Below are 144,179 nucleotides of genomic sequence, written 5' to 3' on the forward strand. Positions count from 1 at the left end.
TGGGTATCTTATCTCCTCTCAGTTTTCTCTTCTTTGGGCTAAACATGCCCAGCTCTTTAAGCCGCTCCTCATAGGGCTTGTTCTCCAGACCTTATATCATTTTAGTCGCTCTCCTGTGGACACATTCCAGCTTGTCAATATCTCTCTTGAATTGTGGTGCCCAGAATTGGACACAATATTCCAGGTGTGGTCTAACCAGAGCGGAATAGAGGGGTAGCATTACTTCCCTGGATCTAGACACTAGGCTCCTATTGATGCAGGCCAAAATCCCATTGGCTTTTTTTGCTGCCACATCACATTGTTGGCTCATGTTTAACTTGTTGTCCATGAGGACTCCAAGATCTTTTTCACACGTACTGCTGTTGAACCAGGCATTGTCCCTCATTCTTTATCTTTGCATTTCAAATTCTTGATAACGCAAAAAAGACAGTTCTAATTTGGAGGGGAAAATTATTTTCTCCCCAAAAAGGAAGTAAACCCCCAAACAGGAATTCCAAACGTCAAACTGGAAGTACTTCTTGCAACTTCCTGGAAACTATTCCCAGTGAGGTCGGGCGGGAAGACAGGAAAATGGCGCCCCCTTGACTAAAAGCAAGGAGGGAACAGCGCTGGATCCGGAAGTGAGTGCGCAAGAAGCTGTTTGTGATTGGCGCTCAGGGATCCGCGTCACAAAGTAGCCTTGCCGGAAGTCTCCAGGGGCGCGGAAGTACGTCAAAAGCTCCGGGTAAAGAGTTAAGCCATTGGGGTTGAGGGCGCGCTGCTCTTGCTGTGGTTGCCGCCATGTTGGGGCCGCAGTGAAGGGCCTAGCGCGTGACCGACCCAGGAGGGATGGCGCTGAGGATGCCTCTGGCCGCGGAGGGGGACACCAGGCCTGGCGCCGCCTCGCCGCGGTGAGTCGCAAAGCAAGCTTCGCCCTCTCAAGGAGGATCCCAGGGAAAAGAGCCTGGCTTCCGAGCCGCGGGCGCCCCACAGCGCCCCCTAGCGCCCACCTCGCTCCCAGCCTCTCTCGCGCGCCCCCAGTGGCCGCCGCGGGATTGCAGAGGAAGTCATTGCATGGGTTGCATGATTGGGGGGCACATCTGAGTCTCTTAAGGCAGGCATGGGCAAGCTCCAGGTGTTTTGGACTCCAACTCCCACAATTCCTAACAGCCTCAGTCCCCTTCCTTTTCCCCCACAGCCGCTTGGCTGAATTAGAGACTGGTTGTGTTTATTGATTTTTAACCAGTGGGATTGTATGGTGTTATGTTGTTTGTTATTGTTTGTTGTTGTTCAGTCGTCTCCGACTCTTCGTGACCTCATGGACCAGCCCACGCCAGAACTCCTTGTCGGCCGTCACCACCCCCAGCTCCTTCAAGGTCAGTCCAGTCACTTCAAGGATGCCATCCATCCATCTTGCCCTTGGTCAGCCCCTCTTCCTTTTGCCTTCCACTTTCCCCAGCATAATTGTCTTCTCTAGGCTTTCCTGTCTCCTCATGATGTGGCCAAAGTACTTCAGCTTTGCTTCTAATATCCTTCCCTCCAATGAGCAGTCGGGCTTTATTTCCTGGAGGATGGACTGGTTGGATCTTTTCGCAGTCCAAGGCACTCTCAGAACTTTCCTCCAACACCCCAGTTCAAAAGCATCTATCTTCCTTCGCTCAGCCTTCCATAAGGTCCAGCTCTCACATCCGTAGGTTACTACAGGGAATACCATGGCTTTGACTAGGCGGATCTTTGTTGCCAGTGTGATGTCTCTACTCTTTACTATTTTATCGAGATTGGACATTGCTCTCCTCCCAAGAAGTTGTGTGTTTGCACCTGAGTGCTTTGTGAGCCGCCCCAAGTCCCTTTGGGATATGGCAGTGGGATATAAATAAAGTTTTATTGTTATGTTCTTTACTCGAGTTTTTATGCCTCCTTCCTCAGAGCCTGTTACTTTCAGATATATATGATGTGTTCAGAATACAAGTTAAACAGGGTGATAAAAGGCAGTCTTGCTCAACCTCTTGCCAATTGGAAACCATTCTGTTTTTCCATATTTGATGTAATGGTAGCCTCTTATCCAGAACATGAGTTGTACATTACGATAATCAAGGGTGAGGCAGCATAACTTCCTTTTTTCAAAACTTAATAAAACCCATTGTATGAATCAGTTTTTTAATGTATTGTCAAAGGCTTTCATGGCCGGAATCACTGGGTTGTTGTAGGTTTTTTCGGGCTATATGGCCATGGTCTAGAGGCATTCTAGGAGAGAAGGAGAGAATGCCTCTAGACCATGGCCATATAGCCCGAAAAAACCTACAACAACCCAGAGTTTTTTTTTTAAAAAAAATTATAATGTAGGCGCATACCTAAAGTTTTGTTTTACATAGTTTTGAAGATCAAATTAGGTAGGTGACGTCCTCCATACACTGAGTAAACCAATTTCTGGTGTTTGTCATGACTCTTGCCAGCATAGCAGCGTTATGTTGGCAATTTCTTCCTGGATCTTGGTCTTCAAATCTTGTAGGGTCTTTGGACAGTTCACATAAACACGAGATTTCAAAAAAACCCCATAGAAAAAAATCCCAAGGGGCCAAATCTGGAGAGTGGGCCAGCCACTCCAAATCCGCTCAAAAAGTAGGCCTCAACGGCAAAAGCACACTCCTCACTGTTCCAACGCATGATGGCGACTGAACTGCGTCAGGACAAAACTTTACACTCCCGCCTCCCAAACGAGACAACTAGCACTCCCCTACGTCTTCAACCGACTGAATGGCCCGCATTTTAAAAAAGAAAGTTATGCTGCCTCACCCTGTAGTTGCACCATCCATTCTTTAAGAACCATCCCTGGCTTTTCGTTATCTGTAATGAAAGATATTGCTTTAATCTATTAAATGCACAATGATTTTATTATGAAATTTATTGGGGTGCTCCATTATTTAATATAGGTTTTCCATATGAACTGTGCCTCGGCATGTAGGCCAGAATAATCACGATACATGAGAAGTTGTTACTTATGTTACTTTTTTTTCTTTTAAGTATTATAGGTCATGTATATCATGTAGTTTCAGCAGCTGGATTGGATGGAAAGAACCTCCGGAAGTGTCATCCAGTTTCTAGACCTCTAAGAAACGATGTTCCCTTGCATCAGTCTTCGGTTGTAACTGATAATATGAACAGAAATGTTTCAAGACCTGGTCATAGTAATTTGCAGGATTTGTTTGCAAATACTGCTACATCTTCATTTGTTAAAGACACTGAGTGTAAGAAGGCTGCATCTGGAAAATTGATTCTACCAAAGCTGTTTGGTCAAGTGGAAATGATTGATGCCTCTGTTATAAAGGAGAATCCAACTACACCGATAATTTCTAGCATTGTAAAAGATAATCCAACCACTCCTACCAGTTATAGCCTTCAGAGTAATTGCAGTTCTACTGATGTATCACCTTTCCCAAATGAACCTGCCATGATTGGCTCAGAAACAAGCAATACCAGCTACGTACTTGTGAATGCAAACAGATTTCCTCTCGCTCCAAAGTCTCAAGTACCTCCTTCTAAACATCCTCTTCAAATACCAGCTCATGAAGAAGTTAAATCTGTTCCAGCTTCTTTACTGCTACCTTCGATTCAACAGAATACTTTGGTTACATCAGTCTCAAATGCTTCTGAGGCTTGTGACATTAGGAAAGCACAAACAGTTATTTATGTGTCACCAGTAAATACAGTGAAATCAGCTGCTTTTAAGCCATTGCAAAATACATGCCCAAAACCTACAACGAAAGTACCAGAATCTTTACCATTGACAGTGCCACAGAGAACAGTCAGTAGTCATGCCCTACTTGGGGAAGCATTTGATAGTAAGGAAAAGGAAAAATCTCCTATAAAATGGGTTATCCAAGAAAGCCCTCCATCCACAGCATCTTCTTGCCTAGTTCCTGTAATTTCACCAGATAACATGGCACCACAAATTTTAAAGACATTGGCTAATGTAAAGACCACAGACTCCAACTCTGCCCGTATTGTGCCTGCCATTTCTAACAACCCGAATGTAACTCAAGCGGAATTTACTTCTATGAAGGATGACACCATGGTGATGTTCAATAAAAAGATGTATTTACTTACAAAAAAAGACTCCAGCATTACAATAGAAAATAAACACAGCAAGGTGATATTGCCTAGAGATGAGATACACCTTGGAAAACACCAGTCACATTTAACTGCTTCTCCTGCAGCAAATACAATAACTAATCAAGTTGTCAATCTAGTGTTGGCAAAACACAGAGTTGTTGCACATAATCCAAAAGACCCCAAAATCTGTGAGATTATACAACTTCCTCTGCCATCAGAGCTGAACAAAAGTTTAAAAGTTGCATACACTTCCTCAGCGTCACCACATAAAAATATGAAAATAAATAACACCAGTCAATATGAAGCAACACCTGTACTTGGAAACACACCACTTCAAATGACTGTAGATCAAAAACCGGTCCCAAGAGAAAATGCAAGCCAAAACCTCATACAGAACATTTTTTCTCAGAAACCATCTGCTCCTCCTTTATTGCCATCGACAATGCCTGGTGGTTTTAGAGAGGAAGAAGAAAAGGTAATTCTCTCACTAGAGTTAATTGTTCTAATGTGGGTTTAATATGAAGTTTCAGGTGTTTAAAATCTGTATCTTGCCATTAAGTACACTACAAAAACACCTGCAAATCCCATGACTATATATGCATGCAGATGAACCCAATGCATGCAGATGATTAGCATTTTACAAGACCAGCTGTTGGAGCAGATGACAGTATATATATAAATTTAAAATCCTTGTGAAAGTGGATCCATTGCCTGCTGCCTTAAGTCTGCAATTAAAATTAAAACCCACAGAAAGCAAAGTACTGACTAGTTTCCTTTTCTTCAGCAAGAAGGCCCCATGTGGTTGACTGCTAAACAGAACAGGAAATGTTTTGTTAATATTCAGTGTCTGATGCAGAAACACAAATGCCACTCAAGCTACCATGTAGCTGAGGCTAATAACATATCTCCCCACAAAGTAAGTTTGATACTTGGTTCAGTGGGTCAGAGGTCTGCCTTGTAAGTTACAGACATTTGTTTGATACAGGGTTGTTTACTTGCTTACAGTTCCTTACACCTTTTCTTGACATTTTTAAAGCAAATAGAGCTATTTATATTGGTTTCATGCTAGTGTTGTGTACTTGTGCTTACTTAGACTATTGATTTTGATAATGAGGTATAGGTAACTTAAATAAAATGACAAATTCTAATTGCAGTGAAAGTATTTGCAGAAATCTATTCCTTTCCCCCAAAAGTAAAGTGAATTACAGTAAAATGCTTTACAATTAATTGGCATTAACTATACCTTTATACAGCTAACTTAATTCCATTTTAAAATATTGTAGATATTTACTTTCCATTATTAAAATGAGAGTAATAAATTATTCCACCAAAACTGACTTGGTTATTTTGAAGCAATTCAAACTAATACTGAAATATCTCACAGTACTGTTCCTATTTTCAAGTTGGGAGATAGAATGTTTACAGTTCTTAAATGTAAAAATTCTGCAGAGCAAAATAATATTTAATTTTTGTAAACAGAATATTAATTATTGGAATGTTTTGTAAGATAATATGACACATGTTTACGATTTCAGATTGAGATTACACCGGAAATTCAGATCAAACACAGGAAAGTACAAGACAGACAACACTATCTTCAACTGAGGAAGAAAAATAGTCTTTTTAAAGAGGAAAGGGTCTATCTAAGGAGAATTCCTGAATCAGTTACTTCTGCGGGGCCAGAAACAACAGTGAGTTGTAGCACTGTACAAACAAGTGATTCCAGTGATTTTTCACAGAAAACATCTATTAAATCTCAACTGCAAGAAGAAGAAAAGGTACATGGGATATTTGCATATATTACATTTCTGTTAGACAGTTGTTTGAATTGTGTTGGCATTCATTTGTATTGTTACATGAGGTCCTTCAAAATTACTGCCCAACTTGCACTAACAACATCCAAGGCTTGGGGATATTCTAACTCCTGATTGTACAGACCAACATCTGTGAAGACAGTTTGATTTAAAAATACACCACGGCGTTCTGCAGGTTAACCCTAGGTCTTTTTAACCTGTTGCCCTCCAGGCGTTTTGATCTTCAGCTCCAGTATTCCTGACTGTTGAACAAGCTGGTTAGGGCTTCTGGGAGTTGGAGCCCCAAAATGGAAAGGGCTGCAGATCTTGCAGGTCGTGTCTAAGTTGACTAAGTTTTCTGTGGACTAGAAAAATAAGTGGATAAGGTCGCTGAAGGCAGAGAGTGAAGAGAAAGAATATGCTAACACACAAACAGGAATTTGGAACTATTTCTTTATACAGTATTACAAATTGCTAAATGCATGTTAGCAAAGTCAGCCTTTTTGTGAACAGGAATATAGCTAAGGGTAGGCTTGAGTCCATCCTAACAGTATGTGAATGACACATCCAGGGAATAAGGGGTTTAGTACAAAGCATAAATGTTGATTTCTTCAACGGTCCAGAGGAGCAATCCACTCCCTCACATGTGACTTCATCTATATAAATAAAAATATAATGTTCATTTGTGGGATTAACATAACTCAAAAACCACTGGGCGAATTGACATCAAATTTGGAGACAATATACATATCAGGCCAACAAGTGACCATCACTCATAAAACACTGAAAAATGCAGCAGAAGAGACTTAAAAGCAAAAAGAAAATAACAACACATGCACAAAACCACATATATACATAAATATCTACACACACATATACGCATGTATACATACACAAAACACATATACACTGACTGGGCCACAGCAATGCGTGGCAGGGGACAGCTAATAATAAATATAATGATAAAGAAATATGGTAGTCCATAGGACCACATATCTCAGGTATCTTAAGAAGGCTTTATCATGAAACTGGTGCAAATGTTAGAATGAGTAATCAATGTGTTAAACATCAAACAATCTTCTATTGGTCACACTCTCTAAATTAAAAAAATTACTGACTCAGCTAAAATTCAAGCTGATTAAGGGTGACTTAGATTGCTAGTGCATATTATTACATAGTTGCTCTTGCTTAAGCAGGAGCAGTTAAACAACCCACAGACATTTTTGTGAGTTTATTGTGGTGTGTGAGGATATCGGGAGTCAGCTATGTGGCTTGTCTTTTCCCAGATGTGCCAAAGAAATAACGCATGTTTATTGTAGTTTTCCTGGCTTGTTGTGGAGGGAAAACCAGAGAGAGAGTTTGGGATGAGTTCACATGTCATGATAAAATAATCCATTTTGTTTTGTGGCACCTGTTCCAAGTGGGAGTGATCAGGTGCATGCAGCCGCTCATTGCTCAGACTTTCAACCAGGTTTCCTGTGGAATGGTGGAATCTATCTTCTGTTTTTCTTGGCACACAGATAATTGAGGAACCAGAAGAAGAGCTGAATATGAAGAGGAAGATAAAAACAACTCCAATCTGTGAATATGCCAAGAGGAAAAAGACTGTGGCAAATCTGGGTGTGGACCAAAATGAGTCGTTTTTAGCAGTGGATAATCCAAATAGTTGTCAACCACCAGAATCGCCGCAGTATAACTCTCAAGCTTCTCTACAGTTTTCCCAGGTGGACCTTAATGCACATCCTCAAAGTACTCAGATAATTGAAGAAATCAGCACGTTGAGCAGTGCTTCAGACTACTGCGAAAATGAACCCTTTCACAGTGAAGCTTCATTCAAAGAAGATATTTTTCCATTCAGCCCCCCAGACTTAGAGGACACAATAGGAGACGAAAAAATAAAAAGGCTTAAACGTCTGCTAAGGGAACAAGAGGCAGCATTAGAAGAAATTAGTAAAAATATGCAGCAGACATAACAAATGTAGTTCTTTATTTTGCTTTTGTGACCCACAGAAAATTAACTTTGATTTTTAAAGTTGGCACAGAAATAAAAAATAAATCATCAGGTAGCCTGATGTTCAGTTGGTATTGAATGCAAGCATGCATACATACATAGGCTGGCATTCTACATAGGCAACTTAAATGAATATATTCTAGTAAATAGTGTGTCCTTAAACCTATGCAAACATGCAGCAGCCACATAGAGAAAAGGGAGTCTTCTGCTGGCCGTCAGGGCATGGGCAGAGGGTGTTTCCATTCTTTTCTTGCCAGTCAGCAACATTGTGACCAGAAATTGTATTTGTCGAATTTCTTTGTTGCATTCTCACTGGCTGGAAGGAGAATGTCATGCTCAAATTGCCAGCAGAATGGGGCTCTGTCTCCATGTGCTTGCTGCCCAATAAAGTGGACCAAAATTACAGTTATGGCAGTAGGGCCAGAATTGTGAATATGGACCGAGGAGGGATATGCAACTCCAGGTTATGCATCTGTAAGTCTGATGCTGACTTTCAGTGCCAACAAATATATGTCTAAAACGTGATTTTGTAGAATATTGTTTGGAGAAAATACAATTCAATTGGTTTGATCTATTGTATCATTTTAAAAAGTAAGTACAGCTTTTTTGTTAATAATTACATGTAAGAGCCTTTTCCTTAGAAAATAAATGGAATCTTTTAACTATAGATTTTCTCAAAGGACTGTTTGCTTGATATGGAAAAAAATACGGCTGATCAGTAGTCTGGATAGGGTAATGTTTCAAAACCTGGGTCACAATCCCCCCCCCCCCAAATATTTTTGAACTTAGACAAACCTTACGGTTCCTCTAAGCCCCCTCCCCAGGTATTCAAAATGTCTGGAAGGCTCCAAGCATGACAGGAATGGCATATACATAAATGAAACTCACTTCAAGAGTCTTGAGATACATGATAAAAGAACTTCTTTTTCATACAGCTGTCTTGTATATGGTGGTTCTTAGCAGTCTCAACTTGTATTATCTAAGGAACTGATAACACATTCCTGTATTCTGAGTTGTTAGTTCAATGGAAGTTGAGTGTTTTCGAAAGTTAAGCTTACAGTGCAGGAAGTTCTGCAACAATCCTATCGTTCTAGCCTAAATTGGAGTCAGTGCCAAAGATCTGGACACAGACTGAAAAAAAGCAGGTACATGTACTCCATATTCCTGAGGGAAGAAAAATAAATGTGCCTGTCTTTTGTGGAGGTTTCACAAAAACAAACTAATTTTAAATTATCCTGAAGAGGATAAGCCGTACAGAACGTTTAGTGCAATGGTTCTCAACCTGTGGTTCCCCAAGTGTTTTAGCCTACAACTCCCACTAATCCCAGCCAGTTTACCAGCTGTTAGGATTTCTGGGAGTTAAAGGTCAAAACATCTGAGGACCCACAGGTTGAGAACTACTGCTTTAGTGTATTTAAAATATATTTGTTTTAATTTCTTCAATACACCTTTTGTTGCAAAAAAGTGATAAAAATAAAATTGTTAACATAATAAGAACTTTTAGCCAATTTCAGTTCAGTTGTCATTGGCAATAAAAAAAAACTAATGTATTTGTGTAAAACATAATTTTTGATTTACATCTTGGCTTTCTTCCAGAAAGCACAAGGAGCGTTCTTGATTAAAATACCTAATGAAAAGGCTGGAACATGTGTGACCATTTCTTTCTTTTCCCAGAAGTGCTAAATAATGTCTAGTTCCCTCTGTACCAGAATATGACAAACTGAAGAGGCATGAGAGAAAATAATCTGAAAATAAAGATTTATTTATCAGAGACAGAACATCAGAGATGCTTAATCTTAAAGAAGGGGACATACATTAGGACAATCTGAAAACCTAGATAGTGGAAAGAAATTATTGAGTTGTCTGGAAGCTTGCATGTTTTTTAGGCCGTGAGAATAATTATTGCCCACTGAATTTACTGAAGAATCTAGAGATTCCTAGAGAGATTTTGTAGTTTTGCCAAGAGACAGCAATCAAAGTGACTTCCTTTTTTCATTTGTATCCAACTTGGAATCATTTTAAATGTGTTGATTTTTTTTTTTAGCTTTGGAAGATTTTTTTTTAGATTGTTATGTAAGTTCTCAGACAATTTTTACTATATAAATTGTCTTATAATACAATTATGATAACATTATCAAATATGTCACAGACTCTGAGATACTAACAAAGACCTTAGTCTAGCAATTAAATTAATATATATGGGAACTAGTTTGAAAACGTGCTGCTTGCAGCTGTAAAATGGTGCACAACTTTCTCTACAATAGGATTTTGAAATATCTTGTAATCTAAATTTACGAGGCCTGCTTGAGGTCAAGCAAATACTAGCCCCAGACTCTTAACAGAATGGACTTTAAGAAAAGTATTACAATCCATTTCAATCAGGCTAAAAGCCAATCTTTCCCCCTGTGGAATCTGATATATTTTCACAAGCTCACCAACTTTTGGTATATTAGGGAAACAACATAGGATAAACATATAATTAATTTTGAACAGAAAAGGTTTTATTTATTGGCATAACAGTATCATCAGAAGATTACAGAAGTATATTAATATAAAATTACAGTACAGTGGTTCAGATTACAGTGATTTAAGGGTTGCCTAAAAGATTGGAAACACTGGAGTATTATTTTTGCTTTCCACTTCTCCAAATAGCTAAGAATTAATCCAGACAAACCACAAGCTGCTTTTTGAGATCCCTTGCATTTCAAAAACTAGGCTGGAAGATGGAATAGGAAGGAATAATAAAACTAATATTCATTATGCTAAAATGCCTGAAGAATATGATAAGATTTCAAATTATAAGGTTCTAAGTATCTAATGTTGCCTTATTTTTATTATATGTTGAGCTGCATTTTGCATCAGAAGCAGGCATAGATGGGATCTTGTTGCTCTACTAGTAATGCAATGATAAGCTTAATTTCTGATGGTTAATGTTTCCAATGCACATTACAGGCAGAAGAATATTTTAGGGCAATTTCTGGTAACAATTTTATAAGGTACATTAAAATATCCTTTACTTTTGTTGCAAATTCTTTAGTTATTTTTTTTTAAGAAGGCTGAGGGGGTTTACAATTATAGCGAAAACTGGGGGCAGGAAAAGGGATTTCATTATATGTCAATAATAATTAGAGACCTGGTGGATATTTGAGTACATGTTGGACCTCTCTCCATGGTTATTCAACTTGCTACTGCCAAGCAGATAAATCTTCCCTGTTTAGGCACTTTCCTATGCACCCCACACATTTTATTGACTATGCCCAGACCTTCTTATCTACCTGAAGTTGTGAAGATTCTTTAACTTCTTTAACTGTATGGTACTTTTTGAGGGAGCCTTGCTTGTTTAAACTAAGAGGTACTCACTTTTAAAGTACTATGACTTTCCAGTTTTTGTCAGGCTTGTTCCATCAGTGTAAAGGAAACAGCAATGTTCCTAGTTTGTACATGTTCCATCCTCTTTCTAACTCTTCTCAATAACAAATCATTTCTTTAGTCCAAAGTCCAAACAAAACCATTTAAAATTCAATCCTCCTAGTGTTTTGTGGCTCCAAAAATAATCAGGATATTTCAGACTTACCACAGCCACTAAGTACCAGTGTTTAGAACTTTGTATAATGTAATTGTGGTTGCTGCAAATATATTGTTTCCTTCCATACATAGGGAATGTTTCTTCCCCATTTACAGAAATCAGTGGAATTCTTAACAGAAACCACTAGGTGCTTGTGTGTTAATAACCTCGTAATATATGGATATAATTAGGATTTTTCCCATGTTTCCAGTGTATGAAGAATAAATGGACCTCTGTAAGCAAACTTTAATTTGCACATTTATTATTCAGTCTATAAAAATTATAAAGAAATGTTGCAGGATGCTATTACCAGTGTTACTTCATATTGCATTGATTATATAAATTACATATTTCAGTCATATCTCTTCATTAATATAAAATCCAAAGTTCGGGAAACCATGCCAGGTGGTCATGCTGACTGGCAGCCTGTGAGTTGTAGTATAAAAAAGTAACTTATCCAAAAGGACATTTTTTACTGCCTGCAACATAGATTGTGTGCATTGCAAGTACTAATCTTGCAATGCACACAATCTATGTTGATGGCTGTAAGGCAGTCGTCTGTTAGTTACACATTAAGTATCAGAATACCTGAGTTAAAAAGCAATAGAACTACTGAAACAAGTATTTCTCCTATTAAAGGATATCTTTGGATCCTACTCATACTCTTGTCATCTTTTCTTCCTATGAGATAGGCATTCCTTGGTCATCTGTGAGTAGTTGCTGGTGTGTATAATACAGGTTATGACCATGCAGCAGTGCTTCCACACGCAAAGAGATTTTCTGTAGTAGAAAGAAATGGGGAAAGGAAAAATGAGGCTTATTAGCTATCTCAGTCCCACATAGATCACCTGTATTAAGAGGCTCATGTGATGCGGTTTCACAGGAGAAGAATTGAGGAATGATTCTGTTGCTACAAATGCTACTGGATTCCTTTTTGACTTCACATATATAACTGGAGGAATTTTATTCAAGTTTTAAAGAACTACAAATACAAAGGTGAGAAACCATTACTAAAATCCTAATCCAGGAGTAGGCATCACGTATTCAGGTGTTAGACTGCAAATCTCTTACTGCTGTCCTGAGTTGATGGAAACTGCACTTTAACAGATTCTGAGGAGCACAACTTGTCGACTGCTATCCTAATCCAAACTGGGGGTTGTAAAGTAAGAATTTTTGCAGTGATCAATGTAAATTGACTTCAGCATTTTTCTATTACTAAAAGTGAGCTATGTTAGGACAGCACTTCTCAAGCTATCTGATGTTCTGATGTGGTAGTTGGCAATTTTTCTCCCAATGTGCCAATTTGTGCCATATTATATTCATAGCTTACAGGAAAACACATAAACTGGGACTGGTCCACTGACCACAACATTTGAGTACCACTAAAGACCCTTCTACACAGCTGAATAAAATCCCACATGATCTGCTTTGAACTGGAATATATGGCAGTGTAAACTCAGATAACCCAGTTAGAAGAAAATATTGTGGGATTTTCTGCCTTGATATTCTGGAATATAGGGCTGTGTGGAAGGGCCCTAAGCTAGGTATTCTGTATGGATCTTTATTTAATTGATGTACAGTATATGCTTCAAAATGGGACCAAGACTTTACATCTGCACTTTTTAATTAGCAAGAATTTATTTATTTCAGACATTTATATCCCATCTTTCTCACCCCCGAAGGGGAACTCAGGACAACTTACAACTGGCAACCATTAGATGCCAGCAACAATAATAAAAACACAGTTAAAGATTAATTAAAACAGCATCGTAAGTTTAAAAGATCATTTAAAAGAAAAGATAATGCTGGGCAATCGGGTACTTTGCCTGCCAAGTGGAAACTCTTCTCTCCCAACTGGTAATAAATATACAACAAAACATACACGTGTTATCTTGTCTTCCTGAAGCTCAGAAAATAAGAAGACAATAGAGAAGAGTTTCCGCTTGGCAAGCAAAGTACCCAGTTGCCCAGCACTATATTTTCTGCCTAATTAAAAAATGCTGTCTTGGTCCCATTTTGAAGAATATACTGTACATCAATTAAATACATATCTATATTTATTTATACAAAACAGCAATTATTCAAGTTGTCCATCCAGTCTACATGACTATTTCTAGAAGCAAAAAAACAGTACACAACAAATACCACAATATTTTAGAACAAGACGGTTTTTGTTTTAAGTGATTAGCCAAGGAAATCCCATTGTTATTGGCTCATGGGATACCTTCCAACAGTGTAATAACGGTGTTATCTATGTCCCATTTCCTGGAATTCCACAGTGATTCACCATCTTCAAACCATCAGATCATGAAAAGTTATTTTAAATTACTGTTATAATTGTGATGCTGTTGGCAGTCCAATTTTTGTAAATGCAACCCTTTCCCATTTCTTCAATTAAAACAATTCTTTTTTGGGGTTACCAAAAGTAATCTGAAAACAACAGGTCACTAGCCTTAGGTATGGAAAGTGCTTTCGTCCTGTTCAGCTCATAATCACTTCAGGATCCCAAGCACAGAAAGAATTAACATTTGAACCACATAGTATCTTCCTCTACCGTCTAGTGCAGCAAATCCCCATAACAAAAAAAAAAAAAAGCAATTAAGAAACTAGTTATACCACAAAGAGAATGAAACTATTTCTCACTTAATTACAACTGTAATGTCATATCTTCGCTATTGAGGAAATGAACTAATTACAGGTATCAGATCAAAGAAGTAGCCATAACAGTCTACTTCTTTATTATAAAACACATAAAGGACTCCACCCTTGAGACTAACTGAAAAGAGGAAGCTACCATGACTCAGTCCACTTTTATCAGTTTGCATCTGATTCCTTAATGTCTTCTTATGTTATTATTTTAACTCATTATTTTTAAGCTGAATTCTTCAACTTACAAGATATTCAACAAAGAAATATTGGTTTACCTGGAAGTCACGGATATAGGTGAAGAAAAAGCTGATGAAAGAGAAAGCCAAAGACCACTCAGAGACTGCGCTTGCTAAATGAAAGGCATAACCCTGTAGAAGACAAAACAGGACTTGTATAAAGTGTGCGTTTCATTGGTAGAACAACATTCCTAATAGCAAAGCCTGGTGGTCAATGCTCATAGAAAGGGATTTATTGGGCTGTGCCACCCCAGCTCCCAAAAGCAATACAAAATCCTCTTATTCGGGGCTGGCAGCCAGCCCTAAATCAGAGCTCTATACTGCTAAACAGCACATTAGAGAGAAAGGCCTTGGCAGGGACTGGAGGAAAGAAAGATAAAATGTGTCCTTCCCTTAATCCTTCAAAATTCTACTTAAACAGGAGGCCAAGCAGCCTTGTCTTACTAGACACTTGTCTCTTGCAAGATGTTTAATAATTCTGGGAATCAATATTCCCACAATATTAGGACTCAGGAACTTTAACTGAAGATAAGTGGAGGGAAATGTAGGACAGATAAAGGGAAGCATTGCTGTACACAGAGCATAATTAAAATCACTACCACAGGATAGAGTAATGGTGGCCAACTTGTTGGCTTTGAAAGGTGACAGGAAAAATTCATGGAACCAAGAGCTATCAATGAGTACTAATTAGGATGGCTATGAATCACATCTTTGTATCAGTTGTAGAATGTCTCTTCATACCAGCTGCAGAAAAGGTGAAAGGTACCTGTTCCGTCTCCCAGGAGACTGGGTTTATTGTCTTTTTGGGTTGCTTAAATTGGTTGCCCCTTGCCTTTCGCCTAGGCCTCTGCAGCCTCTGCAAAGGCCTAAAAAGTTAGCAGCCAGAGGCAGGAAAGCCAGTTTTCTGGCCCTCTGCAATAATTGGCCAAAGAGTGGCTCTTTGGGCCCGCCCCTGTTCCCAGCAGCCATTTTGGAGTTCTCCCTGCCCCTTCAGTTTTTAGGAAGAATCCATGATGTGCTGTTGGCAGGCAGGTACCTCAGAAAATATCATTGCAAAAACAATTGAGTAATTGAGTTTAATTTAGTTATAGATAGATAGATTGAGTAATTTAGTTTAACTGAGACCTATAGATTATAGATAGATAGAGATAGAGATAGAGATAGATAGAGTAATTGAGTTTAACTGAATATAGAGTTTATTAATATAGATGCAATTTATTATTCATTGATTGTTTGGTAACATTAATAAGCTGAGCCAAGTCTACAAGGACTTTGTTAATAAATGTCCTGTTTATTGTTTAAAATTGAAGTGGACTCAGTTATTCCAGAAAGCTCAATCTGCCTAAAGAAAGACCCCAGCAGTTTCGCCCAGACATAGATAGCAGCACGTCAAAGTTTTATTTTAAAGCGTCTGGGCGTAACGGCACAGTACCAGTTGCACCACTGCCCTATTTGTGGACGGATTAATGGTAGGAGCGGCCATATGAATTAAATTGGCTTTTGATCCAATATAGCAGCACTCCTCTTTTGCTGTTGGTATGAACAGTGAACATAACCAGTACAACCAGCACAGAAAAATGGGCTAACAAGGACAATCAAAACAAATACAGCAATTGGGTTAATTTATAGTATATGTTCAAAAAACATTGTTTATATCTTTTATTATTATAGAGAATCTAATGGTTCAGACAGATATGTTGGGTACCTTTAGATACAACATCACAAACTGGCACAACTTAACATCAACTTAGCTGATTTTACAGAAGGAAAACAGCACATTCTTTTGAATAAGATACTGAGATGTTGCCTTCCTTTCCCCTACCCTAAGATTTTGAGATACTGACTTCATTTTGGCACCATCTTAAAGCTTGGCTTTTAATTAAAGGCCTTTGTCCCTGATTTCTTTCTAAATGTACATGATTTAAAACTGTTCTGATTCTTTAACATGTAATCAGATATTCATGTGTGCTATCATCTCTCTATATATATATTTGTATTTTCCTTACTCTATCACAACTCAAGGCTAAAAACAAAAACTACCCAAGAATGGGTCATTCATGAGCTTAATTTACAGGAATGACTACTAATATAATAGTGAGTAATCCTGATGTATAGTGCCGACATTGTAGTAGCATATAATACATACTGGGATTAACTATCAACAGATCATAAACAGACACATTTTCTACAAAATGCAGAAGTATCTCTTTGTAGCAAGGGTGAGCAACAGAAGGAGGAGCAAGGACCACTTCTCATGTTGGCCAATAGCTTGAGGCTTATGTGTTTGTACTTCCTTATTATTTTTTTTACATTTTATTTTCATTTTCTGTGCCAAAGGCATTACTAGGGCTATCTAATAACAGAAGAAATATTCATTTTCACTTTCAAACTTTTAGTTGCATTAATGTTAACAAATCAAATGTCCCACCGTTCAGAATTAATGCATTTTTATTTCATTACATATTAATTTTATTATTTCTTAGCTGTAAAAGAAATCAACCCAAATCTACTCAGATTTAATTTTCAGGATATATTTCCTAGTATATTAAAAACAAAATCACACTAAATAAAATTAGTTAAATATATTCAATTAATATGCTTTTATGTTAATAATAATAATAATAATAATTAGTATGCTGCTTTTTCTCTTAAAAGAAACTCCAAGTGGCAAACAATGCTAAAAACAATACAATATACAATATAAAACTTAAAAACTAGAAACATTAAATTAGAATTTAATTATTTGAAAATAAACAGCTAAAACCATTAAAACCTATTTATAATAATTATTATATCAACTAGGGAATATGATAGTGACTGTGGCAGGGATTGCTTGGTATTTTCCCATTGACTAAAATGTATTTAGCAATTTGTCACCAAACTTTTGATGACAATCTCAACCACAATTTAAAAAAATAACCTCCTAGGAAGCACCTGGGTTTAAAATAAAAGGGGCACATATTATCTGTGAGATGCAGCTTCTCCATCCCTCCCCACTAATCTGTGGAAAGTGAGCTGAATACTCAACCAAACTCAAACTTACCTTCTCTTGGGGGTTCCAGTGCTGCTTCTGTATTAAACTTATTCCCCACTTGTATAAAACCATTGAAGAAATAAACACTGTAAAAAGTTAAGGAATATGCAAAAGATTCATGGAGAGCACTGCCGCCACTTTACATGTATTATTGCTTGACCTGTTTGCTTTCTTCCATGACTGTAATTTACATGCATTACAGTCTGTCTGGCAGGCATAATTCATTAATTATAATTTTGTCATCTTTGGCTTGTCCATGTCCTCTAAGCTGAGTTATCAAGTAACACACTGAATGCCCACTTGGACATAAAATACTTTGTGTCTTCATACAATAGATATAAAAGCAAGTCTGCTTGGGTAACATAAATGATCCCCTCTACCTCATACCCTGACCGCACACATAAAAAGCCTACCCTCTAAAATGGTTTGGGATGCAAGAGACCCTCCAGAAAGGAAAATGTACAGCTGCAAGGAATCAGACTTCATTCTGCAGACGTCAAAATGCCTTTTTTTCTCACACAAAGAATTATCTGAATCTAATGGATGTCAAAATCACTGTTGACCATTTGGCAACAGTATCATACAGCTGAGAGCTCATGTTTTGGCTCAATCCCTCTGCCCGCATTTGAATACAGTATTAGCTTTTTCTTCTTTGCGTGCATTGAACTCTGTAGATTTTGAGCTGAATTTCCCTTACTGTTTCATCTTGCAAAAATGCTTATGATTTTTTATGTACACTATGCTAATTTTACATTTGCTTGGCATTTCTACATTTGATGATGATAACAAGACTTGCATGAAAGACTAAGCCTTGCCTTCACTGAACAAACTTATAAAGAAAGGTGTGTGATGCAAGTCCGTACAGAACAATCAATTGATATTTCAGGCCCAACCCATCAAAAAGCAAGACATGTCTCTTATTTTCTATCTGCCTTACTCTGCTCCTTTGTGCTGTGTGTCAATATATAGATGGGGAAAGGGCTGATCACGCCATCTTGCAGGTATTGTTAGCATGCAAGAACCAACAGCCCATACCAGCATAACCAGTTTGAAGGACTTGCAACCCAATAAGAAGTCACCTTGATTGCAGTCCACTTTGTCAGATAATCTAATAAAGTGGACTGCAGCCTACATAAATATATGTCACCTGTTAAATCTTTAAAGTTACTTTTTTGTCATTATTTCATTCATTATAGACCATGCATGTTAAAGGTACTATTAGCTGTTTAATTGTTTCACCAGAAAGGATACTACTGCCTATACTTAAGGCACACCACAGCAAAACTGCCAGTCTGATCCAAAAGATGCCCTTCCCATGAATTCCTGGTTGCATCTTATACGAAAGAATTGTCTGAATCAGGATGTATATGGCTCCTACTCCAAATGTGATACAGGCACCAATGACATGCATGGAAAACATAGTGCTTTTCTACAAGAAAAAGAACTAAATTCAGATGTCAGGGATGATTACACAGGACGGCAATTGTTATGCATTTAAACTGCTCGATAATCATTAGCAAATTACAGCCTTCAGAGCCCATGTTTGCAAAAGGCATGATTTCACTGTGGACATGTCTATCTACAGATCAAGGAAAGATTAATTCTTGGGTCACAACTCTCCAAATAATCCAACCAGTACAACCACCTCTAATACTAGTTTGATGATTCAAGAATGCTGTTTAAAACAGGATCTTTTCCAAACTAGCAAAAGAATCCAAAGCTACTTGATTATCACAATTTAATTTTATTCTGACAAAGAGTGAGTAGATGATGACTCTGTATTCTAAAGAATACAATAATTTCCAGTTATTAATTTCCCCTGTAGAAGTTTCCTATTAGCATTACCATTAGAAGGATGGTGCAAGAGGACTGTAGAAATATAGGCATTCAATTTGGGGCTCCAGCAGTATGATTGCATTGTGCTGTGCAATCAGGTTTGAGCTGGGAAACCATGGGATTCTACTCTAACTGAACCTACCATAATCATGTGTGCCTGTTTTCCCTAACAGTCAAGGTAAACTAGTGTCCTACAATCTCCTACGGAACACATAGGAACAGGAAAACTGTGAGGAAATAGGAGAGAAGACCACTTCATCAGCTGCTGTAGAATGTTAAAAAAAAAAAGATAGGCCTGTAAATGTGACCACTAAAATAGAAATCATAAGAAATGTGGAAGACTGAAGAGTTATCCCTGGAAGTATTTTAGAAAAATTTCAAGAGGTCTCCACAACAGTTTTGTTTACTTATGTAAGTCTTATGTGACCTGGGTCATTCATTTCACATGTGCATACTGTTATTATTAGTTTTGAATTTAAAAAGCTGCTGAAGCATATCTATTTTTGCAGTGTAATAACCTATCCCCATTTTCATACTAAGTATCTCTGGTACTTTTTGTTGTTGTTGTTAAAATGTGTTCTGAGAAACAGAACCGCTTCATTAACTGAGCGATACCTGCCTTTATTCTATCTGCACCCCATTTTAACTCTCAATATTTGATTTATTTTCTCAAAATATTTTCTTTTTCTCTTCAGTCATGAGGGAATACCATCTGTATCCTGCTCAAGTGATATGTGTGCCATTTCCACGTAGGCCCCTATCAGGCACAGTTCAATGGCTGCACAAATTAGAGACAGAATTGTTTAGGTTCAAGAAGGCTGCATAACATGCTTTTGGAGAGAAAAAGATGGTGACTTAGCCCCATATTGACCCTCTAAGTTTTTGGTTAGGGTGAGAGATGGTGATCAACCCAAGAGCATGACACTTTAACCATGACACCGGATTGGTCCTTTTGTTAGATTTACAGTGTCATGTACAGACTAAGCAAAAGTATGCAAACTGAGCAGAGATTGGCTATGCCAGCAAGGAAGATTTTTTTTTCTAAATATATTAAAGGCAAGAGAAAGACTAAGAAGACCCTGGGGTTACTGTTCAGTAAGGGTGGCAAAATGCTTACAGGACACAACAAAGACAGAACTATTCAATACCTATTTTGCTTCAGTTTTCTCCCAGAAAGAAAACTGCATGCTTCCATGCAATAACAGAGACCTTTGCCGGGTTCTGGATTGTAAAGCAAGATTGATAGGGAGTTAGTCAGGAATCATGTACCGAACCAAAATGAGTTCAGATCTGCAGGGCCAGATGAACTGCATTCCAGAGTGCTGAAGGAACTTGCTTAGGTACTCTCTAAACCACTTGCCATCATATTTTTTTTTAAAAACTTGGGGAACAGGTTAGGTGCCAGAGAACAGGAGAAGGTCAAACACTGTCCCTCTCTTCAAAAGAAAGTACAGACCAGTCATCCTGAATTAAATACCACACAAATATTAGAAAATATATAGGACCCTGTCTGCAAATACCTTGATGATAATGCAGTGGTCAGTAACAGTCAGTATTAGTTTGTCAAGAGCAAATCCTGCCAAACTAATCGTATATCTATTTTTGTTCACATTGTTAATTCAGAATATGCCAGGAACGCTGTTGATGTCATTTATCTGGATTTCAGCAACTCATTTAATAAGGTCCCTCATAATGTTTTGATTAGCAAACCAATTAAATGTGGTTTAGATGGGAACACTGTCATATGTATCCATAATTGGTTGGAACTATGCTCAGACAGTCATCATCACCTTCAAACTGGAAAAAGGTCTTCAGTGGAATGCCTTGGAGTTCTCTCCCAGGGCTATTACTTCTCAACATTTTTACCAATGACTTAGATTCTAGGGTGAAAATCATCTTTACCACTTTTACAGATTGCACAAAACTAAGAGGGGTGGCTAGTACACTGAAAAGTAGGAAAAGTATTCAAAAGTCCCTTGACAAACTAGATAAATTGACAGAAATTAATAAAATTACATTCAATAGAGACAAATACAGAATTCTATATTTAGGTCACAAAAACCAAATGTAGAAGTATAGGATCTGAGATTTATAGCTGAGTAGTACTACATGCAAAAAGGACCTTATGGTGATTGTAAATTGGAACTTAAGCCAGCAGTGTGATGATCCAGTAAACATGGTAAGTGCTATTTTAGTCTCCAGTATGAGAAGTCTAGTAAATGTAATAGTCAAACTATATATTATACCAGTCACGCCTCATCTGAAGCATTGCAATCAGTTCTGGGAACCTCGTGTTATGAAGGAATTGTTTCTTTTCTTTTTAATTTTTAAATACTCACAATCGAAAATGTTGTGCTATCCCATCCCATCACTTTATGATGGATATAGACAAGCTAGATAGATTCAGAGAAATACAATGATAAGAGATAGGGAGAACAAAACATATGAGGAAAAAATGGAGGAACTGGGCATGTTACCCTTGGTGAAGAGAAGATTAATGGATGGCATGACTGCACTCTTTAAATATCTCAAGGGCTGACAAAGAGAGGAGCTGATCAGCCTGTTTTCTGCTGACCCAGAGAGTAGGACCATATATAATGGTTTGAAGCTACAAAAGAGTAGATTTTGATGGACTATAAGAGCAGGAGAATGTGCATGGAGCAGGGGGCTGGATGATGTCTCAAAAGGGTTTTAGAAAGATTTGAACACACATGAGGCTCTTTTTGAGGCTCTGCTGTTGAGATTCCTGTGGGTAGAATAAAGGTAGGAAAACAAGAGAGGGCCAAGGTACTGCTATTAGTTTTCTGATGTTAACTAAAGAAAAGAAAAAAAAGTAGTGAAGTAGTGAGGTAAAATTCCATAGAAACAGAGGCCCCATGGTATAGACCCAGGCAACATTGCATTCACGTCAACTAGTGTATAAATAGAATCATGAATAATATCAATATTACATGAGAAATCAGGATCGCCAAATATCATGCCTCTAGGATTAATTATGCAAAGTGTTACTTAGGAGCATGTGTCAATTTTAAAAAAGAAGTTTATGTGCTTAAATGTTAGCTTAAGATTTCTGATAATTGAGGTAGTGGAATGAACTTGGAACTATTTCTGATAGCTGGCATTGATAACTTATATATTCTATCTGTTGGGAGACGTGGAAAACCCCTGATCCATAAAATGTTATTTATGTATGTTTGGTATGTAGCATTTTGGTAAATGACATAAATGGCATAAAACCAGCTAGCGGTACTTTCCTTAAAATGCACACTACCAAACAAACCCGTTTCCAAGAATCTAGAAAGCATTTGAAGAGTCTGATGGTAATAACAGGTACAGCCAGTTCCATATGGGCAGAATGTAGAAGAACCTCCTTTTCTCTTGCTAACTGTAAATAGTGTAGGTAGGCTTCAGAAATCTTGAACTGTTCTAGAACTTATGATGCCAACTAAGGTTGCTATTGAAGATATAAGAGAGTAGATTCTGGTGGGATACTAGAAGGAACACATTATCTATCTCCTTACTATTAAGGCCATACTATTTCTCATTAAGAGGTTTTTTTCTGAGGTAAACACTGCATAATGATCTGACTCAAAATATTCTCTTTAACTCACTCGCCCCACTACTGCAATGTTTATACGTTCCATTTCTTCTTTTACTATGTCTAGCTTGCCAGATTTTAGCTTCTCACCTTTCACATTCCATAATGTGCTTATGATTAGTACCCTGATAATTTGCCTAAATTAAAGACTGAAACACAAACCTGGAAATTTGCAATGATGCAAAGCCCAAAGCAGCTAACCATTCCTAACACAACACCAATTTTGTTTAACCTGAGGAGCTTGTGATCTTCAGGAATCAAAGCTCTGACTTGTCTGTATCGAACATACATGGTAGCCATGCCTGTGAACAAACAATATAAAAACAGTAAGAATGGATTGCTAGATGTCAGAAATCAAAGATTATTGTTATGGTTGCAAAAAGACAGACATCAAGTATGCAAAACTCAACAAAAGAAATATAGACTGAAATACTGATTATTGTATGCAACAGATATACCACCTTTGACAGGAAGTTCTTTGATCCAATAGAGTTTCTATCAGTGAAAATCCCCTGCTTCTATACCACCTAGAAATCGACTCCGCATAGTTAAAAGACCTTTGGAATGACACAAGGAGCACCACTGAACATTGGGGGCAAGAAGATGAAATTACCTGTAATTGCCCCCTGTCTTGTTCCTTAAATTGCTTTCTGTAATTGCTTCCTATCTATTTCCTTCCATCATTTATTCCTTGGAAATCACTGCTGAATCAAAAAGTATATAGATGGAATCTTGAGTATGCAGACACAAGAGCAATTCTGTTTTTCTATAATACAGATCACAGCAATTCCAAAAAGAAGCACTGCTTCAAGTGGCCAGATGCTATGGGGTAGACAATGGTGACAAGGCATGAGAAGACTGATCAGTGTATGCCAGGAGGCATGCTGCATACCCACTAAGGCTCCTTCTACACTGCCATATAATCTAGTTCAAAGCAGATAGTGTGGATTTTCTGCTTTGATACTCTGGATTATAGGGCAGTGTATGATGCCTATGATGCCTACTGCCTCTTGCCACCAGTATTGGAATAATACTCAAGCCCCACCCATAGCAAGTCCAGTATTGACAAAGCCTCAGAGACTTTGGCCCCTTCACCATTGCCATATCAAATCCAGATTATTTGCTTTGAACTGGGTTATATGACAATGTAGACTCATATAATCCAGTTCAAAGCAGATATCTGGATTATCTGCTTTGATAATCTGGATTATATGGCAGTTTTGAAGGGGTCTTTCTTTCTACAATCAACTCTAATACAGGCAAGCTTGCCATGCTTATATATTAAATAAATAACATTTTATGATCACACTACTATCTGTATTTCCCATTCCTAAGATATACAAATGGTCTCCTTGCCTTTGTTCTATCAGTGTGTCATTCCACATCACAAAGCTATCTCAATAATTATTTCTATCCCCATTACTACATAATTATTCCCCTTTGGAGCACCATTCCACTTTGGAGCACCACTTCCAAAAGCCAAGCATTCTAACTCCATTTGTACTTACCCAAAACAGCAGCAATGTTTAACATTATACCAAACAAACATCTTTCAGGAGGTGTTGTCCCTGCATCACTGAAAGAAATGTAACATATAATATTCTGTTTTTTATTATGCAAATAACCTTTTAAAAACTAACCAAAAACTGTTTGAAAAAAATGCTTGGGGTTCTACTTAATAATGGCACACTATGGCCTCTTCTAAACTACCATATAAAATCCAGATTATCTGCTTTGAACTGGATTATCCATGACACATACCACAGCTTTCTACATGCATCTGCATAGCTTTTTAAAAAAAGGAAAACAGTTTGTCACAAAGGAGGTTGGGAGAGTGGGGGAAAGCTTTCCTTATTGAATGGTACAGGTAAAAGTACAATTGTACAAAGTTTACTGACCTGATGTAAGGCACCAAAGGGTCAACATGATGTAACAAAACTGCAGTAATGTAGGAAAACAGAAAGGAAGCAGATGACCAAATGACGAGGGCCGAAGGTAAAATACTCAGGCCTTGCTGAAACCACCACATCTGGTTCAAGTGCTGTGAAGAATAAGGTGATAAAATGAGTAGTCTCCCTCCTCTACTTGCCTTGAAAGAAACAATTGTTTTAATGAGCTGTGACTCTTGCCCTGTGAACATGCAAAGACAACATTTTCCATTGAATCAGGACTCTGTCCAGAAATATTGAATTCAGTTTCACATTTGTTTTTGCCATGCCAGCTCAGCTGAGGAAATGGAAAGTTACTACAAAACAGAAGTCCAATAAACTGCAAGCAAACAGATGCCACTCCCTGAGAGATTGGAAGTGGAGAAGAGGAGTGGGCAGTATTCAGGGTCCTTCCACATAGCCATATAACCCAGAAGGCAGATAATCCACAATATCTGCTTTGAACTGAATTATCTAAGTCCACACTGCCTTATAATCCAGTTCAATGTGGATTTTATACAGCTGTACGGAATGTTGTTTTTCTGACTTCTGAAAGGATGTGCAAAAATTATCACTATGTTTATAGTATCCGTTTTTATTAGCATAATCTTTATTGTGTTTTTTCACTTCTGGTCTTCATCGATGAGGTTTTTCTTTCCATTCTTTTTTCTTCCTTCTTTGCACTATTTCCCCCCTCCTTTTCATTCTGCCTCTGGGGGAGTTTTTTCATTCCTTCTATCTTCTTATTGTATCATTTACTTCTTGTTTTCTTTTATCATATGTTCATGTATCTGTTTCTTTTTGAACTTCTCTTTGATGCTTTGACATTAAATATGTCAATGTGTCCATGTTTTTTATGTATAAATATTTTAATCAACCACTGTTCTATTGTGGGGATTTCATTTTGTCTCCAAACTTTGGTGTAGACAATCATCACAGCTGTTATTATGACGTTCAAGATTTTTTTCTGGTTTTTTTTCTAGTTTCTGATCTATCAATCCAAGCAGGTATGTTTCTGGTTTCATCTGGAAATTTATATTTAATATTTTTTGCGTCTTTTCATGTATATTTTTCCAATATTCTCTAGCTTCTTTACATAACCACGTGTGGTAAAATGTCCCTTCTTGTTTCCCATATTTCCAACATTTTGTGTTTACATCTTTATAACATTTCCCTATCTTAAGCGGTGTTATATACCATCTGTGCATCATCTTTAGCCAATTCATTTTTCAATCATATGCATACGTATATTTTAGTTTTCTGTTCCATATTTCTTCCCACTCCTCCATTTGTATTGTTCTTCCTATATTTTTGGCCCCTTTGATCATGCACTCTTTAATCTGTTCAGTTTCCGTATTCCATTCTAATTTTATATATATATATTTATTATTATTTTCCTCTGTTTTCATTATCTTATAGTTTATAGTATCACTGTTGTGTGCCTGTAGTAGTAGTAGTAGTAGTAGTAGTAACAACAACATCTCGGCCTATGAGCCCACAAGGACCTTGAGATCATCTGGGGAGGCCCTTCTCTCGGTCCCGCCTGCCTCACAGGCACGCCTGGCGGGGACGAGAGAGCGGGCCTTCTCGGTGGTGGCCCCCCGGCTGTGGAACTCCCTCCCTGCTGAAGTTAGACAGGCGCCCTCCCTCATGGCCTTTCGTAAGGGCCTGAAAACATGGCTTTTCGAGATGGCCTTCAATTGAGTGCTATGTTATTGGAATGATGACCGGAATGGACTATGACTATGAGATTGATTATGACCTCTTGATAAGACGAAGCGGATTTTTAGTATAAGTAGTTGTTATGTAGTAGTAGAATGTTGTTGTGCTGTTTTGACCTACTGTAAACTGTCCTTTCTATGTTTTTGTACACCGCCACGAGTCGCCCTAGGGCTGAGAGCGGCGGTTAATAAGTGCAAGTAATAAATAAATAAATAAATAATAATAATAGTAATAATTTTATTTTTACCTGCCTTTCCTCAAGGTGAGTCACAGCACAATTAAAACACAAACATTGCAAATCCTCTATAAACACATATATTAAAATGTAGTTCTAGAAAAGATTAATATTAAAACATATTTCTGTAAAATACATATTAAATACACAGGGCAGAGATGAAAACACAGGACACAATTTTAAATTAGGCAGAAAGACAAAAATATTGTATTGATTGTGAACTTGATTGCTTTAAACTCAGAAATGACTAACCAGCCATGCTTTGATAAATGCTTTGATAAAATTTACTGGCTAAGCAAGGGGGTAGGATAAAAGAGCACGAAGTGGAGGCAGTGCATGCACATGTGTGTGTCCCCTCATGCACTTGCTCGTTCAGGTGAACAATGTCCTATGTTCCAGTCAGCAATTCATTAAGACGATGGGAATGTAAGAACTGTCAAGGGGGGCAGCCCAGGTCAGTCACAGGATATCCAGCAGGATAAAGGGAAAAGCCATAGAGTGTTTGCCAGTTGCTCCATATGTTGCCCAATAAGCCAATAGTCCAGGTAATACAACCAGCAAGAAGAAAAACTATCATAAACCATTGCCAGTCCCAGGTCAGGAAAATATGAACACTGAAAACTATTGCCAATCACCAAGTGGAGTTGAAAATAACGCTAGAGAAATTTATAGTCAGTTATTTCAATACGCGAGTGTCCCCCTCTTCACAACTGTGGGGCACGGAGCAATCTCTCTTTCTCACTCAATGAACAACAGTAATGGGTCTTCAATGTCTGTTATGTAATTGCTGGGGAGAAGGGCTTCCCTCAACATGAATCCCTGGAGTCAATGAGGGCCATTGTTAACAGGTGCTGCAGATTCCAGGCAATCTGTCTCCTCCTTTAAGTCTGAACTTAAAGTGGGGTTACAGAGGGAAAGGACACTTTCATGGTTTCCCTCATGCACACTTGCTAGGCAGATGGGAACACAAGGGAGGAGGGTGCATGCATGTTAGTTCGATTGCACACTCACTTGCCTATGTGAGAAGAAAGGTAACACATGGGGATAGGTCATGTGCTGCCCCCTTTGAATGAAAGGTGAGAAAACATTTTTTTAAATTTATTTATTTACACCCCACTTTATCTCAGTTTACCATAAAAACATCAGCATGCAATTTAAAATATAGAAATATTAAAACAGCATTAAACATCAATAGTATTTTAAAAATTCAGATGAAATCCATAAGTAAAGGTAAAGGTTTCCCCTGACATTAGGCCTAGTCATGTCCAACTCTGGGGGGTGGTGCTCATCTCCATTTCTAAGCCGAAGAGCCAGCGTTGTCCAGACACCTCCAAGGTCATGTGGCTGGCAGGACTGCATGAAGTGCCGTTACCTTCCCACTGAAGCGGGATCTACTCACACTTGCATGTTTTTGAACTGCTAGGTTGGCAGAAGCTGGGGCTAACAGTGGGAGCTCACCTCACTCCCCGGATTCGAACCGCCAACCTTTCCGTCAGCAAGTTCAGCAGCTCAGCAGTTTAACCCACGGCACCACTAGGGGGCCTGATATTAAATCCATAAAAATATAGAAACCGACAGCTGACCTGAGAACACAGGTAGTTGTAAGTCGCCTTGAGTGTTGTAAGCGCCTTGAGTCCTCCTAAGGAGTGAGAAAGGAAGGGTATAAATGAAGCAAATAACAAATAAACAATAGTTTTGTATGTGTGGGTGAGTTAAATACGATGTGGATGCCAAGAGATATTTATGCTTTCTTCTACTTTCACTGGAGTTCTGTCCCTAATTCCCGCAAAAGTGAAGGGCTGACCACAGAGTCTTTCAAAAATTTTATCGTGTCATCAACAACCAGACCATTGTATTACATTTCTAACAGAACAAAACAAACAAACAGATTAAAAAAACACAAATTTTGCAAACTTGGTAGTTGATTAAATGTCCTTTGACCAGTATCTGGCCACTTGGAGTGCCTCTGGTGTTGCCGCAAGAAGGTCCTCCATTGTGCATGTGGCAGGGCTCAGGCTGCATTGCAGCAGGTGGTCTGTGGTTTGCTCTTCTCCACACTCGCATGTCGTGGATTCCACTTTGTAGCCCCATTTTTAAAGATTGGCTCTGCATCTCGTAGTGCCAGAGCGCAGTCTGTTCAGTGCCTTCCAAGTCGCCCAGTCTTCTGTGTGCCCAGGAGGGAGTCTCCCATCTGGTATCAGCCATTGATTGAGGCTCTGGGTTTGAGCCTGACACTTTTGGACTCTCGCTTGCTGAGGTGTTCCAATAAAAATTCCAACCATTTGTTCAAAATCAAAACCTGTTATTTAAACTTTTTCTGGCTAATAGGACATTTTGCCTTTGCAAGATCCATGAGTTCCACAAAAGAGAGACCAATTTGCTCACAGGCCCAACAACCAAAACAAGACATTAAATGCTTTGTTTCAGAGAGGAGTTTAAGAATGGAAAATAAAATCAGCTTTAAGATGAGACGGCGCTGAAGCACAGAGGACAGAACTTTGCGTATTTGTTTGTAACAGAGCAGCTTTCAAGGCAATAGTCATCTGATCTCAGCCTTGAGAGGGAAATTCAGAGGGACAAAAGCTTCCATTGTGGCCAATAAACATAAACACATACTGATCAAAAGCGGGAATGCAATTTCTCTATCAGAGACCACCACGTTTTCCTTTTAGAATGCTTGCCTCAAGACATAGAAAAGGGGGGGGGGGTGATGGCAGGGCTGTAGCCAAAGGGGAGGGGGGGTTAGGGGTTCAACCCCCCCTTCCAATTTTTCAGGTTAAAAAAACTCTGGCTTACTCATGAATTTTAAGTGGTTAACCAAATCCCCACGCTAAGTCTATGAGAAGCAAAAATTAAACAAGTCTCTCCAGAACTGTAAGCACTATCTCAAGCAAAATTTGACAATTTAGTCACATTGTCATTACTTGCAGCAATAGCAAATATAATGGAAAAATAGCAACCAAGTAGGCCCACCCATATCTGGCAGGCAAAGTCTAAAGCATGGGTGGGGGATTTGAAGGCCCTCATGAAGGAGACCAGACCTGTTAGGGGCGGTTGACAGGGGAGGAGCTGCAGGCTATTTAAGGCTGCTCTGTCCCCCTGCAGTGCTCTTTGCTTCAGCATGAGGTAGGAGGCAGGTTCCTAATGGGGATATTAGGCCTTTCCCTCCTTGCTGCCCACCTCCCCTATTCCAGATAGTAGGGTTCCCATTGCTATGCCTATATATAGGTCGTTTTCAACTCTTAAACATTTGAAAACATACTTAATAAGCACAATGGGGCCAGAAAGACTGACTGGACTTGCACTGAAGTTTATCGATGGAGCCTGGTTTCTGTCAAAGTGTATTGATACAGTTTTCAAGTGTTTCCAACAGATGTTGTGGTATTCTTTTGTTAACTATCAATTACCAATTAACAGTTATTTTCAGTTATTTTAAGACTTGAAACATTGTAACTAAAATAGAAAACTGATTTGATTAGGTAGGACAAAAGTTTTCCCTTGACATTAAGTCCAGTCATGTCCAACTATGGGAGGTGGTAATCATCTCTATTTCTAAGCAGAAGAGTGAGCTTTGGCCGTAGACACCTCCAAGGTCAAGGGCCAGCATGACTGCATGGCGCACCATTACCTTCCCACTGGAGCGGTACCTATTGATCTACTTGCATTTGCATGTTTTCAAACTGCTAGGTTGGCAGAAGCTGGGGCTAACAGTGGGAGTTCACCCTGCTCCCCAGATTCGACCTGCGACCTTTTGATCAGCAAGTTCAGCAGCTCAGTGGTTTAACCCACTGAGCTACTGGGGGCTCCTTTGATTTGATTATGTCTATATCAAAATATAGAATGAACCATACTATTTAAATTTATTTTGTGTTATGGAACTACTCTTCATGATTCGCAAGAAAGGAAGTTTCAACCTTATGGCAGGCATCCTCAGAGGTTGTGAGGTTGAAAAGCCTACAACCCATGTATTGACACAGTTTTCAAGTGTTTCCAACAGACATTGTGGTATTTTTTTTGTAATTATCAATGAATAGTTATTTTCAGTTATTTAAAGACTTGAAACTTTGTAACTAAAATAGAAAACTGAGTTGATTACATTTATATAAAAATACTAGCTGTCCCCTGCCACGCATTGCTGTGGCCCAGTCTGTTGATCTGGAAACTAAAGTAATGAGAAAGTGTTGATTTCTAATATATGTAATTTCTTTCTGCTTGTTGGTAAAAACAGTTTTTCTTTCTGTTTCTTTGTCAGTGTTGATGTGGAGAGTGTCTGGTTTCCCCACCCTGGAACATGCAACATATCATTGTCCTTCTTTAAGGGTCCCTTTCAAATCTATGATACTATATCTCTCTGTGTGTGAATCTATCTATTTATATCTATGGCTGGATGGCTCTTCGTCAGGAGGACTTTGATTACGTTTTCTTGCCCTGATGAAGGAAGTTGGATTGGATGGCCTTAAGTATTTTCTGTTGGTCATGGGGGTTCTGTGTGGGAAGTTTGCCCAGATTCTGTCATTCATGGGGTTCAGAATGCTCTTTGATTGTAGGTGAACTGTGAATCCTAGTGACTACAACTCCCAAATGTCAAGGTCTATTTCTCCCAAACTCCATCAGTTTTCATATTTGGGCGTACTGAGTGCTTGTGCCAAGTTTGGTCCAGATCCATCATTGCTTGAGTCCACAGTGCTCTCTGGATGTAGGTGAACTACAACTCCCAAAGTCAGGGACAATGCCCACCAAACTCTTCCAGTATTTTCTATTGGTCATGGGAGTCCTGTGTGCAAAGTTTGGTTCAATTCCATCTTTGATGGAGTTCAGAATGTTCTTTTGATTGTAGGTGAACTATAAATCCCAGCAACTACAACTCCCAAATGACAAAATCATATTTTTTTGAGTGATGGTCACTCTGTGTGAGACATTTTACTGCCAAATTTGGTGTGATTTCATTCATTGGTTCTTTTGTTTTTAAGGTACTCATTATGCACAGAGCGTAGTGGTTCTCAACCTTCTTAATGCCACGACCCCTTAAAACAGTTCCTCATGTGGTGGTGACCCCCACCGTAACATTATTTTCGTTGCTACTTCATAACTGTAATTTTGCTACCGTTATGAATCGTAATGTAAATATCTGATATGCAAGATGTATTTTCAAATCCCAAATACCTGATATGCCCAAATTTGAATACTGGTGGGATGGGAATGATTGATTTTGTCATTTGGGAATGTTGGAGTTGCTGGGATTTATAGTTCACCTAAAATCAAAGAGCCTTCTGAACTCCACCAGTGATGGAATTGAATCAAACTTGGCACACAGAATTCCCATGACCAAGAGAAAATACCGGGAGGGCCTGGTGGACACTGACCTTGAGTTTTCGGAGTTGTAGTTCACCTACACCCAGAGAACACTGTGGACTCAAACAATGGTGGATCTGGACCAAACTTGGCACCAACACGCAATATGCCTAAATGTGAACACTGGTGGAGTTTGGGGAAAATAGACCTTGCCATTTGGGAGTTGTAGTTGTTGGGATTTATAGTTCACCCACAATGAAATAGCATTCTAATGAACATAGGAATGGAACAATGGATGACGGATCTGGATCATGTTTTTAGTGATGAGACGCTAGTGAATGGCTATTGTTGTTAATTGTATATTATTGTATAAGGAGTTATGATGTTAACTGTTTTTATACCGTGTTATTGTAGCATTGAATTTTTGCTGTTCTTGTTGTTAACCGCTGTGAGTCGCCTAAGGGCTGAGAACAGCGGTATACAAATAAAGTAAGTAAATAAATAAATAATTCTGAACCCCACCAATGATAGAATTGGACCAAACTTCCCACACAGCACCCCCATCACCAATAGAAAATACTATGTTTTCTGATGGTCTTTGGCGACCCCTCTGACACCCCCTTGTGACTCCCACAGGCAGGACCATAGCCAGAAAAAAATTTCGGGGAGGGTTGAAAATTTCGGGGGGGGGGAGGTTTGACAATTTCGGGGGGAGGGTTGAAAATTTTGGGGAGGGTTGAAAATTTCGGGGGGGGGGGAGGTTGAAACCTGCCTCCTAACTCACGCTGAAGCAAAGAGCACAGTAGGGGGCAGAGCAGCCTTCCATAGCCTGCAACTCCACCCCTGTCAACCACTTCCACCAAGTCTGGCCTCCTTAATGAGAGCATTCAACACCCCCCCCCCCCGCCAACTTGGTAGCTTCGCTACATTGGCTATTGCTGCAAGTAATGACAGTGTGAATAAATTGTCAATATTTGCTTGAGAGAGTGCTTACAGTTCTGGAGGGACTCTTAATTTTTTTCATCTCATAGACTTAGCAGCATGGGGATTGGGTTAACCAGTTAAAAATCATGAGTAAACAAGGTTTTTTTTAAAAAAAAATCTGAAACATTTCGGGGGAGGGGGTTGAACCCCTAAAACCACCTCCTCGCTACAGGCCTGGCCACAGGGGTTGAGAAACACTGATATATGCAATGAACCATATTATTTAAATTTATTTTGTGTTGTGGAACTACTCTTCATGATTCACTAGAAACAAAGTTTCAACCCTCCTTCCCCCCACTCCTCACCCCGAATTTTTTTCTGTCTAGGGCCCTGGGTGAGGGTTTGCTTGGTTCACTTCCAGGCCCTGAAAGGACAGAAGACCCCTCCCTCCCTCCTTCCCTCCCTCAGGGCCTCATCTGACCCTCCTCCTGTCCTGCCCTGTCCTGAGAGGAAAGCACAGGCGGACATTTGATCCTCTCTGCCGGGCAAGGGGAAGGGAGGACGAGGTGTGATTTACCGTTCCGTGTCGCTCCAGCCTCGGCCGCCACCCCTTCAGAGAAGGAGGAGGAGGAGGAGGGAGGGAAGGAGGGCGGCAAAGGAGGCGGGAAGGGCCCGCGAAGGTGAACCGCCACCAAGCAAAGCAAAGCAAATCAGGCAGGCGCGCCCCCTCCCTGGCGCATGCGCACTCCCTCTCTCTCTCACTCACTCACTCCGCTCCTCCGTTAGTTCTCCTTGGGCCGCGCGCGCGCGCCAGCCTTCCCTAAGCAACCGCCGCTCGGCCTTGTTTACGGCAGCTGGAAAAAGGACGTAAAAGCGCCGTCCTCGGGAAGAGGCTGGTTGAGGTAAATGCCGGGTGCTCTCCGGGCGCCTCAGCTGGGGAATGGGCTCTGCTGCGGGGAGAAGGCGGCACGAGGGTCTCCTGCCTGGTTTTCAGAGGAGAGCCTGCGCCTCACTTGCCGGGTACGACGGAAGGAAGGAGGGAAGGAAGGGGTGTCTCTTCTTTCGGGGTTCCTGCGTCAGGTGACCCCCGAAAATCCCCTTGCCCTTGGTTTTCCCGGCCTTGGGCAGTCCTTGAGGCCATGTAACCGGAGATTGTGCTCTGCCAGGGCCGGGATCACCGCTCATAACAACAGCCCTCTTCACCCTCCACACAACGGGAAGGAAGGAGGGCTCACCGATGTGTCACAGGCCCAGATTAGGAGCGCCTCGAGGAAACCTGCCCTGCACCTGGAGCGAAGGCAGTTTGGCACCACTTTCCCAGCCATGACTCAGTGCTGTTGACCCGTGTAGCTTTAGGAAGACTTTAGCCTTCCCTTCCAAAGGGTGCTCCTGTCTTAGCAAACTACAACTCCCAGGACTCCATAGCATTGAGCCAGGACGGGAAAACTGGTGTCAAAACTGCATTAAATGGGCGCCTAAACATCCCACCCAACCAGTGCTGCTGCTTCTTCGTATGGCTCAGCCTCATCCTTTCTCTCTTGGAATTCCCTCCTTGAGCGCTTGCAAATTCCACCTTGTTATTTATTTGTTTACAAAATGTATATGCCGCTCTTCTCACCCCGAAGGGGACTCAAAGCAGCTTTCCCTTGTTGTTTTAAAAATGTTGCTTTTCCAGAGCTTACAGGATTTTAGTTTGATGTTTGGTGGTCCTCTTTTTTCTCTTACGTTTCATTGAATATAGGTGGTGATAGTACTTTGGATATTTACAGCATTTATGTACTTAACACAAGCAGTCCAGCAAATAACAAGTTAAGGGAACAACATCAATGAACAAAGCAAAAACAAAGCCAAGATTAACTGTTGACTTTGGGCTAGGATTAGGAAAGATCTTTGAGTCCTCCTGAAGAAGAAGAAGGCTTAGCCTGAAGAAGAGAAGGCTGAGAGGAGATATGATAGCCATGTATAAATATGTGAGAGGAAGCCACAGCGAGGAGGGAGCAAGCTTGTTTTCTGCTTCCTTGGAGACTAGGACGCGGAACAATGGCTTCAAACTACAAGAGAGGAGATTCCATCTGAACATTAGGAAGAACTTCCTGACTGTGAGAGCCGTTCAGCAGTGGAACTCTCTGCCCCAGAGTGTGGTGGAGGCTCCTACTTTGGAAGCTTTTAAACAGAGGCTGGATGGCCATCTGTCAAGGGTGATTTGAGTGCAATATTCCTGCTTCTTGGCAGGGGGTTGGACTGGATGGCCCATGAGGTCTCTTCCAACTCTTTGATTCTATGGTTCTATGATCCTGGACAAGAAATTAAACATGATCCAACTATGTGATGCAACAGCTTTAAAAGCCAATGGGATTTTGGCCTGCATCAATAGGAGTATAGTGTCTAGATCCAGGGAAGTCATGCTACCTCTCTATTCTGCCTTGGCCAGACCACACCTGGAATACTGTGTCCAATTCTGGGCACCACATTTGAAGGGAGATGGTGACAGAGGAGGGCAACTAAAATGATCAAGGTCTGGAGAACAAGCCCTATGAGGAGCGGCTTAAAGAACAGGGCATATTTAGTCTGAAGAAGAGAAAGCTGAAAGGAGACATTCTGGCCATGTATAAATATGTGAGTGGAAGTCATGGGGAAGAAGGAGCAAGCTTGTTTTCTGCTGCGGTGGAGACTAGGTGTGGAACAATGGCTTCAAACTACAGGAAAGGAGATTCCACCTGAACATTAGCAAGAAGTTCCTAACTGTGAGGGGTATTCAGCAGTGCAACTCTACCCCGAAGTGTGGTGGAGGCTCTTTCTTTGGAAGCTTTTAAGCAGAGTCTGGATGGCCATCAGTCTGAGGTGTTTTGAATGCAATTTTCCTGCTTCTTGACAAGGAGTTGGACTGGATGGCCCATGAGGTCTCTTCCAACTCTATGATTTTATGATTCTTGACTTTGGGCTAGAAGTAGGGAATGTTTTATGGTCAAAGAACCCTGATATTTTCCGAACTTTGGGGATTTTAGTTTGATTCTGTTATATACCTTTGTATATTTTGATTATATCATTTTGCTTTGTGTTGTTTTGTTATTCCACTCACAGGTATGTGCACATTTTAACAGAATGGTTTTGCCATTGTATTGTACAATGTTTTGATTTGTTATTCCTCCTTTCCTTTGTATGTGTATATGTGTGCACATATATAGGTTGAGTATCTGTTACCCGGAAATCTAAAGCAGTCCAAATTGTCCATGTGGGTGGCTGAGCTAATGGCATCTGTACTTTCTTATGGTTCAGTATATGCAAACTTTATTCCATGCACAAAATTATGCAAAATATTATACATAAAATTGCCTTTAGGTTATGTGTCTAAAGTATACATGAAACAAAAATGAATTTCATGTTTAGACTTGAGCTCCATCTCCACGATATCTCAGAAAGCATATGCAAGTTTTCCAAAATCTGGAAAAGAAATCCAATCCTAACAAATTGGATAAGGAATACTCAATCTGTATTTTAAATTATATGTCTTTGTCAGGACGCACTCTTTTTGTTTTGTTTACTGTAAAGGAATGTGCACATTTGATGGCACTATATTTATAAACAATACTTTAATAGTAATAGCATGGGCAATTTTAGCTGCAAATGGATCTGTCTTGGATATAGTCAAACCACTTGGCCAGGATCTGATAGGGAGCAGCCTTTCATAATCTGTCAAGATCATCTTATATTCAACCTAAGATCTTGTACCCTACATTCTTGTTATACATTGCTGCTTATTTGCAAAACACATGTTGTGCTACTGGATTATGGCTCCTTTCCACATCTTGCCAAGAAGTGGCTCAGTCATCAAATTGTTTATGGATTTTTTTTCTATGTCCTGATTCAGTAGAGGGAGTGTTGTGGTAATTTCAGCAGCTGACTTTGAACTTTGTCTTTTATTACCTTCTCTTGCTGTGAACTCTCTTATTTACAAAGTCCTTAAGATTTACTCGCATAACTGCAGTAAATTAATTGGCAACAGCCTAGCAAATTTGTGTTTAATTCTTCTGCCAGCAAAGATATCTGGGATTGGCTGATATCAGCAGTGATTTTAAACTGAAGAGTTCAAGACCAAAATGGGAACTTGTGTCAAGATATTAATTATTGTCTTCTTTGTATCATTCAGAAGGCTTAAATGAAATTCCTTCTGATTTATTTGTTTATTTTTTCTGTGAATAACAGATGCTTTCTCTTTTCTGTGTCTGTAATCGCATTTTTATAGAAGATTACTTCTCATACTGCTTTAGTTTAGAGTTATCTGCTATTACTCACTGCAAGGCACTAATAAAATGATAGTCAATTTCCTTTAATTTACAGTCTTCTTTTTCTAATGGAGAATTGACAGCTCCAAATTACTCTGAAAATGCATCATTTATGAAGTTATTCCATGTACCTGTACTTATGTACAGATATGCTTATATCTATGCATCTAGTTCTCCTGAATTGCAAGTATGATTGAAAAATACAAAGGCAGTTTTGGTAACTACCCAACTGATTGCAGTTACTCAGATAACCAATAAGAGAACAACATAGTTTTATACAGACATTACAAGAGATTCTTATTTGGAGCACTCTCATTTATGGAGAATAATAATAATAATAATAATAATAATAATTTCAGGAGGAGTCAGCATCATTCTGTTTGGTTTAGGAGAAATACAATATGATCCCCTTCTCCAGGGTGTGTTGATGGGCCTTTCTAGTTCCTCCAGTACAATTCTATGGTATGCTTCCAGACCAAGTATAGTCAAAATATAGAGTTTATTGTTATCCACAGTTTCAGGTATTGATGGGGCCTTGGGACATATTCCCTGCAGATATCCCAGGCGGTGGGGTGGGATGGGATCATATTGTAGTTCAACTGGCCCTAGCTGAGTTACAGTACCTTAGGCTATGTTTCAGTTGAGCAAAGCCCCTGGTGGCACAGTGGGTTAAACTCTTGCGCTGGGAGGACTGAAGACCAACAGGTCGCAGGTTCGAACCCGGGGAGAGCATGGATGAGCGCCCTCTATCAGCTCCAGTTCCCCATTGCGTGGACACGAGAGAAACCTCCCACAAGGATGATAAAACATCAAAACATCAGGGCGTCCCCTGGGCAACGTCCTTGCAGACACCCAATGCTCTCATACCAGAAGCAACTTGCAGTTTCTGAAGTCGCTCCTGACACGAAAAACGTTGTGGGTGAGGTTTAAACTGCTAAGAAAATAGGTAGGATATCAACTTGCATTACAACAACAGAAGGTTATTTGTAATCATGGAATGCTTCTATCCAGGAATGAATGTTGATTCTTAACTGAAGTTGAGAAGATGATAATAACTAATGTATTCTCTCCCAGCCTCATCTAATATTCTGTCATACAGTGTCCCTAAATACTCTGGCACACTATTTGGGGGGAGGAATTGGAGAAAAATTGAGAACTTGGATCTTCTTGCTTCAATAAGGAATAGGTGGAGTTTTACTCTCTGGTAATCTAGCTCCTTGCTGGTTTTCATACATTTGTGGAAAAAGTTGAAATAATTGCTACAACACAAATTGCAATCATTGTTTATTTGCTTAATATGTAGACCATGTATATCTGTCCCTTAAATTAAAAGATACTTATTTATAGGAAGTTCAAGTTTGCATGCGCCATACTTTTGACTATAGCTACATTAAAATGCAAGGACACCGCTCTGCTTATGTTAATCTAAAATACTTTATGTTTCAGATAAACCAGAATTTCAACAACATTTTATAGCAGTTAACATCTATCAAACTTTCAAGGCTCAAAAATCCATGAGTGGGCGATCACTGAAGAAACGATGTGGGGAGTTGCAACTAGAATCCCCTGTGCGTTATGGCCATGTCCCATCTGGAGGATGTTCACTGATCAAGTTGATTCAGTTACCTACACCACCTTTGTCAAGGCACCAGTTAAAACGATTAGAAGAACATAAGTATCAAAGTGCTGGAAGATCACTGCTTGAGCCATTGATGCAAGGTTATTGGGAATGGTTAGTCAGAAGAATACCAGCTTGGATTGCTCCTAATCTCATTACAATAGTCGGACTGATAATAAATATATGTACAACTGTAATATTAGTATGCTACTGTCCAACAGCTACAGAGCAGGTAAGCGAAAAATGTTGACTTGAAGAGAATCCTCTCAATAAATGCTTCAGTGTTGAATTTTACTTGATTTATGGTGATCTGGAAACGGACACATATGGAGTTATTTGATGACATCTTAACTATTAGAAATTTTAGAAATATGTTTGCAAATACAATGTTTTTTCCACATTTGTGGGTTGAGCATTCAGATTTGATCTTGCACACATTACTGTATTTGATGTTACCTCTTTTGCTGACATATACATGACTGAAAAAATCTGTTCTCTAGGTATTTCCAAGTCATCCAGCACAATTCTGTGGTGAACATCCATCAAATGTTGACCATAGAATAACACTGGAGAACCTAGAAATGCCTAGAGAAGTATTCTCTAGGGTAAAAAATAATAGTTTTGTGGATTTTATATTTGCAGTGTTTAGGGGCTCTACATCTCTCACACCTGCAAATGTGGAAGGACTGGTGTACATCTTAACATAATTATCAGTGATATCAAATTAGGATTGATCATGTTCATAACATCACTTTCATGAAATGCCTACTGACTAATGAGTGATAGAAAATAAGAAGGGAAAATCTTAACATTAAATTTCCTCAAGCTAGTAAAAAGGGCAGAGATATCAACAATATACATGGAAAATACCTTAGCATATGAAACATGTTTTCTCCTCTGAAATATGAAAATGTAATATAACTGAGAATTGTATGTGTAAGGAAATAATATAGAATTCTTCTCTATGGCAAATGGAAATCAGTTCTGAAATATTTAGTATGTATGTTTTTATCATAGGCTTTAATAATAATAATAATAATAATAATCTCTATTCTCCAATAATAATAATAATAATCATCATCATCTTTTATTTTTAGACTGCACTATCTCCCTCAGGGGACTCAGGGCGGTTTACACAGACAAAGGCAAATATTCAATACCCGACATATACCAAAACATTACAGCAATAAACATAATACGGAATAATAACAGCATTATAGTAATCAAATGAAATTAAATATCAAAATAAAAGCACAAAACAATTAATCATTAAACAATTACATTTAAAAGCATGGTCAACAATAAAACATCTAACATAATCAGCACAATTAAAAATTGGGTAAGCATTTGGCTGTTAGTTGTTCTTAACTGTACCATAATGGCCACAAAGTACAGATAGGACAGCCTGCTTTTCAATGGCATTACTAAAGTGCTCTAATCCTCCTCCCCATATGCCAAGGTGCAAAGGTGTATTTTTAGTAGCTTTTTGAAACAGAGGAGGGTGGGGGTCATTTTTATTTCTTTTGCAAGGGAGTTCCAGAGGCAGGGAGCAATCACGGAAAAGGGCCCCTCTCTCGTCCCCACCAGCCACGCTTGTGATGGGCGGTGGGATCGAGAGGAGAGCCTCCTCCACAGACCACAGTGCTCGGGATGGTCTGTATAAGGAGATGTGATTAGACAAATAGCCTGGACCCAAACCGTTTAGGGCTTTATAGGTAATGACCAGCACTTTGTATTTAGCTCAGAAGCAGACCAGCAGCCAGTGGAGCTATCACAACATGGGAGTCATCCTCTCACTATATGGTGCTCCAGTTAGCACCCTGACTGCCGACCTCTGGATTAATTGTAGCTTCCGAACTATCCTCAAAGGCAGACCCATATAGAAATCATTGCAGTAGTCCAAACAGGATGTTACTAAGGCATGAATTACCATGGCCAAGTCAGGTTTCTCAAGGTACGGACGCAGCTGGTGCACAAGTTTTAACTCTGCCAGGGTGCTCCTGGCTGCTGCCGATACCTGGGATTCCAGGGTCAACGACGAATCCAGGATGACCCCCAAACTCTGAACCTGTGCCTTCAGAGAGAATACAACCCTGTCCAGCACAGGCTGTAACCCTATACCCTGTTCTGCTTTACTACTGACCAGGAGTACCTCTGACTTGTCTGGATTTAATTTCAGCTTGTTAGCTCTCATCCAGTCCATTACTGATGACAGACACCAGTTTAATCAAAGAAGCTTTCAATATAATATCTTCTTATTCTCATGCCACTATAGGATTTGTGCATATAAATACTTGATTAAATTCTAGTGAAACTATTCATTTTGAGATACTTGTTCTTCTGCTTTTACTCATGAAGTGATTCGTGGCTTCCTTTATTGCAAACCTGATATGTGGAAAAGGTATCACAACTGATTACTAAGTTATTAAACTTAGTCATGCTAATATGACAAAATAGAGTACTTCCAAAAAATTTATTGTCTAATCTCTGACTTGTTTATGTTATCTTCAGTTTGCATCCCTTTTGTGTTTTCTTTCTTCATCTCCAATAGTTCTTTTAACCTGGAAAAATATGTTAAGGAGGAAAAGAGAAAATAGCTTCACATTGCCTTCTCATTCGTAACAGAGTTCACCCTTTGGAAGTACCTTAAATGTGTCTAGTTCATCTTTTTTGGAAAAAAGGTTAATCTCTCTGACATATAACTGAGCAGAATGTATTTCTACAACTTCCCACCAAAGTTAATCTGGTAGTTGAACTGATGGGACATTGTTCTAGATATTTATCCTAACCACACTTATCAATTACCAGAGACAAATCATGTTCTCCTTGCTATTTTCTTCCCTCAGATTTTTTTTGTTCACATCCTGCATTAATTAGGTGTTTAGAAATAAGCCCCTTGCTACAAATAAAATCTTATGTGGTTAATGAAGAGGCTCTATTAATAAATTTCTTTGGCCCCATTACTGTTTGAATCATATTAATTGTATTTGTTAACTTTGCAGTGATAAATAAAATAACAGTGCTGAAAGTCTGGTGAAGCCAAAAATACTTTACACTTTCATTAATTTCTACTTTTCAATTACCCGTATCTTTCTATATTATTTATAGAGTATGCTATCTGTAGCAGTGCATTTTTAATCATTAAATAAAACTTTATAGGCACTGTGCAACTTAAAAGTTGTTGCAATTGATCTAAATATTCACATCTTTCAAGAATCTTTTTACACCCTGTCACTCATTCCTAGTCTTTAGCAATACCTGTATGATTCTTGCAACTATAATCTAAGGAGAGGTTCTCAAAACACAGCTGAGAAGGCCACAGATTATTTTTGTTCCACATATTTAAGATGTGTTTTGGAAATCAATCTGTGCTGAACTTGCTGAGGAAAGCACCAGATGTATTTATTGCAGATGTCTTCCACCCATCATCCATGCATTCATTTCATGAGTGTAAATGTATGATTCACTACCATTTCTAATATGCGAAAAGTTGCTTTAGCATAAACTATTCTAAATATTCCCAACTAGTACCAGTATGTAATATAGTTGTTAGAAAACATCCATATGAACTGCAACCATGCAAGTGCTAGTTCACACAGATTGGGTTACCAATAAAATGCTGCTTCAGCTCTTTGAATAACTATTTGTTTACACCCAAACACCCCTCACAGAGTTATTTGAATATATTTGTAAGAGAGAAAAAGAAAATAAAGTAGGGAAAGTCCATGAAGTTATAATTGAATGTGACATTTTATTAACTGTCATTGCAAATATATATATAATACTTAATGGTAGTAGTTATGCAAAACCTAATGAAAATTCTTCTGCCATCTCAGTGAAGTTTGATATTTTCTTACTGAAGAAATGGAAGCAGTGGTTACCATTTTAATGCGAGTATTATTGTTACGTTGCCTTATATTCTTACAGATCCTGCAGAATGGTATTTTTTTTTAAAAAAAAATAATCTGGTTACATGCCAGATACAGAAGTGAATAATTCACTGTCCACATATCAAAATTAATTTTCATCATGAAATGTTTTTATTTCATAATAATGTTTTTGTATTTTAGTGCCTACATCCCTCATGTTTTATGATAATTTAAAAAGTTTCTTTGTAAAACAGAAGGGGTGGCTGTCTTTTTCCTAATTGAAAATAAATTGAAAAAGCAGAACCAGTTTATCTGAAAGATGTCAGAATGCCTTTCTCCTATATTTAAGAAACCATATTTTATTGTAATCACATTTTTTGTGATTCCTTATAGTTAAATATTTTCTATTTCAAGAATTGATAGCACTTCACTTGTTACAAAGGATGTTCTCCTCTGCAATAATAATATACAGGAATTGCATTTGCCCTTGGAACCTTTCTAAGTTACTTTTCAATTTTTGAATTATTACCCACAGTTGAGGTTGTTTGAAATTTGATCAAATTCTTTCTCTGAAAAGAAGAATGAATATTCTTTCTTTTTCTTTGGCTATGGTCTCTTTATGTGCTAGGTAAATATGACCTCCACTTCTATCAAAAATGAGGAATTACACCACCCCTTAATTTCTGCAGTGTTTCAGGTGCTGGTGAAGAGGAAAAGTAGCGGGTTGTTAGTGGAATGGAGAAACAGTTGTGAGGAAAAATAGTTTACTGGGAATTATATATTGATGATAATGTTAACATCCTAGGAATTTGTAGGGAAAAACCTATTTTGGCTATTGAAACAACGTGGGGAAAATAGATAATGTATAATTTTCCCACTGAATGATTTCCAAGGAAATAGAAGAAGGAGAAAAGTAATTGTGTATACCTATGTATCTTTACTTAGAAATATGTCTCACGGGGTTCAGTGGACTTACTTTCTTGTAAATGCATGAAAATGGCCAAATATAGTTACTTGAGAGTGAGTTCTGTTGACTACAATGGGATAGTTTTGTGTAAAGCAGTTGTTCCCCAGCTGTGATCCATAGAGCCCAAAAGCAGTGGTTTTCAACCTGTGGGTCCCCAGATGTTTTGGCCTTTAACTCCAGAAATCCTAACAGCTGGAGTTGTAGGCCAAGACACCTGGGGACCCACAGATAGTTAACCACTGCCCTAAGGGTTCTGTGTGCACTTCCCAGGAATTCTGCGAATGCTCCAGGAAAAAATAAAAAAAAGAATGAAATTATAGAATAAGAAACAAAATGTAGAATCAAAATTAGAAAACAAGAAATTACATTCTTAACAGAAATTTGCCAACCACAGGTTTCTCATTAAATGTTTATACGTTATTTTACGTCTTAATTTAGGCCTACTGTTGCACTACAGTGCAATCTCATTCTGTTGTAATGCAAATGGTTTGGTTTATTGAACGTCGGAAGAATGGTCATGTTTTGACAATATCTTGTGTATTGGTGGTAGTGGAAAATAAAGTGAGATATGGTAAACTTTAAAAATACAGTTTCATTACATGTGCATTGCTCAATTGTTTAGATATCTCTTTACTTTATATTCCCTTACAATCTGTCCCCTCTTCCATCCCCTGTAACACTACTTTTACACATCATTCACTTGAGTCCCTTCAGGGAGAGGAGGAGGGGTATAAATAAAGTGCATTACTACATTTTATTATTAAGACATGGGGTAGGCCTAAAGGGTTCCGCCATAGAAATTGATTCTAAAAAGGGCTCAGCGGGTCAAAAGGGTTGCGAATCACTGGTGTAAAGGATTATCCATATATAAGACATGGTGCTCAATGAAATTATCCAAATGCCATGCTGCACCAAAATAAGATGATATAATTCAGAAGATAGTATGCAATACCTTGTAAATAGGGTTTTATTGGCAAAATTCAAACTTTAAATTTGTTTAAATAAATAAATTTGTTTGCCACTTCTGCTTCTTTGACTGAAATAGTGTGGTTTGCCCAAGGGCACACAATACATTTCAATGGCTGAGCAAGGATTAAGACACTGGTCTCCTGTAATCCTAGTAGTCCAGCACTCAAACTATTGTATCATACTACCTCATTCCGAAATTCCTAGAAATGTTAACATCAAAAGAAAAGTATTTTGGCTCACTACCATGCATTCAGAAACAGTTAATGGTTCACTAAATTATGAGCCTTGTATAGACTCTGGTTTTGATCTTAGTGGGATTTGACACAACTAATTTATGCACATGCTCAAAGAACTTCATCCTACACATTAAGAATTAAGAATGGGAAGAGATTTGTAAGTTTTGAGAACATGTTTTCTCTGAAATTCCATAACATTAATCTACATTTCACTTCTGTTCACTTAACTTCTGTTTTAGGCACCTTCGTGGGCGTATATTGCATGTGCGTGTGGTCTTTTCATATACCAGTCTTTGGATGCTATAGATGGGAAACAAGCAAGAAGAACTAATAGTAGTAGCCCTTTGGGAGAGCTTTTTGACCATGGCTGTGATTCACTGTCCACAGGTATTGTGCTATATTATTGAAAGCTAATAAAGTCTTTTATGGATTGGGTGAGATTGAGAATACTGCTCTGAAATACATAGTCTTCTGTTCTCTGCTGCCCCAGAGGGTAGGACCAAGTCAAATGGTGTGAAGTTACAGGGGAATAGATTTTAATAGTGCACTAGGATGATCTTGACAATAACATTAGTACATTAGAATGACCTTGACACCATTAGAATAAATTACTTAGAGTTATGGCGGGGACTCCTTTTCTTGATGTCTTCAAATAGAAAATGGACAGTTACCTGCTGAGGATACTTAAGCTGAAAATCCTGCGTTGAAAGGTTGGAATAGATGGACCATGGGGCCCCTTCCAGCTGTATGCTCCTAGGCTTTATTATAAAGAATTGTTATACCAAAAGCATAGATATAATCTAACATAATCTAGTTGTATATTTTATTCAGTTCCTGTCCAATAATCTGACAGAATGTTTTGTTGCACCATCGTAGCAGATGAAAAACCTGGACAAAAAAAATGAATACTTAATTCAAATTAAGTATTAATTAAGAATGCTGCTATAGCTGTTGAAACAGAGGCCTCTGTTCATCTGTGAACAGATGGTAAAAAATTATACAGCAGTCACTGGTTGTGGTAACATGTGTTTTGTTTGTCTCTTCAACACAAAGAGTCTGCTAATTAAATCTTCTTAGCATCCTGACTTATGGCAACCCTATGATTGTCACCTTGTCATCAGCAGACATACTCAGTCTTGCAGACTCAGGATTGTGACTTCTGGGGCTGAGACTATCCATCTGCAATATGGTCTACCTCATTTTCTGGGGCCTTCCAGTTTGCTAAGCAACATTGGTTTTTTAGTGTATTTCCTGATCATATGTTCAAAGTATGACAGCCTCAGTTTAATCCACAGAAAATTCTGGCTCGATTTGCTGTAAGCCCCATTAATTTGTTGTTTTAGTAGGCCAGGATAGCAAAGCTCTCTTCTCCATATTTCAGGTGTTTTTGTTTTTTTTCCTATGTTACAACAACACATAGAAATTGGAAATAATACAATGGCATAGATAATCCTGATTTTGGTAATCAATATATTTACACATGAGGATCTTGTGTATTTCCTATGTAGCTGCATTTCCAAATGCTTGTCTTCTTCTGCTTTCTTGACTGTAGTCTACATTTTGACTAATGATTGAACCAAGGTATAGGAAGTTTTTAACCATCTCAATGTTTTCATTGTCTAGTTTAGTTACATAAATCATCAGTGGTCACTATTTTTTTTTCTTAATGGTTGACCATAAACCTGTCTTTGTACTTTCTTCCTTGACTTTCTAAAATAATATTTTGAAGTTTTTGTTGTTTCCTGCTAGTAATATGTTAAATAGTTAAATCTGCATATGCTAAATTGTATTTTATTTATTTTATTTACCACATTTTTATCCCGCCCTTTTCAGCCCAAAGACGACTTGTAGATGTTCCTTCCTCTAATTTTTACACTTTCTTAGGGTAATCAAATATGGTAAAGCCAATTCTTTAAGAGCATTCCATCGTTTTTTACAGACGTACAAAATTGAAAGGCTTTACAACAATCTATAAAGTATAGGCTCATTTTCTTCTTAAATTCTTTATTTGCAATATGATCCCTTATGCCTCTTTTTCTTCCAGACTCAGTTTGGGCATCTGGTATTTCTCCCGCCCTAGAGTATATGGTAAAAGTCTTTGCTGCAGAACTTTGATTACCCCTTTGTTTACATGCAAAATTACTGCAATAGTCCAATGGTTACTACAGTCCCTAGTGACTCTCTTCTTGGGGATGAAATGTGTATTGAACATTTCCCATCTTTGTTTTCTGTATTTGTTAATAGATTTGAGTTACAACAAGTGTAGATTCTATCTCCATAACCTGACACAGCTCTATTGATATGCCATCAGTTCCTGGTGATTTATTTCTCCCAAGTGCTTCGAGCATAGCTTCCACTTCACATTGTAAACTGGTGGGTTCGTCTTTGAATCGTTTTTCCTTAAATGATTCTGTCATCCTTTCATTTCTTTTATATAGTTCTTCAGTATACTGTTTCCATCACCTTTAAAAAAAATTCTTGATCATGCAGTGTGTTTCCCTGCTGGTCATAAAGCATCCTCACTCTTAGAATCATAGAGTTAGAAGTTTGACTCTTGTCAGTTTCATCATTGATTAGGCTTGAGATGGCAAAGTAGAATTTGAAAATGAAGGAAACTAACTTTGTTCTTATTGCCAGACCTTTTCTTTTACTTATTACTTTGGTATAGTAACTGGCCTACTAGAGCTGCACAAGAGACTGTGCCTTGATAACATAGCCATAACAATCAACACACCCAAACTTCTAATTGATTATGAAATGTTACTACTGGTGAGAGCCAGCATGGTGTAGTGACTTGCATGTTAGACTAGGGCACTGGGATACCAGGGTTTAAATCCCTGCTCAGTCATAGAAACTCACTGGGTGGTATGGGCAAGTCACACTCTATCAATCTCAGAAGGCAATGGCAAACCCCCTATGAATCAATTTGCCCCCAAACATCCTGTAATATATTCAACTTCGAGTTGCCATAAGTTGGAAATGACTTGAGAGCATATAACAACAACACTAGTATCAGAATCCTATACATATCTGCTTGAAAGTAAATCCTGTTGAGTTTTGTGAAACTTACATCTAGGTAAGTGTGCATAGCTTTGAAATCACAGTTATTCATACTGAATCTAAAAATATAATCAATCTTTCAAATATGTCAATTTGAATTTTAATAAAAATTGATAAGCTTTTCTAGTTGCATTATGTTGGGAATGTAGTTTGTTTTACAATGTACATTATGCATAAATCTTATAGCCCAGTTTGACCTTAAATTTTAACAATCTTCTTTAGCAGTCTATATCAAGGTTAAAAGGCAGTAGGAACAAGAGTGTAGCAATTACATATTGCAGGATGTTGAACATTTGTAATAGTGGATTTGTGAACACATGTATGCATGTGTGTGCATTGGTTTTGTAATCTATATTCATTTAATTGATTTTTTGCCTCCAGTCTTTGTGGTTTTGGGAACGTGTATTGCTGTGCAGCTGGGTACAAATCCTGACTGGATGTTCTTCTGCTGTTTTGCTGGGACGTTCATGTTTTACTGTGCACACTGGCAGACCTATGTTTCTGGAACACTGCGCTTTGGAATGTAAGTAAATATTAAATTAATCTAACAATTGTTGTCTCATCTTGTATTGTTGAAACCTTAAGCCAATAAGTGTGTATTTATACATTTCATGTCTGTATATTGAAATAATGGTATAGTTTTTAGTCTGACAGCAACTGGACACAGTGTCATCATTTAATCAGTTTTCAATAGCATACATTGATTAAAACAATATAAACTCATAGCAGTTATTCAAAATCATAAAATTCCCTTTTCATATTTTATAAGACAAATCAATAGATTGTATTTCACAGACATTATCCAGTAGTAGTCGTGAAATAATCCTGTAGACTTCAGTAAGATTGGAACAAGAATAATGTTGATTAAGAGACCTATGAATGAAAGATTCCATCTAAAAATTGTAGATTCTCTATATTATTGCTTGATGAACATTATTACAGAGAGAGGAGTTAGTAAGTATAATCCAGAAATAGGACTCAGAATGTACTGTGATGAACTTTCCAACACTACTGGGATATTATTATGCTAGCAGATGCTTCAGGAAGTGATTCCAATATAAAATGTTGAGGAGGGCAGAATTGTGCTGGCACAACAGTTGATCTGTGATGAGTATTCTGTTTTGCAGCAGGTCTTAAATGAGCCCCTTTTAAGTGGATTAGTCATACATTCTGATTTTTAAAAAGTATAAAACTAAATTACTGCAATTCTGACTGATTTATGAGTTGCTTTTCTTGGCAGAGGATGAGTGCCTTTGCTACATTGACTTTTACAGCTAATGGAATGGGCAGCACAATATATGTAGTTTACAGGTTGGTCAGTGATTAATTAGAGAATTCAGTCCCCTGCAATAGTGACTCCTTTTTCATCAGTATATGTTCTGTTCTCTTTTGAAAAAAAAATCTTAACTAAACATCTTCCTTCTGTTAGTCATTATTTTTATGAGTTTGCTTGAATGCCTTTTATGTGTTTTGACATGCTGAATCCAAATGAGTACCTTGATGATACACTCCGGAGCATACCATACAACCAGGAGTGATAGCAAAGGTAGCTGAGGCCAACTATTTAAAAATATGTTCTAATTTAAATAATTTTCATGTAATTTTGAAGACAGGTCATTATTTGGCTTAGTATTGATTCCCAATTGTTTTAGAAGCCCAACTAGTAAAAATACAATATGTGTTTATTCTGAACAAGAATTGATAGAAAACAAATGAAACCAAATGTATTCATTGTAGAGCACAGCAGGGAGCCAATCCTCTAGATCAGTAGTTCCCAAACTTTTTCAGTTATGGAACCCTTCAGAAGTCCTTCCTTCTTTCATCTACTCCTATTGCCCAAAAGTTTTGTATAATATAGTAGATTTGGAAATAAAAAGAAAACATTATAAATATAACCACAAACATTTATTTTGATAGAGGAAAATATTGGATTCACACCGAGAGTGATGAATGAAATTGTTTTATTTTTGTAATTAAATAGTTTTGAAATTAGGATTTAAATATTGGAATTTAAACTGCAAATCTTTAATTTGTGAGTTTTAATTGAAAACCTATATGTGAATTATGTTTGCTTTTAGGATATTTTCAAACATTTTAAAAATGGTTTTGATTACAGTTTAGAGTCATTGAGCTCAGTAGGAGCTTTGCCTCTGATTTTATTAGAACATGGAGTATCTATTATTAATGCTTTTTACTCCTCTCTGTGACTACCTTTGTACCTGAAACATTTTAAGAGAGATTTTTCTTTCAATTCAAGTCCACATCCATAATTGTTTGCATGATACTATTAAGCTGAAGATATTTAAAGTGTTTTTTTAAATGTTTCTTTCCCTCATACCTAGATATGATGTTACAGAGTCTGAACTCTGTATTATAATAATTCACCTTCTCACAGGAACTCTGGGACCTGGGTTCTGGAATGACACGGTAACTGATAGAAATCAGCATTACCCAATGAACAATGGCATGAACTCTCTAGAGACAGCACCTCTTTGTCATGCACGCTGTAACTGGGAAAAAATTGAAAATTGCTTTCCTAATATTTTTTTCCAAGACATTTGTTTCAATGAACACAGTCTGTAGTGCCTAGAGGGGAAATAAAAACTCAGATTGTGAAGCTCCCCTCACCCCTCTGTTCTAAAAACATACATAGCTTTATTTTGAAACTCTGGTGTTTTTTTCTCTATTGGCTATTATAAAACATACAGAACTGACTTCACCTCTTTGAAGAGAAGAGTCCCAGAGTGTTGGAAGCATCTCTTTTCATAAGGTCTGGATTAATTTTGTTGGAACCACCTTTGGAATATTTCCTTCCTATTTTGCTAGAAACCTTTCCACCAGAAAAAATAATGTTTAGGTAGATAAATAGTTACCTTGAAATATATTGATGTTAGAATATACTGACATTAGAAAAATATTCCTAGCATTAGAATTCCTTGCCCTACATCTTAGGAAAGCCTATAGGGCTCTTTCCTAAGAAGATGTGAACAGTATTGCAAAAGTCCCACTGTAGAACTTTCTTCCACATACATGTTAAAGAAAAATGAAGCGGTTTTGTGGGGGTTTTTAAAAAACTTTGTTGTGTCATAGAATTCAATAGAAATATGTTTTCCCCTTAAGAGATATTTATAATCTAGCATGAAAGATATTAATGCAGGTTTCTGATTTAAACATATTTGATAAAAATACATCAGTTTAGATCTTCTAAATATTTCAAGATCTTATATAACTTTCCTTTTCTTCAGTTTCACTTTCTGCTAATATTGTGTTTAAACATAAAATACATTTCCTAACGAAAGATTTCCCAATATAGTTTGAGTGCAGAAAATGTTTGTTGAAATTGGCCTCAAATGTACTTCTGTACTGCATATTGTTTGCAACATGTTTGCCATCACATTTAAAACAGCCATATTCTTGTATATTTCCGTGAGTATATTCTTGCTTTGATTATGGAGAGTGAGTCAGGTGAGGATGCACCTTTTTCCCTTAAGGAAAAGATACCTTAAACCTCTTCAGAAGAGAGATCACATACATCCTGGTATACATTACCTAATTCAGTGTTGCTTATATTTCAAAATTGGTTTTATTTCTTTATTAAGAAAGAGAACAGCAGGAATTTGGTGCACTGAGTATGTGAATTATTTGCAAACAAATTTATTTCACTAAATTAGGCTAGGTTTTTTTTAAAAATAAAAAATACTTTATTTTCCTAGTTGCTTGAAATTATTACATAATTTTAGAATGAATAAGTAGCAACTGGCTGGAGGGTTTTTTTTCCCCCTAAATGTTTTTATGACTGAATTGATGCAGTGATGATGTCCACTTAGTGCCCCAGTTTACTTTTTAAAAGTACTTTGTGAGGGCTCTAGGCAAATTCAGACAATAACATGTCTACAAATTAGAACTTTAAAAAAAACTTATAGGTTTTGTTAAACAAAAAACCAATACAGATAAGTTAAGCATAATCAGCATTTTCTCTATCTCAAAAAAAGATTATCGCAGCAGATTAAAAAAATACAGATAGGTGGCTCATATCAGGTTGCTTGAAAATGTTGAGCCATTTGAAAATGAAGAAGAAAAAATTAGGAAGTGGAAGGTTTATTACACAAGCTGGTGTGAATTTGGTTGCCTCCAGCAATTAATTGGGGATGTATTGAAATTCCTCCAGATCTTTGTCAATTGACTGCATATTGTGTCCAGGAGATATTTTTTCCTAGTTATCTAAAAATATGCTCTTTTAAGCACAACTCAATCTAATAGACTTTTTTTTGTGTCAGGAGCAACTTGAGAAACTGCAAGTCGCTTCTGGTGTGAGAGAATTGGCCGTCTGCAAGGACATTGCCCTGGGGATGCCCAGATGTTTTACTATCCTGTGGGAGGCTTCTCTCATGTCCCCGCATGAGAAGCTGGAACTGACAGATGGGAGCTCACCCCACTCCCCTGATTCGAACTACCGATGTTTCAGTCAGCAGTCCTGCTGGCACATGGGTTTAACCCATTGCGCCACCGGGGATTCCTAATCTGATAGACTTTAAAAGAATATTTAAACAGGTAGTATCAGTATGATGCCTTGAAATGGGGAATGCCAGTTTCCTCTATAGATGTATCTACAGAGTGGCATATGCTGGTGCTATCAGTTTGATAGCTAAGCTGCCAAAATCAGCCAGGAAGAAGAGAAAACTCAGTCCTCTTTGATAACTGGCTACACTTGACAGCTTTACACATGCAGAAGGATCCTTTCTAGGACATTCTGGGATTTGAGGACCCATGGGTGGGAGGGTATAAATTTGGAATTCTTCTGAAATTCAGATTTTAACCCAAACTGGGGAATAATTTGGAGGACTGCAGCATTTGCTTTCCCTTTTGAATTTAACATTATGATTCCCTCAATGTCATAACTAGGTCTTGGCAAGCTTCTCAACATTTCCCCTTTCAATATTGTACTTTCTTTCTCTGAAAAGACTAAAGGGGGATATATCAGCTCACAGACGTTAAAACTTAGTGTATTAAAACCCAATAGACATACACTATTATTTTACAAAACTTGGATTAAAGCAGGGTATGATAAAGTGTACTATAATGTGACACAGACAAGATACTGGTAAATATTTTTCTAACCTCAATTTGTGATACAAGATTATCAGTTCCCTGTAACATACATAGTTAATAATGCAGGCTGATCATAGAGTTTTTCCTGCATACACATACATGATTTAACGTAATTTGTAACTATACAAAGGTAGATTTTTGAAATTAGCATTCTCTTATGTTAGGAGAGTTCATATGCTAAACTCCAATATTATCTTACAACCTCATCCTGTTACCACCCTCTGATATTATTTTTTGCTATAAATCTTTTGAAATATTTCTAAAGCCTTAATTTTTCTCTTTGACTAACATTGTGATTTATGCAAGATTACTTAATCGTGTTTTCTCTGTTCTTGTTGTATGCCTATATATATATATATATAAATCTATGTGTGTTGTCGCCTTTAAGCAGAGCTGTCCATTATCTTTAAAGTGTCTTAATTCCTCATGTAAAGGCACTTTGTGTAATGGCACTTTTGCTTAGAAACTGGACAAAATTTTCATTTCCTTTCACAAAACAGACTGTTTCTCCATGCTGCAAAGTGGTCAGTTATTACACATAGTAGCTAATTCTGCTTAAATGTTACAACTGTGAGTATATTTCTTCCATCATGGGCATTGCTATGTAAACTTTCTGAACCAGTGATTTCTGAACTAAATCAGTGAAAAACTCCAAGACTGCTGTGCATCTACAGATACTAGATCTTTGGTTAGAAGTGACTGGATAACATATTCTATTTATTGATGTAAAGCCACAAATATAATAAATGGCTTTCTACTTCTTGAAAATATTGGAGTTTTGTGACTGAACCTTTAGATTGTGGCATATACCCTCAGTTTGTTTCAGTGCCTTGAATCTTCATATAGAAAGCTATGTAGTAGGGACAATCTACATACAAAATGTAGTGTTTTGTTTCCAGGACTAAAGTTTGCTTAATTCATCTTTTTGCTTTTGCTGTGAAGCAAATAAAAATACTGGTATGGACTAGTAATTTAGTAATGCCTATGGAAGAGAAATAGACTGTATAAGGAATTAGTTGTTTGTTTTTTCCGTTAATATAAATATATAGAATATGAGTGCAGATGGATTTTTCCTAAACTTTTTTTGCCGATTTCTTGGAACCTACAACATCCCTTCCCATATGTAAAAAATGAAGCCGAATCCTGGAAATGAAATAATTTAAACTTTGACAACTCTTTGTCTGCCAAATGCCAGATAGATGGCATTTCCAACTTTGATGTTACTGATCATTTGGGGATAACTTTGACAGAAATGGGCAGGGTTTGCCCACTTACCAGCATGGCCATTTGTTTCACCAGGAACTGTTTGCTCCACAGCAAGCTGTGGTCTTCTGGTGCTTGAAACTGCCATTCTGAGTCCCTTCGGGGTGAGAAGGGTGGGGTATAAATATAGTAAATAAATAAAAATAAATACATGTGGTAGGGATCATATATTTGATGCATGCAGATATTAAATTGTTACTCATCAAAAACATTATAGGTTAGCCTGCAAGTTAGGCATGCCCTTAAAAAACAGATAAAGACTTGCCTTACTACAAAACCATGGTACAACACTACTTGCATCTAAATATTAGGGTGCATCTACAGTGTAGAATGAATGAATGTTTGACATTACTTTAACTGCTATGGTTCAGTGCTATGGAATCCTGTAATGCTGCTCTACACTGTTCTACAGTGGTTCTCAGCTTGTGGGTCCCCAGGTGTTTTGACTTACAACTCTCAGAAATTCCAGCCAGTTTACCAGCTGTTAGTATTTCTGGGAGTTGAAGGCCAAAACATCTGGGGACCCAGAGGTTGAAAACCACTTGTGTAGAAGCACCCTAAGATGAGGAGCCAAGAGCTGCTTATGCAATCTTTCTATCTTCCCTCCTATTACGCAAAGCACCATTCTTTACATCAACCATCATTCAATGTTATGTCTACACTGTTGTTGCCCAGAAGCCCCTTTTAGCCAGAATTTTCAAATACATGTCAGTCCCTAATTTGAAACTTTGTTCAACATGGAAATTATGGTTAGTTTTTTCAGTGTGCTTAAGGCAAATCAGAGGAGAGGAATATTGTATCTGAGTGCAATAAAAGAATAGAATATTGCTACCCTGCAGTCTAATAACTGAACTTTAATAAAGAGACTGTTAAAAACTGTCAGCACCAGATTTATATGAATAGCACTACAAAATGAAGGAAGAAGGATTGTGATGAGGGTTAACACTTCTGCTAAGAGGAGTGCTCTTTTTTTGGTGGGCAAGGTTTGACATTGACATTTCTCCAACTACTGATAGTTCCAACAACTCGTTTTAACCTCATTGTTGCAAAGCCATACTGTGGAAAGGAGGGAAGTACAAGTGCTTACAGAGGATATTTTGCAAGTTTTTCTTTTAGGCAGTCATCTGCTAGATTGAAGCAGCTGCTGCTATATTTGAAAAATCAGCTTGTCTTTATTGCCAGGTGACTGACTGTTGCAGAACTGTAAAACATCTGTGGCTTTGTATGCACTTGTCCTCTCCTTTTGTCCTGTTTAAAGTCATAGCCCTCTAACTTTAGCTCCTTTTTCTGTGCTGTATAGTTAATAAGCTACAGTACAGTATGGGCGCATTGGAATCTTCCCCTCCATTATTTGATTTGTTTTATCTTGTGCATGATAAAGGAGAGCTGCCATGCTTGCAAACTGATTAAAAATTGATTCGAGCAATTTTGCTTTTTTTGTGCCTAATCAGAATTGATGTGACTGAAGTGCAAGTCTTCATAATAGTCATGCATTTACTGGCAGTGATCGGAGGACCAACTTTTTGGCAAACTATGGTAATTTCATTAATCTTGTATATCCCATGTAATGTAATTCATTTTTTTCGATCTACTGTACTGTGTTTGGTTATATATTTAGAACGATATCTCGTTTTTATTGAAAAGATCTTAACTGTCTTCCAGTGAAGTATATCTGTGTTGCATTAGATTATATTTAACTACATTGTCATTCTTTTTCATAACATTTTGAAATTCAAAGAGAGGTGACCCGGAGTCCTTTCAATAAGAATTAATTTTGTTTGTCAGTTGAACAAAGTATATCTTGCTGAACCGTTCACTGGCCTAAATTGAAGTTTTCTTGATTCCGTTTTATTTGAAAAGAAAGAAAAATGAAATTAAGATGGAAGGCATCACAATTAAAAGGTCGCTGCTTATGGTAGAAATCAAGGACTATCATAGCCATTTATAGATTATTACCATTTTGAGAAGTCGGAGTATTCGGAATGTGGTGATCATATTGACAGTATTTTTTAAAAAAAGTCCTTCTCAAAGATTATTTGGCTGCCATAGATGCTAAAGCATGCTATGTATGTCTACTAAAACATAGCGTTTTCCGTAACACAGCAGCTGTGTGTGTCTTGCTTTGCAAAATTACTGCTAAAAGCAAAAACTAATTCATTATAAAAATCACTTTTCTGCAATTTAAATATTAGGTAAAGCTTGAAAAATAGACTTTTTCTTAATCTATTATCAATCTAAAAATCAGTGTTGCATAGTTGAAAATTTCTTTAGTAGATTAAAAAGTAAACCTTAATTTTCTTTTTAATATAAAATACATGATATTGAAGTCTATTTTGGATATGTTCTGTGTTTTTATATGGTGGCTAAAATCCTGCTGGTTAGTCCTAACTATTGTAGACCAATCGCTGAAAGGTAAGTCTCCATATAGTAAATCCAGTAAATTCACAGACTCTGCTTTAGTTAGAACTAACAAAAGGTTTTAAAGCAGTGTATGTTTAGTCTGTTTCAACACCTGTTGCTTCTTTCAATGACTTTTACTGCTGGAAAAATAATTGTAGATCACTTTGTAAAAAACATATTATGCTTCAAACATTCCACTTTTCTTTCTGGCGGTCTTTCTGTACCATACCAGCATTTGCACGGTCATGTCAAAAACCTGTTTATGGTTACAGTGGTAAAACATTGTATTCATACATAATGAAAGGAAGGGTAGCTGTTACCTCCCATGTCTTTGTTAGCTTTTAAAGAAGAAATGAAGTGATATTTTCAAGATAATAAAACAGAGGCAGCCATGTTGTTTCTCATCACTTAAAAAAAGATGGATAAGTGCACACATACTCTGACTGAAGCTACATACTGGTGATATGTACAGTGAAAAATCTTGTAGTAATTGAAAATAGAAGTTCAAGTGAGTGGTTCAAGAATTAAGATAACTCTGGGGTTTTTTGCTCATTCTTTTGAGGGGAAATGTGAAATTCATGTTAAATTGAATGAAATAATTACAGAACAAAGTAATGTTGTAACAGCAGAATACTATGTGCATACTTGAAAGTAATCCTACTAGGGACATGGATTTAGGATTGCATCCAAAATCATGGTGACTGAATATTTTTAACTGACAATTAGTGGTTTGGTTCCATATAGGTAGTGTAATTCTAACTTTAAAAATGCATCAGGTAATTGGGATTAGCCACAAGCCTCTTATGCCAAAAACCTTCTTTCACTGACAGATCATGAAGATATGCATACAGAGCAGTCTGTCTGCCAATCTGCTCTGCTAGCTGTAGGTACAAGAGCCAAAAGGACAATGAGGAAGAGCTGACTTGTGCCACATCCAGACCTCCTCCAACCTGCAGACATAGCCACAGCCCTGAATTATTTCTAATCCTTCTTGAGTGAGAGAAGTTCAGATTTAGCAACAATTCTAGCTGGCCTTGTGTTGATTCAGCTGTCAACTGGCCATCTTTTCCCATTAGCATTAGTGCTTTAATCATATTAAATATGGACCTGTTGGTCATAACTTAATTCAAGCAATTTTCATGACTGTTTTCTAAATATGATTACATCTGAGACCAAGACAAGACATTATTGACTAGCCTCTGCTTTATATAAGGACCTTAGTTCTAGTTTATGTGTCATTGTTTGTAGTATTTATTGAAAATATTTTGTTTTCAAATAGATATATTCTAGTCACAGCTAGAACTCCTGTTTGCTAAGTAGTAGTGTGGAGGCAAGAGTTAGAAAGATTGCCCAACATATCCCTGTGTTATTGAGTCTCCTTTAATACAGGCTGAATTTAAGTCATATGCACTTTATTGTCCCTTCACGTTCACATTTTTAAAATATATGACTGGGATGTATATGAATGGGAAGAGCAAAGATTTCATCTTTGCTCTTATGTGTAACTTGGAAAATTTGGTTGAATCTTAAGATTCCATACATCCCATTCACATATTTTTAAAATGTGAACTGTTTTAAAAAGTGGCTATTTCATTCAGCCACACACAATTGTTCCTAGACCTTTGGTTTGCAGCCAAGATTTAAAAAATGTGGCAAAAATCATGGTTTGTTTTACATTAAGGTTGTTATTCTACACACTTAGAAATGAGATTATTGAACACAGCGAGGTTTGCAGTTCTATTCATGTCTAACAGTTAAATAATATTCCAAACTAAATGTTTCCCCAGCCGTGGAGGAGGGAACATCCTTATACGAAATATGCTCTTTCTGATTGCTATCACTTTTGTGTGTAGAATATTGGAACTAGGATCTCTGTTTGTGTGCAGAGAACTCTGCATGTTGTCCCTGGGCCTTACTTTCATAGTCAAATGAATTGCACCTTTCATAGAGAACAGGAGACAACCTTTTTGGTCTTCTGCCCTAAAGCTACCAAATCTTTAGATGAGAGAGGCCACGTGCTAGATATACAGCAAGCCATCCAGGTATATCTCCAAAGAACAAGCAATTTCTGTTGCTTGAATTTTCTCTTCACTTCCTTCAACCAGCAATCCTTGGGAAAGAAAAGATCCACATTCATCCTAAGCAGATGGATCAGGGAATGCAATGCTGTCTGCTGCAAGTCTCTAAGAGTTGCACTTCCAGTTCTGGCCGAGTCCACTAGGAACACATCTACTTCAACAGCACTGTATGTTGATGCCCCACTTCCAAAGCTTTGTAGGGCAGCAATGCCGAAGTCACCTTTCATGTTCAATAGACACTACAAACTGGACACCTTTGCCAAGGGTGCTTTTGAGCAGTGGGTACTACAGCGAATAGTGAAGCTATTATACATCATGTATGCCAGTTTACACACCTGACTAAGGGAGCTGTGGTATGTCCCACATAAGGATGCTCCTCTCATCACTGCTGGAAAAAGAACTATTTGTAAAATTTATTTATTTATTTATCTAAGAAATTCACACCCCTCCTTTCCCCACTTAAAGGCACAAGGGGGCTTACAGCAGATAAAATCATGCATAATAAAAGTTAAGACATTTAAAATCAAATATTAGTATTTACTGTCACACATTCTTTCCAGAAGGAAATTAATAAAATGACAAAGGATCTAGTGAACTGGTTAGCTAAACCTATCTAGGATCATAAGAAGGTGAAACATTGGTCTGTGTGAAGGGCTCCATCTCGTGGGCACACTCAGAAAAGGCTTGTGTGTTCCTGTCTATCAGACTTAATAGAAGCAACCCACATAAGTGTTCCTCCCTGCAATTACAGTTTAATGGGTAAAACAAATTATTCTTTTCAAGTTGTTTTGAATTTGCAATTACACGTCACTCTTTCCCCCCACATAACAGTTTTCAGCTTATATTTTAAAAGAACAGTTTCAGAGTAATAGTGTAGAATACGTACAGTGTCAACCTTTATAGTTACATTCTGGTAGATTTTAAAATCATGAATTTTATAAAATAGAATAGACTAGCACTGATTGTTACAAAACAAGAGGGAATACTTTACCACATTATTCAGTTTTCTCTCTATAGTTAGTTGTTACGTGATACACTTGCCATGTACCCACTTAACCAGAAGAACAAGAGGCTTGTAAAACCGCAGGATAAATTTGTAGCTATTTTCTGTGATTATAGAATTATATTTCAGACGAAATGTATTTCTCCACTATGAGTTATTTAATAGGGGATAAATGGCAAGGAATAGCATTGCTCCAGAATTTGGCTCATTGAAACTCAATGGCATCTGAGCTTTGTGTAGACCAAAGGGGTACAAATTGTGGCTCTCTCAACACTGTACTGCAGATCTTGTCGGCCATGATTTTGGGCTCAGGATGATGGGAATTGAAGTCAAACAGGCTTTGAAGGCTCAGATTGATCTCCTCTTCAGAAGTTAAATACTCAGAATGTGTTACAACATTTTTAAAGTTAAAAATTCACAAAATGCTAAATTTAAAAAGCAACTAAACTATCAATAGAAATTAGCATGCAGCACAAGAGTACATCCAAATACTGTCTTTTTCTTGCACGTTTGATTCTCTGACTTTTTTGTGCCGGTTCTCTTCCCCTGACATATTCATTCTAATTTTCACTGTGTCAGGACTGGCATCAGAAGCAACATACACACTCATCTCATGATTTGTTTATGGCTGCCCCTTGGACCCTCTTTTTCCAGAGTTTTTCATTGCTTTATCTCTCTACATCTTATGATACATACCTAGAAAAGTGGAATGTTTGAGTTTGTTTGTAATTGGAAACATTTCATTTCAGCTTAACTTTACCTATGTCTGTATTTTCCCTCTCCTGTTAAGATTCCAGTGTTAAACATCCAAGTGAAAATTCTCCCAGCTCTTTGTACTGTAGCAGGCACCATATTCTCGTGTACAAACTACTTTGGTGTGATCTTCACAGGTGGTGTTGGCAAAAATGGATCAACTATAGCAGTAAGTGTTTCTTTGTCCTGTGTTTGTCTCTTCCTTTTTCCTTTGACTAACTCCTACCCCCATCTGTCCTAACTTATCATTTAAGTCTCCTTCAGTTCTTGGCAGCAGATGTTTTTGTAGAGTACTCCTGCTGTGCACAGCGCCTGCTAATAGACCCCAGCCACACAATCACGTGTCATCCTCTATATACTTCCCCTCTGCCAGCTGATTGACCTCAGGGGGGATACTGTTAAAAGTGTAACAAAAAGCTTTTCTCTCTACCAAGTGTTCTAGATCTACCATGTTGATATTAGTACTTCTGCTACATGTCCTTTTGGATAAATAAAAGCAAACTTATTTTCTTTGTAGGGAACAAGTGTCCTTTCACCATTTCTTCACATTGGATCAGTCATCGCATTAGCTGCCATGATCTACAAGAAATCTGCGGTGGAACTCTTTGAAAAACATCCTTGCCTCTATATACTGACGTTTGGTTTTGTTTCTGCTAAGATAACTAACAAACTGGTGGTGAGCATTTCTGCATTTTTATTTGTCTTATATTTTAGAGTTTGGTGATAAATTATTTTGTTCACTTACACTGATATTGATTCTTCTGTACCTTCACTTCCAAAAGCTCTTCAGTGCACATAAGGATAATTTTCATTTTCCTGTATGAAGATTGACCATAGTCCATTCTAGTGCTTCTAATGATACATAATTTTGATCAACATTTGTCCTAAATATGTCGATCAAAATTATGTATCATTAGAAGCACTAGAATGGAATAGTCAACCTGAACTGTCATTTTTTTTCTTACAGGTTGCACATATGACCAAAAGCGAGATGCACCTGCATGACACAGCATTCATAGGCCCAGCACTTTTATTTCTTGACCAATATTTTAATAGCTTTATTGATGAATATATTGTACTTTGGATTGCCATGGTAAGTATTTCCTTGTTTCTCTGGGCATGAAATATACTAGGTGTTCTTTCAACTATGTGTGTATTTTGTAATTATAAGTCTTAAGTGAGGTAGAGAGAGAAACTTAGCTGATTTTTATACATTGTATTCAATGCAGTGTATTGGTTATCATAAAGAACTTTCCAAGTTGCTGGGTTATACTGACACAGTTGCTATGCTTTGTTGTTTTTATATAACATTCCAATCTACTATCATTTAGCATTTTAATAAATCACTATAGCAAGGTACATGCGGATTATGAAAAGTTACTTCATTTCATGTCTTTAAGAATGCAGAAGTAATTAAGAAAAAGCAAAACCAACATTAATTGCATTAGAAATTAACTATACCCATGTAGATATTAATTTCTTACAATATTATTATGTTTGGGATTTTTTAAATTGAAAATTTACATCCAGATCTCACACATAGCTATGTTCTTTCTTTCAGATCTTTTCTCTTTTTGATTTGCTCCGGTACTGTGTCAGTGTGTGCAATCAGATTGCTTCCCACCTTCACATCCATGTTTTCAGAATCAAGACCTATTCCACATATTCTAATCATCACTAGTTAATTACATGATTGTTACAATAAGAAACAACTGTTTTCTACTGGAAAGAATACAAATATACTGAGGAGACTATGGAAACTGGAGCAGACAGGAACAAATCTCATTCATAATAATGTTGTATAACTTCTACTCTGTTATTGATGACACTCCTTAGCTAGCCTCCTCCAATGAAACGGGAGTTCTATGCACTCTCCAGTCGAACATGTATTGTTTACTCTGCTGGCAGTGTGCCCAGGAAAGCATGCAGAGAGTAAAGCTTTGTCTTTGTAATTACCTTGACCAAGGACATGTTCATGGGTGTATGGATTACCAGCAGAAGGAAGTTCAAGCATATGTGAGAACATATGTTAACAAGCTGTCAGACAATTTACTTTTTAATTTTAATAAATCATCTCTTAGTAAAATACTCATTTAGTACCTACTCAAAAATAATTACTAAAGAGTTGAGCTTCTGTGACACACAGATATCCCACTAGCTCATGTGGCTGGACTGTCTTGGACATGAGTCTAGGGTCTTGATCTCATTTTTCACCTATTGCTGATAACTGAAGTAGATTATTAAGAGTCAGAAATGACACTTTCACATTGCTCCCCATTGTCTCTCAACACTGGGCCTTGAAAAGTGCCATCTTTGGAAGCAATCCACCATGGTTGAGCAGTCTCTCCTCATTTCAATTGGGTGATGTGGGTCTGCTGATGCAAGTTGCTCAGCCACTGTGCTTGATAAAATTGCACCTTTGTCATTAAAGTTCTGCCCCCAGGTCCCTGTGATGGCAGGTTGGGGGCATTGATTGTCAGCATGCAGTACAGTGTGGTATCTGTCAGTTTATTTTTTAAAATAAACATTTAAATAGTTTATTTCTCCACTTTCTTCAGTGAAAAGTCTAAAAAAATTACTTTTTTGTATAAAATTTATGCAAAAAATTATTTCTGCTCTTTAATAAATAAGAAAATTCTCATAACTGTGCCTTGTGTTTATTTTGAAATAATTCTATTAAATAATAATTTGAACAAGTGTATTTCTTCAATTCTAAGTGGCACTTTTTTCCTGCATAAACATCTCAAAAAGGGGGCATGTCTTAGAATTGCAGCTGTATATTCTGTAGGGTCAACTGATTGAGAACAAGTCCTGTGTAATCTATACCTAAAATAGTAATTGTAGTTCTTATTCATTTGTAACAGAGCAATATGACCTTGTCAATAATAAACTAATGAAGCAACTTTTGTGAGAACCTCAGCAAAGGTACTATCTGAAAATAAGCAGACAAATCAAGAAATGTTCTCGTGACTTAGTCCAAGCAGTGAGAACTAGATTTTGGATTATATGCATTAACTAGTATTGAAAAGTACTTTAATCAGATCTCATTGTGAATCAGGGTTGGACAAGTGGGATACAAAAAGCTGTGTTTATAAAATGTTGAGGAGTACAGCTACTTGTAGACTAATCTGCTAGACTAAAAACGTATTAGTGCTAGCAAAAAGTGTGATCTACACTCAAAGCTATATTGCATATGTGATAGACTTGAGTTTTTCTCCTCCATATGGAAGAATTTAGATGAAGGCCTTCCATCCAAATACCTCAAGAGTGACAAGGATGCAACACTGGTACATTAAAGTGGCTCCACAATATTTGAAGAGCTCGAATATAATAACAGCACTTTCAGTTGATTGTTTGTATTATGTTGCTACTTCTCAAAATTATTTAATCTCTGTTGTATAAAGAAAAGGTTTATTCTATTAGAGCTGTGCTTTCTCTAAGACAACTGAAGTAGACTGGCTCAAGTGAGAGCCAGTGCGGTGTAAGGGTTTGAACATTGAAATAGGACTCTGGGAGATCAGGGTTCGAATCCCTTTTGCACCATGGAAAGCTGGGCAAGTCACACTCCATCAGTCTCAGAGGAAGACAAAGGCAAACCCTCTCTAAACTAATGTAAGTAAGATACCCCTATTATAGGTTCATTTACCGTCTCCGTAAGTTGGAAACATCACACAATAACTAGTAAAGGACTTAGGTTTTTAAAAGAGCATTGTTTAAGATCACATTGAGTTACATGTAGTGCAGTCCCACTGAATGAACTAGGATGTGCATCCAACTATTGGGCAGAGCAATCCTACTGGATCAGCAGGAGAAGCTTTGACAGATGAAATAGCAGATTCAAAGACCTGCTCATGTCAGCAGAAGGATGGGAAGACAGCCTTCCACTCCCTTTCTTGAAGTATTTTTAAAGACCTAGAACTTCCTGTTCATGCATACCAATTTTAGACCTAGTGCCTTTATCATCTAATGTGGAACTGAACGGGAAATAGGGCCTGTTATTTCATTCATTTTCCTGTTCTTCCCCCTCTTCCAGAGCACAATAGCACTCCCTGCCACCACAGACCTTTATTGGTGTCAGGGACAGATCTTCCCAAAGGGAGAACCACACAGTCCTATGGCCTGTGGGAGAACCTCCCAGAAACCACAGGATGGGACCCTTAACCTAGATTCTATCCATTGTTTCTAAAGATGCATATGCAAATATATAGTGAAAGACTCACAAAGTATTTCTAAATGTTGCTTGGGCCTCTTAGCTTAGTGTTTGCTCCCCTTTGATGCTGGGTCAAAACAGTTTCAGCTGGTAACAACTATAATCTCTTGGTATACAGTACAGAATATAGTATTTTCTCACAACATATATGCAAGATTCCAAATCCACTTCATAGGTTTCCCAGGTACAGGATGCCATGTTATTGACAGAATAACTTCAAACATTGTGATTAAATATAATTCAGCTGTACATTTACTATGTTATTTTTACTATATGGGATTGTTTGTTGGTTGGTTGGTCTTTTTGGCTACCCAAATCTTTCTACCCACTTCTTTTTCTTACTCTTCCATGTAAACAAATTTGGAAGTCTTCCTTTTAATTCTTTGCACGTTGTTTCTCATCTCCTTCACTTTTATTTTTGAAAGGCTTTAAAAAAATTTCCTGGAAGAGAACTTCCTATGAAACAAAGTTAGTTTTGTGTGGAAAGGCACCTTTACAAAAAAAAACCCAAAAACCCAACAACAACGGATCACATAGCAATAGTAGAATGCCATCAGAAACGAGACATTTAAGAGGAAATCTTCAAACTAGAAACCATTTTAATGATAATAAAATGTCTCCACGCTTTGTCTACAGTCTTGTCATTAACCACTCCACATCCCCATCAAGGGACTGTTTCTAGAGAAATCTAGAATGCCATTTTGACCAAGATGATCATTTGATTTGTTACAATTTTTGCAGTTACTTGTCCTAAAATGTCAGAACTGTCAGCTGATCTACAAAAATTAAATCTGAACTTTCTATATAATTTAAAGAGCAACTTGTAGTGTGAATCATGAGAAAGGAGGGCAAGAACACTAAATTGAGGCTGCAGTCCCTCTGCTCTTGTGTTAGTTCACAACTGGAGTCAAAACACCTCAATGAGCATCAGCAAAGGAAAGGCTGCTCTTCCTCCCAAGGAGTTATCATGATCCAAACAAATGATTAGTCAAGTCACAGGCTTGCCTCTTCACTGGCAGGCAATCCTTTCTTCCAGAGCACAGTTTCAGGACAATCTCCTTTGCTTCTTTTGCTCCTGATACTCATTTAGCCTCTTCTGAAAATGGCCTGTATATGAGATGAAAAATGCACCAGTTACTACAATCCTACCTTTGTATTTTCCACATGATCTCTAAAGAACATTATTGGTCACTTCCATATCATTTCAAGAAGTTCAGTGTGGGTGGAGATGATATGAGTCAGCAGTGCAATAAACTCAGATGAAATCGTTGAACAGATAATAATTACAAGTGTAGGGTCCAGAGGTCTGAAAGTTCAGCAAGACAATCTTGCATAATTGGAGAGAAGCACGTGTATTGGGTGAATGGGTGTATCTCCACCATCATCGTCTGCTGTTTTTCCCCTTTTCTCCTTTGAGTGCACCCCAAACTGATGATGTTGGCATACACCTCTATGCAAATGTCCATCTCTATGCAAATGTTCTACCCCATGTGTTTGTTCACAAACATCATCATCAATTATGTGTGTTTGGTGGGGGGGGGGGGGGTGTACAAGGTGGTACTGGTGGAAGGATCCTAGACATCATCAAGTTGCATTTTTAAAATGGGGAGGGAAACTTTCACCTTCCCGGAGCTGTAATTTTTCTAATTGATGGGGGTGCAGCAGGTTTACAGTTCTTTCTTCCCACCAGTACTAGCCATTGACTGATTCTAAGAATATTTACAGCATTTCTACCCCATGTGTTTGTTCACAAACATCATCATCAATTATGTGTGTATGGTGGGGGGGGGGGGTGTACAAGGTGGTACAGGATACCTTTTTCTGTAGTAACCTTCAAAGTACATACGCTGGTATAAGGGAGTGGTTGAATCAGAATATGTTACCCACAGGACAGCACCCAGATGAAGAGTACATAATTTTCACAACAAGGCCTCACTCCTACTGAGCTGTTGAATAGTAAATCACTTACATTACAACACCACTAATTCAATGTAGGGTTGTTCTTAAGTTGAATTTTTATGTAACTTGGAATGTGTACATTTTGAAGTGTCATTCCAGCCAAATATACATATTATTTAGTTTTGGATAGCATAGGGAAGGGTTAACACCCCTGTAGTGTTTGTTTTTGTTGTCTGTGCCCCTGTTCAGAAGATTTCAGCTCACTGTGATCACTGGATTTTGAAAAACTTGGCTTATTGTAGAAACAAAGATTGGTGAGAAAGATTCAATAGAGACAACTTTTCCCCATGATAACTCTTTCAGGAGTGAATTTCCCTTTTGAGGGGTAGATTTCTCTCACTTCGTGTTATCTCATCCCATCCTTAACTATGAGTCATTTGTAAGTCAGATGTTTGTAAATATGTTCCTGTATTTACTACAGGAGATCCTGATTTCTTCATCTACTATCACCACTACCATCAAGAGTATAGTTTGGATTATGTTTGCGAGTTTTAAAAAGCTTTAATTTAACTGCTGGAAATTACAACCTTCTTCAAGCCTCCTCTAGTAATTTGTTTATTTATAATCCTGTTGCATACTTATTGCATGTATGTTCTGGTATGCACCTTTATTTCTTTGCTCTAAGTTTTTTTCTGAGAAGTTGTCGGAGGAGCTGCAGACCACATGATCCACTCTGAAACGAGTACAGAGCACATACCTCTTTAGATTTTGGGACTGCTCCGATTGTAGACTTGCAAACACTTGCCTGCTGTTTATTGTAAGAGGGATGTTCTGACCAGATGGCACGGAAACTATCCTAAACATATCTATAACTGACCGATAAGTTGTGTACCTGTGTGTACTCTGAACACATGAAAGTCATGAGTAAACCAAATACGTTTTTTTGGTTTGTTTTTTACTAAAGTCTACTTTATTTTGTGTCTTGAGTGCATAATATAAAACAAGCTGTTTCTATGGGAGAGTAGATATATTTTGGGCACTGAAAAACTGCTATTTTTTAATGCACTGGCATATTCTCTGTTCCCTAACAGATCAGAAACAATAGGTTATCCAGTCTAACAACTGGAGTCAATTGCCTTGCATAATTGCATTTGGTAGTATGCCACTTGAGAAGATTCCACTCAAACAGGTTGTTGTTTTTTTTTTTTGCTCTACTCTGAAAGGTCATGCTTTTCTAAAATTAACAGAGAAGCAGTTTTTCAAGCCCATACGATGATGAAACTTCTTTTTCAAAGGTATATTCTATTTGTCTTGACTAGAGCTAGGAAAATTAGATATCTATATCTTTTTCCTAACAGAAATAAAAGATCTGAATGAAGTTTTCAACATGAACACAACACAAAAGGATGAATGATTGTCTATTCTGATCTACTTCACAAAGCAATTTAAATTACTATACTGTACTTTTAAAAATCTACATAAAGTATTGAATGATACATGATACAGTGCTGCCTTTAGAAAGGGTACTCTCTCTCAGCCCTAGTCCTAATTCTGTCAAATTCTCACCCTCCAGAATTTTTGTACTACACTTCCATCAGCCCCATTTTACATAGCAAATGGTAAAGAATTGCAGGGTTCTGCAGTATAAAATATGTGGATGCAAAATATGCCCTGCCTGCACTACCATGAAACCAAACAGTTGAAAGGCTTTTTCACCTCTTGGGGAAAGCCCTATGTGATACTACTACTTTCTATCACATTTTATAGACTAATATTCACAGAAATACTCATAGGTAGTTTATAACACAACTTTAGCAAAGGAGAAATATAAGTCTTTTGGGGGGGGGGGGGGAAATGTGGCAAGCAAATATACAGCTGTTCCAACACAACAAAGCTCTTTACTCTCTCCCCATCGATGAAGTAGGGACAGCATTAAAGCCTGGACATTTTTTTAAAACTACAGCGAAGCAGTATGGCCAATGCCCATGCCAGCGGGGGTGACTCTAGGACTTACATCTCCAGTGTCCGGATTGTATTATGGTCAGGAATTTTGTGTTAAAGAACATATTATCTAGCTTTTTTGAAAGGGCCAGAGCTACAACATTGGGGAACATAATGTGGACAGCTCCCCCTGTTAGGAGGGAGAGTATGCTCCACATTAATAAGAGTCAACAGTTTTGTGTCAAGCTTGAGTGAGAATAAGCTGCTCCATGCCACTCCCTCATATCCCTCATATCCATGTGACGGTAAACAACCCTAACAGACTACAATATAACACTTTGATTCCACTTTGACTGCCATGGCTGCATCCTGCAGAATATAGGAATTTGCAGTTTGGTGAGGCACTAAAGCTCTAACAGAAAACTAAATACTCCTCTCTAAATGGCAAGTCCCAGGATCCCATAGAATGCTGTCATGGTGGTTAAAGAGGAACCATAGTCCTATAATGTTCCTAAGTTTCAATCCAAACTGAAGAAGGTATTGAGTTGTGTTCAAGTCAACCAGAAGCAAAAGTCCTCTCCCTCCCTCCCTCTCTATATATATATACATACAAATCACACAGGTTTAACAACACAAATGGAAAACTCAAAATCCCAAAGTAGCAGCCTCTGCAGACTAGAAATGTACCTGTTAAACACTTCTTGCTCTGTTCTGCTTCTTGAATAAATAAGGAGAACATCTGAGTCTTCACAAATTGTTTCAGGAACTTGCGTGTGGTTTTGGAGGTGGGAGCCTTGCAGAAAGCCCGCTCCTGGAAGGAGCCCTGTCCACTTCTATTCCATTTGATGTGTGCAGGATAGTGGCCAATTGTCTTGACAAAAAACTGCACAAATGCATCTGAAACACAGACATTGAGCTCCTCGGGTGCTTGAAAGAGAAACAGAGAAAGGGTGTATAATTCATATTTTGGTAAGAATAGTGTACCTTTTAAAGTCTTAACCATTTGTCTTCTTCTGGCTCACAAGTGGAAAATTCCAGAAGAACTAATTGCCTGGGGAGAGCACAAATGTAAGAGCTGCCACCGAATTGCAAAAAATCACCTCATACTGTGGTTATTACCATATGGTGAACTGTTTATACACTGTATTACAGTGAGGATTTGGGGCACCTCCAGATGGAAGGCTTTCAACACCTAGATGTCAGATGGGGATGATCCTCAATAAGAAGCTTCCTACTGCACCAATTCCAAAAGGTCAGACACAAGATGTTCCTTTCTCTCCCACTGTCTTGGACATTTATTGCATGTCCTGCAGTAATACATGTCAATTTTTTCTGATTCTTTTCTCATATTCCCCTATTTTTTCCACATGAATTGCTTACTCTGTATGTTGTTATTTATTGTGGGTAGAGATGACAGCATCTCACTCAGTAACTTGGCTGGTAAGATCTCTTCTTCATCACCAACCTAAAAAATGTTTTTGAAAAGGAGATTATTTCAACAACCAGTCACTGAAAAAGAAGCATGGAAGATAAGAAAGAAAGCTACAGCTACAAAAGCCCCTTTCTAATACCATAGATCTGTGTAAGGGAAGGTGCCTGGCTGGTCTCTAACTTCCCCAAGACATAGTCTCAATATTTTACAGACAGATCTGTCATCTGGATAAATGAACAGGAGCAAATTAGCTTTCACTAGGACCATTAGCTATCCCTTCAAACAAGAGAGGGAACAAAAGATGCATTGTAGACAGAAGGAGGGAAAATAGTTTTCTCACAAAGAGATAGAGAAACAGGCGAGATGGCAACCTGAGAGGAATTTGCTCTCATATCCTAATGCTCTCAGCAAATACCACATACGAATGCAAAGCTTGGAAATGTTACTTCTGGAAAAGCATCCCTCAAACTTCTCAGCCTGGAGAACCACCGTGATTCTGGGAGTTCTATTCCCAAACACTAAGCTCAGCAGAACTGTGCTGGCTCTCATCTTTACTACATTCGAGTAGCCTGGAAGTAAGAAAAAAAGGGAGACTGGCTGGTATTGAGGGCATCGGGGTGCATTCTTTGAGAATGAGCCATGCTTCCACACCACAATTCTCGGTGGCCCTTCAGATGATGTTGGACTACAGCTCATTCTTGTCTATGCTGGCTATGGCTGAAGGGAACTGCAATTAGAAAACATCTTGTGGATCACAATCTGTCTGTTTTATGGAAAGAGCCAAAAGGCAGGAGACTGCTTTATTTATTTATTATAAAACCCCTAAAGCACCTCTTACAAATGACGAAAGAAGATAGTAATTAGGATTGGGGCACATTATCAAGAAGGTAGAGATGGAAAGAACATTTGGAAATATTCCAAAAATGGCCTACAAACATGTTTAATGAGTGTGATAATACTCTGATGAAAAACATCTTGGGTTAACAAGAATCTTCACAATTTGGAATTTATTTTAACAGAAAAGGCACATGTGGTTGGTTTGGAAAAGACGGAGGAAGGTGGAGAAAAAGACTGATAGATGCAGATGTGATGAGAAGAGATAGGGAGAGTGTAGCAAGAATACATGGGAATGTATTCAGAGTTACTAATTAAAGAAGAAAGCTCAGAACTTGAATATATTCTTTTTTGACTGAAGAACCAAGAATAAACTAGAAAAACTAGATATTCTGGCTTAAAAAATATTTTCACACTTTGGATAAGAAAATGAGGAGGAACACTCAGTGCAGAAGTTAATAAAGTATCACTGCTTGAGAGTACTCATTGAAGTTGCTCCTGATATAATATCAAGTACAATATAAAGACTAAACTTACCACTCTTAAGAATTTTCCTTCAGATAGATCAACAAGCAGCACCTAAAAAAACAAAACACAGTATCTAGATTTATTCATCCAGTACTGTACAAAGAATAAGCAAAGTAATCAACAAATGATAGAACAGAAATACTAGAATTTTCGTCCCTTCAGAAGGCCCAGATGAGAAAGCCCAATGCTTATTTAGGTCACTGATATTTTGTAAGCTCCTTTAGGGTTGAATGTCAGCCCAAAAGTCATGTATAAATTTGGGAAGGGTCTCCTCACAGGGCCTACCCTCAGGCCTATCATGAGATAGACCCCCCTCCCCCCAAAAAAGCAAAAGTGATTGGAAATCTACTTCAAATTTCATCTCTTTTTTAAAAAATCTGTTTCTATAAAAAAATTAAAAGAGAGCACCTGAGGCAGGAACAACTTGGGATGGTAGTGTTGATACCTCCTTTGTTTCACCTTGAAGTCTTGGACTACAGTACCTCTTCCATGGGCTGATCCAGAACTTCATCCAGGTAACGTTTTTGGATCCCCACCATAAAGGGTGTTGGACAGCAGACAGTGCTGAGAAGCTTCTCTGGGACCACTGGGATGTATGTATGGGCCCAGTTAAAGGGATAAAGAAGAGCTGCTGCAGCATGAATGCACTTGGAGAGGGAGCTGTAAAGGGAGACACAAAGCTGATTAGAAGAAAGAGACATTCACACAAAACTCACACAAGACTGGGAACAATTTCTAAATTTTGTGTAAAAAAAGGCACGAAGGAAAAGTGTTTATAGAAAGCCTCAAAATGTAATAAGTCAAAATCTTTGTATGGAATTTATAATGAATAACTATTATGCTAGAATGAAAAATATTGTAATAAAAAAGGAACAGAAATTTACATCACTGTCGCTAACCCAAAGGATGGGATGTCACTACAATGAGAGGGGTGGGATGAGTTAATGGTGTAATAAAACATAATAATTGTATAAATGTTAGGAAATATTGCACTGATTTGTGTGTTTATACATGTGTATACATTTTTATTGTTGTTCTTTATGATGAATGTGAAAAATTTAAACAAAATACTATGTACAAAAGAACAAAGAGACATTCAAGATAAAGTGATCTTTGTGTATAACCTAAGAAGATCTATTGTGGATGAAGCCAGAAGCCTTCCTAGTCTGGCATTCTGCTCTCACAATGGCTAGACAGACAGCTGTTATGACTAGTAGACATGATAATCCTAAACTCAGTCTTACATGAAAAGAGTTGTGTTGGATCAGACTAAAAACCCAGAGAGTCTTATCTCACAGTAGTTAAATGTGTATGGGAAGTCTACCAGTAGGACCAAAGTGCAACTGCACTTTCTGTCTCACATTCCCCAGCAACTGACCCAAGAAGCAAGCTCATGATGGTGCAGAAGATGATCGATAGATCCTGAACATTAGCCACTGATGGCCTTGCATTCCAAGCTGTTCAAATGTACTGTGATAGTTTTATCTTGTGACATGGATTCCATGGTTTTACTATGCAACAAATGAATCTTTAAGCTTTGCTATATTTTTATTATTTTATTACTGAGATTTGTTAAGTTCAAGGTAGGTTGCAACGTTGGAAGGTTTACAAACTGAATTCTACTTCAACTTTCCTAAGATCTGGGTTTTAGGTGGACTTCAGTACAATTCCTTTGTCTAGACTGAGACCAAGTGTTTACCTGAGCTCCTCAGCCAGGAATATGAGCCGTCGTTCCAAAACTGCAGAAGCAAATATGAGGAGGATCTTTTCAGGACTGAGGTGCTGCAGGAGGGCCTGAAATTCCACATGTTCCAGGTGGGAATCTAGAGGGCGAGTTAACTCAATTTGCTGCAAAGAAGCAATGGAGATCAGATTTGTATATGAACACCTTAATGGATATCATTGGTTTCCAAGCACTGGCAAGATAAGTTGTCTCTCAGCTGTTAGTGAGCTTTAAAACTCATGTTGAAAACCAAGGGGCTATATTTCCTTCCTCAATATTCAGTCCGGTAGACATTTAAGCTTGTGGCACCACACAAAAAAAGGGAAGTGTGTGCAATTGGTTTGCACTGCAAATAAACTATTTCTCCTAAGCTTGATCCTAAGCACTTGTATCCATCTGTACAAAAAAGCAGCAAAGGAACTTACAATCAGCTTAAACTGTGGAAGCCATCTGTTTTCTGTATGAAGTGTCTCTCTCTTCCCCCCAGAATTCCAAGTCAAAAACTGCCTAGTGGAATGAGATACTGCTGTATGCCCATTTAAGGATAATGAAAACACACAGATGCTTTTGAGGAAAATGCAACCAGTAACCACTATCTAACTCCTCCAGCTGCTTGAAACATTGAGCAAGCCAGGAAATCATACCAAGATTTCATACTCTGGCAGCTGAAAAACAGAAATTTTGGACATCAGAACAGGAAATGTAGAGATCTAAGTCAGGAAATGTAAGTCAGTATACAAGACAACAGCAGGGCAAACAGTGTGGCCCATCACCAACAGAATGCTATGCCAGAGCACATCTCCTGAGAGAAGAAATGTGTTGAAGGCAAGAAGAACAGCCAAGAGGGCAGAGATTGTACACCTTTCATACATGCTTAGAAAGGGGGAAGTTTGGATAGCTTAGACTGACATGGCATGGTACTACAGAGAAAACTGCATGTGCCTCAATTACCTCTTCTATGTAACTATTACTTGCTCAGGAATGTCTACTGTATGTGGCTCCATTTCATGGTGGTAAATATTTTTAAGAATGTGTTTATGCTGTGATCTAACAGCAAACAACAGCAACAGAAACTTTTCCAGTTATTATGTCCCTACAAGCAATTGCAGGAGGGAAACCAGGTGGGTCAGGGTTCCTGCACCTATAACAGTCATACAGAAGACAGGGTTGGAGCAGACACATACCTGTTGGTATTTCCTTTCCTAACCTACTGTTAAAAGTCTTGGACCCTTGCCATCCTTGGTATCTCATTTCCATAAATGACATCCAGGTGTCAAGCACTTCCTTGACAGTTCAGGCCCCAAAGGCATATATTTGGGTGCACAGATCAGTAGCAGAGTACTTGCTTTACATTCAGAAGGTCACAGACACAAACCAGGTAGAATGAAGATGAGGAAGGAGGTCATGTGAAATTCTTCTGTCCAAATAAATTCCTAGGTATGTAAGGTAGGTTCGCTTTCTGATTGGAAGCAGGACTGGCTATGGACTGCATTAGCTAAGGTAAAGGTTTAAAGATAAAGGTTTTCCCCTGACATTAAGTCCAGTTGTGTCCGACTCTGGGGGTTGGTGCTCAACTCCATTTATAAGCCAAAGGGCTGGCATTGTCCGTAGACACCTCCAACGTCATGTGGCCGGCATGACTGCATGAAGCACCGTTACCTTCCTGCCAGAGCAGTATCTATTGATCTACTCACATTTCTATGTTTTAGAATGGCTAGGTTGGCAGAAGCTGGGGCTGACAGCAGGAGCTCACGCCGTTCCCTGGATTTGTACCTGTGACCTTTAGGTCAACAAGTTCAGCAGCTCAGCTCAGTGGTTTAAGCCACTGTGCCACTGTGGGCTCCCGGTGCATTAACTACCTAAACCAAAACTGGAAATGGCTAGGGTCAGTCCACTTATAGCTTGGCAAAACTCATTTGAAGCAAGGAGAGTAGTAGCAAAAGAAGTCACAAAGGTGGCTGCAGTTAAAAGGAGACTTTTCACCTTATCTTCTTTACTCCTTTAAGATATTTTTCAACAGAGACCAAAAAAACAGCCTTGCCGCTGGCATGATTCCAGCTACAGTGATACCCTGACAGTTAAAATAAACAGTACCAGGCGACAGACAGCCTGATGCAGTACAAGGCAGCTTGTTTGTTCCTGACTCTGGATGGTGTCCAGAGTTTAAAGAGTCACTTTTTTGTGCTAGAATTGATGACTATTTAAGTCATTTGCCTCTAGGACAAGTTATAATTTTGCATTCCATTTTCAAGCATGCAAACTTGCAGTTTGTGCTCATGGCAAGTGATCCACATAGTCCATGTACAATGTCAATGGTAAAAACCAGGCAAACTGTTAAAAAAGGAAAAGCATACTATACACAGGCTTCTGTTTCTATGTTCCAGCAGTATCCTTAACAATAGTGCATCAAAGATCTGTGAACAGATGGAGCTTGATACTACAGTAGCTCAACCAACCAACATTTTCCAGGCAGGTTTGTGTTCAGAAGCAGTATAAAACAATGTTTTCACATCACATTTTGAACCTGGTCACAGAGCCCTTTGTATTAGCTCCTGTCCTCCTCCACTCCTAACTGATGCACTGCCATTGCTAAGTTTCTGTAATAGAACCAGCTCAGATTTTTATAAACAGATACAAACCTCTGTCCCAGAGTCAGGGATAAAGCTTTTAATTGTCACGGTTTTTCCTGGTGCAGGGAAAGGAGATTCACGCAGGCCCTGCATAAAAGGGTAGATAACTGCCGTAGAGATCTGTCGCCTTTTCTCCACCTCATCTAAAATCTAAAAAGAAAACAGGGATGTCACTCAACTAGTGGCCACACAATGTCTGCTCCTATAGTTTTATCAATTTAGGGATAAAAAGAAAAATCCTAGGCAAGTAAGTAGCATCAAGTTGGACAAAGATTTCATCCTCACAACCTTCCTCTATAAGGCAAGGGAAGATAGGAAGTAGCTCATATTCTCAGCTTAATAAACCAAGATATGAATGAACCATCTTTGCCTGTCCATGGCCATTTCGCTCCTTCTTTTATGTAAGTAGTAAAATAGTTTGAGAAATCACATAAAACTATAAGTTCTTTTTATAGCTGGGTCAAGAAATTACAATTAATAGCTTCCTAGAAACCCTAGAAACAGAAGGCATGGTTTTAAGTTATCTTCTATATGCTCTCTTAATTGAAAGCCATTAACTACCATTCTTGATTTGAATATACCAGGAAGTTATGCCTAATTGCAGTTTCCTCACTCCTTCACAAAACGTCAAGCAACTATATGTGACACTAAGCCACTGTTTTCTGTATAAAACAAAAACATATAGAATACATTTCCACACATCATAAATGAACACAACTGTAAAGATCTAAGTTTACGGGACATGGTTTCCAGAAAAAATTATCCTCACTCTCCTTCTCCTACACCCTCTCTCTCTCTCTCTCTCTCTCTCTCTCTCACACACACACACACACACACACACACACACACATATAGATGCATAGAATGCTTTTTTAAATGTATGTTTAGGACATTACCGCTATCTCATACCATTCCTATGATGTAGGTAAGTAACAATTTACCATATATACTTGAGTATAAGCTGAGTTTTTCAGCCCTTTTTTTAGACTGAAAAAGCCCCCCCCCCCCCCCCCTGGCTTATACTCAAGTCAAAGTTACTTATCATTTTACTCTGTTATTATTATATTTATTACATTTATTATTTGACTAATTATTATTGTTATTACATTTACATTATTTACTCCATTTATTATTATTACATTTATTATTTTACCCTATTATTACATTTATTATTTTACTTTTCTATTATTATTACATTTATTATTTTACTATTATTATTGGAAGGACACGTAAGCACATTTACATTGAAGAAGGTTAGAATAATGGTTTAATTAGAGTTGGACAGTCTTATCTTAACTTACAGTTTTATGTAAATATTCAAAAACATTTAACCTATTGATGCCTCAATCAATGTAATTTTATTAGTATCTATTTTTATTTTGAAATTTACCAGTAGCTGCTGCATTTCCACCCTCGACTTATACTCGAGTCAATACATTTCCCCAATATTTTGTAGTAAAATTAAGCACCCTGGCTTATATTCGAGTCAGCTTATACTCAAGTATATACGGTACCATCATGGTGACAGGTGGTTTCCTATAGCCACTTCCACGTGGGGCGGGGGGTATCGATGCAGTGCTACTTCCCTTCTTTTGTTATTTTTTTACAGGCATTTCACAATTTTAACCAAAAAGTGACAGTAAGGAGAATGCAGCAGATGTCAACACAGAAGCACTCAGATTCAATGCATAAGGGGCTGTGGTGTGATCAGAAGGCATTTACCGGTATAAGGTTTGCCCTTATAAATGACCCCTGATAGCTTCATCAGAGGGAAGTGGTGGATCAGCAACAGGTTGGGTATTGTAAGGCCTCATGCTATAGGTCATTCTGCTGTGCTGGTTCACCACTTCTGTGCAATAAAGTCTTAATTCCTGAAATGAGGCAAGCAATTGTAAAGCCTTTGTATAAGTGGGTAAGGAGATGAGAATCTATGGTAGAAGCAAGGAGATGAAGGGAGAAACTGTCCAGAGCTCTTACCTTTGAAAACAAGCCAAAACAACCCAGGCAGCTCACTATGCAGTAAACCTCTGGGAGACGAGCACCTCGTCCAGATGGCTGAAAAATAATTTTGCACATTTAAAAAGTTTAACAACCTCTGTATTTCAACTATCAGTGGCATGCTTGTATTGCGCAAATGCAAAAACCATTCCTATAAAGAAGCAAGAAGAATCACCTTAGGTTACATGCAGATCTAACTTTCCTAAATGAACTTTTCAGTTACCAAAAGTAGGCAAACAAACATGCAGGGCTATGTGGAATTTCCTCTGTCAAGGCGTAGGAAGAGAGGCAGGAATGGGGGACAGGGGAAGATTTTTTTTCCTTTTCTATACCAGCTGCATCTCTGTAGGCACACGTCTTCTAATTTGGGTTCACAAGACAAGTCAGAAATAGAACCCAAACCACCAGTTTGTGGACTTGATCACAGAAAGATTCACTCTTTCTCATATCAACAGACACTCAGCAACACAACATAAGGAGGAGAAATTCAGGATGACCTGGTTTTGAGGAAATCTCCCACGGAATGTACAAATTGGATTTAACAGCAGGAAGGAACAAAGTCTCTGCACACCTACGGAGAGCAAAAGCACACTCATACACACACAAACCTCTCCTGTTTTTTCTCAAGCTAGCATGTTTTTAATGCAGCTGATTCCTTTGCAAGCTGCCAGTTACATCTCTTCCAAGGGATACTGTCAGGACAGACAGAGCTTTGAGCAGCCCCCATTCATGGGGCCCCTCTGAAGATAGGAATCTACCAGACATGGAACAAAATAGATAGTAGACAAGAATTTAATCTCTCTTTTGCTCACAAAGAGCCTAAACTGCATGGTCTAAGAAGCATTTCTGTTGAGATTAGTGGTCAAAGAAGTTAGTTTTCAGAACACACTGTTAAATGCTAATAACACTTTGTCTGTAATTGCATGTTGAAAAATGGCTTGCTGACTATTAAAAACATGTTCAGAGGGCATTGGGGGAAATGGTTAATGAGTAGTGCTCTTTCTTTCACTTTCCCCCTCAAATCATATCTCTGCAATATGATTTGAGGGGGAACAGGAATGTAGAAAACAACTGTGATTAGGGGAAAGGTTAAGTATCTTTGCTTCCTGATTCAAAATTTCATCTTCTGAGATTCTTTGCTACTTTAAAATTCACTAAATAAATAGGAGTATGATATCTAGATCCAGGAAAGTCATTCCACCCCTCTATTCTATTCTGCCTTGGTCAGACAACACTTGGTATATTGTGTCCAATTCTGAGCATCGCAATGGAAGGGAGATGATGACAAGCTGGAATGTGTCCAGAGGAGGGTGACAAAAATTATCAAGGGACTGAAGAACAAGCCCTATGAGGAGTGGCTTAAAGAGCTGGGAATGTTTAACCTGCAGAAGAGAAGGCTGAGAGGAGACATGATGGCCATGTATAATAAATATGTGAGGGGAAGTCATAGAGAGGTGGGAGCAAGCTCGTTTTCTGCTGCCCTGGAGACTAGAACACAGAACAGTGGCTTCAAACTACATGAAAGGAGATTCCACCTGAACATGAGGAAGAACTTGCTAACTGTAAGAGTTGTTCAGCAGTGGAACTGTCTGCCCTGGAGTGTGCTGGAGGCTCCTTCTTTGGAGGCTTTTAAGCAGAGGCTGGATGACCATCTGTCAGGGGTGCTTTGAATGTGATTTTCCTGCTTCTTGGCAGAATGGGGTTGGACTGGATAGCCCACGAGGTCTTTTCCAACTCTAGGATTCTATGATTCTAAGAAGTTGTTGTGCACAAATCATGCATAACAACTTCTGAGCAACTTTTAAAATGTGCAGCGAGCACCTTAAAGCCATGACGCTAGCCTGCTGTGAGTATGCAGTCATGCACTCTAAAATAGATGTACTATATTATGAAAGTGAATTGAGGCCAGAAGCAACTGGCTCCTTTTGTTTCCAGGGAACACTATCTCTGCTGGGAAAATACACTAACAACATCTAATTGCAAATTATATACAATGCACATATTGTTGCCTCCTCAGCAAGAGAGCAAACAAACTAAGCCAAGACTTGGCTGAAAAAGTAAACAAAATGCCAGAATGCAAACCTCTGAGGAGATCCAGCAAAATGACATCCCGGAGAAACTTCTGTAGCTCAGGTTAGAGAAGAAGTATATTATCAGACTTTCTTTTTCTTATAAAACTGGAGGAGTGAGGAGGAGAGGTCAAAGCTCCTACCATCAGCAGCAGCCTTCCTAAACTTGGCAATCTACAGGTGGCAGATCACTAGCTGGGATTAACGGGCAGGCAACTAGTTAGGGGAAGCTGATCTACAGAGTATACGTCTCCAAAATATAAGTGGATATTAGAAATATTCAAAATATACCATATTCAAATAACAAGAGAGGAAGGGAACAATGTCTAGTAACAGAAATTAAGAAACATATTCTGCAATAGAACCTCTAATTTAAGGAAGTACTCAAAATGGACTTCCTCAAACAAGGGTCACAAAGTTAATGTGAAAATGCAACAAAGATTAAAAGCAATTAGGATAAAACTCTTCCTCTATGCAACAAAGCAGAAAGAAGAAACACAGCCTTGTGTTAAAATGGAATGATCCACCAGAACAACTGATTGTTGTTAAAGCCAAAATTGAAAAGTGAAGTCAGTATGGAATAGTCCTATACTGCATTCACCTTTTAATCTCCATTTCCTGGCTACTTTCCCAGAACTCTTTATTGAACATTCAGAGTTTTTCTCTATGTGAGATCTCACAATTTTCAAAGTCCTGAATCATCATTTTTTTAATCAGCAGTTGTAAGTATTCACACAAAAGATGTGGAGCATTGCCTACTTCCTCCTCACATGAAGTGCTAAGAAATCTCCATCTGAAATCATCCTATATCAAGCAGATCAGCATTCTTCTCACCAATTTACCAGTTTCAATATTTCAACTACTTAGATTTTAGGCATTTCTATTAGCGACATGGCATGTCTTACTAATTTTAAATGAATATCCAAAAAACAAAAAGATACAGCTGGATACTGATGATGATGATGATGATGTTGATGATGATGATGATGATGATGACGACGACGATGCTTTATTTGTATACCACCCTATCTCCCCAAAGGGACTCAGGGTGGTTTCCAACATATAAGGCTTGATCCCTCTTCCTTCTCTGGGAAGTGAGAAGCCCCCTTAAAATGCCTTGGAAAACTGCCTCCTGCAGGGAGAGAGCTGCACGCACCAGTAGCTCCTGTCTCCTCTAGATCAGCTTTAACGAAGCATTAAACCTAGGTCTCCTCTACAGACAGAAGGGAAAGAATCATAGAAAGAGTGGTATCTTAACTCTGATTGTTTTACTCTAGGTCTTAATGAAGGATATAAGGACAAATGATACCTAAAATGATGGCAAGGGGAGCCTGGGAAGCCCCCCTCCCCATTGCCATCAATGGGCTTGATAGAAAATGAATATTTCGGCTTCCTGGATCGGAAACAGATTTCTGTCCTCCCAAATTTTTGAGGTTCCCAAAAAAGGGATCAAGACCTCCACCAAAAACCAGGACCCCAAAACCAATAGCAGAATACAGGGATTGTACAAGTCTAGTAAAATGGTGTTCCTTATATAAAATGGTAAAAATCAAGGTTTGCTTTTTGGATTAAAAGCTGTAGATGGTTGAATATATAGATGCAAAATCTGTTGTCACAGAGGACCAACTGTGTTACTTTTTTGATTGCACCTCCAGAATCTTCCAAGCTAGTATGTTCAGTGGCCATGGCAGCTGAGCTCTTTTGGAAGATGTATTAAAAATGATTTGATTAAAAACAAAAAACAAAAACAGGCCAAGGGCTTGAATCATAGGCTCTGAAGATTGAGGAGAGGAGCAGAACTCAGAATTTTTCATAAAATTCTTAGAATTATTCTAATGTGTTAACGTTAAATGTATTAACATCTGAGAGTTATTAAGAAACTGCAGAGAACTCAGTTTCCTTCCTCTTTCACATTACTGCAGTAATGTCAGGAATTTTCATCATACTCTTTGCATGATGTCCGAACCTTAGGGAACAAATATTCTATTGCAAATAAGCCAATGTCTTTGCACAATATATTGTACTTGATTGAATTTGCCATCCTTGTTTGTTCTTAGTCAATGTGAAATGTAAATAATACTCATTGTACAATAATGTGTTGTGTTACTGTGATGTGTTTATTTTATTTTTGATTTTATTTTATTGTGTTGTGTTTCAATCTATGTTTGTTTGGGCTTGTCCCCATGTAAGCCGCCCCAAGTCCCTTCGGGGAGATGGAGGCGGGGTATAAAAATAAAGTTATTATTATATTATTATTAAACTGCTTTGAGTCCCCCTAGGGGTGAGAAAGTCGATATATAAATACTGTAAGTAAATAAATAAATATTATTACTTCAATATTGGGAGAGGCTGCAAGAAATATATTGTCTCTACTGTCTAAAAGCAAGCAAGTTAAAAGAAAGAGATTCTTACCAAGAGCCTCCTGCAATAGCCGATTTTTCTACTCCCATCAACATTGGTGAGAACAAAAGAAAATGTTTCACTGCAAAGAAGAATACAAGACATTATATTTTATAAATCTGTTGATTGTCCTATTAGAAACATGTGCTGCCACTTTATCAGTGACAGTTGTTTTGGACTTTTTAAAAAGATGGTATATGGAGGAACACCGCATCTTCAACTTTGATGATTCTCTGTTTCCTGGCTAGGCGCCCCACAACCATTTAAAAGCCAGTCTCCTAGATCTCCCAGGGTTCCTCTAGAAGTTCAAGAAAATGATATCATGTTCTTGCAGCTGGCTACATAAAAGCAAGCAGTGGTTTGCCACTGAATGGCTGTGGGGAGTGGTAACTAGTCAGAAAACAGGTTGGTGAGGAGGAAAGACAAGATACTGGGACATAGGCATGGAAGAAATGTAAAATGAGGACACTGCAACCCAATGAGATAATGCTCCCCCTATCGACACCTCTGATGAGTTATAACTCTGCCTGATGGAACTTTATGATCCACTAGTACAATGCAGGATCTCAGCCATAATCAAAAATTTACTCAAAATCACTGAAAGGAATTATTTATCGAGTCATCAGCAACCAGTCAATTATATTACATTACATTACATTACAGAAAGGAAAAAAAACATCATTGATTTGGGCTCAGAATCCCCATAACACAGGAAGTGCAGTTTCCACAAGGAGAGTTGGCAAGCTCTAGCCAGAGATTCCTGGTCTAAATTGACATTAAAAGTGCACACTACCTTGAGCACATCTGATCCTGTCTGATTTCAGAAGCTAAGAAAAATAAGACCTGATTAATTATTGTATGGGAGAGCACCACATACTACCAGGGATATAAAGTAAGCTTAGGAAGGAATCGTGCCTGAAACCCTCGAGAGACATTGCTGCCAGCAAGTCTTAACAACACTGGCCTCGTGGATCAACAGTCTGATTCAAGGCAAGGCAGCTTCCTTGTGTTCCTATGTAAATACCAGGAAAAGGAATACTTGAGGGCCAATTCACATTGAATTTGAAAAATAGCATGCATTCCTTCCCTGCAAAGTCTATATCATATTTAGGGTAAATGAATAATCTGAACTATATCCTACAAGCATAAGCTATGATTTTGCACACCAGCCTAACTCTCCCAAATATGTGTTGCACTTGACATCCACATCTATTCTTGGTGCATTGACAGAGCAGTTACCTCTTGCATTCCGTGAGTGGGGCCCATTCATTTCCATCTGGAAAGCAAAACAGAGGAATCGCCTGCAATAACCTCTCTTCTTCTTCACGCTGCCCCCTCATCAAGTTCTCACGCTGAAACAAAAAGCAGAGAGGAAAATGAAAGAGGTTTCCCACAATTCAGCTGGGAAGTAATGAATGCCTGGATTCACTAAGGATTAGAAAAGCGACTATCTCCTAAAGACGACTCAGCACTGATACAGAGGACTATCACATCTGGATTTGTCGTATTAGACTCCTTGTGGTATTTGCATGGAGGATAAAGCTACCAGTGGTAATGGTAGTATAATTGGGAGAAAGACCTCTCCTGGTGATTTCAGAGCCTGGCCAGTTCTTACAGGGAGATACAACCTGTCAAGTAGCCTAGATCTGAGCTATATAGGCAATATTAACCATTTTCAGGTATCAAGAACATACATTGGCTCTTTCCTCCTAACTTGCCTGTGAAGGAGATGGTGAATGCAATTCTGTGCTGGCCCCTTTCCCTGGACCAGATGGGGAGAGATCCAGGTTAATTATTCATCTGAATGAGATGGATGCAGAATAGGGTTGGGATACCTGTGACCTCGAATGGAAACTGAACTCCCAATTTCCATCAGTTCCTCCCAAAAAGGTGATGGTGAGAGATGACTGGAGCATTTTCCTTCATGTGACAACATGAGAGGTGAAAAGATATATTCAGATAAAATCAAACTGCTCAGGCATAAAGTTATTTTTGTTCCAAAACAACGTGGCTGAACAGACTTTCACAAGAGGTGTTGCATGCAAATGTCTATTTCCACTTCCTTTCTACAGAGGCTTGCCGTTCCTCAGTAGCATAGATTTTTATACCCCAAGAAATTTTTCAAGCTGGCCGAATAATTTTTGTAATGTACAACCTTAGAGTAGGAAAAAATTAGGTTATGCAATCAATCCCTTCAGGCAATCTGTGGTCCATCAAGGTGGAATGAGGTTCCAAAACACAAGTGACAGCAGGGCAATTTGCCAGGCAGCATGGCAAATCCAATGGACACTGGGGAAAACCATCGCCCCACACCCTGCATTGCCTAGCTTCCCCCCATGCTAGCCCCATTCTAATCAATGAGAACATGGGAAGCCTCCCATGTTCTCAGAGCTTCATCCTAGGACGCTTCCAGGATTGAGCCACAATGGAGCCCCATCAGAAGTAGCCCCGCGTCATGTGATGGGCTCCAGAGCGCTCTGCCCTGGCTCCATAATGGAAGCATCCTAGAATAGAGCCCAAGCCCAATGTGATGAGGTCCCTAGCCTCTGCACAATCTCAACACAGTTTCAAAACATACACATGTATTGAGACTCTTTCATTGAAAATACAGAGTACTGTTTCCATACTCAAAGGCCTGGTACCAGTAAAGCTTAGACAAATTACTATTTTAGACAATGATTTACAAAGTTCCCCAGACAGCATGGAATTGTGATGATGGCTGAAGGATTCTGGGAGTTGTAGTTACTTAAAATTCAGAACAACTTGTCTGAATTCTAAGTAGCTGTACTTTTGGGCATGCTCAGAAAGTTGTAAAATATTTTGTCTGAGTCCCCATGTTTTGCTGGTGTTGCATAGACAGCCTAATTTAGTGCTATTACAGGGAGTCAGGATTTGGGAATGCTACTTTTAACTTTTGGATTACAACTTCCAGATCCGCTCATCTAGCATGACCAAGGAGTCCAAAAACAATTTTTCCAAGCTCTGTAATTTTGCTACACCTCAAGTCTTTCTCACTCAGCTGGAAACATGTGTTTGAGTTGTGCCACCTCGAAGTTCTCATCACAGCTCATGACACAATGCTCTCACATTTACAATCTTTCCACGGAAGACTCTGACATGTCAGAAGACCAGAACATTTCTTCCTGGCATTTTAGGCTGAATCTACATGGATCTACATGAATCAAGCCTATTGTCCCACTGACCATTGGTTTTGTTGAGTATTGTTTTGATTGAACTTTATGCTGTTGTTTTATATTTTGATGCTTTCTTTTTTTGTTCTTTCTCTGATTGTTATATTTTACTATATTCTTATTTTATTTCTGTTTTTGCTTTGATAGGTTGTTTGTGTTTTGTGGGCATTTTGTCCCATATGTAAGCTACACCGAGTCCCTTCGGGGAGATGGTGGCAAGGTATAAGAATAGCATTATTATTATTATTATTATTATTATTATTATTATTATTATTATTATCTACTACATCTCCAGTGTGGGATATTCCTGCCCTGACTTGATCCCTATATACACACCTCTTTTAATCCAAAGCAAAATCAATTTAGAAAGCCACATGACACTCCCATTATGTAGCCACACCATTGCAATGGGACATTTCTAGTATGTGCACATGTTCACCATATCAGTTTATGTCTGCTCATACTACTGCAGATACTTTAGAGCTTTGGGGTTTTGTTTTATTCTCACCCCACATGAAAATCAAACAGCCTTTGTTTTTTTCCTGTTGTTCTGATTAGCCACAAACACATTTATAAAGTGAAGCCTGTGAAGCACAGAGAAGTGAAATGGTGCAATGGTATATATGTGAAGGTTCACATACAAACACCAGGTCTAAAAAAGAAAGTAGCACCACCTTTTCTGAACAGTGATACAAACAAGATAACCTTTTAAACCACAGGGCTGAAAGAAACAGTATATTACTGACTTCAAAGAAAACCTCTACAAAATGGTGTTCAAGTCATATCTGATTCCTGCAAGATTAGCTAAAGTGCATAAAGGAATTAAAAATAAATGCTGAAAATATGAAATGCATGTGGTGGACATGTGGGAAGCCAAAAATATGTGGGAATAGATTTAATGGTTAATATAAAAAAAACTTGAAAGCCAGAACATATCTTATTTGGTATGTCTGATGAACAGATTAAGACTTTAAACTATAGAGTGTTGCATTAATGATTTTGGTGGCTAGACTATTATATACACAGAATTGAAAAAAAAGGCAAAGCTACCTTCTACCAAGGATTCAATACTGAAGGTATTTAAATTTACCAAATGGATAAATTGTCTATAATGATAAGAGAGAAATATTTTAGATGACTAGGAGCCACATTTAAACCTTTTAAAGGAAAAAGAAAGACAATTTCACCTTGCGGGATATGAATGTTTGGTTCTCTAGAAATGACTGTTGGCTAAGAAGGATAATATGTTCTATGCTTGAATAAGACTTACTTGTATTGGTGTTCTTAGTTGGGTGGGTGAGAAGCCATATTTTAAGTTGTTGGGGCAGGCAGGATAATAAATAAAATAATAATAATAAAAATTTATGTATATTCCACCCTATCTCCCTAGGGGACTCAGGGCGGACTCCAACACGCAAAAAGGCAAACATTCAATGCCTCAGTAAAACAAATGAGAGTATTTTGTTTGGGTAGATGCTATAATGCAGTTTGTATTACTCACAATGTCTACATATAATGTTTAATAATAATTTTCAAATATTTAAAAACAAACATGGGAGCTACTCTTGCATGGCAAGAATAACCAGGTGAGCAGACACCAACCTGACCCCAGCCCTTTCCAGACTAATCCCAATTCTACAGTGATCCTAATTTGCAGGTCAAACCATGTGATTTAAAAACTGGTCCTTTCTCTAAAAAGCTGGGGGAAAGTGGAGATTTTTTTAAACTGCCTTAAAGCAAAGAAGTATTTCACATTGAAACAAGAGAAACTTCACATGTTTCAACAGGACTGGAATTGAGGTCATGATTCATTTAACCTACATAGATTCAGCCACAGGATGGATGGATGGAGTCAGATAATCCAGATTATCAAATCAAATAATCCAGATTATCTGATTTGGATTTTATGAGTTTAAACTGTCATATAATCTAGTTCAAAACAGATAATCTAGATTTTATATGAAAATGTAGATGCGGCCTAAGTCTTCTACTTCATCTCAGTCCTGTCTACCTGTTCTCCAGTGTGAAGTAGAAATGTAAAGAATATTCACAAGTCATTTTGATTTTGATAGATAGTATCTCAGCAAATGAAAAAAAGTCAATACACTGAAGATTTTTGTGACTTTTTGTGAAAATTTCACCTTCAAGGAGTACACGTTCTCATCCTTGTCGTATCAAATGACATTGTCTTTACAGTGATGGTATCAAGGTTGTTGGTTTTTTTTAATTCAGTAGCTCTGCTTAGCTAGACATTATTCTAAGTGAGATTTAATTGGAACTAATGTTAATGGAATTATGCCAAGAATAAGCATTGCCTCTGAAAAATCCTGCAAATCTCCTGGGAAGACAGGCAGATAAATGTCAGCGTGCTGGAAGAAGCAAAGACCACCAGCACTGAAGAGATGCTCCTACGCCATCAATTCCACTGGACTGGCCACGTTGTCCAAATGCCCGATCACCATCTCTTAAAGCAACTCAAGAATGGAAAACGGAATGCTGGTGGACAGGAAAAGAGATTTAAAGATGGGCTTAAAGCTAACCGTAAAAACTGTGGCATAGACACAGCAAACTGCAAAGTCCTGGCTCTTGAGGGTTCTAACTGGAGGTCAGCTGTGACCAGCAGTGCTGTAGAATTTGAAGAGGCATGAATGGAAGGTGAAAGGGAGAAACGTACCAAGAGGAAAGTGTGTCAAACCAACCCTGACTGGGATCACCTTCCATCTGGAAACCTATGCCCTCACTATGGAAGAACATGCAGATTAAGAATAGGGCTCCACAGTCACCTACACATCCATCGCCAAGACACTACATTTGGGAGGCCATCATACTCAGACAATGTGGGATCGCCTAAGTAAGTACTGTAAGTATGCCAAGGAATAAGTTACCCATTATCTGATGCCAAAAGACAGAGCAGGGATCCATAATAAAAACAATTTGCTCTTATAGTTTGTTCTTATAGTTTGTTCTTATAGTTGTCTGGCACCATATCTTGCAACAAAAGAGAGAACTACATCCTATTCCCCAGGCCTATGTGACACCTTAGGTGTGCTCTTCTTTATAATCTTGTTTTTAGAAAGGGAGCCATTTCTGCAATGCAGCTTTAACACAATAAGAGAAGATCCAGTGAAGAACACTTGAAAAGCATGAGGCAGGAAGAGACACTTCAAAAGGGAAGAACGCTCCATATACTTTGTAAACAGGATTTTCTGCATTTCTAAAGGTAAATCGATTCCAGTAAAGTTTCACAGAATGTAGCTCAGTGCACAGGAGTCTCTGTGGAATTGAGAAGGAAGGCAGGCGAAGGTAACTCAAGAGATGGCAGACTCATAGTTAGCATATTTTTCAGGGCTGATTTCTTGTTTTCTAGGAAGAATTTGGGCCAACTAGTTTGAGCTGCAAAAGGAAAAATGATTTGCTGCTCATCCAGAATGCCCACAGTCCTATTTTCAAATCATTCCAGACTGTTTTGGATGACGCACCTTTCCTTCCAAAACCAACCAGTTAGTATTGACATATACATAGAAGCACAGTACAGAGACTGTCTTATTCAGACATGAAACACAAACACACACATATTGGAGCAAAGCCTGCATCCAGAATGCAAACCAAGTTCCACAGTTAATAAATATTCCTTTCTTGGAGGTATAGCATCTGAAAAAGGCTCTACACAGATTTTTTTTCCCACCTGATCACTCAATCATGCTAGATTTCTTACCTTTGGAAACTGATAGGTAATCTTGGGCTCATAATCTCCATTGGTATTCTTTTTAAGAGAGACGACAATTAGATACTCAAAGAACAGATGGCCCACAGAGTTAGGGAAACTGGTTCTCTCACCAACTGAAGGTCTGTTTTCATTAGGTAATGCACCCTGGATTTCATCTGTAAAGCAAAATGATAGTAATTCACAAGACTATTTCTAAACACATAGACATGAAAGGCCATTTAGTAGATTAGAGTGAGTTATGCACTGTAGAATGAATTCAGTTTACACTACTATAACTGTGATGGCTCAATGCTATGGAATACTGGGATTTGTAATTTAGTGAGGCACTGGCAGTCTTTGGCACAGAAGGCTAAAGACTTTGAAAAACTACAGCAAATAATTCCATGGCACTGAGTGGTGTGAAAACTTATTTCATTCTACAGTGTAAGTGTATCATTTGAAGCTTTGCCTCATATTGAATTAGACCACTGATCCATCTGGTCAGCATAGCCTTCTTTCTTCTAGCCAATCTATATTGAAGTTATTGCACTATGTAACAAAATTTGAAAAAAAAGTTCTTGGTTTGAAAGTGTTATTTCCTGTTTAATTGTGCGGTACTTACTTTGAAAGTAGGTGTTATGCTCCAGAAATGTCATTTTTATGGCTGCCACAAACTGTGATGAATTGGTTGAGACTCTGACTGTTTCTGTCTACTTCATCACACTGGAGGGAGCCCCCGGTTGCACAGTGGGTTAAACCCCTGTACCACCAGGACTAAACACCTACAGGTTGGAGGTTCGAATCTGAGAGCGCGGACGTGCTCCCTCTATCAGCTCCAGCTCCCCATGTGGGGACATGAGAGAAGCTTCCCACAAGGATGGTAAAACATCAAAACATCTGGGCATCCCCTGGGCAACGTCCTTGCAGGCAGTCAATTCTCTCACACCTGAAGCAATTTGCAGTTTCTCAAGTCGCTCCTGACATGACCAAAAAAAAAAATCACACTAGAAAATGAACCCACTTTAAATCTGCTTTCTGCCTCCTGTAGAATTCTGGGGTTTGTAGTTTAGTGAGGCTGTTAAAGGCTCCTCCCTCAACTACAAACCCCAGAATTCTGCAGGAGGCAGCATCCAGATTTAAAGTAAATTCATTCTCTAGTGTGATGTGTGTGTGGGTGTGTGTGAGAGAAGTGTCTTTCAAATTATCTAAAAATGTGATTTTTACCATCCAAAGTTCATGAGTCACTATTTTAAAAAAAGATATGAAAGTTGAGCAGCACTACAGCATGAGGTTTGCAGGAAAACCTAACAACATCAATGTATATAGTTTAATCTATATAAAAGCTACAAGTGACTTATTCCAAGCAGTCAGAACAACCAAGTACTTGGAATAAGTCACATGCAACTTTTCAGCAATATTTACAAATCATTCAGGAGATAAGTATCGCTATTCCTATATTATTACTTGATGGAAAGGTACAAAGTATTCTAGGAAAGTGACTTTCCTAAGCCCTTCTGGTGAGTCCAAAGTTGATTTGAGGCATGAATGAGGGAGTTCAAGATCCCAGATTATGCTTCTGAACACTGTGCTACAATCTATGCTAAAGCTTTAGGAATTCATCCCACAGTCTCCAAGTATTATTTGTCCTAGGTTCATTGCTAGATAACAAGACTGAAATGCAACAAAATCAACCTGCTGTGACCTTTGTCACTTAAAAAATAATTAATTCTAGCATGTCTCAGATAAATTAAAATATTGGCATTAGATGTTTTCTAATTTAGCTAATTTGGATTGCCTTCTATAACACTATGTAACACGATTTTTGTCATTTCCTGATTGGTTCTATCATTAAAAGCTTAAACTGCAAAAGCTTTTTGTGGGACATCTTGAAGCACATTTTACTATAGTTTTTCAATGAATACCTGATTGAGTTTCAACCAATTCAAGATAGTTTGTGGCAACCACAAAATAAAATATTCTGGAATATAACAATTACTTTCAAAGTAATTAATGCAAAATTAAAGAGAAAATCACACTTTCAAACCAGGAACAGAACATTTTTCAAATTTTGCTGCATAGTGTAATCAAATCCGCAAGAGTCAAAACTGCAAATGTGAGGGTACAATTGTATTATTATTGGGAGTATATATGAAGAACCGTGTCTACATAATCTGGGATGCCTCCTACTAAGGATCCAGTGTCCAGAAACATAACAAGCAACATCTTCTGAAACCAAGTAATGTTGGTGACACAGATGAGCAGAACAGGGTGATTAAAAGTGGGGAGGGAGGTGACCAGAGAAAAAAGTCAAAAACTTTGGGAGTAGTGTTTGTGTGTATATTGCGCTCAGTGTTGACCCAGAAATATTTCCTGCTTGTCAAATACACTAACTATTCTTTCTCACTCTCCCTCCCTCTCTTTCTGTGTGTGAATTAATTGCTGAAAATAACATGGGCAGAAACCAGGTATGGATTTTGTGTGTGTGTGAAAAGACCCACATTATTTTTCAACCTTTTTTTTTGGGGGGGGGGGGGCAAAATCAACCAACAGATTGCTACTTTCTGCCATTAGGTCATTAAAACAAAGCACATACAGTTAGGTGATCTGCACATGTTATCCATGTCTCTGCAATTGATTTTGAAGTTTCATAGTTTTCTGTAGGTGTGTTTTGTTCTTAAGCAAAGGAGTGGGTTGTTGTTGTCTTTAAAATTACAGCAGGAAGTTATTATGGTTTTTGCTACAAAAGTATAACCACAGTTGCTTCACCCAGGCTGGGTGTAGGAATTAGGAGTTCACATTCACCCAGGAAGTCGGTTCACTTCAGTGCATGCAACAAAGTGACAAGGCCAACGAAGCATGTGGTATTTGCTAACAAGACAATCTAGTAACAATATTTCATCTAGAGGATTTCAGAATTTATTCTCGGAAGCAATTGCAAAAGTGTTTTCTTTTTTATTTAACCCTACTTAAAGAGAAGCCTATAAGCAGCACACTCAGAATCGACTATGATCCTAAAATAGGTGTTTATACTTGCAGAGATTTCAGGGCTACAGGAGGCTGCTTCTGGCAATGTCATTAAGTATGGTATTGTAACTACTGACCACAGTTGCATAAGACTGTGTGTATGTGCCTTCTAGTCACGTGTCCACATACAGCAGTGTTTCTCAACCTGTGGGTCTCCAGGTGTTTTGGCCTACAACTCCCAGAAATTCCAGCCAGTTTATCAGCTATTGGGATTTCTGGGAGTTGAAGGCCAAAACATCTGGGGACCTACATGTTGAGAACCACTGACATACAGTGACCCCAGTCTAAGAAAACTCTATGAAAACCTGTACCAAGTACACCTTTCAAATTAAAAACATCCATTCTAATAAAAGAACACACACACACACACACACATTTTCCAAGGCAGTGCTCTCACCCAGAGATTCCCCCCCTTTGCCCTGAAGACCGGATGAGACCATTAACAGCAGATATTAGTCTGTTAATACTGTACAGGGCTGTTGCCTAACAACAACAGTTAGAAGGTTTAGAACAGTTGCAAGGTGAGATGTAAAAAGATCAGCTCCAGCACCTTAATAGGTGAGAATGTCAGTGGATGCAGCTTGCCATGTAACTCACACCTTTTGACATTGAGTCTAACTTTCTCTACTATAAGATAGAGAAGCCCAATTTTCTTTCTTGTCTGACCAACGTAGCCAGTGTACTGCGCCAAAGGTAAATGTCAGTGATTCCCTAGTCCATTTCAATGCTTGGATAAGCAATTAGGCCTTCAGTGAAGAACAGAAGCACTCTTCATTGGAAGTCCACTAGATTTAAATAGAGGACTACACCAAATTATTTAAACCAGAAAGAACCAGAAGTCTGTTTTCATCAGCATACAAATGAGCCTTACAGGGCCTTGGAACAATAAGCAGAATGCCCAAGATTGCAATCACCAGGTGATCTATACAAGAGAGGGTTAACTTCTCAGGGCCCTTCCACACATGCATGTAACCCAGAATATCAAGACAGATAATCCACAATATCTGCTTTGAACTGGATTATCTGAGTCCACACTGCCATATAATCCAGTTCAATGTGGATTTTATACAGCTGTGTGAAAGGGGCCTCAGACAATCTGATCTTGAACTTGGATAAGAAATCAATACAGATGTTTTGGGAGCTTTGCCATGAAACCAGGCAGAAGTGATATTTCCTCTAAAGTCTTTGTAGTGTGTCTGCAAGTTCACATTCATCCAAGTTTCTTAAAATGAGCACAACTGACACAAATTCATAAACTGTTCAGAATGATCTATACACAACCATCTCCAGGAAAGGGAAGGCCTAGGATTTAGGGTATGATAAATGGAAGCAATTTCCTAGGCTACAAGTATTCTCTCCCAGTGTTCTTGAATATGTGAAACACGACTGTCAGACTGATATGTTGGATAAGGCAGCTATAGACTAGGGGCACACATACTTGATTCAATATTTGAAAAAAGAAACTAATCTCAAATTGCATACTATAATGTAGCATAGAATTGAGCCAAGACTTGTTCTAACACCTTCTGATTTGGCAAGTATAATGCAAAACTACCAAAGGCAAAACTTTCTCATTCTTTGAGCTTTCTCCAATAACCTTTTATGGATTTGATGCAAACACAGGCCTTCTCATTCCCTTTTGTAAAAAAAAAAAATCATCTGACATGTCCGCATCCCAGCTGACTTATGACCAAACTACAAAAGATGTTAAACATGTCACTTGGAGTTATGTGACTATTGTAAAGATTGTAAGCAACAGTTCCTACCTGCAAAACTGGAAAATCTGGCTAAACATTGGTAATCCAGCTTCATTAATGATTCATTTACAGTTCTCTTAACAATAGTCAGTTCTATTTCTGGGTAGAGATAACTGTCATCTGTGGACAAAATAAGCTGAACCAACATGAAGCTAGAAACAAGCCCATTTCACCTCACTACACTAGAGAATGAATCCACTTTAAATCCAGTTTCTGCCTCCTGAAGAATTCTGGGGTTTGTAGTTTAATGAGGCTGTTAAAGCTAAATTACAAAGCCCAAAATTCTACAGCAGGCAGCAACCAGATTTAAAATGGATTCATTCTCTAGTGTGATGAAATGATAGTAAAGTCACCTTTGAATCCAAAAAAGCAGTGTTTCTGAGCCAAGGTTTTACATTATGCCTGAAAACTTTTGGCTGAAGCTAGATTAATAATTACTTTTATTTTATGATGCCATGAGGCTAAAAAGATGCAAAGTAGCTTGCACCAATAGGTGCATTCAGCAGTCAGAGGAGAGAAGGTGTAGGTTTCCAAGCACAAGGTGTGTAGGGGAAAACCCCTTCCGTGTTTGCCTTAGGCAGGTGACTCTGCAAATAATGAGGCAAACTGTACCAAGAGCAGCTGCAGAGTGGAGTTACTGCTTTACCAGCTTAATTGCCAATGGAGGTTTACCACACCTCTTTCCAATCTGCTGTTTCATTAAGTTGGCACCGTGGTTGTAGAAACAATCCCAGGGACCATGAAATCTTGTGAGGTGGCACAGAAAAGGACGGCTTTGTTTAGCTATGCAATAAAATACAAAGGGAATTGTTATCCTTCTGCTTTCAGTTACACATGACTGGTGTGTATCCTGCATACAATGCTTCAAAGGGAAAACTTGGGTCTGCCACTATGTCAGAAAACCCAGGCTCTTACTTCAGGCATATTTCTGAAGGCTCCTGGGGATGCCTCATATCTGCACTTTATGTTTGACTGGTGGCGAAAGCAGAGTGAATCAGCAAAACTGTAAAATAGACATGCAATTTGAAGAATTCAGAGACAGCTGCCAAATCCATAAACACTGGAAAGTTTCTTCCATGACAACACAAAGATTATGACCATGTTGTTGCTGCCTATTCTGCATCTTAATATACTCGGTGGAGTCTGTGCCATATATGTGCATGTCTGTCTCGTAAGAGAGAGAAAACTGTTTACTCTGGATGGCTGAATAACTCTAATTCCATCATTCTGTTTCGCAACCATCCTGAACCAAAGCAGGCTTCATGAAAAGTAAACATCTATTAAGCAAACAGTGACTTCTAAAATCATCTGCAGTGTTAACATGCAAGGCCACACCTCGTTCTCTACATTAATGCAAAACACACATTACTTGCTTTTATATCAGCAATCATTCCTGTTTTATTTATTGCCAAAAGCATTGCATAAACAAGTATAAAGCTGATAAAATAGAGGGAGAACAAGTAGCTAAATAATTTTAGATCAAAAATTAGCAACAGCAACTGCATTATCTGTAGCTTTAAACAGTTCTTCCTCTGTGCATGAGGCAGGGCATTGTGGGCATACAGATGCTAAGTTGTTTGTTCTGCTTCACAGTCGCACAAGGTGGAAGATTCTTCTAGGTAGTGCCATTTTCCCAGGCTGTCTTTTGATCTGCCTACTTCACTACAAGTTGCCCATTCTTGGTTTGCCCCTGGAGGAAGAGGGGCCATCCAATTGGAATTGCCCGATTTTGCTCCCCACAGGGATACTCTTGTTGTTGCTGGAGGAACATTAAGAGGAGTGGTGGTGCTCATGAAACTTTTCTTCGATTTAAGTCTACTGGGAGGAGGAGGATAGCAATGCAGGGGGTGGCTTTCACAGTGTCCAACCTCATTTCTCTCGCAATTGGCAGCAACTTCCCATAGCACATCAGGGGAGGTAATGCCAGCTAGTTTATAGAGTCTATCAACAGGTGTAGATTGAGATATTCTATGATTATTCTGCATGTTGCACTCAGTTCTGTATTCACCTGCTTTGTGTGGGTAGATTTGTGCCAGAAGGTCAGGCATACTCAGCAGTTCAGCAAGACAAATTCAGGGCTGATGTTCTAATTAAGTTTGGGTCTGTACCCCATGTGCTACCAGTAAGTTTCCACAGGATGTTATTGCATGCAGTTACTTTGTGCTTGGTTTCTCCACTAAATGTTAGTGTTCGATCTAAAGTGATGCCGCGATATTTAGGGTGGGAACAGTGTTCGAGGTCTTGGCCTTACCAGGTAACTTTCAGTTTCCTGTTGGTTTCACGATTACATAGGTGGAAAGCATTGCTTTACAACATTATGACTGTTCTAAGAGAATGACTCTATTTTAGCACAAAAAGACATAAAGGACTTTAGTACGGTATTAGAGATGAACTGGGAAGGAGAAATGGAGAGCATGAGATGTCTTGGACTCAGACCACATCAAGTGCAATTACTGATATTGATTTGATCCCAGCCCTTAATATAAACATGTGCTGCTGTTAATACAAAAACAAAACACTCAACGTATATGGTAATACTGACTGTGAATACCAGGAGAATACAAGAAAATGTGTTGTTCCTTTAAGTCATTTTTCACTTGTGGCAACCATAAAGCAAAATTATCATAGATTTTTCCCAACAAGATTTGTACAGAAGGGGTTTGCTTTTGCCTTCTAGTCCATATGGAGACCAAGGTGCATGTCTATAAGGCTATTGTCCTCCCAACCCTGCTAAACACCTGAGAAACATGGACTGTCTACAGACGTCACATGCAACTCCTGGAAGGATTCCATCAGCATTGCCTCCGAAAAATCCTGCAAATCTCTTGGGAAGACAGGGAGACAAATGTCAGCAACTGAAAGAAGCAAAGACCACAAGCATTGAAGCGATGATCCTATGCCATCAACCCCACTGAACTGGCCACATCGTCGGAATGCCTGATCACTGTCTCCCAAAGCAGTTAGTATACTCCCAACTCAAGAACGGGAAACGCAATGTTGGTGGACAGGAAAAGAGATTTCAAGATGGGCTTAAAGCCAAACCTAAAAATTGTGGCATAGATACCGAGAACTGGTTACGCCCTGGTACTTCAGTGCTCTAACTGGAGGTCAGCTGTGACCAGCAATGCTGCAGAATTCAAAGAGGCATGAATGGAAACTTGGGCCTTCCCTCAAGGTGTTTTGGATTTGAACTCCCACAGTTACTAACAGCCTCAGGCCCTTTATCCCCCCCCCCCCCCTCAGCTGCTTAAGTGGAAAAGGAAGTAAGGGGCTTGAGGCTGTTAGGAATTGTGGGAGTTGAAATCCAAAACACCTGAAGGGCCCAAGTTTGCCCATGTCTGGTGTAGGTGGACTCTGCAGATGTAGATGGATGAAAACTTTGAACAACCTTTCTTATTAAGCTGCAGGATCCAACAGTGATCCTTCAGGCTATCTCTCAAGATCCTTTCCTAGCCCTAGCAGAGATCCCTTGGCTCTCTTATTCAGCTTCCAGGTGGAAGGTGCCCAATCCTACACATTGTAGTTTAATACAGCTTACTTCTTTGTTGTTTTTTCGTTCAGTCGCTTCCGACTCTTTGTGACCACATGGATCAGCCCACAGCAGAGCTCCCTGTCAGCCGTCACCACCCCCAACACCTTCAAGGTCAAGCCAGTCACTTCAAGGATACCATCTATCCATCTTGCCCTTGGTTGGCCCCTCTTCCTTTTTCCTTCCATTTTCCTCAGCATCATCTTCTCTAAGCTTTCCTGTCTCCTCATGATGTGGCCAAAGTACTTCAACTTTGTCTCTAATATCCTTCCCTCCAATGAGCAGTCGGGCTTTATTTCCTGAAGTATGGACTGGTTGGATCTTCTCGCAGTCCAAGGCACTCAGAACTTTCCTCCAACACCACAGTTCAAAAGCATCTATATTCCTTCTCTCAGCCTTCCCTATGGTCCAGCTCTCACATCCATAGGTGACTACGGTGGAATACCATTGCTGTAACTATGCGGACCTTCATTGCCAGTGTGATGTCTCTACTCTTCACTATTTTATCGAGATTGGTCATTGCTCTTCTCCCAAGTAGTGTCTACTGATTTCCTGGTTGCAGTCTGCATCTGTAGTAGTCTTTGCACCTAGAAATACAAAGTCGGTCTCTGCCTCCACGTTTTCTCCCTCTATTTGCCAGTCTTGTTGCCATAATCTTGGTTTTTTGATGTTTAACTGCAACCATTGGCCATCAAAGTGGCATCATCTGCATATCTAAGGTTGATATTGTTTCTTCCAGCAATTTTACTTACTTCTAAGTAACCTCAATTTGATTCATTCCCTGAAAATGAACAAAGCATGGAGTGTGCACCTTGACCTATTAAGGCATGCTTGGAGATTGGAGAGGATTCACCTGCACTCTACCACTGTTGGTTTTGCATCCTTTTTACTGAAAAATACACTCTTTAATGAAGGCATGAGCAAACTTGGGCCCTCCCTCCAGGTGTTTTGGACTTCAACTCCCACCATTCCTGGCCTCAGGCCCTTTCCTGGCCTCAGGCCCTTTCCTTAAGCGGCTGAGGGGGGAAAGGAAAGGGCCCGAGGCCAGGAATGGTGGGAGTTGAAGTCCAAAACACTTGGAGGGAGGGCCCAAGTTTGCTCATGCCTGCTTTAATGTCATCTCATGCTTCCTCTTTCTTTCTCTCTCTGCCGCAGGTGTTGCCAGGGACGCGACGAGGGGGATTTTCCCATTCCCGGATCCTGCTGGCTTTCCCGGAGGAAAGAGGCGGGATGAAAGCAAGCAAGCCAGCCGGGACTTTGCCCTGGCTTCGCTCCGGGAAGGGGTTTGCTCCCCCCTTTGCAAAAGGAGGGGGCCTGATCCCTCACTCCCCACAAATGGCCTTAGAGGCCACACACCGGCGTTTAGTGCGCGTCTGGAGAGGAAACTCGACAAACCGGTTGCGGAGGAAAAGTCCTCGGGGAAGTTGGAGGGAGTGGATGGCGGGGCCGGCGCCAGGCGGACGAAGGGACGGACACGAGCGTGGTTGGTGGGCAAATCCAATGCAGTTCGACTCCACTTTCCCTGCCGTGGCAACAAGAGAATGACTCCACTTTGAATCCAGTTTCTGCCTCCTGCAGAAGTCTGGGGTTTGTTGTCTAGTGAGGCTGTTTAAGGCTCGTCCCTAAACTACAAACCCGCGGATTCTGTAGGAGGCAGCAACCGGATTTAAAGTGGATTCATTCTCTCGTGTGATAATGAGGCCAAACAAAACCTGTGGATCAATTCCCAAGCTGGACTGCTCACCTCTGCGGGACGATCGCCGCCGGAAACTGTGTCGGAAGAAGCGGACGATGCTCTCGCCGGCCATCGCGCTCTGATCCCGGTCTAGCTGCTCTCAAGCGGACAGTCCCTGTCGTTGGCTGGCTCTCAAGCTGTTTGCTGGCCCAGGTTTCCGCCTCTCTGCTTCCCGGCCGCCCGCCCGCTTTCACTTTCGGCAGGAGCGCCGGGCTTGACGGGAAGGGGAAGGAGGGCACACCTGGGGAAGGGAAGCGGCCCTGAAGACCTTCACCTGAATCCGGCGCCAAGAGGAGGAGGAGAAGAAGAAGTAAAAGTAGTCAGGAGGAGGAGGAGCTCCCCGCTTTCCTGGGAAGCGCCGAGAGAAGCAGCAGAGGCAGAGGCAGCAGCAGCATCCCCCGCTGGCAGCAGGCAGGACGCCGTCCAGGAAGCCAAGCAGGCACCAAGGGGGCTTTCCCTGGGAGGGCGCCCGCCTCTCAACACATACACACCTCCCTTTGTCACGTGTGTATGTATCAACACGAACCTAGAGCAGGCATGGGCAAACTTTGGCCCTCTAGGTGTTTTGGACTTCAACTCACATAATTCCTAACAGCCCACAATTCCTTAATAATAATAATAATAATAATAATAATAATAATAATAATAATAATAATAAGCTCTTCCCCCCCCCCCCTCCCATGGGTGCCACCTTGTCGTGGTGGGGGCTTAACTGCTCCATGGATGCTGAGAGCTGTGCTGGCGGTAGTGTAACTACCAGCAGGTTCAACCAATTCACTACATCCTCATAGTGATGTTGACGGGCTCTATCTGCCTAGAAAGTCTGGTGGCAGCGGACTCTTACAAGTAAAACAAGCAGTTGAAGAAGAAAAACACACCCTGGCAGAATATGTCAAGGAAAGCCAAGAACCAGCTTTAATTGAAATCAATAATTGAAAACTTCTCAAACCACAGCAGACAAAGAGCCAGTACTCTCTAACCCCCCCCCCCCCCCCCCACACACACACACACACACGCTGTTCCCAATGTGCAATGTAAATCTATTGTGTTTTCTTTTAAGCATTTCTAATGCACCAATCTCTTGGACTCAATTTATTTTCAATAAAAATAATTGAGAAAAAGAAAAAAGAAAACTCCACCCCAAACCAGAGCTGACAACTGGCACAACAAAGCATTGCATGGGCAGTTCCTTGACAAAATTGAAGGAAAAGTTGACAGGGAAAAGACCTGGTTATGGCTCATGAATGGAACCCTGAAGAAGGAGACAGAAGGCCTGATTCTTGCAGCCCGGGAGCAAGCCATCAGAACCAATGCAATTAAGGCCAGGATTGAAAAATCAGTGGGTGACCCAAAATGCAGGCTGTGCAAGGAAGTTGATGAAACCATGGACCATATCCTCAGATGTTGCAAGAAAATTGTACAGAAGGACTACAAACAAAGGCACAACTCTGTGGCCCAAATGATTCACTGGAACTTATGTCACAAGTACCACCTACCAATTGGTGGGGTCATAAACCTGCAAAGGTAGTGGGAAATGAACCTGCAAAAATATTGTGGGACTTTCAAATCCAGACTGACAAAGTTTTGGAACACAATATACCAGACATCACGATTGTGTAAAAGAAAAAAGTTTGGATTATTGATGTCGCCATACCACGTGACAGTCGCATTGAGGAAAAACAACAGGAAAAACTCAGCAGTTATCAGGACCTCAAAATCAAACTGCAAAGGCTCTGGCATAAACCAGTACTGGTGGTCCCAGTGGTCATCGGCACACTGGGTGCCATGCCAAAAGATCTCAGCCAGCATTTGAAAACAATAAACATTGACAAAATCACGATCTATCAACTGCAAAAGGCCACCTTACTTGGATCTGTGCGCATCATTCGAAAATACATCACACAATCCTAGACACTTGGGAAGTGTTTGACTTGTGATTTTGTGATATGAAATCCAGCATATAGATCTCATTTGCTGTGACATACTGTGTTTTTGTGTCATAATAATAATAATAATAATAACAGATCCCAAGTGTAGACTCTGCAAGGAAGCAGATGAAACAATAGATCACATCCTCAGCTGCTGCAAGAAGATCTTGCAGACAGACTACAAGCAGAGGCATAACACTGTTGCTCAGATGATTCATTGGAACCTGTGCCACAAATACCATCTGCCTTCAACAAAGAACTGTGGGATCACAAGCCTGAAAAAGTTACAAAAAATGAACACGTCAAACTACTCTGGGACTTCCAAATTCAGACTGACAGAGTTTTGGAGCTCAATACTCCTGACCTCACAATCATATAAAAACAAAAACAAAGTATGGATTGTTGATGTTGCAATTCCAGGTGACAGCAGGATTGAAGAGAAACAACTGGAAAAGCTGACACAATATGAGGATTTAAAGACTGAACTGCAAAGACTCTGGCACAAGCCAGTCAAGGTGGTCCCAGATGTGATCGGCAAACTGGGTGCAGTGCCTAAAGAACTTGGCCTGCACTTAAACACAATTGGCTCTGACAAGATTATCATCTGCCAGTTGCAAAAGGCCACCCTACTGAGATCTGCACGCATTATTCGCCAATATGTCACACAGTCCTAGACACTTGGGAAGTGTCCGACGTGTGATCCAATACAACAGCCAGAAGAGTGTCTGCTGTGGACTCATCTTGTTGTGATTAATAATAATAATAATAATAATAATAATAATAATAATAATAACTTTATTTGTACCCCGCCACCATCTCCCTGAAGGAGACTCGGGGCAGCTAAAATGAGGCCAAGCCCAAAATTACAGTACAGCAAAATAAAATACAAAGAAGCAAAAATAACATCAAAATAAAATACATGAAATAACAAAATAAAATAAACAGTTACTAAATAATGTGATAGAGAAATAGGACACAGTGTGTGGGCCAAATGCACAGGATAAAATTGATAAAACCCTGGATGAGAGAAGTAGTGGGAGAGTGTGTTTCTGAGGGAGGAGCTCAAAAGGGGCAAACAGTAGGGTCAGACCTTCAGTGAGGGTGGGGAAGTGCATCATGAGGCCGGAACTGTAGTTGGAACAGGCAAAACACGGAATATATGTTCACTCGTCGAAGGCACATCAGAAGAGCCAAGTTTTTAAGTCTTTCTTAAAAGCTGCCAGGGTAGGGGCTTGCCTATTCTCACTAGGTAGCGAGTTCCAAAGCCGAGGGGCCACAGCGGAGAAGGTTCTCTCCCTCGTCCCCACAAGTTGTACTTGTGATAAAGGTGGGGGTGAAAGGAGGGCCTCCCCAGAGGATCGAAAAGATCATGCAAGTTTATGGAAGGAGATGCGGTCACGAAGGTAGGCCATTCAGGGCTTTGTAGGTGCTAACCTACACCTTGAATTGGGACCGGAAGATGAAAGGCAACTAATGGAGCTACTTAAACAGAGGGGTTGACCATTCCCTGTAATTAGCTCCAGTTAGCAGTCTGGCTGATGAACTTTGGACCAATTGAAGTTTCTGGGCTGTCTTCAAGGGTAGCCCAACATAGAGTGCATTGCAGTAGTCCAGTCTAATAGGCCTTAAGCGGCTGAGGGGCGAGAGGAAAGGGCCTGAGGCTGTTAGAAAATGTGGGAGTTGAAGTCCAAAACACCTGGAGGGCCCAAGTTTGTCCAGGCCTGTTATAGCACCTCTGAGACTGAGAGAAAAAGTTGGTAGGCTTATGCTTTTGTAGCATCTGATGAAGTAAACTTAAATCTATGAAAGTTTATGCTCCTTCCTTCCAAAGGTACTACAAGATCTCTTTGCAAACTGAGCCTTATATTGCTAGCCATGCTGGGTGCTTGCAACAGCCCTGTAATTTTCCAATGAATGAACATTTCCAAATCACCAACCATCATAATTCAAAAGGAGTTGTTGCTTCAGTCTGTGGCAGCCAAAACAATAGAGTGATGACACCTTAAGATTAAACAGAGCAATTTTTGGAGTATAGCCCATTTTATCAGTACTATGCATTGTGTGTTGTCCATAATTGCATGCATCCATTCACAGAAGACCTGACGGGGAGAGGGACAGTATTTGAAAATCAGAAGGAAATAAAAAGCAAACAGTGTGGAAAATGATAATTACGCTATTAGTAATGGTCCTTCTGTAAAATATTGATGACAACACAAATGCCTGGCACTAAGTAAACCAACACCTATCATGTGATAAAAGTGCCAAACCTCTGCTAATAGAAATCCCAATTAGGAGACACTATCACCACTCATGAGAAGCCAGCTCCATCAAGCTGTGGCTTTGGGCAACGGTTTAAAAACCATTGAGCTGCTGAACTTGCTGACCTGAAGGTTGGCAGTTCAAATCTGCAGGACAGGGTGAGCTCTCATTGTTAGCCCCAGGTCCTGCAAACCTAGCAGTTTGAAAACATGCAAATGTGAGTACATCAATAGGTAATGCCTTGATGGGAAGGTAAATGGCACTCCATGCAGTCATGCTGGCCACATGACCTAGGAGGTGTCTATGGACATCGCCAGCTCCTCAACTTGGAAATAGAGGTGAACCAATTCTCATCTCCCCTGGAGCCAGAGATGAGAACCACCCTCAGAGCCAGAGATGAAAGGGAAAGCCTTTGCCTGTGTATTTGTGTTCATTATTTCCAGGCATGTTTGCCTGTGTTTGTATATATGTTGGAATCTACCCTGGGTCCCCTCGGGGAGATAGGGTGGAATACAAATAAAGTATTATTATTATTATTATTATTATTATTATTATTATTATTATTCCTATCTGTCATGTCCCAGTCATTCTACTTGAATGAGAAACATTTTATAATGTTCATAACTTTTTTTTTTGCATTTTCTTATTTTCCCTTTCTTTCCCAATCCTTTTGTGTCATGTCTTCTTAGATTGGAAATGTAATAAAAAAAGGACTGATCTTGTCTTGAAGAAGTGGAACCTCCTTTAAGAAACTTACCAGGTATGAAGCAGTTATACCTGGCAAAGAAAGAAAGAAAAACTTTCCTTCTTTATACCAAAAGGGAACATGATGAAGAGTACCCAAGCACAAGCTTGGTTTCAGCTACTTACTCAGTTACAATCCTTGATCATTAAATGATCGGGTTTGTCATTAAATGATCAGGTTTGCCTGTGTAAGGTCTGATCAGGACAGATCAGGATTCAGACCAACAGGATCTATGTTTGTTTCTTAAACTAGATCTGGAAAGTCCATCAATCAAAGCTAGATGCAGATGACCATATAAACAGTCAAGTATCAGACTTTGTCTGAAGCAAATACAAAGGAATTAATTATCAGAATACAAGCAACCCTTGTGCTGACTGAACTGCTGACCTGAAGATCAGTGGTTTGAATCCACAAGATGGGGTGAGCTCCTGTTTGTCAGCTCCAGATTCTCATGCAATTTCTCATGCCAATTCTCTCACACCAGAAGCAGCTTGCAGTTTCTCAAGTTGCTTCTGACATGATAAAAAAAAATCCTTCCAGTTCCCACTTTTCTGAAATTTGGCTTTGTATGTGAGCAAGGTTTTCTACTGGATTACCATAAACTAGAACGTTAAACAGAAATTCTGCCATATCCACGGGATACATTCCAATACCGTACATTCAGTGGATTCCTGAAACCACAGATGGTACTGAATCCTATATGTACTATATTTTCTGTTATACACACATACAATAAAGTTTAATCAAGCACAGCAAGATATTACAACTAATAATTGAATAGAACAATTATAACAAATATACTGTAAATATATGTATGTGAATGTGACCTCATTCCAAATATCTTATTGTACTACAATGTTTCTGGACTGCGATTGACTCCAGGACCTAAATATTGACAAAATAGTCCTATTTTTAGTGGTTCTCAATCTTCTCCCAGAATCCCAAATTATTACTTACCTGTGCTTCTGGGAGAAGAAGTTCAACAATATTTGGAAGTCTATAGAAAGAGAACGATCACTTCAGCTAGTTCCATTGTTCTGCCAAAGAGTGCTCGTGCCTCACCAAAATACAGATCCCAGGATTTCACAGCATGGGGCTGTGACAGTGCAAGTGGTGTCAAACTGCTTTAATTCTGCTGTGTAGGTGCACTCTTAGTCTGGTCATTCATTTAACTAATTAATCACTAATTACTTCTAGAATCAAGTGGATGCTGAAATTCTAACTTAAGTCAGCTAAGTCAAAATAAATGTAATGAACCCATCCCTTAGGTTAGAACATTTCTAACCTAATTAGTAATCTGTTTTAATTTGTTAGTTGCTATTACTGCAAAATATTCAACATGCCATGTGAAGGCACCTCAGTTTTTCCTTTCATCTGAGTAATGACATTTTTTTCAGGCTGCCTCTGGCTAGAAAATAATAGAGCCATGGTTTTTATGCTCCACCACTTCAGAAAAAGGTCTCCTTTGTGTAAGGTGTACAGCTGACCAACATTCAAAGCAATGATCAAACTGAGAGGTTCAGTTCAAAGAACTGTTTCCTGAAAGGTTTTTCTTCTTCTGGGGAGACAATAACGGCCGCCCACAGTGTGGAAAAAGAATGGCCTCCCTTACAGGACATGCCTTGTGTCTGCTGGGCAGGCGGCCAAAGCGTACAGCAAGGTCATTTCCCCCATTGATGCTCACCAGAAACAACCAGAAAGGAGATTTTCCTTTGGAGCCAATCAGCAGAAATGGGTAATTATTTCCCATAATTAATGTGCTCTCCTAAGGAAACTACCACCCAGTCCATAAATCCAATTGCTAACTGCAACATTAGAAGACCCATTGACTCAAATGCTGAATAGTAACTTAAATCACATTAAAAGTGCTTACATAATTTTGCACTATCATTTGGATTTAGGTCAATTATGCAAATAGACAGAAGCAATTACACAAATACTTGTGGCAGCTCTTGAATGCAATTTCTCAAAGACCTTACAATTAAAATTGGCAGCTACCTTCTCTTGCTTTCTGACTGCAGTGTGATAATGTATGGCACATTATCACACTGTATGCCATATAATAAATGTGCAGACAAATGCTATCCCTCCTCATTTGCAGTTTTGACTTTTGCAGATTTGATTACTCATGGATTTGATTTAAAATATGTTTTCTAGGACTTTCTAGGTCCTCCAGTGTGACTCTATACCTAACTTCCTTCACCCAAGCTCGAACACCTAGAGATTTCTACAAATCAATAGATTCTGCAGTGTGAATTTGATCATAGAGCAGTGTTGGAAGACCTAGAAATTTCTAGAGAGATGTTCTCTCAGGTGAAAAAAAAATAGCAAACCTCTTTTATTTGCAGTTTTTCACTTTCACAGCGACCCTGTGCCCCTAACCCCAGCAAATGAAGAGGGGTGAAATGTTTCAATGTAAGGGGATGGTCATGGACATTGTTTATGTGGGATAAAGTGATTAAACTCGTTTGATTATTTTAGGATTGATACTATCACTACCTTGTGTTTTTATTTTCTGAAAGGCATAACAAACATAATGGAGATGAAAATCCCTGAAGTGTGGACAATGTACTCCAAGGTAAGTGAGGAGTAGCATCTGAGAGCAACCACATCCCAGGGACTAGGCAGTCGGGACTTCTTGCCACCTCCAAGACAGTGTCATATTGGGCCCACATTATCAGTTAGGAAGGCCCCAGGACTACTTGGTGATGGTACTAAGACATGAACTTTCAGATGGGAAATAATGGATATGGATACACTGACTTTCTATCTAAAAGATTCAGGGGGAAAACATGTGAAGCCTACAGACTGGGCATTGTTTAGGGACTACATGAAAGCACAACAAAGTTCACAGTTACTTTAATCTTTAAGGAGGAAGATGGCTTAAACAAGAAAAATAGGTTCCAGAATAAAGAAGATCCAAAAGGGAAGTGACAAAATGCAAACATTCTTAATTATGTAAAGAAGGAAGATCAAGATGCAGGGAAGACGAATGTGGAAGTCAATATTTTTTCTTTTTCTTTATTCTTGTTTTTCACCCTCTTCCCCTCTTCCTCTCTCCTCTCCCCCTCACCACCCCTCCCTACCCCACTCACGTACCCGCATCTGTTTCAGTCCTTACCTTTCCCTGTTTTTCTTTTTAAATACTTGTATGTAAAATCTTAATAAAGTTATATTTTTAAAAAGACATAAACTTTCAGTATGATACAGGTCGTAAGATATATATTAATGAACACATAGTAGAGTCTTGCTTATCTAACCCTCGCTCATCCAATTTCTGTATTATCCAACGCAGTCTGCCTCCTGCCCAGATCCACTGCTGTTTCGATATATTGCAATGTTTTATAGTAATAATAATAATAATAAAACTTTATTTATACCCCGCCACCATCTCCCCAAGGGGACTCGGGGCGGCTTTCATGAGGCCAAGCCCAACAACACATCAGTAAACAACAAAGCAGCAAGCAAATAAAAAGTACAATTAATATAACTCACATATAAGCAATAACCTTATGGCTGGGCCAGATGTAATAGATTAAAATTTTAAAATAAACACTGGGCATGAACAGAAATAGGATGTATCTAAGCAGGAGGGTTTTAAAGGATAATGTAGGGAGACCAACCCAATGGGTAGTTAAAGTGCTTCTGAGGACATTTTGCAGGGAATTGATCAGAGCAGGGCTTTGTTTCCTTTATTCAAGGAAGGCACAATGGAACAGCCATGTTTTCAGGCTCCTCCTAAAGACTGCCAGTGTGGGGGCTTGTCTGATATCCTTGGAGAGTGAGTTCCAGAATTGGGGGGCCACCATAGAGAAGGCCCTCTCCCTCGTCCCTACCAATCGCACCTGCGAAGTGGGCGGGAGCAAGAGCAGTGTCTCTCCAGATGATCAAAGAGATTGCGTGGGTTCGTAAACAGAAATGCGGTCACGCAGGTAGGCGGGTCCAAACCATTCAGAGCTTTGTAGGCAAGAACCTGCACCTTGAATTGGGACCAGAAAATGAATGGCAGCCAATGGAGCTCCTTAAACAGGGGAGTAGACAGCTCCCTGTAAGTTGCTCCAGTTAGTAACCTGGCTGCCACCCATTGGACCAATTGAAATTTCCGAGCCATCTTCAAGGGCAGCTCCACATAGAGTGCATTACAGTAATCCAATCTGGAGGAGACTAAGGCAAGGACCACCATGGCCAGATCTGACTTCATGAGGTACGGTCGCAACTGGCGCACGAGTTTTGGTGCTAAATTTGTAAAGACAGTAATTACTACATAACGTTACCCTGTATTGAACTACTTTTTCTGTTGATTTGTTGTAAAACATGATGTTTTGGATGCTTAATTTGTAAAATCATAGCGTAATTTGATGTTTAATAGGCTTTTCCTCAATCCCTCATTATCCAGCATTTTCACTTATTTGACGTTTTGCCGGCCCGTTTATTTTAGATAAGCGAGACTCTACAGTATAAGCAAAATATTGCTCACTGTGCCTTTGAAATGTGCTAAAAGAAATTCAGCTGGTAAAGATTGGAGTGTGAGAAAAAGCAGCACGACAAGCTAAATAATGCAGCATCTAAAAAAAAGTGAACTCCTTGCTCCAACCAGGTCTGCAATGCACCAAGATCTTTATACCTCTTGGCCATGAAAACTCCCAAGCTGCAGCCCTTCCCATAAATTGGGGCACCTTAAAATGGTCGATCTTTGGCTTGAAATCTAGCATTTCTTCTTTTCTCCAGGATCTGTGCCATTGGCACACTGGCTCCAAGAATCCCTAACTTCTTGTGGAAGTATGTGTTATCCAAGTAATGAAGCTAGGTAAAAGGACTGTCAATTATGATAGGTCTAGGGCACAGGGAGAAGGTCTAAGGATACCAAGGTTATCCACTAGTATTTGGGATTGATATCTCCCCTGTTGGCACCACTGATTCTTCAGCCTTTGATCCTCTATCCGTGACACTGTTAGACTGCTAGACTATGAAAATGCCCAAGTGGGAGTTTTAACCTGGGTCATGGGTTTTTTCTATGTCCAGCATAAGGCTTGCTTAGGAATTTGTTTTCTGTAGTTATCACCCCCTCATTCCCAGTACTGTGCATCTGCCTTGTTGTCTAGCCATATGGATGTAGGCCCTTTTCAGATGGAGTCCAATCAGATGTTCCTGAGTAATGGCCAACACATACTTTAGGGCCTATAAACTCTAATCTTTAAAGCATAATTTAATTTGAAAAATCACGAACACAAGTTGGTAACAATTTATGACCAATGTAATATGGAACAAAGCTCTCACAAAATATTGCAATTTTTGAGAAGCTTAGAGTAGTTACACATGTATACAGTTTCATCATGACAATCATATCAATGAGCTTTTATGATAAACCACATGGTCGAGAAAGGGATTGAACCTTTCTCAATCACATTCAAATCCCATTGCTGTATATGCTTGTGTCCTATAACCATTGAAAAGTCTGATATAAGGCTAATGGGAGCTGGGGTTGTGTTACACTACACATTCTCACAGCGCAGCGATTCCATTTTAAGTGCCACACCTTTATCCTACGGCACCCTGGAGTCATAATTTACTGAGGCACTACATCTTGGCGTCCTCCCTCCTTTCTCTTAGAAAAAAAATGAAATCATGGTTTTGGACCAGGCTTTTGGCTAGCAGGCACAGCGGCACTTTGGACACTGAACTGGATCATGATTGTTATGATAATGGAAACAGTTATGTGACTACATAATTAATGTTATTGTTTTTAATCTATTGCATATTTATGGTTTTATATTGTCGTTATATTGATATTGTGGTATCGAATTATTGCCAGTATCAACCGCGCTGAGTCCCCCCTCGGGGGTTGAGATGGGTGGGGTAGAAATGTTGCAAATAAATAAATAAATAAATAAATAAATAAAATCTCTCTGGCTGAGAATTATCAATATTCCTCACTAAATTGCAGATCCCAAGATTTAATTGGATAGAACCATGGCAGATAAAGTGGAATCATGGTATTGTAATTGTGTAGTTTGAAAGGATTCCTAAATAGTTCAAAGTTTCCCAGCCTTGTAAACACATTGGCATCCTCTGTATCAACCCAAAAGACATCTCTCTAGGATTTCAGTGCATCTGACTGAAACTAGTCAGTATTAATCTGACTGAATAGGATTCTGCTAAGATATCAAAGCAAAATCTTGGTGCTTTCTTTTTTGAGGAAGCCCTTTTTCACCACTAGGTGCCAGTATAGTAATAAAGAGACCATTTATATATGGTGTGGATAAAATTATTTCAGCACAACTCAAAGGCTTAGCAATTTAGACAATTAAAATAGTAGACTACATTCCCTCACATTTCCTGGCAGGAATATAATTCCATATAATTCATGATTTGGAAATGAAAATTTACTTTAAAATGAGTACTGTGTGTGTTTATTATTTGGTCACACAAGGAAAGCTTCACCATTGAAGCAGAACTGGAAGGGAGTTGAGGACCAACCCAAGACATTTTGCTGCCAGAGGCATAGAACATCCTATGCACATTCCATCCCCAGAAGATTGGGCTTCTGATAGTATAGTGCCAGTAAAATACCATCTTTTGTCATTTCCGGGGTAGATGTACACACAGAACAGAATGGTCCAGAGACTCAGAAGGAACAATGAGGGATGGTATCACTGCTCCTCCGTATCTCTTGCCTAAGAAAGTTGTGTGGCTGCTGGTGAGAATAACCCTGGAGAAGCTCTAGGAAAAGGTCTCTTTTAGAAGGCAAGGATATCTATAGGGCAGAGGATCAATTTTTTCTCCTTGATTAAATGAGCAAAACTATGATCACATCAGTTTGGGACCAGAAGTGTTTTGGATTGTGATGTTATTTTTTCATTCCCTGTATTTGCCTATTAAGACATAATGAGGTATCTTGGAGATGGGAGCCAAGTCTAATCGGAAAATTCATTTATGTTTCATATAGACCTTATGCACATACCTTGAAGGTAGTTATATACACTGTTTGTGTACCTTGAAACATCAGAAAGTTTGTGTACCTTGAAACATCAGAAAGGATAGGTGCCATTATCTAAGCCATCCAGATGGAAAATTTTGCACTATGAAGAATTTTGGCTTTTGGGAATTGTGATGGCACACCCGAGCCTTTGGGAAAATTATAGTGTCTGGCTTTACTCAGGGGCTATCTGTATACCTTCTGCTAAGATTAAGACCCTTTAACACAGAGGCACTTTAGGCAAAGTGAAAAGATAACCAAATGAGTTTACTGAAAACAAGATGAATAAAGGGTTAACTCCATCCGGAACTATTATAAGGTAACTTAAAACAGTACATTACAAAAGAAGATTGTACTGGTCGCAGTCATCTCTCTGGAGTCTTCTGTCTCTGGTGCAAAGCAATGGTTTACAAGCTGTTGCCTATAAACTACCTCAATCTTCTTTCTTGAGAAGCTTAATTTGGTCATAAGCTTCTGTTGTCCATTGGACTGCTGGTATAAGAATACTGCTGTATGCAGGTGCTAAGGATGCCTGTTTTTGGATTGCTTGGGCCTAGGATACAAGACAATGCCACAAGCCTCTAGTGACTGTAGAAAAAGGAGGAGTCCAGCAAGAGAGTTCTATACAGGGAAATGGAACAGACCAGCTAAGGCTGGCCTGTGTGTGGGGGGGCGGGGGGGGGGGGGCGGGGCGGTGTGTTATGCTCCACCCAAAAAGTAATACAAAAGAAGGTATCTACACTCTTGGGGAAATCTATGAACAGGGAGAACTGAAGCAGAAGAAAGGAAAAGGCAGTGCCAAGACTTCACAGGAATTCCAGATAAGGAGTGCTCAACTTGTACATATAGGCTTAAACACATCCACTTCTTTTTTCGTGTCAGGAGCAACTTGAGAAACTGCAAGTCACTTCTGGTGTGAGAGAATTGGCCGTCTGCAAGGACTTTGCCCAGGGGATGCTTGGATGTTTCACCAACCTGTGGGAGGCTTCTCTTATGTCCCCGCATGAGAAGCTGGAGCTGACAGACGGGATCTCACCTTGCTCCCCGAATTCAAACTGCCAACCTTTCAGTCAGCAGTCTTCCTGGCACAAGGGTTTAACCCGTTGTGCCACTGGGTTTATCTACTAATAAAACAACTTTTTAAAAAGGATCTCTTCTATTTCTTCCATGGATTCTGTTGGATACTCCCCCATATGTTCTTCACTCAACACACCAACCATTGCATTCTTTTTTATTCTACGTGGAGAGCAATATGAAAACCAACTTCTGTTGCAATTATACCTCCTTGTTGTCCATACCCTCTGACAAAGGAAAATGGTTGTGTTAAAAAAAGGTTCATAGTATTTTGGTGAACATCTCAAAAGGTTCAATTATTTTGATCATCTTTACAGTAAATATTTCACACTTAGATATCATACAAAATGTATATTTAGAAGGGAGATACAAGATCTCCCTTCTAAAAATAAAAAAAAACCAAGCCTTTACGCAAATCTTCTGACGCAATATACTAGCACCTATCCAGTTTCTAACAGCCAAAAGTTAATTACGTGTTCTTTTTTAAAAATGCATAAATAGCAAGCGAGGGGAAATCTAAGGAGCTTTAGAACTGGGGGAGGGGGCAGTAGGGAAAGGGAAGCTTAAATCGCCCTTTCTTTCTGACAATGTAACATACTTATCCAAAGTTACCATTTACATATATGCGCGCGCGCACACACAGCTTCACAGCTGTTATTTACAGTAAATAATTTTATAAATGAATTTCCCCTCACATGTTTGCAAGTCTTTACAAATCCTACATAGTTATAATTATCTATATGTGATATCTTGATAGATATATATGAATATAGATACATAGGGCTTGCAAATATTGCAAGGGAAATGCACACACACACACACACAGATGTCTAGATAGATATAAACATAGATATATAGGGCTTGCAAATATTGCAGGAGAGAAATTTACATATATAGAGAGAGTATTTGCAAATGTTTCAGGGATAAGTGAAATTAGTATATATTATAGATCTATATCTAGCTCTGCATTATTTATATAGGCATTGAATGTTTGCTTGTTACTATGTTGGAAGCCAGCCTGAGTCCCCATGGGAGATAGGGAGAGATACAAATGAAGATTATTATTATTATTATTATTATTATTATTATTATTAAGTTATTGTTGATACCATATTGTTTTTGTTGTTCCTACTTTTCCACTTACAGAGCTAGTTTATTGTTTTTCTTTGAAATACAGTAAATATTCAAAAGCATTTAGCCTACTGATGCATCAATTAATGTAATTTTATCGGTATGTATTTTTATGTTGAAATTTACCAGTGGCTGCTGCATTTCCCACCCTCAGCATATACTTTAGTTAATAAATTTTCCCAGTTTTTTGTGGTAAAATTAGATGCCTTGGCTTATATTCGGGTTGGCTTATACTCGAGTATATACGGTACCTAAAATTGGTACCATAAATTGGGTTGGGAACCTTTGCTTTTCCAGTTATTTTAGTCTAAATTTTTCATAATCTCTTACCATTGGCAAATTATCTAATTGATAAATGGTTTATTATTTTTAGAGTGATTTAAAAAGATGGGTTTTTTTAACCACAAGTATTTAATTCCTCCTCCCTAATTTTTCCAATTGCTCTCTTTGCCTCCAGATGTATATTTTGTTTCCCAATATGTGCTTTAAAAGACTCCCTGCATTCAAATGGCTGGTAAGCATGTAGAATACATCCACTGCATATCAGTTGTTCAAATAAGTATCGTGCCTGGCTGTGTGGTATAGTTGGAGAGTTTGCTGTGAATGGTGTGCTCTCAGTGGTGGGAAGCAGGCTCTGACAAATCCTAGCATTCCTCAATGCCTTGCAAATGTTTTCAGTGATGCTGTGAAATTCTGCGGCTCTCCCATTCATGTAGTTCTCTGTAAGCATACAAAGAATTCTTTGAGGGAATATGTTTCTGCTCCCAACAGAATGACAGGGAAGGCCATCTCGTGCCCAGGGTTGGCCAAGAGATAATTACTTAGGTTGGAAGCCCTCTTGGTCAATCAGTTTGGAACTCTTGTTTGAGCCATTGAATAAATTCTGATAATCCCAAAGTATTTGTTGGCATTTGAAGCCATAATTTACTGTGCGCCTCACCACATGGAGTACTTTCTGAAAGGCCATGCTAAGTTTACTCTGGAGCTTGTGGTATCAAATGTCTGTTGCTACTTTCTGCTTCCAGACTCAGCTTTGCAGATTCTGACTGATTTGTGGACTTCAACAGCAGCCTCAAAGACATATTAACCCACTTCAGAATCTTAGCTTTGCTAGAGATCATAATATAGATGTCCTCCAACATTTCTCAGATAGAAACCAATGAGCAAGTGACACCACAAGATGACATTAATGAGGGAGAACATACAAAGTAGGAGAGGCTACACCTGTTTTCTTTTATCTGAGCCTATAGCAGTGGTTCTCAACCTGTGGGTACCCAGGTATTTTGGCCTACAACCCCCAGAAATCCCAGCCAGTTTACCAGCTGTTAGGATTTCTGGGAGTTGAAGGTCAAAACATCTGGGGACCCACAGGTTGAGAAACCCTGGTCTACAGTTAACGGCAAGCTTTAACCTCTTCTCCCCTCCCCTCACTGGATTAAGTGAGTGCAAGCTACTTTGAGCTCAGTTTGTCGGGAGTACGCTGGAGAGAATAGCAGAAAGTAGAATGAAGAAAGTGGCTGAAAAAGTAGGATGAAAGAAGATTAGTGGGAACAGTGGCAGGGGGGTGGACTTTGTGTGGTATTTTCCGACTCTATTATTCTATTATTCAAATAGACTTCTGGGAAGAACAAGTAAAATCCTTCTGGGCCAGGACAAGACAGCGATAAGAATTCCTTACTCTTCTATCTCAAAAACAGAGGTGAATTGAATGGTAGCAGCAGAAATTATGTAGGTGAAGTCCCAATTTGAGCAGACTGAAGAGACAATGGTAACTTGCTCCAAAGATGCCTCACACTAAAGGATCATATACAAAACCCACTTAATCCTAAACTGGTCCAGAGTAGAAGAACTCCAGACTGGCAATGGGGTGGGTACACTGCCAGTCTCCATCCTGCAGATGACAATGTCTGTCTGGCTGAGCTGGGTTGCTACCTTATGTTAGAGGCCCCATGGTGCCAGTGGCAGTCCACTTATGCTAACATTAGCAAAGGCACCTGCTCAACGAGAGAAAAGGAGCAATGCAGACCATTTTACTTAATATCATTTATAACAGTAGTGGGTAGACTTTAGGTTTACAGCATCTCATTTATTTTTGTTTTTTACCAGAACCATAGGATCATCCAGATGGAGCTTTAGGCAAACTATTTACTCTTAGAACTAAAATGTTTAAGCCCACGCTCAATTTATTTGAGTATTCCCGGGCTTTCTGCCCAAAGATCTTTACCTAATTATCCTACATTTTCTTAAATTTAATTCTATAATTTAGGTGGAAGAATCATTTTGTTACCTGTTAACCATGAGTCAAAAATCCTTGGCAATCTACCATGTATCAATCAGAGATCTGTGTATTAACTGCTATTCACCCCTAATCTACAATGACTGGCAAATACAGTATTGCTACTTGGATATGCCAGGAATTTGACCTGGGCCTTTTGCTGTGTTTGCTATTGAGCTACAGCCTTCCTACAATGAAAGTGTATTTTGTTTTCACCATCTCACTGGGAGCAAGTGGGACACATTACAGCATACTCTGTCTTTCTATTTGCTCCCAAACCAAAAGCAAAGTACTGATCCTGACTCAAAAGCCCAATCAAACTCAGTCCCTAGGTCAGTGTTTCCGTCTAAAAGTGCCAACTCATTCCGTAAGGCCATGAGATCATCTCATTTCATTGCAGTATTTATATCGAAAGGTTCTTTATGTCTCCAACTTGACTGTATAGCAATTTGTATTTTCTTTTGAGATATTACCTGTGCAATCCCTCTAAGCTTTTGCTACTAGCGTGGGGACAGATGTATTAGGAGATCATGCAGGTATCTTTGCATCCACTTACATATTTTTTCATTTTCTTGATATATTCATAATCTATTTTTATTTAGTCAGTTTTGTAACATTTCATTTCTTGTTTTGCCATTGTTTTCATGGTGATCGGATTGTTACTGCCGCAATTGCCTGTTTTTTGGGTTTGTTTTGTTATTTTATTGTAATATATTATGTGCTTTTATGGCTTTATAAAAAAAAAACTGAAACTATGCCAACTTAATGATATTCTTCCTGTCCTGACCTTTAACACAATTTCCAGGATCTCTGTTGATGCCAACATGATTTTCTTTCTATAGCAAGATTGAGACAATTCTCTTCTACTATTTTAATCAATATTACATGTCAATTTAAACTCCTCTTTCATTTTAGGGCTACTGTAGCTGCTCTGAAGTTTATTTTATTTATTTGTTTATTTACAGTAAATAAGGGGATCACTGAACACATATACGACAAACATTCAGTGCTGTTATACAATGACAAGGTATACAATTGTACATAGAGATATATAGGCTTTCCCATCTTTGACATCTTGGAGGCTGTGCTCAGTTCCAGTGACGGGAGAGTGCTGTCACTCCATCTTCCTTGCCAAAGAACTTTTGTTCATAAACTTCCTCCTTGATTGAATCACTAACTTTTTTAAGTGTTTCCTTATGGCTGCCTTTAAATACCTCCCCACTTTAAGTGGTACCTATTTATCTAATCACAATTGCTGTTTTCGATCTGCTGGTTAAGCAGAAGCTGGGCTGAAGGCCAGGAGCTCACCCTGACTTGGGCTTCAAACTGTCAACATTTTTGTAATGTTGGATCTTGAATTTACTTCTGTATTTTTATTTTATTGGTATTATTGACATATTTGTAGTTTGTTTTAATTGTGTTTTATCGTCTTAACAATGCCTAGAAATCATATTTTGTATTTGCCTCATATTCTGATAAGCAACGTACACATTCATGGTTACAACGGACTCTTTTGCTCTTGGCTGAGCTTTAGTGACTTTAACTGAGAACCAGAAACCAGTGTAGCTTGTTTGCAATGTTTAGAAGTCTGGCATCGTGACCGAGAAGACATTTTAAAAACTAGAGAATGCATAACTGTCATCCCATGAACATTATGCATAACTCCCTCTAAGTACTTATTACGTGTATATCAGCACTCACATTCTTTGTATTCAAGATCTATCCAGTGCCTGTGAGGACTCATTACAATGTCATAACCTCTCCATTTTCCTGAGGAGTGAGACATTTTGGGGCAGCTCATTTGAGCTTAGATAAGGATGAGTGAGAAATTTCATTTGGTTCAGTTTTTGATAAGAACCGATCAGGAAAAATATTATGACTAAGGATGGAAAGAAATTCATATTCAGTTGTGGGATACAGCAAAACTGACAGATTCATCCATCTCAGCAAAAGGCTTGGTGTGCTTTGCTGTCAAAAGTCTGAGATTGCACCTCTCTTGCATTCAGGTATATTTATGGTGCTGAATCAGATGCATACTACTTCATGAAATTTATAGAAAGAATTTGAGATTTTATGTTTTAAGAAAGCCTCACATGGTAAAAGTTTAAAATTTCACTCATCCCTAGTTTTAATTTGAATTTTTTCAAACAACTCCCCCCCCCCCCCCGCCAAATTCAGAAAATTATAGCCCATACACACAAGACAAAGAAATAAGTGATCCATTGTTCCCACCAACCATTAAAATTGGCTCTGACTGCAGCAGGCTAATCGATACACAATATTCCTACCTTCTAAACTACTGTACATCTATTATGTTTTACTAGCTTTCCTTATAACATGTATTTCTTCTCTACATATCAAACCCTATTGATTCTCCTTTTCCTTTTTTTAAGCACTCTGTTTAAAAGTTGCCAGATTTTTAGAAACTTTTAAAAGCTATATTAAAAATGTGTTTGTGAGTTTATCTAAGGGCGTTTCCAGACAACACCCAAATCCACACCAAAGCAGGTTTGAGTTGAACCTCCACACAAACCTCAAACCCGGACTTTCCAGGGCAGGGGAGGTCTAGATGCCATCCTGGTTTTATTTATTTCGTATCAAAAGCATTGCATAAATTAGTATAAAACTGATAAAAATAGAAGGTGCAGAAGCTGCTAAATACCTTTTGACCATAAACGAGCAACAGCAACTGCATTGACCGTAGCCTCCAACAATTCTTCCTCTGTACATGAGGCAGTACATTGCGGACAAGCAGTTGGACAAGGTAGAGGATTCTTTTAGATAGTGCGTTCTTTTAGATAGTGAGTCTGTTCAGGGACTTCCAAGTTTCCCATTTTTGGTTTGCCACCTGGTAGTTTGCTTGGCAGTGACACCCGGTCACCCCCAAACCCCCCAAAACAAACCTTAATTTTTTTTAAAAAATGTTCCGGGCCACCATTAGCTGCTCCATGATTTCTAGTGCCTAGAAATGATGCACCTTCATGGTCAAAATCTACTTTAATCCCGATATTTAAAAAAGGGGATAAAAACGATCCAGCGAACTACCGCCCTATCAGTTTACTCTCGGTGGTGGGCAAACTTTATGCTCGCCATTTATATAGCAAGCTTCTAGACTGGTTAGACTCAGAAAAAGTAATAGATGAGGAACAGGCAGGCTTTAGAAAAGGGAGGTCTACCATAGACCATTGTATCGTGTTAAGCCACCTAGCAGAAAAATACCAAGCCCCTCCCTACAAAGGACTATTTACCGCGTTTATAGATCTAAAAGCTGCCTTCGACTCTATTCCAAGAAATTTACTATGGCAAAAACTACGGAAGACCACAATTGACAAAAGATTGCTCTGGTTAATTAAGAGCTTATATTCAAACACTTCAACACAAGTAAGATGTGGAGTACAAGGCAACCTCTCAAAACCAGTAGCAGTAAATAGGGGGGTGCGCCAGGGGTGCATCCTGGCCCCTATTCTGTTTAACCTATTCCTGAACGACCTAGCCACCCATGTCTCACTACCAAATGGACATCCCCCATAAATCTCATCCACCAATATACCACTATTGTTATATGCAGATGATGCTGCCCTCATATCTTACACCAAGGTAGGACTCAAGCAAGTGCTGAGTGCATTCTACCAATACTGTGAGAAAAACCAGCTAAAGATAAACTATAGTAAAACCAAAATCATGGTCTTCTCAAAGAAGTGAGCCAGGCATAACTGGTTCATAGGAAAGAACTTAATTGAACAAGTTTCCAGTTTTAAATATCTAGGGGTTACCTTTCAAGCCTCAGGTTCCTGGGGATGCCACCTAAAAATGGCAGTTCAAAATGCCCTATCCAGTAGTAAAGCAATAATTCGCTTTTTTTACACCAAAGGTGGCCAGTATATACCAGCAGCAACAAAGGTCTTCCAAGCAAAGGTAACAGCCCAATTATTATATGCAATTCCGGTATGGATCACAGGCTTCACATCTAAAGTAGAACAAGTTCAATCAGGGTTTCTTAGAAAACTGTTTGCTGTCCCCAGTTGTGTTCCATCTGCTGTTTTAAGACTGGAATCAGGAACAGCCTCACTCGAATCACTGGCTTGGAGAAGGGCCCTAGGATACTGGATGGAGAGGGTGCACAAAGAGCCTGAAGCGGGATATACATATCTGATTCAAAAAGACCTCTTTAAATCCCACCGAATCAAAGCGCTAAATCAGAAACTCGGGTAGATGGGCCTCTCAGAGAATATATTGAGCAGTTTTGAGCATAAAAAGTTAATGCAGATCTTAGCAGAACGGATCAGTGACATAGACAAACAGGGCTCAATGACTCTGGCGCGCTCCACATGCTCTCCATTGAGTTTAGGCCTAACATTTAATTCTTTGGGAGGTGCCAAATACTTAGAAAATTTAAACATCCCAAAATTTCGCTTTGCTTTCAGTTGGGCCAGATTCAATGCCCTCAAATCAGCCATACTAGAGGGTAGATACAAAGGGACTGATTACGAACACAGAGTTTGCCCATGCGAGGAGGGTGAAATTGAAATTGTAACACATGTACTTTTTATTTGCACAATTTACAAGGATGATAGACTAAGGTTAATATCCCCTCTACTCACCAAGTGGCCAGGAAGAACTCTAAGTTGGTACTGCACTTATTTACTGTCTGATCTTGATAAAAGGGTAATGGAACAGGTGGCCAAATTTCTGTTTGCAGCGGCAAAAAGCCGCAAGTGCTTCATGAATAACCTGTAAAGGCTGAGTGTAACAAAGAGTACTCGGGAGACTTATTATTAACTTGCAATCAGTTCCTGTTTTAGATTATATAGACAGCCATTTATCTGATAGTGAATGGTGATACTTGTTTTTATTAATTATAAGCCAAATGTGATGTTATTAATTGTTTATTGTTGTATTTCATCATTCTACTTTCACTTGACTTAGCCGATGGTTTGTTGACCGAAATAAAGGCTACTGACTGACTGACTGAGAAATGATGCACCAGGAGACTGGGGGTGTGGGGTGTGGGGGGTGTGGGGGGGTGGAGTGCTGTGGGCGGCCTAATAAGTTTTTCTTAATTGTAATGCTTGTTGGGGAAACTTGAAAGTCCCTGACTTGGGGGAGGGGGTGGGTGCCATCTAGCACCTTTAGACTCCAGAAGCCTGAAAGTGTGAGATAGCTATGAGGTCTTGGGCCTGACAGGCCCAATGCCCCATTAGATCTGGGACTTTCAGGAAGGCCCGGGTCTAATGGGCTACTTGATTAATTTGCAATAACCATGATTATTCCAAATTAATTCGCTTTTACTGGAGATGTCGTTTGGATGCCTTGGGTAAAAGTACAACAGGTCTCACATTTTGGGCCTGTATGGAAGGGCCCTCAGTCAGCTAAAGCCATCAATGTTTCCATTCTTTCTACAATATTTGGGATCATATTATTTTTCCAGTATTTTGTGTATGCTAATCTTTTAAGAAATTGTACTTGATCCACCAGATGGGAATGATTCTTTTAGAATTAAGTTTATCTTTCCACGTGAAGCAAATAGGAATTTTTAAAAGTTGGCCCATGCCAACATTTTTGTACACTGTGTACACTGCATTAACTGGACTCACAGCAACTGGTACACCTTGCGAGAAAACAGGTGGAGGCCATGCACATTTTGTATATCAAACCAAGCACTTGACACTCAGGCAAATTATGATTGCTATTAAAATATTAACTGAAAACCTTAGGCTTAAGTTTCCTCATGAGACACACTGTCTGGCTGGGAAATGAAATAGCCTTTTACAGGATCCTTTAGGGTCTGCTCGGGTTTTGGAAATTAAAATCAAACGTGATAAACACAGCATTCAACACATGCCCAAGTAACTAATAAGTTTGTAATAAAAAGATTTGCCTCTCTGGCTATAAAGCACCCCTTGTTCTCTCTAGGTCCCAGATTTACAAGCTGTATATAACACATATCTCTTACGTTCTCTTCAGTTCTCACCCCACAGGATCCCAAAGGGCTTTACAGGCTGTGAAGTGAAACTTATCTCTCACATTCCTATGGAGGCTCTCCTTGGCAGAATCCAGAAGCATTTATAGATCCCATAATAATAACTGCCCTTGCTTGCAGTCTTTGCTTCTTAGCAAGACTGCCAAGGAACTGAAGGGCCTGATACCTTTAGTGTCCACTAATCATGGGTTCAGCTGGGGGTTTATTAGCTGAAGGTATCTGGCGCACCAAGGTGAAGATCTGCATGGCAACCACCATCATCCTAACAGTTAGTGTTGAGCTTCCACAATGCTTTTCCATAGCTCTCTTCATTTCCATGAATATATGTTAGTATAACCAAAAAAAGAAAAGTGTTTGGAAAAGTTACTTTTCTACCAGTCACTATGTTGTGTGGAGCATTCTGGTAGCTGTGGTCTCTTCTCAAAATTTCCAAGCTCTGATATTTTTCAAGGAGACAGAAACAGAAAAAAAATGCTGAGATGATGAAGTGTTTGACTCATTCTCTGTCTATCTGCTTTCCCTCTAACTCTCCAGATTGCTCATTCCCTCCAGGTTTTTCTCCAGATGGATTTTCAAAAATGCATTATTTCTCCTGATGTGGCCATCTCTGTACTAGTGGAGAAATGGTAGCCTGCCAATTTTGAATTCAGGATGGGAAGGCTGGTATGTTGATTATAATTCACCCTTGTTTAAAATACAAGTCACATCAATACCTTTGGGATTCTGAAAGTTTCAATCCAAAAACACCGACTTGCCCAGACTTTGATGTAAGCTTTGTTCCTATTGAGAATTGATAATAGGTAGAGAGTCTCACCTACACCACTTATAGCAGCTGTTTATTCTGAGTAATTTCAGAGGAGTCTGGACATAGAGAGCCAGTTGAAAGATCTGTAAAGCCCAGTGTACTGGTGAGGACCCATGACTGATGACTGGGGGCTACATTATACAACCCACAACTCTCCTTAGGAGAAATGATTAGATTATCAGAACCATACCTCAACCATGCCTCAATGACATTGTCTCTTCCTCAGTCATCTGAGGGAAGAAAAGAGGCATTCTGACATGCCACATGCTGATTGAGAAAACTCCAAAATTCACAAGTTACCCTTCTCTGGGCTGGGCACTTTGAAGCTCAAAATTACACAGATAATTACAGCTGATTCTTCACCTCCCAGTGAATTAGTTCCAGACTGAATTGCACTCCTGTTGAAATCACTTTGGATTTAGGTTAGTTGATTAGTCACTTTTATCACTGATTTCATTGGGTTTGCTCTAAGTTAATTTTAGCCTGGATTAAACCTAATGGCCTCTTTGGAACAATAAACCACATGTATCCACATTGTTTGGATTGTTTTTAACACAGCACAAATGGTTCTTCAGCTTTCTGGGATCACCGACCCATTAAAGCCATGGACCCCCACAGTCTTCATAACATGGCAACAATGGCAATTGTACATACCTGTTTCTGTGCAATAGCATCTCATGCCATCCTGAAACCCATTGGGTGACTTTGGACAAGTCACCCTCTTAGTCTCAGAGAAAGGCAATGGAAATTCCCTTCTGAATCTTGCCAAGAATCTTGCCATTAGAGCTTTAGGCTCACCATATGTCAAAAATGACTTGAAGGGATACAACAGCAGGAGCAGCAGCAGCAGCAGCAACAACAACAACAACATATAAGAGAATAAGAGATGATGCAACTCCATTATTTCTGTATAAAATTGAGTTTTCTCTGGGAAAATAAATGCAGCTTTCCTGTTCTCCTGCTCCATAAGTATGTTAGACCTCTGGGACTCCTCTGATTTCTGAATATTTCCTGTCAAGGACCAGCCTTTGATTATGTTATTAGTGTACTACTGTTGGAGAGATTTCCTCAGTCTGAAAATATTTCCCTTCTTTTCAGAGCTGTCAGCCAGCAATTCTTCTATACATCTTCTAAGCGGAGAGATTGGGAGCTGTCTAGGTGGAAAGCAAAATGCCAAAGAAAATTATGTATTTTTGAAATGTTTTGAGATTTATTTGTTTTAGCTTTTTCCATCATTTTAAAAAAGGTTTTTCTCCTTAAATATATTTTAGTCCTTTTTTCTTTCTCCCTCAAATTAAAATTTCTTCTCCTGTAACTGATTTTAGAGCATACAGACAGGGGACATTTCTGTTTTAGATTTCCAGCCAAGAATGAGGAAAGATATTTCTCTGTTCTATTTTCTTTTATATGTGACTATTCTCACTATAATTTCTCACGCCGCAATGTCAGTGCCTGCCAGGCTCATATCTGAGAGTATTTTAATGCTTTCAGGCTTAGCAATCTGGAGAGAAGCATGTTTGGATGTTATAGAATGCAGTGAAGGATCCAGATGGCTATGTATTAAGAGCATGCAAATCCTAACAATGAGCTGTCATGTTAAACTCGGGTTATATTCAGTTAAAGCTGAAGATATGAATTGTTGTTGGAAATCGACCTGAGTCCCTCGATGGAGGTGAGAAGACCAGCATACAAAATTTCTAAATAAATAATAAATAGAAAAGGTGCCCTAAACATAGTCTGCCTCTCTTATCCTCTGCTATGCTAACAAAAATGCAATGCTAGGCCAAGGTAATTTCGAGTTAATATCTAGCTGTGGAATGTTTTAATAGTGAATGCAAAGTTACTGTATGCCATATTAACTTATCTTGCAGGTGGTGAGCAAACCAATCAAGTAATTCCTAAGCAGGTGGCAAAGAACCCATCAGAAAGTAGCTTGCTGTTATGTTTAGAAAGCTTTAAAAAGGCTTGCAAATGGATAGATGGTGTGCTTGCTTTGCCAAGCACCCTTTTCTACCCAGACTGTGACTCACTTTTCATCTTCCAACTCGCTACTGTGCACCAGGCATGAATCCATTATCCCCTGGCAGGCCAGATGGGACTTTAAAATTGCTAGATGATACTTTGCCTTGCCTGGTTACCTTACTGATTCCAACTATAGTGGGATAAAATGCAGACCCAACTACAATGTCTAACAAAGAAGCCAGTTTAGGGCAGAGCTGATGAAGAGTTCAGCGGCAGAACACTCTGCCAGTTGATTTCCCCTCCACATCCACATCTTTTGGCAAGGAAGATACACTTCAAGCAAGCTATTTTAATTTCATCAAGTTGGTTTGTTATTTTTATTCTTGGGCATTTCCCACACCCACCTTACATTTTCCATGTATTACAAGAAGTGGCTAATCCCAGCAGGTCAAGAAGATAACTTTCAGTATATGTCAAGTTTCTCCTTTCTATTGTGAAGTTAGGATGGTGACTGGAGTGGATTTCCTGAATTAGCAGGCCACAATGACCTTTCGTTAATGTTTGCTTCTTCTCTATGATTCTTGAGCTACAGCCTCTGTCTGCCCAACTTCCTTGTACCTCTTTGCAAAGCTATTTTTGAGAAGTGAGACATTTATTCCTTTATCAATGTCTTGTTAACTGACCTATGAAATGAAGATCAGAAGTAGGATGAAGAGTTCCTTTTACCTTTTTTAATTCACATAAAATAATGTAGTTAGTCAGTCAAGGTATACTACTTGTGACACAGGAGATAAAAATACAGCCTGAAATGTTACATAGGCACATATGTCAGACTCCAAAAGCAACAAAGATTTATCTCCTAGCAGCGCTTCTATGCGTCAGACCCCTATTACAGTCACCAGCTGTTGTCTCGGATGGAGCAGTCCATACAAATGAGGTAGCCTACATAAGGCCAAGTAGTGCCAAGGGCTGCCAGCAACATCTATTATGTGGCACTCTCCAAATATTACATCCACAATAGAGATGCTGGTGTTGGGCATTTTGTAGTAAACACCAGTTTTAAGTCTATATATTTGACACAATGCTAAGAGGTTTGATTTACCCATTCTCTAAATACAGATTCATCTCTGCATCTTTGTATATGCACCCTTACTCATTGAAAGTCTTCATGACCTCAACCTTGATACATACATGAAAAAGGATTGGAGATACCAGAGTCTCTCACTTGTCAGCTCATGGATCCATAGCCTTTGTAGTGAATGAGCAGCAGCTTCTTGCCTCAATTAAAGCTGCTAAAGATGGAAAGAGTCAGGAGGCAAATAAGAGACAATAGATAGAGTCTGAGGAAGAGGATCTAAAGTGAGATGTTGTAAGACTAAAAATCTGAAGCAAAGTTCACAAACCTATTCTCTGGACTTGAGTTGGATGGGACTGTTACCCAGGGATGATGGAGGAATGGGCTTGAATCCTTGCCTATTTGACAGAGTAGGAATGATATACCCAGAAAAACTTCATGTGGAGATTGACTTATAGCAGGGTCCTCAAACTTTTTAAGCAGAGGACCGATTCACAATCCCTCAGACTGCTGGTGGTGGGGGCGGACTATAGTTTAAAAAACAAATAACAAATTCCTATGCATGCTGTAAATATTTTTTTGTAGTGCAAAAAGAAAATGAAATTTTAAATATTTAAAATATTTAAAATGGAGAATAATTTTAACCAACATATATTTACCAGTATTTCAATGGAAAGTATGGGCCTGCTTTTGGCTGATGAGGTAGTCAAGCTAACTAATCATTTTTGTGTGCCTTCAAGTCATTTCAGACTTAGGGTGACCCTAAAATTTAGGGTGGGGGCTGGGTAAGTGACCTTGGAGGGCCGTAGTTTGCGAACCCCTGACTTATGGGAAACCAGGAGATGAGCTCCTCTATTAAAGGATAACCAGGCAAGTTCCTAAGTCAGGAAAGGGTTATACTTAGCACCCTATCCCATTGCGTCAGTCATTTCCATATAATCGTTTTCTGTATGTCAATCACAAGAGTATAATTGGATTCCCAGGTTTTTAAATTGGAATGAGGAGATGCCATCTTGATTGACACTTATAGGACCAACATGTCTTAAGGACCTTTCATGCTTATCATAATTAAGAGTATAGACTTCCTACAAAAGATATAAAACTTCGGTTCCTGAGTATATTAAAACTATATATCTGTATAGTTTTACAGGAGGAGGAGCTGAGGAGCCTTCTAATCAAGGTGAAAGAAGAAAGCGCAAAAGCCGGGTTGCAGCTAAACATAAAAAAAACCAAGATTATGGCAACAAGAATGATTGACAACTGGAAAATAGAGCGAGAACATGTGGAGGCCATGACAGACTTTGTATTTCTAGATTGCAAAGATTACTGCAGATGCAGACTGTGGCCAGGAAATCAGAAGACACTTACTTCTTGGGAGGAAAGCAATGTCCAATCTCGATAAAATAGTAAAGAGTAGAGACATCACACTGGCAACAAAGATCCGCATAGTCAAAGCCATGGTATTCCCTGTAGTAACCTATGGATGTGAGAGCTGGACCTTAGGGAAGGCTGAGTGAAGGAAGATAGATGCTTTTGAACTGTGGTGTTGGAGGAAAGTTCTGAGAGTGCCTTGGACTGCGAGAAGATCCAACCAATCCATCCTCCAGGAAATAAAGCCCGACTGCTCACTGGAGGGAAGGATACTAGAGACAAAGTTGAAGTACTTTGGCCACATCATGAGGAGACAGCAAAGCCTAGAGAAGACAATTATGCTGGGGAAAGTAGAAGGTAAAAGGAAGAGGGGCCGACCAAGGGCAAGATGGATGGATGGCATCTTTGAAGTGACTGGACTGACCTTGAAGGAGCTGGGGGTGGTGATGGCCGACAGGGAACACTGGCGTGGGCTGGTCCATAAGGTCACGAAGAGTCGGAGACGACTGAACGAATGAATAACAACAACAACATATATCTGTATAGAATATGTTTCAAAGAACACCATTTACTGTTTAAGTACAAGTATCTTTATAATTAAGGCACAATTAAGAGGATAAGTCTACTAAATGAGAATCCACTACCTTAGCACATACTGCTTCTATTAACCTGCATTTTTAAAATTGTGTCAAAAGCGACTTGAGAGCAATACTGTAAATCACTTCTGATATGAGATAATTGGCCATCTACAGAGACGTTGCCCAGGGGATGCCTGGATGTGTTACCATCCTGCTGGGAGGCTTCTTATGTCCCTGCAAGTTATAGCTGACAGATGGGAGCTCACCCTATCTTATGGATTTGAACAGGCAACCTTTCGGTCAGTAGTCCAGCCAGCACAAGGGTTTAACCCATTGCACCACCACAGCTCTATTCACCTGCATTATGAATGATATCTAAGAAGATATCTTTTAAGAAAGGTCTAGCCTCCTTGTTCCCCACAGGGTACAGACCAGAATGTGCTGCCTTACTTTAGTAGAGACCCCCTTCATTCTGAAGCTGTATTGCCCAGGCTCGTACTTGTCAGAATTATATACAAGTGAGGTAATTATGTAAATGTGCATCTTACATATAGTGTGAAGCTTCTGTTTGTTGGTCCACCTGTTGAGTATCCAAGCAAATATGACTCAGATTGACCAAATAAACATCATGATGACACAAGTTTGGCAATTCTGCTTCTCCAACTCTTCAAGCTTATAACATTCTGTTTTTGCCTTTTAGGTGGCCTTATCTTTTGTGGGCAATATTTGTGACCTTTTTCCATAATGTTTCCAATTTTGTCTAATTCTTTGTCATTAATAGAATTATGGGGGAGACCGGAGAATAAACAAATAACCTAAAGGAAAAGGCACAAGGAAAATGAGATCACGGGGAAAGAAAGCTTAAAGTGGACCATAAGCACTAACCTGAAAATGTTATTTGATTCTTCCAAGGTGATATGATTATTGTCAAACACTAAAAACTAAAAAGAATAAGGTTTTGTAGAGGAAAGTGTATTGGTGACTTTTCACTTTCGCACATTAAAGATTAAGTACTTCAAAGCTGGGTTTTGTTTCCTGCGTTTCTTCCCAGGTTGGCACAACAGCAAATTTCCCAAATATTTCCCAAATATTTTCAGTATCAAACAGTTTAGATTTGATAGTCAAATGCTAATAGTAGTTTGTGGACTGATGTCATGGCAAAAATGAAACCTAAATCTAATGAACCCTGTTTTTAAACTGGATAGGCTTTAGATATCCCTCACCCCAGTTATGACAGTAACCTGCCTTGAATGTCAAATTGTCCATCGTTGCATTCAGTTTGACTACTTGTTCTCCCATGCAAAGAATTCACAGTCCATGTAAGGCTTTCATTCCAGAGGAATGTTGAGTACATTCTCAAGTATTGTCCCCATCTTTTAGGAGGAACATGGGAACGTAACAAGGATACGTTCATGCCATGAGTGACCTCTATACTCCCAAACATGCTCCACAATAATCTAAAACCACAGACTTTCTGTAATAGACTGGCATGGAAGTCAATTTAGGGGATGGTTTCTAGAAAGTAGATAATTTAAAAACTACTGCATCGGAGTAAATAGTCAGTGTCTGGAATGATTGCATAAAGGTAACAAGTATCTGCAATTTATTTCAGATTATGGGTTCAGTGATAGACTTATTTAGAATAGGGTTATTTAGAATAGGGTTCTCCAGATGTAGACTACAACTGCCTACATCATCCAACAATTCATTGGACACTTCATCTGGTGTTGTTTAGGCTGGGAAAACTCTCATGATATGAGGACTGTATTTTGATGACAAATCTAATTTTCATTTTGCTCACGCCACAGCACAGCGAATGTGTGACATGTCTCAGAGAGCTCTCATGTTTGTTCTGAGTAAGATATTTGATGAGACATTTAATACTTGACTCCTATGACTTACAAAAATTGCCAGCTCAGCTATATGGTCTATTATTTATTGGCATGTGACTTATGTTTAAAGCAATTGATTATTAAATACTGACACCTGCCTGGCATACAGGAAAGAAAACAAAAGCTTGGTGATATGAAGTCAGTGAGATTTATCTCTTTAGAAAAGTCATGCTTGAACTCTCTGACATTTAAGATCTCTGTCAACTGCTTTCTCAAGCTACAGAAAAGTTGCTGGCTGCTTCTTAAATGAGTCACTAGAGATGAACATATATCATATCAAATCAAACACCTGTTAGGGTGGGTAGAACATAATTGAGACATATGCACAGGAAATTAAACTTTGAGGCGAGAGTGTGGATGTCCTTACACTGTCAGATTCCCTGGGAAACCAGCATACTGGTTAATAGAAATAGTTGGATGTTTGTCAGAGATAATGCTTGACCACAGCATCCAAACTATCTTGTTTAATCTACTTTCTTCTTGATGTGTGCCTTCAAGTCATTTCTGATTTATGGAAATCCTAAAGTGAACCTATCACAGGGTTTTCTTGGCAAGATTTGCTCAGAGGAGCTTTGCCCTTGCCTTTATCTTTGGCCAAGAGAGTGTGACTTCTTCAGGTCATCACTGGGTTTCTATGGCTGAATGAAGACTTGATGCCTGGTCTCCTAGACTTTTAATCCAACATTCAAACCACTATTCTATGTTTCTTGTCCATCAATCTAATATGAAGGAATTCAGTACTCCAAGGTATGCCGATTTTGCAATTTGCATCCCACAGGCCAACAAGGCTTTTTAAAAGAGAACTGCACAATTTCAGATATTTCCATATGCCTTATTTATTTATTTATTTCAAACATTTGTACCTTGTCCTTCTCAACCCCCGAGGGGGGACTTAGGGTGGCTTACACTGGCAACAATTTGATGCCAACACACAACATAGCTATAGAACACAATTAAAACATTGATTAAAACATTAAATATAAATGGGCAATTAAAAACATTATTAATAATAATATGGCCACATCCAAGTTCGAGTCAACATTCAGGGACTTAGTCCAAAGCCTGTCCATTATCAGTTCACATACATCAATTATGATTGCTGCTAAGCCTGCTGTCCAAATCCTTCAATATCTGCTATGAACTGAGTTTTCTGAGTCCACATTCAGATAATGTGGGATTTTCTGCCTTGATATTCTGAGATATAGAGCTGTGTGGAAGGGCCCTAGGATGCGGAACAATGGCTTCAAACTACAGGAAAGGAGATTTCACCTGAAATCTACTTAGGACTGGATTATATGGCAGTGTGTACACACACGCGCGTACACATACACACATATATATGGATGGATGTTGGATCACTGGTTGGTTGGTTCTCTCTCTCTCTCTCTCTATACACACACACACACACACACACAATACTTCATATATTACAATTATATATATATATATATATATTGTTAAATAAATAATTATATATATTATTGTTATATATATTACTATATAATATAATGTTACCACTATATATTATTATATTAAATAGACTCATAGAATAGAGTTAGAAGGGACTCTATCATGGTATTGGGGGAGAACAGACAGGAAGGAAGGAGAGAAGAAAGGAGGGAGGGAAAAGGGGAAAGAATGAAGGAAGGGAAGGGGGAAGGAAGGGAAGAGAGAAGGAGAGAAGGAAAGAGAGAAGGAAGGAAGGAAGGAGAGAAGGAAGGAAAGAAAGAGGTACTAAAGGAAGGAAGAAGAGAAAGTAGGAAGGAAAGAAAAAGGGGAGGAAAGGCAGGAAAGAGGTAAAGAGGGAAGGAAGGAGAAAAGGAAATAAAAAGTGAAAGAAGGTAGGGAAGAAAGGAGGGCAGAAAGGAGACAAAGGAAGAAGTAGAGAAAGGGGGAGGGAAGGAAGGAAAGAGAGAAGGAAGGATGCAACCAAAGAACAAAAGAAGGAATTAAAGAAAGAGGTAGAGAAGGAAGAAAGGAGAGAAAAGGGAAGGGGAAGAAAAAGGGGGAAGGAATAGGTAGATAGATACCTCTCTTTCATAATAGTCCAGATATCTACCTCTACTTCGAAAATTCTTAGTATAGGCCACAGCAACGCGTGGCTGGGCACAGCTAGTCTATATAAATAAAAATGTAATGTTCATTTGTGGGATTAACATAACTCAAAAACCACTCAACTAATTGACACCAAATTTGGACACAATACACCTATCAGGCCAACAAGTGACCATCACTCATTAACATGCGCAAAAACAACTCCTCCTGACAAACAAAACACACAATAGCATATTCACACTCTCTTCCGGACTAGAGCTCCCAGCATCCCCCAGACCAGGCCCTTTAGGAGAGGAGGATGATCCAAATACACGGCCTCCAAGCTGCAAGCTTTCTTCTCCTTGGATTTCTTTGAGAGCATCCCTATCCCTGCATATTTCCAATTTCTTATTCCTGCACTGCAACTCCCAGCAATCCTCCAGATAGATAGATTAGATAGAGATAGGTAGGTAGGTAAATAGATGAATCAGGAGGACTGCTGGGAATTGCAGTCCAAGAATAGTTAGGGAAGGAAGAAAGGGGAGAAAGAGGAAGGGAAAGAAAAGATGGGGGGGGGGTGGAAGAAGAAGAGATGGAAGGAAGGAGGGAAAGAAAGAAAGAAAAAAAAGGGACGGAAGGAAAGAAAGAAAGAAAGAAAGAAAGAAAGAAAGAAAGAAAGAAAGAGGGAGGGAGGGAAGGGAGGTCACAGCAATGCGTGGCGAGTACAGCTAGTGCTACAATATAGGTTGATCCAGCATCACACTAGAAAATGAATCCAGTTTAAATCCGGTTGCTGTCTCCTGCAGAATTCTGAGGTTTGTAGTTTAGGGAGCAGCCTTTAACTGCCTCACAAACCTCCCTAATTCTGCAGGAGGCAGACACCAGATTTAAAGTGGATTTATTCTCTAGTGTGATGAGGTCTAATATTAGAGACCACGGGAGTCGGCTTCGTCGCGGGTCCATCCCCACTTCGACGGTATGGAAAACTGCCCCAAGGCTGGGCCGGGGAGGTGCTGAATGCGCAGCTTGGAGGGAGAGAGGCAGGGGGAGGGAGCGAAGGAGGCAGCTGCCGGGAGGCTATTCCTGTCCTCCCCCGCCCAGACAGGTGGGCCAAGGCCCGAGGAGCCAGGAGGGGTGGACAGAGGGTTGGGGTGTGTGTCAGGGGCCCATAAAACGCCCCTCCTCCGCCCCAAGAGCGAGAGCCGTCCAGGCAGGGAGAGCGCGACCAACTAGAGTCCCCAATTCCCTCCGCAGGTGCGCCCGTCCGCCACTTCGGAGCCTCACCAAGAGGAGCCCCGCAGATTCCCTCCATGTCCGAGCCCACGGCACCCCCGGAGGCCTCTCAGGCCGCCCCACCGGAGGCCCCGGCGGCGGAACCGGCTCCCGAACCGGTCAAGACGGAGCCAGCCCCGGAGCCGACCCCCGCTGCGCCCGCAGTCCCGGAGCCGGCCCCGAAGAAGAAGCCCAAAGAAGGTGAGGCAAGGCTCTTTGATCCCCTTCTGCATCTATTGCAGGCATGCATGGGCCAACTTGGGCCCTCCAGGTGTTTTGGACTCCAACTCCCACCATTCCTGACAGCCTCAGGCCCTTTCCTTTCCCCCCTCAGTCACGTGTTTTGGACTTCAACTCCCACCATTCCTGACAGCCTCAGGCCCCTTCCTTAAGCGGCTGAGGGGGGAAAGGAAAGGGCCTGAGGCTGTCAGGAATGGTGGGAGTTGAAGTCCAAAACACCTGGAGGGAAGGCCCAAATTTGCCCATTTCTGCTGTAGACTTCAATCCAGTTATTGATCTCCACTAGCATCAATCCATTGAACTTCTGGCAATTTAGTATGTCAACAATAGGTCTGTCAGTTCTCTTGTTCCAATTGGCATCTTCTGTCTGAGCCTTGACAACTGGATTTAGGCCACTGTCTGTTTCTGAGTCGTGCTGCTGTCAAAGGACAGAGACCACCAAGAAATGGGAAAGGAAGATCAGATTTTGCACAACTTTAACAGGTTGCCATGTGATCCGTTTTCCAGGAGGTGCGCCTCTCTCTGTAGTACCTGCCAGGGGTTGATTGAATATGTAGGACATGTATCTCCTTTTAGAAAAAGTAGTGTTGCACACCAATTAGGCAATATCAGTGTGCCCATGTGGCCACCTCCCCCCAATATATTCAAATGTTTCTATATTCAAGGAGTTGCATGCATTCAATGAGACAAACATTGGAAATGGGATTCCCTCTTACAGTGTTACAACCTCCTAATGCCGCGACCCCTTAATACAGTTCCTCATGTTGTGATGACCTCCAACAAATTATTTTTGTTGCTATTTCATAACTATAATTTTGCTACTGGAATGTAAACATATGATATGCAGGATGTATTTTCATTCACTGGACCAAATTTGGCACAAATACCCCATACATCCAAATTTGAATATTGGTGGTGTTGGGTTGGTTGATTTTGTAGTTGCTGGCATTTATAGTTCACCTACAATCAAAGAGCATTCTGAACTCCGCAAATGATGGAATTGAACCAAACTTGGCACACAGAACTCCTATGACCAACACAAAATACTGGAAGGTGTTGGCGGGTATTGACCTTGAGTTTTGGAGTTGTAGTTCACCTACATCTAGAGAGCACTGTGGACTCAAACAATGATGGACTAAACTTAGCATGAATACTCAATATGTTCAAATGTGAACACAGGTGGAGTTTGGGGAAAACAGACCTTGCCATTTGGAGTTGTAGTTGCTGGGATTTATAGTTCACCTACAGTCAAGGAGCATTCTGAACCCCGGTAACAATAGAATTGGTCCAAACTTCCCACACAGAACCCGCATGAGCAACAGAAAATATTGTGTTTTCTGATAGTCTTTAGCAACCCCTCTAACACCCCCTCGTGACCCCCAGGGCACACAGGGTTTACTCCAAGAACCCCACCTCTTTGCTGAGACACTCAAGAAAGATGTGCTTTTTCTGAAATGGGATTTTTCATCATTGTCACAAACTCTAAAATACAGCTAGATTTTTTTTGTTATGATGTGGCCAAGCCCTAGTGTGCAGTGTTACAAACAGCAATATCTATGTATAGATAGATAGTTAGACAGAAATCTACAGTGCATTGATAGGAGCAGCAAAAGACCGAAGTGCCTTATTTATGCCTTTGCATTTGTGGTTTCAGGAGGTCCCGGTGCCCCCGTGAATCTGAAAGTGGATGATGTGAATGACAATTCTGTGACTCTGACATGGGACGCACCAGAGAATGTGGGTCCTACTGGCCTGGATGGATATGTGGTGGAATACTGCAAAGATGGAAGTAGGATTTGGCTTTACTCTCTTGTAAGCATGAAAAGCTGCATGTGCCAAAGTGGGAAACAGCATACCGGGGATTACTTCTCTCTCTGTTTTGCCATCCAATTATAATATAGAGCAGGATGGGATCAGATGGCTTTCATGCAATGTTCAATGAAGATACGGAGTAGATATGCAGAGATGATTCCAAGTCTATTTCTGTTAGCAAATAATTTTTGCACACTTCATAGAATCATAGAATTATAGAGTTGGAAGAGACCTCGTGGGCCATCCAGTCCAACCCCCTACCAAGAAGCAGGAAAATCGCATCCAAAGCACTCCTGACAGATGGCCATCCAGTCCCTGCTTAAAAGCCTCTAAAGAAGGAGCCTCCACCACACTTCAGGGCAGAGAGTTCCACTGCTGAATAGCTCTCACAGTCAGGAAGTTCTTCCTCATGTTCAGGTGGAATCTCCTTTCCTGTAGTTTGAAGCCATTGTCTTTCATCCTAGTCTCCAGGGCAGAAGATAACAAGCTTGCTCCCTCCTCCCTATGACTTCTCCTCACAAATTTATACATTGCCATCAACAACAGTTTGCATTCCTTCTGCTTTCATTCCCCATCCAAGAACTAATTAGAGTTTTTAGTAAAGTTTAGAATGCCTGAAAAAAATATGACCATGCTGGATTTCAAGCTCCAGTGAGCCCCAGGCAACATAGCTAATGTCTGGAATAATAGGAGCTGTAGTCCAACAACATTTGAAGGTCCACAGGTTTACCCAGGTTGCCTGTTACAAAAGCTCCGAGGTGCAAAACCGTTTCACAAATGTGGCCCCTCCTAGTTGTTGCTTCTGTCCAACTGCTGAGCAACAGAACTTGTGCACTGGTGTTGGAAGCACAACATGTGCTAGGGAATTATTCAGAGAGGAGAAGCAACTTCCCAACTAGGAAATGACAGCCTTCATTCTTATATATAGAAACAGGACAAGAAGAGAAGTAGCTTTCCAAATTTCCAGCAGAGGCAGTTTTCTATGTTTTTCAAATTGTGAAGTGGGGCTGAAGAGGAATTGTTTTTTCCCAACACAGTCTAGACCAGGCATGGGCAAACTTTGGCCCTCCAGGTGTTTTGGATTGCAACTCACACAATTCTTAACAACCTCAGGCCCTTTCCTTTTCTCCCTCAGCCGCTTAAGCAGCTGAGGGGGAAAAGGAAGGGGCCTGAGGCTGTTAGGAATGGTGGGAGTCTCAGTCCAAAACACCTGGAGGGTCAAAGTTTGCCCATGCTTGGTCTAGATCATGGGTGAGAATTGCGTGACCCTTAAGTTGTTGGATTACTACTTCCATTAGCCCTAGCTAGCACAGTCAATGGTGAGGAATGCTGAGAGTTGCAGTTCAACAGCTTCTGGAGGGCCACATGATAACAACTGGCCTAGAATTTTTCATAGCTTGAATCCATTGCAAAGGAATGGTAAATACCAGTTCATGGAGGATACCAAAGATGTCCCTGCTGAGAAATACTTTTCAATGCATCACAAATTATAGAAAGCTAGGGACAACGAAACTTCACATTACAAAAAAATAAATAAATCTTAGAGCAGCCATACAATCTAATTTTAAAAACCTGGATAATATGAAATGCTAGATCGTATCCCAACTGATAGCCCCAACTAAAATAGACTCAATGCATTAAATGACCTTATTGCTTATCAACTTTGTTGCTATTCAAGGGATCTACTTTGGCTGAAATAACTGTTGGACTTAAGCCTAAAGTTGTGAGCAATTTGGATTATAATAATTTGGATAATATTATAGCCAGAATAGGTGATGTGATTTTTCTTTACAAGATTAGTTTTACATCACGAATATGCTATAATTATAATAAATATTAGTTGAAAGCTGCTACATTCCTTGTCATTGTTGACATCCATATTGATGTCAATATGGACAATACTGTGTTACTCATTTTCACTCTGAAAGCTTAATATATTTAAGTGATTGGATTATGCATGATGTCTGCTGAGCTACAGCTGGCTGTATAAAATCTCATAAATTATTTTGTGTTTAGCACTTTTTGTTCGCAAATGACATTTTGTATTCCCAATTGTTTGTTGAATATTTAATTTGAGGCAGCTTCAACTGGCATGAATGAATTATCATGTATTTATGACGTCTCTACTACATGGGGCATTTGGAGAATTGTTGCCAAAGGCTGCAGTCTAATCATATTGCCTCAACATTTATAAGACATTTGAATTAAATTAGAATGGTCTTTTCTAGTGTTTTTAAAGTGTTGACCTTGAGGTTGTTGTAGGTTTTTCGGGCTATATGGCCATTTCTAGAACCTACAACAACCCAGTGATTCCAGCCATGAAAGCCTTTGACAATATGTTGACCTTGAGCCATTTCCTACCTGCATAGCACAGAAATTAGCCAAAAAAAATGCTCCAAGAAGAAACATTAAGAGAATAATGTGCAGTCCCAGTGTAGGTAAACTGAATGTTAAATATTTTGAAGGAGAGAGTGGATCTCTTGCAATCTCAGATTTGGTTAGATATAATTAAATAATTTTGAAACAGTCCCAATGTACTTATGTTCAGTGGGGTTTATTTTGAAGTATGTTTACCTAGCCGTGCTTATCCAGTGTGTTTTAGTGGTTTGAACACTGGATTAGACTTTGGAAAACTAGAACTTGAATCCTCACTTGGCCCTGGAAACCCACCCAAGTGATCTTGGGCAAGTCACACTTTCTCAACCTCAGAAGAAGGCAAAGGCAAACTTCCTCTGATCAAATATTGTCAAGCAAACCCTGTAACAGGTTCACCTTAATTTTCCCATAAGTCTGAAATGTCTTGAAGATGTGCAAGAACAAGGTTTAGCTAAGGTTGCAACTTTTCTGTCTCTCTTTTAAATCTTTTCTTTTTTGAAGATACCAGGCTGGAAGGAGCTGCTAAAATGTGTTATTGTTTGTAAACAGATTATTTGTTGTCCATTGAATACATTTTTATAATAGTTCTCCTGGACTCAGTTGTTTATGGCCTCACAACTCCAAAGTTTCTTGGATGAAACCAATTATCTGGATCCATCGCAATCTGGTTTCAGGCCCGGTCACAGGATAGAAAATGTATTGATCACCTTGGTGGATAATCTACGACGAGAGCTAGACAGAGGGAGTGTGTTCCTGCTAGTTCTCCTGGACCTCTCAGCAGCTTTCAATGCCATCAATCATGGTATCCTTCTGGGTCATCTCTCCAGGATGGGACTGGGTGGCACTATTTTGCAGTGGCTCCAGTCCTTCCTGGAGAGTCAGACCCAGATGGTGGAGCTGGGGAATCCTGTTCGACTCCTTGACTGTTGGCCTCAGGGTTCAGTTCCGACCCGATGCTATTTAACATTTACATGAAACCTCTGGGAGTTTTGGAGTTTGGTGTCAAATTTATGCCAATGACACCCAACTCTACTATTCCTTCCCACCAAATGCCAAGGATGCTCTCCTGACCCTAAACCGATGCCTGTCATCAGTGATGGACTGGATGAGAGCTAATAAGTTGAAGGTAACTCCAGACAAAACAGAGGTATTCCTGGTCAGTCGGAAGGTGGATTGGGGGTGGGATTACAACCTGTGTTGGGTGGGGTCGCACTCCTCCTTAAAACACAGGTACGCAGTCTTGGGGTGCTCCTGGACTCATTGTTGACCCTGGAGCCTCAGGTTTTGGTGGTGGCTTGGAGCGCCTTTGCACCGTTAGCTGCACCCGTATCTTGAGACACCAGCCTTGGCCATAGTAATCCACACCTTAGTCACATCCCGTCTGGACTGCTGCAATGTTCTCTACGCCGGGCTGCTTTTGAAGATAGTTCAGAAGCCAGCGGTTGAGAGATCGCCACCCTGACAATGGATATTTACTTCAGCTTGCTAATATGTTATATCATATTATATTGTGCTTTTACTGTATGGTTTGGTAAGGTTTTTTGTGTTTATTATGTTTATTTAGTTTAACCCTTGTTTTTGATTGTTTATAAGTTATATTGAGCTTGCTTTATTTTATGTTTTTGTTTTGTTTGTCCATTTGATTTTTGACATTGAATATTTGCCATTTTGTTATTTCAGTAAACCGCCCTGATTTCCCCCAGGGAGAGAGGGTGGGTTATAAGTATTATTATTATTAATTATTATTATTATAATCATCATTATCATTATTGCAGAACTGATTCTTCTAACATATGCCTTATTTATCTATTATTTTGCTCTAGCCACAAACTGGGTGGCTGCCAACAACAAGCCCTTCCTTTCTACCCGTTATGTTATCCGTGACCTAACATCCGGAGATAAACTCTATATTCGTGTGACATCAGCAAAGGGTGATGCCATAAGTGATCCAGCAACCCTGGAGCAGCCTGTCCTGGTCAGAGAAATTCTTGGTATGTATGGTCAATGCATGAAATTCTAACAAAACATGTACAATATGATCATTCAAATGATCCAAAATCTCAAAAGAGAATTCCTAAGACTCTCTAGTTCAGAGCTTTAGGAAGACAAATACTGTGGTTTTTGAGCTGTTTATTTATTTAGTTAACTTTTATGCTACCTTTCTCTCATAATGGGACCCACTGTAGCTTACAAAGAAAGCTATTTTAAAAAACCGTCATGATAAAAAGTATAAAACAAAGTATAAAACAGTATGGAATTCTTCAAAAGACATACAAAAGGCTTAAAAAATAAATTAGAAATTCCCAATGTTCTCAGAGTCAGCCCCAGTCAGCATGACCACTGCAGGAAACACTTCTATGCAATAGATGAAAAAGTAACTTTTCTGAGCTCTAAGTCATAAAAGGGCAAACCACATATCACTGGAAGGTCTATTATGGATCTTCCGATTTATTTTTGTTTTAAATTAAAATGCAGCCGAAGAAGGTTAGTAGTGTCCTTGGAATAGCAGTTTGGTGAGCAAGAAAGGATCAACACATATCTGATCATAATCAGTCTCCAAACTTTTGTGGGAAAATGTTCAATTTTCTTATTTTCCATTGGGAAATGGCATGATCTGCTTGCTCTGTGTAACAGAGAATGAATTTTGTTTAAGTTCATGTTTTGACTATTATATCTATGCACAACAAAAACTTATCTTAGCCTCCCTCCTTTTTTAACTTTTTCCAAAAGTGCTTTACAGAAAATTATTAACATTCCACTCAAATGAAAATGAATGACAAGTATACAACAATAAACCAGTTTATGTAGAAATGTACCTATCTTTAAATTGTAGTTTAGAAGTCAAACAATACTCGCATGAACTGGTTTTAGTGTTAACACCCACCCGGTACGATTATCCCCAAGTCATGAAGTGGACTGAGATACTTCCTTTTCCCCGCATAATGAGCATGGATGTTCTTCCGTTACCTACAGGGTAAAGTAGTCACTCATTCCGAAAACCGACCTCCACTTCTTGCTCTTTCTTTCAATCAGAATCAAAACAAATCACAGATCTCATACAAAAGATTGTACTCCTAGAGATTATTATGCTATTTCCAATAATGCTCTAGAGTAGCTTGGATCAATACTACTCCGTAGTCTTTTTGTTGTTATTGTTGTTTTAAGTTTTGTCTGAAAGATTGTATCTTCCTGTATGAACCTGAGCAAATTTTCAGATCATCTGGAGAGGGCTTTTTGTCTGTCCCATTATAGTCGCTGGTATGATTAGTGAAAACATATGAAAAAGCCTTCTCTGCAGCTGGTCCCACAACGTAGACTTCCATTTCATTATAAGATGGGTCGGAGCTCCTTTTGGTCTTTTTTTACTAGTGATGTTTTATTTCAACAAACCCTCGGTCTTTTACTGTGTGTATCAGAGGGATTTTTCAGTGTGTGTTCTGTATGTTGGATTTAAATGTGCTTTTAACTGTTTAAAAATTTTAATATGGTAGTTTATTTCACTGTTTTCAAACTTTTGTACCATGCATTTCAACCTTTATTCTGATTGTGCTATAAGCCACCTTGGGTGCCATATTGAGGGAAAGGCAGGATATAAATTAAAAATTAAATAAGTTGAAGTGTGTACTTTCCAGTGTTAGTAGCTCTCTAGCTCTAGGGTGCTCTCATGTTCCTGGAAACATAATATAAATAACATTTCCAGGAATCCTTCCAGAATGCTATAACCCATTGGAGAAACAGTATTCTGTTAGTCTGGTTTTTGGATACAGAAAGTCTTGGAAGAAAAGGAGGTAGGTTTTTGAGGGCCTAGGAGCAACTGCAGACCCAGTTGGGTTTTTTTCAGGGACATTTAAGAAGCATTAATGTTAGAAGCATTGACAGTACACATAGCAAAACTGTACACTCTCCAGCCCACCAATAGTCATTGTAATTAATTACCCAGGGATTTGAAAAATGAGCAGCACAAGGAACATTGAGCTCTTCATTTGAGCTGATGTTCCAAGCAGTGTTTTAAATGGGTACAGGTTGATAAAAGATTTAACTAATGCTGTGTGAGATTATCATTAATAACTAAAAAGACAAATGGATGTTGCTACTGCATTTCTTGCACCATGAATATGCTGGGCAAATGCATATCCTAGCTGTTGTGGCCAGTGCTGCAGCATCTTTAAATCTATTTCATGGGCCCATTATATCTGCTGATGGAAACTATCATCATGTTTCATCCAACATAACCTGCTCTTCAGAATAACAGCACAATCCTATAAATGGCTACTTAGAAGTAAATTTGTTTATTTTAGTGGTACTTCCGGCTAAGTGAACGAAGAAATCAACTTTATGCTCCCTTTGAAAGTGAGATTACTTTCTACTGAAAACATGGTGGTGCAGTGGGTTAAACCACTGAACCGATAAACTTGCTGACCAAAAGGTTGGCAGTTGAAATCCAGGGAGCAGGGTGAGCTCCTGCTGTTAGGTCCAGCTTCTGCCAACCTAGCAGTTCAAAAACATGCAAATGTGAGTAGATCAATAGGTACTGCTTCTGTGGGAAGGTAATGTCGCTTAATGCAGTGATGCTGGCTACATGACCTTGGAGTTGTCTATGGACAATGCTGGCTCTTTGGCTTAGAAATGGAGATGAGCTCCACCCGCCAGAGTCGGACATGACTAAATGTTACCTTAACCACACACACACACACACACACTTTACTTTCTTAGATGATCCCTTGTAGCCCGAGGATGATGGTCCTCTAAGTGCAGCTTCTTGGGGGTGGGTCCATAGGTGTCTGTGGAGCCCTATTCTCGATCCGCATGTTCTCCTGCAGTGAGGACATCGGTTTCCAGGTGGAAGGCGGTCCCAGTCAGGTTTGGTTTGATACGCCTTCCTCTTGGCACATTTCTCTCTTTTGCCCTCCATTTGTGCCTCTTCAAATTCTGCAGCGCTGATGGTCACAGCTGGCCTCCACACACATACATATAGACATACACATATTGAAAATACAACAAAACAACATGAACACACTGTAAATGAGCTATAATGATTACAGTTTAGAACAGAAAACTTAACACAACTTTTCAATATACAAAAATTGTACCAATACTACCTATTCCATACATGATTTTAAAGAGATTCTCTGTAAAGATATTTATCATTGCTATACTCCCCAAACTTTTGTGTATTGTTTAGAGAGCTACAGAAATTTAGGTTAATTTTCAAAAAACAGATAATATTTTTTCTGTACTTAAAGTAACTATTTTTTCTGTGATATCCAACTCAGCTGGATCATTTAAAATTTCCTTACAATGTTGTAACAAATATATCCAATTGATGTAACAAATATATTCATTTTTTTGCAAAGTATACTAGATTACTTTCTCCCAACAACAGACTATTTTAAAATGAGGGGTAGAGGTACAGCAAAATGTGAAAAATGTAACATCTCAGCTAGAAGTGCAAGGATGTTAATAATAATATTTATTTATTTGATCAGTCATATGACCATTTCAAAGTGCAAGGATGTTTTTAACCAGGGATGCCATTGTGGCTATGATGTGAATCCCCTGGGCCCTGAAGCTCCAAACACTATAAGCAGTTTAGGTGACAGGAGATTAAACTAAGTTAAAGTCAGTCGTGATCAGGTATACCACATAAACAGATTTATTTCTGGAAATTAATTCTGTGCAAATACATCACCAATGCTTTCACACATATTTGCATGCACCCCACCCACATAAACACAGAGAGCAAGAGCAGCCCAATCTGAAATTTCTGGGCATATTGTAAAGAATCACATGGTATTAGTTGCTGCAGAGATAGTATGTTCTTTACACTCTTAATTCTATCTAGTTGAGCAGCAAGTGTCATTAATTAGAGTGCTTTGTATGTTTTGGAAGATATGTGAGAATTAAATCTATTGGTTGGGATAAAAAGAAGAATGATGGACAAGATAATAAATAAACAAGGCCAGCTTTTGCACTGCTGCATGTTGCTTTTTTCCTTTGAAACTATTAATGGCGCAAGAGTTATAGTTTCTTTCCCCTCAATCATCTTAGACCTATTAATTTCATTTCAAGCTATAGTCAGGCTCTATATGACCTTGATTGTATGTTATGGATCTGAACGCATCAGTGTCGTCTCTGCTATAATAAACAGGTATTTTTTGTAGAGTATGAAACACTTAAACTTTGTATAGCTTGAATAGAAGAATCATGATTCAGACTAACCTAATTTCCCCTGATGAAGAGGACTTATTTTTAGATGAACCTGTTGATGGAAAACGATGAAAGCTGATGATGAGCATCATTTTCCACTAGTTGATCTGTAAAAGGGTGTTACGGTTGAGCATGTAAGCATGCTGTCTGTCAGCATGGACTGTAGCCGGGTTTATGGAAGAGCTGCCTTCCATATTTGTGTAGCACTGCCGGGAGGTGAGGAAAGAGTGGAGCCATCAGCACATCTGCTACTGTTTTGTAGACAGTCCTTTTTAACACGGGTCTGAATGAGTCTAATGCAGTATCACATTTAAAGTATTGGCAGTATTTCATTGGCATTTGTTCTCTCAGAGCTGAGCATAGTGTCCTAATACTGCTCAACTCATGCCACATAGCTATATTTGAGTGCTTGTATGTAGAGATGGCTGCAAGTATATTTGTTTATTACCAAAATATTCACTATTTTTTACTAAGGTAAAGGTTTGTTTGTCTCTGGGGTGTGGTTCTCATCTCCATTTCTAAGCCAAAGAGCCAGCATTGTCCGTAGACACCTCCAAGGTCATGTGGCCAGCATGACTGCATAGAGCGCCATTACCTTCCCGTTGGAGCGGTACCTATTGATCTACTCACATTTGCACGTTTTCGAACTGCTAGGTTGACAGAAGCTGGCGCTGACAGCGGAAGCTCACACTGCTCCCTGGATTCAAACCTGCGACCTTTCGGTCAACAAGTTTAGCAGCTCAGTGCTTTAACCCACTGCGCCACCGGGCAGATATCAGTTTTGATGTTGTATTCTCACAAAATTCATAATTCTGACACTGCTCCATGTTATAAAATGCATGTATGTGGTAGACATCTTGACAGTGAAATTCTAATTAATCCATAAAACCAAGTGAGGTAAGAGTCTGGACCATAATTAATAGTCATAAGCTTTTCCTGCCCTGTGGGAATCCCAATTCAAGTGCAAAAGCACTATTATTTGGCAGACATTTAAAAAAGATGATAGTCAGAAGACATCCTGTATACTCTTTAGAGTCTTCATTGTAGACCAGAACTTTTCA

At 39.2% G+C, this 144,179-nt stretch overlaps 5 protein-coding genes across 9 annotated transcripts in view; 3 read left to right on the forward strand and 2 right to left on the reverse strand.

Annotated features, from left to right (window-relative positions):
* The first annotated feature begins 658 nt into the window (after positions 1 to 658).
* Positions 659 to 8,560, forward strand: LRIF1 (ligand dependent nuclear receptor interacting factor 1). Of its 2 annotated transcripts, none has more exons than XM_060772484.2 (4): positions 659 to 890; positions 3,001 to 4,564; positions 5,625 to 5,867; positions 7,403 to 8,560. In XM_060772484.2, the coding sequence occupies exons 1-4, from the start codon at positions 829 to 831 to the stop codon at positions 7,853 to 7,855; spliced, it is 2,322 nt and encodes a 773-aa protein (XP_060628467.2). In that variant the 5' UTR covers positions 659 to 828; the 3' UTR covers positions 7,856 to 8,560. The 2 variants fall into 2 exon arrangements, with proteins under 2 accessions (XP_060628467.2, XP_060628468.2); XM_060772485.2 differs by having other exon boundaries at positions 663 to 890; positions 3,009 to 4,564.
* A 3,143-nt stretch (positions 8,561 to 11,703) lies between these two features.
* DRAM2 (DNA damage regulated autophagy modulator 2) lies at positions 11,704 to 33,623 on the reverse strand. 2 transcript variants are annotated; one of them, XM_060772482.2, is made up of 9 exons: positions 33,490 to 33,623; positions 28,280 to 28,335; positions 24,710 to 24,852; positions 24,320 to 24,387; positions 22,974 to 23,113; positions 18,629 to 18,806; positions 17,387 to 17,463; positions 14,383 to 14,475; positions 11,704 to 12,238 (listed from the first exon to the last, which is right to left on the reverse strand). In XM_060772482.2, exons 3-9 carry the CDS (start codon positions 24,838 to 24,840, stop codon positions 12,140 to 12,142), a joined length of 786 nt encoding a protein of 261 aa, XP_060628465.1. In that variant the 5' UTR covers positions 24,841 to 24,852; positions 28,280 to 28,335; positions 33,490 to 33,623; the 3' UTR covers positions 11,704 to 12,139. The 2 variants fall into 2 exon arrangements, with proteins under 2 accessions (XP_060628465.1, XP_060628466.1); XM_060772483.2 differs by lacking the exon at positions 28,280 to 28,335.
* An 89-nt stretch (positions 33,624 to 33,712) lies between these two features.
* CEPT1 (choline/ethanolamine phosphotransferase 1) lies at positions 33,713 to 63,221 on the forward strand. 3 transcript variants are annotated; one of them, XM_060772478.2, is made up of 9 exons: positions 33,713 to 33,814; positions 38,642 to 39,045; positions 45,094 to 45,241; positions 48,296 to 48,437; positions 50,257 to 50,341; positions 60,558 to 60,689; positions 61,038 to 61,196; positions 61,488 to 61,613; positions 62,082 to 63,221. In XM_060772478.2, the coding sequence occupies exons 2-9, from the start codon at positions 38,710 to 38,712 to the stop codon at positions 62,199 to 62,201; spliced, it is 1,248 nt and encodes a 415-aa protein (XP_060628461.1). In that variant the 5' UTR covers positions 33,713 to 33,814; positions 38,642 to 38,709; the 3' UTR covers positions 62,202 to 63,221. The 3 variants fall into 3 exon arrangements, with proteins under 3 accessions (XP_060628461.1, XP_060628460.1, XP_060628464.1); XM_060772477.2 differs by lacking the exon at positions 50,257 to 50,341 and adding an exon at positions 55,738 to 55,822 and having other exon boundaries at positions 33,715 to 33,814; XM_060772481.2 differs by lacking the exons at positions 33,713 to 33,814; positions 50,257 to 50,341 and adding exons at positions 33,849 to 33,932; positions 55,738 to 55,822.
* Positions 63,222 to 65,311: 2,090 nt separating this feature from the next.
* Positions 65,312 to 99,566, reverse strand: DENND2D (DENN domain containing 2D). The gene is made up of 12 exons (XM_060772476.2): positions 99,136 to 99,566; positions 89,091 to 89,257; positions 83,424 to 83,536; positions 82,197 to 82,266; positions 77,695 to 77,772; positions 75,727 to 75,867; positions 73,064 to 73,212; positions 71,847 to 72,024; positions 71,374 to 71,415; positions 69,951 to 70,035; positions 69,258 to 69,497; positions 65,312 to 65,837 (listed from the first exon to the last, which is right to left on the reverse strand). Exons 1-12 carry the CDS (start codon positions 99,197 to 99,199, stop codon positions 65,776 to 65,778), a joined length of 1,389 nt encoding a protein of 462 aa, XP_060628459.2. The 5' UTR covers positions 99,200 to 99,566; the 3' UTR covers positions 65,312 to 65,775.
* Positions 99,567 to 132,343: 32,777 nt separating this feature from the next.
* MYBPH (myosin binding protein H) overlaps positions 132,344 to 144,179 on the forward strand; it is a 36,367-nt gene continuing 24,531 nt past the window's right edge. Inside the window, exons 1-3 of the mRNA XM_060772475.2 lie at positions 132,344 to 132,684; positions 134,378 to 134,512; positions 138,735 to 138,902. Coding sequence (XP_060628458.2) covers positions 132,522 to 132,684; positions 134,378 to 134,512; positions 138,735 to 138,902 — 466 coding nt within the window. The 5' untranslated portion in view covers positions 132,344 to 132,521. The remainder of the gene's footprint in view (positions 132,685 to 134,377; positions 134,513 to 138,734; positions 138,903 to 144,179) is intronic.

The sequence above is a fragment of the Anolis sagrei genome, chromosome 4 (assembly GCF_037176765.1).
Source record: "Anolis sagrei isolate rAnoSag1 chromosome 4, rAnoSag1.mat, whole genome shotgun sequence".
Taxonomy (NCBI): Eukaryota; Metazoa; Chordata; class Lepidosauria; order Squamata; family Dactyloidae; genus Anolis; species Anolis sagrei.

Bases quoted from the DNA above. Each gene is read 5' to 3' on its own strand.
- DENND2D (XM_060772476.2), bottom strand. From the start codon at position 99,199: ATGGCCGGCGAGAGCATCGTCCGCTTCTTCCGACACAGTTTCCGGCGG. The intron at 89,258-99,135 runs GTGAGCAGTCCA...TTTGCTTTACAG, and splicing joins GCGGCGATCGTCCCGCAGAG to ATGAAATCCAGGGTGCATTA. The intron at 73,213-75,726 runs GTTTGTATCTGT...GCTTCTTTGCAG, and splicing joins TCCCTGACTCTGGGACAGAG to CAAATTGAGTTAACTCGCCC.
- LRIF1 (XM_060772484.2), top strand. From the start codon at position 829: ATGGCGCTGAGGATGCCTCTGGCCGCGGAGGGGGACACCAGGCCTGGC. The intron at 891-3,000 runs GTGAGTCGCAAA...TTTTCTTTTAAG, and splicing joins CCTGGCGCCGCCTCGCCGCG to TATTATAGGTCATGTATATC. The intron at 5,868-7,402 runs GTACATGGGATA...CTTGGCACACAG, and splicing joins AACTGCAAGAAGAAGAAAAG to ATAATTGAGGAACCAGAAGA.
- DRAM2 (XM_060772483.2), bottom strand. From the start codon at position 24,840: ATGTGGTGGTTTCAGCAAGGCCTGAGTATTTTACCTTCGGCCCTCGTC. The intron at 24,388-24,709 runs GTCAGTAAACTT...CATTTCTTTCAG, and splicing joins CCTTTGGTGCCTTACATCAG to TGATGCAGGGACAACACCTC. The intron at 18,807-22,973 runs GTTTGTGTTTCA...TTTTTCTTGTAG, and splicing joins GCATCATTGCAAATTTCCAG to AAAAGCACTATGTTTTCCAT.
- CEPT1 (XM_060772478.2), top strand. From the start codon at position 38,710: ATGAGTGGGCGATCACTGAAGAAACGATGTGGGGAGTTGCAACTAGAA. The intron at 48,438-50,256 runs GTAAGTAAATAT...CCTCATACCTAG, and splicing joins GGAACACTGCGCTTTGGAAT to ATATGATGTTACAGAGTCTG. The intron at 60,690-61,037 runs GTAAGTGTTTCT...TTTTCTTTGTAG, and splicing joins AAAATGGATCAACTATAGCA to GGAACAAGTGTCCTTTCACC.